The following is a 121,037-nucleotide window of genomic DNA, read 5'->3' as shown; positions in this document are numbered from 1 at the left end:
CAAGTAGCAAAAAAAAAAAAAAAAAAGGCTGCGATCACAATCTGTGGCGGCAATTTGGCGGGAGGTCCTTCGCTCCGAGCGGGAGTGAGGGACCGTCCGCTGAATTGCCGCCGAATAGCTGAACGTGCCGCCCCTCTCTGGAGTGGCCGCCCCAAGCACCTGCTTGGCAAGCTGGTGCCTGGAGCCAGCCCTGCCACCTGCACACACAGCACCGCTCCTCAGCACGGGATTTGCTACCCTCATCAGCACACACAGCACCACCCCAGAGCCCTGCCGCTACCATTCACCCACCAGCCAACACACCACCACAACCATGTATGGGGCTGTCGAGTCCAGGGTGGTGTTATTACCATACTCCCACCAGCACACACTGCCATGAGATATGGGGCCAGAGCATGGGGCTGTGTGCCACCACCATGCTCCCACCAGCACACATGCACACACTGCCATGAGATATGGGGCCAGAGCATGGGGCTGTGCACCACCACCATGCTCCCACCAGCACACATGCACATACTGCCACCAAGCCTGGAGCCTCATCACCACCATGCTCCCATCAGCACATATATTGCCCCAACATATGGAGCCATTGCTGCTAATACCATACTCTCACAGACCCATGTGTTACCACTGGGTATGGAGTTAGCACTTCTAGGGCACCACCACTGCTACACTCACTATGAAAATGTACATTTATGGGACTTGTCTAGAGTCACATAGTGAGTCAGTAGCAGAGTTGGGAATAGAACCTTTATGTTCACCTATGGAATATGTTCTACAAGGAATGCAATTTTAAAAATACTGTAGCTATGAACATCTACCTTTAATACATACAGACATACATATATTTTTGAGAGCTAACATCTAGGTGTACGTTAGCATTATAAAATGTTTAGAATATTGCTTTTAATTTAGATCCTTTTTCTCTGTAGATAATTCAGAATGTGGGCTCTTGTGTCAGTTCATGCTTAAACCTAGGTCCTAGGTACAGCATAGTGCTTGCTATTTTCATTTCAGTTAAACTCCTTCTATGATGTGTTCGTGACATCTAGTGGCCATTTGATTCATTGTAGTTGTGTAGTCTGGAAATGCAGCGGATGATACCGTATATGAGGCAGTATCATGGCACAGAAGTGTAGAAATTACAAGATTAACCAAAAAAACCCAAACCCTACTAGTTTTACTATCCTGCTGCAAGGGCAGTATATAGTCTCTCTAATACAGAATGTCTCAGATATTGAACTGATACACTGCACTTGATCTTAGCTGAAGAGAAGCAAACATCTGCTTCTCTGAAATGCTTCTATATATAAAAGCATTTGTACATTTTGTCAATATTCCGTTGTTTGTCTTCATGTGTTGTATTTAAATGGGACTTTTATGTTTGACTATTCCTCACTAGCTCTTACCTGTACTTATCAACTTCTTTCCTATCCTCTTTACTAGTAGATACAATTCCCTCTTTAATAAATTCTTCCTTATGAGATGTCTCGGCCTAAACTCTGTGCTCCTCTTCACCACTCAGCTTTCCCCCAGCCCTTAGCTTAAAAAAAAAATCTCTATAATTTTTTAATCTTACATGCCGGCAATCTGGTTCTGCTTTCATTTCTGTGAAGCCCATCCTTCCTGTATAGGCTCCTCATTTCCCAAAAAGATTCCCTGGTTCCTAATTGTTGATTAATATATGCTAGCTAGCATACATATATGCTATGTTGATAATGTTACCTGAAATATATATTCAAAGCATTTAAGGACATGGGCTCCTATCCAATGCTTTTATTTCAGTGCAGTACTATGGGGATGCAGTAAATTAAAAAAGCTGGGCCCTTCTTGCTCATCTTTGGTTGCCATCTCTGTGGAGATTACAGATGTCACTTTTAGGAACAAGTAAGGTTTGTGCCTTGGCCAAAATTCCCTCTCACAATGAATCAGGGCTGAATGGCCAAAACTGTGTGTGAGCTGTTGCAGAAAGCATCACTATAGTTGCTATTGGGTTTGTCTGCACAGTGTATTAATAGTATCTGGTGGCTCTGTACAAATACTTTAGGACAGTGGTTCTCAAACTTTTGTACTGGTGACCCCTTTCATATAGGAAGCCTCTGAGTGTGACCCCCCCTTATAAATTGAAAACACTTTTTTATATATTTAACACCATTATAAATGCTGGAGGCAAAGTAGGGTTTGGGGTGGAGGCTGACAACTCGCGAGCCCCGATGTAATAACCTCGCGACCTCCTGAGGGGTCCCGACCCCCAGTTTGAGAATCCCTGCTTTAGGATGTTTGGTTGTGAAAGGTGCTACAGGAAACCAAATTCTATTTTTAGTGAGGTGATGACCTTTGAAATGCAAGCGAACATACATGAATGCACTGATGAATGCAAATGCTGTCATGTTACAGTTTAATCTTTTATAAAGACTTCATACTTGTCAGTATGCAGAGTCCTTGGTTTATTACTTAAATACAGTATTGCAATAATTTGCCTATTTTAGAAATGAGAATAAAGAAAAATTGCTGAGAAAATACTTATATTTTCACTACTGGGACATAAGTTGATGAATCTCTGAAACCAGATGGGAAACTTAAACAGGAACTGAAAGGTATCTGTAAGAAACACTTCTGTATTTGAGCTTTTCAGTTGTTATTTACAGAGGAACACGTGCTAAGTCAATGTCCAATAGGCAATCGCCATCACAAGAGATCACTTTAGAGTACTGGCCAATATTTCCAAGTACAGTTTTGTTTGTAGTTAAAATGCCACTTATACATATTGTCCATAACTTTAGGCTGTGCAATAAGATCATTATAGTATTTCTGACAATGATGCAATATTTATGGAGCCTTGGCAGCATGCTTAGCCATGTACAAAACACAGGAGACAAATATTCTGGCTGGTTTGCTTACACTTTAATAGACAATACAAAGACACATATGGGCAGATCTTACCTCTTCTTCATTAAGTACAGAGGTCCTTCTAGGAGCAGAAGGATTTGATATGGAAAGATTTGAATGAACAGAGAGAGTAGTAACTATACAAGATGACTGAAACTATTTTCAAGTTACTTGCAGTCATTAAAACAGGGGTGGGCAAACATTTTGGCCTGAGGACCACATCTGGGTATGGAAATTGCATGGAGGCCATGAATGCTTATGCAATTGGGCGTTGGGGTGCAGGAGGGTGCTCCGGGCTGGGACCGAGGGGTTTGGAGGGTGGGAGGGGGATCAGGGTTGGGGAAGGGAATTGGGGTACAGGAGGAGGTCAGGGGTGCAGGCTCCAGGCGACACTTACCTCAAGCAGCTCCTGGAAGCAGCAGCATGTCCCCCATCTGTCTCCTACGTGGAGACGTGGCCAGGCAGCTCTGCGCGCTGTCCTGTCCGCAGGCACTGCCCCTGCAGCTCCCATTGGCTGTGGTTCCTGGCCAATGGGAACTGCAGAGCCAGCACTTGGGGCGGGGGCAGCATGCAGAGCCCCCTGGCTGCCCCTACATATAGGAGCCGGAGGCGGGACATGCTACTGCTTCCAGGAGCCGCGTGGAGCAGGACAAGCCTCCAACCCCACTCCATGGCTGGAGCACCAGAGCGGGGCAAGCCCCCGACCCCAGTCCCCGGTGGGAGCTTGAGGGTCAGATTAAAAGGTCTGATGGGCCGGATGTGGCCCGCGGGCTTTAGTTTGCCCACCCCTGCATTAGAATGATCATGGGTAGATTTTATCTGGGCATTATTTGTAACTGTGTATTTTTTAATATTGTAATACTAGCATCTAGGTTCCAGGAGAGGGACATTATACAAATAATAATAAATGTAATCAATACATAAATAGCTGCTTATCTACTTTCTGATTGTAAAGTGAATTTACTACTAGGAAAAGGTACTGGCCTGACAGTCCCAGGTACATACTGCAGACCACAAATAAAGCGCAAGTGACACTGTCCCATCAATCTGCCTTGATCTCAAGACTCATCTACAGGGACCTCATCTACAAGGTTCTTTAGGTCCCATACCTATTCAGTCCTCAGCTTCTTTACTGACACTGCCATTCATGAGCTAATGAGTGCCAGTTGTGGTGATGGGTTTGGGGATGCGTACCCTTGTTCATTGGGAACTGGTCTGAGGCTAAAAGGGACTTTTCAGATGGTGACTTGGTGACTCCCATGTGAGGCCAGATGGCCTATACGAAAGTCTCTATAACCAAGGAGACTAATGAGCAGGTATAAATTGGCATAGCCTTGCAAAGTCAATGGAGCTACACCAGTTTGTATCAGCTGAGGATTTGGCCAAGGGAGTAGAGGAAAAGCATGTTTTAAAAATTGCTTTTCCTCCTTGCTGAGCTGCTCAGTTCCTAATAGACAGCCCTTACTGAGTCATGTCTTCCCTTTCCCTAAACAGGAAAACAATTTATTCCAGTTCCATTTGCTGGACAGCACATAGGTTTTCTGAGTCACCAAACAGTTTTCCTTTTTTGCCTTGAATTTTGAGAAAACCTGACCCTGAAGCTTTCACAGAGCATCCCTGGCTTGATCCTGAGCTCAGATATTCAGACATAAAGTACCAGGAAGCCTGTAAAGTGAATGTATTTTTTTATTTTATTTTATTTCATTTTATTGTATTTACAAACGAAATAGTCCGAAGCATCAATTAATACTAGCAGGGCCGGCTCCAGGCACCAGCCTGGCAAGCAGGTGCTTGGGGCGGCCGCTCCGGAGAGGGGCGGCACGTCCAGGTATTCGGCGGCAATTCGGCGGACGGTCCCTCACTCCAGCTGGGAGCAAAGGACCTCCCGCCGAATTGCTGCCGCAGATCACGATCATGGCTTTTTTTTTTTTTTGGTTGCTTGGGGAGGCCAAAACCCTGGAGACGGCCCTGAATACTAGGAATTGAAGGCAAGATTTTTTTATTTATTTTAAATATAAGAAACTTTTTTTGAGCTCGCAGAGTATAAAACAATTTGACTTTTATTAATATTAATATTTCCCCCCTTTATACTGCATTATGATAGCTGTTACTGTCAGATCAATTAGCCTTTGTCTACTTTTAGCTCCTTTCATGGCACCTCTCTAATGCAAAGATCATAGTTTTCTATATGACAGCAAGTACATGGGCTGTCATTTACAACCATGTTTTCTGCCTTTTTGTAGAACGTTGAGATTTTATACATAAAGAACAAAGAGATTTTCAGTCTGAATGACTTTCAATTTAGGTTAAGATAAAAAAACAAAAGTCAAGTCTCGGAGAGAGCACTGTGTGGGTCTCATTTGTACGATTTGAACATAAAATGGCTGACAGTGTCGTAGACAAACCTTTTGGAGAATTAAAGGTGCAGTTAACATAGAACCTTAACAATGACATAGCTATGTCCATCTCCAGAATTTGATCTTCAAATATTTCACAAAAGTAAACTTCAGTCTTAAATGTCATTTACCCTGCTCCCTTCCAAACTGGTCTACTAGATGCCAAAAAGCCATCATCAAGAAAGCTATGCTGGTTAAAAAGAGGAGAAATGAAAGCAGTTATAAAAAATAAAATATAACCAGTAGAAGAAAGGGGAAGTTGATATTAATGAATATAAATCAGAAGTTGAAAATTGATAAGGGAAGCCAAGTGACTCGGGGAGAAATTTATGGCTATCGGAGTTAAGGACAACACGAAGGAGTTTTTAAAATACATTAGGAACAAAAAGAATCCCGACAATCATATTGGTCTGCTACTAGATGGATATGATAGAATTATCATTAATAGTGTAGGAAAGATAGAAGTGTTCAATAAATATTTCTATTCTGTATTTGGAGAAAAAACAGATGATACAGTCACATAATATTGTGATAACATTCTTTCCATTCCACTAGTATCTCTGGAGGATGTTAAACAATAGCTACTAAAATTAGATATTTTAAATCCTCAGATCAGATAAGTTTTGTCCAAGAGTTTTAAAAGAGCTGGCTGAGGATCTTGCTGGACCATTAATGTTAATTTTCAATAATATGGGCGAAGTTCCAGAAGACTGGAAGAAAGCTTATGTGCCAGTGTTTAAAAAAGTAAACTGGATCACATGGGTAATTATAGGCCTGTCAGTCTGAGATGGATCCCGGGTAAGATAATAGAGCAACTGGCATGAGACTTGATTGATAAAGAACTAAAGAAGAGTAATGTAATTAATTCAAATCAACCTGTGTTTATGGAAAATAGATCCTGTCAAACTAACTTGATATTTTTTATGAGATTACAAATTTGGTTGATAAAGGTCATACTGTTGATGTAATAGACTTTTTAAAGTGTTTGCCTTGGTACCACACCACATTCTGACTAAAAAACTAGAATTCTATAAAATTAACATGACACATCTTAAATGGATTAAAAGCTGACTAACTAATAGGTCTCTAAATGCGAATGTAGACTGGGAATCATCATTGAACTGGTCAGTTTCCAGTGGAGCCCTGCAGGGATTGGCTCTATGATATTTAACATTTTTGTTAATAACCCGGAAGAAAACCTAAAATCATCATTGATAAAATTTGTAGATTACAAAAAATCGGGGGAATGGTAAATAATGAAGAGGAAGGTCACTGATTCAGAGCGATCTGCATTGCTTGGTAAACTGGGCACAAGCAAACAATATACATTTTAATACAGCAAAATGTAAATGTATACATCTGGGAACAAAGAAGGTAGGCCATACTTACAGGACAGGGGAATCTATCCTGGGAAGCAGTGACTCTGAAAAAGATTTGGGGGTTGTAGTAGCTAATCAGCTGAACATAAGCTCCCAATGTGATGCTGTGCCACAAGAGCTAATGTGATCCTGGGATGCATACAAATCTTGAGTAGAAGTAGAGAGGTTATTTTACCTCTGTCTTTGATATTGGTGTGACTGCTGCTGGAATACTGTGTCTAGTTCTGCTGCCCACAATTCAAGAAAGAGGTTGATAAATTGGAGAGGGTTCAGAGAAGAGCCCCAAGAATGATTAAAGGATCAGAAAACATGCCTTATAGTGAGACTCAAGGAACTCAATTTATTTAGTTTAACAAAGAGAAGGTTAAGGGGTGAGTTGATTGCAGTTTAGAAGTACCTATGTGGGGAACAAATATTTGGTAATGGGCTCTCCAGTCTAGCAGAGAAAGTTATAACATGATCCAATGGCTGGAAGTTGAAGCTAGACAAATTCAGACTGGAAATAAGGCATAATTTTTTAATGCTAAGAGTAATTAACCACTGGAACAATTTGCCAAGGATCGTGGTGGATTTTCCAACACTGGCAGTTTTTAATATCCAGATGAGATGTTTTTCTAAAAGATATAGTCTAGGAATTATTTTGAGGAAGTTCTATGGCCTCTATAGGAGCTCAGTCTAGATGATCACAATGGTACCTTCTGGCCTTAAAATCTATGAATCTGTGGAACAATCCTGTTTACATATTTTCAGTTAACTCTTCTTTTGTACAGCTCTACAAATCCATGTAGCACTTTCCTAGCTAAAGTTCCAGTAATGTACAACTGAAAAGCTCACACTAGATGGGTCATTTGTCCAATGAAGAGTGTGGTTCTTGGTTTAACAAATAGTAGGGTGCACACAGTTAACAATCCTAGGTGCAGCTAATCCAAGTTAGACTTTATTTATAACACACCAATAGCTCAAAGATGGGCTATCCAGTTTACTGCACTGAATGCAGCACAAATGATTACCTGCCATGTGGGCAGGTGGCGTATGTGTGCATTCTGTGCAAAGAGGTCATGGTCCTCAGAGACTCAGTATAGGCTCTTGAGACCAGAGTGTCTGAACTGGAAGACAGAGAGGTACATAGATGAGATTTTCCAGGACGCACTAGAGCAGTCCCACCCCCAGTCTGACAGCTTCTGTGCTTTTGGGGACGATGAAAATCTTGGGGAAGGAGAACATCAAACTGGAGTGGAGGGAAACAGTCCTATAGTTGGGACCCTCCTTCCAGATGATATCATGGTATCCTCTCACATTGAGCATACCTCTCCAGGGGAGGAAATCCCAGTTATTAGGAAGAGACAGGTAATAGTAATGGGGAATTTGATCATTAGACATATATATAGCTGGGTTTGTATGACCAGGAGAACAACATGGTGAATTGCCTGCCAAGAGCAAAGGTTGAAGATCTCTTGAGACCTCTAGACAGACTTATGTGCAGTGCTGGGGAGGAGCTGGTGGTTGTGGTACACTTAGGAACCAGTGACATAGGGAAAGGTAGGAGAGAGGTCCTGGAGGTCAAATTTAGGCTGCTAGGTAAGAGATTAAAGTTCAGGACTCCCATGGCAGCATTTTCTGAAATGGTTCCAGTTCCACGCACAGGGCCAGTTAGGCTGAACTGCAGGGCCCAATGCATGGATGAGATGATGGTGCAGGGAGGAGGAATTTAGGTTTATTAGGAACTGGGGAACCTTTTGGGAAAGGAGGAGCCTATACAGGAAGTATGGGCTCCACCTAACCCAAAAGGGAACCAGATTGCTGACATGTAAAATTAAAAAGGTCATAGAGGATTTTTTAAATGAAGGACTGGGGGAAATATGACAGGTGCGGAGGAGCACGTGGTTTGGAAAGAGATATTTGTTAGGGGTGGATCTATTAACGGGGATTCTCTATATCCTAGTAAAGATGAGAGAATAGAAGCTGACAAAATACAAGTACAAACTGAATAGAAACAATCAAATTAAAAAGAGTTCCATCCAATTACATTAAATGAAAGCAGACAACTAAAAAGTGACAAATTGTATAAGTGCTTCTATACAAATGGTAGAAGTCTAAATACAAAGATGGGTGAACTACAATACCTAGTATTAAATGAGGATATTGATATAATAGGCATCACAGAAACTTGTTGGAATGATGATAATCAATGGGACATAGTAATACCAGGTACAAAATATATAGGAATGACAGAGTAGGTTGTGCTGGTTGGGGAGTGGCACCAAATGTGAAAGAAACCATAGAGTCAAATATACTAAAAATCTGAAATGAATCAAACTGTACCTCAGAATCTCTATACATAGAAATTCCATGCTTGAATAATAAGAGTATAGCAGTAGGAATATACTACTGACCACCTGACCAGGATGGTGATGTTGATTGTGAAGTGCTCAGGGAAATTAGAAAGGCTATTAAAACAGAAAACTCAACATTAGTGAGGGACTTCAACTATCCCCACATGGACTGGGTACATGTCACCTTGGGATGGGATGTAGAGATAAAGTTTCTAGACACCATTAATGACTGCTTCTTGGAGCAGCTAGTCCTGGAAACCACAAGGGGAACTGGTTGCCAGCGGATGTTGTGAAGGCCAAAAGTATAATTGAGTTAAAAAAAGAATTAAATGAGTTCCTGGACGATAAGTCTATCAATGGCTATTAGTCAGGTCATGTCCCTAAGCATTTTGCTGCCGGATGCTGGGACTGGACGACAAGGAATAAGTCACTTGCTGATAGCCCTGTTCTCTTCATTCCCTCTGAACAAGGCCGGCTCCAGGCACCAGCCTGGCAAGCAGGTGCTTGGGGCGGCCGCTCTGGAGAGGGGCTGCATGTCCAGGTATTCAGCAGCAATTCGGCGGACAGTCCCTCACTCCCGCTTGGAGCGAAGGACCTCCCACCGAATTGCCGCCGCAGATCGCGATCGCGGCTTTTTTTTTTGGCTGCTTGGGGCGGCCAAAACCCTGGAGCTGGCCCTGCCTCCGAAGCATCAGGCATTGACTACTGTCAGAAGACAGGAAACTGGGCTAGATGGACTATTGGTCTGGCCCAGTGTGGCCATTCCTATGTTCTAAATTACAGGGTTTTTTTCCAAAGTTTCCACCACAGAAAGGATGTAGGGCAGGGGTGGCCAACCTTAGCCTGAGAAGCAGCCAGAATTTACCAATGTACATTGCCAAAGAGCCACAGTAATACGTCAGCAGCCCCCCATGAGCTCCCCCCGGCTCCCAGCACCTCCCACCCACTGGCAGCCCCACCAATCAGCATCTTCCCCTCCCTCCCCGCACCTCCTGATCAGCTGTTTTGTGGTGTGCAGGAGGCTCTGAGGGGAAGGGGAGAGGAGTGAGGGCACGGCAGACTCAGAGGAGGAGGCGGGAAGGGGTGGAGTGGGGGCAGGGCCTGTGGCAGAGCCAGTGGTTGAGCAGTGAGCACCCCCCAGCAGATTGGAAAGTTGGTGCCTGTAGCTCCAGCCCCGGAGTCGATGCCTATACAAGGAGCCGCATATTGACTTCTGAAGAGCTGTAGGTGGCTCCGGAGCCACAGGTTGGCCGCCCCGATATAAGGCATTATTTACTTCAGTGAAGTTGCACCAGGAATACATTTGGCCCAGTACATTTGGGCTGTGGCTTGTATGTTAAGTTTTGGCCTGAGAATGAATTATAAATCTCTGTTGTATTAAGCTTCCTCCCAATTTTCAAGTTTGTGTCCAAAACTGCTGACTCACTAGAGCTATTAAAATAAAAGGTTGGAAACATTTTTTTTAAATAATGGTAAAAGTGTATCTCCCACACACACACACACACACACTCACCTTTTCCTCAAAACAGATGAACTCTTCAAACTTAAAACACAAGCACACTTTAAGGCAGAGAGCAGACCTGAAAAATTTCAGCCTGATAGGTGACTTTTTTTGACTGCCGCTTGCACATTGGGTGGATGATTTCAGACAACTATCTACAATGACTCCAAGATCTCTTTCTTGAGTGGTAACAGCTAATTTAGACCCCAACATTGTATATGTATAGTTAGGATTATGTTTTCCAATGTGCATTACTTTGCATTTATCAACACTAAATTTCATCTGCCATTTTGTTGCTCAGTCACCCAGTTTTGTGAGATCCTTTTGTAGCTCTTTGCATTCTGCCTGGGACTTAACTATCTTGAGTAGTTTTGTATCATCTGCAAATGTTGCCACCTCACTGTTTACCCCTTTTTCAAGATCGTTTATGAATATGTTAAATAGGACTGGGCCCAATACAGATCCCTCGGGTATACCACTATTTACCTTTCTCCATTCTGAAAACTGACCATTTATTCCTACCCTTTGTTTCCTATCTTTTAACCAGTTACCAATCCATGAGAGAACCTTCTCTCTTATCCCATGACTGCTTATTTTGCTTAAGAGCCTTTGGTGAGGGACCTTGTCAAAGGCTTTCTGAAAATCTAAATTCACTATATCCACTGTATCTCCTTTGTCTGCATGCTTGTCGACCCCCTCAAAGAATTCTAGTAGATGGGTGAGGCATGATTTCCCTTTACAAAAACCATGTTGACTATTTCCCAACAATTTATGTTCATCTATGTGTCTGACAATTTTGTTCTTTATGATAGTTTCAACCAGTTTGCCTGGTACTGAAGTGAGGCTTCAGGGGAAGAATTTTTGTATTTCTGTTCTAGTTGTTAATACCCACACGTCATCTTGAATTCCTAACAACAACAACTGGGAATCCATCCTGGCTGCCCGTCTTCCCCCTCCTTAGGGATAGTTTCCTGCCCTTTTTGCCAAAAGGCAGGAAACCAGGCAACCATGTGACATGCAATCTGCCCAGTAACCGCAGGGCATATAAGGGCTAGCAAGTCTGAGAGGGGGCTGCCCATCTGAGTGGCAGAGTGCTGTACTTAGGTGTGTATGCCAGAGCATCACACCTTAGGGTTGTGGGAGGGTTTAACATACTTGCACACAAGGGTGAGCTGCTAGCTGCCACCCTCTCATCTGGATCTTACTTGCACCCATGACGCTGCAGGGAGGAAGGAAATAAAACCATAGAGTTACCACCTACTTGTCATCTGAGGTCCACTTCTCACCCTGCCGAGTCATCTGGTCAGTTCCGGACCCGATTCACGCCATGAGGTCAGGAGGCTCCAGACAAGCTGCAAGAGATGGTAGAGACCTTTTAAGTTCTCCATACCCCATACCTGGGACCCGTGTTGGGGCGGGAGTAAACCCTTTTGGTCACAGTCAGTGTACTTATAATATCACCTTTACCTGTTTGCTTTACTTATCTGTGTTGGGAGTTCTTTATAGTATACCCGGTTTACTTACCTTGTTGAACTGTTGTTAGTTTAATAATCGTACCTGAGTTTTACTCCTGCACTTCGTTGTTAGTTTTTATTTGGGGCAATCTTAAACCCCGATGATAGAGGTGGGTAGGGAGACGAATCTCTCGACTTGTCTCCGGCCATTCTAAATCCAGTCAACAGTAAAGGAGGGCTGGAAAGAAGGTAGGCCTTGGGATTAACGTTAAGAATCAATTCAGTAGTCCTAGCACTCCATGTAAACGGTGCAGGGGTGCTGTGGCTAGTTGCTATTTCAGCCATAGACCTTTATATGAATGACTTGAATATCACCTGATCGGATTTAAATATAGGGTTGCCAACTTTCTAATAGCAGAAAACGGAACACCTTTGCCCTGTCCCATCCCTTCTCTGAGCCCCTGCCCCCCACTCACTCCATCCCCCCTCCCTCCGTCGCTCGCTCCCCCCCCCCTCACTTTCTCATTTTCACCAGGCTGGTGCAGGGGGTTGGGGTGGGGGTGAGGGCTCCGGCTGGGGGTACAGACTCTCAGGAAGGGTCAGAAATCAGTGGTTCAGAGTGCGGGAGGGGGCTTGGGCTCTGGCTGGGGGGTGCAGGCTCAGGGGTGGGGATGGGGATGAGGGATTTGGGTTACAGGAGGGGGCCAAGGGGTTTGGAGTGTGGGAGGGGGTTTTGGGCTGGGGCAGGGGTGTGGACTCTGGGGTGGCGCCGGGGATGAGGAGTTTGGGGTGCAGGAGGGGGCTCTGGGCTGGGGCCGAGGGGTTTGGAGTGCAGGGTGTGGGGGTGGTGAGGGCTCCGGTTAGGGGTGCGGGCTCTGGGATAGGGCCAGGGTTTGGAGTGCAGGAGGAGGTTTAGGGCTGGAGCAGAGGTACGGGAGGGAGTGAGGGGCGTAGGCTCCAGGTGATGCTTACCTGAGACACTACTGGGAAGCGGCAACATGTCCCTCCCACTCCTAGGTATATGGGCAGCCAAGGGGCTCTGCGCACTGCCACTGCCCCCACTGCAGGCGCTACCCCTGCAGCTGCCATTGGCCGTGATTCCTGGCCAATGGGAGCTGCAGAGCCGGCACTTGGGGTGGGGGCAGCGTGCGGAGCCCCTGTGGACGCCCCTATGCCTAGGACCCAGAGGGAGCTGATGACTGCTTCCCAGGAGCTGCACCTACCAGCCCCGTACCAACTTAATGGCCCAGTCAGTTGTACTGACTGGAGCTGTCAGGGTCTCTTTTTGACCCTTTTTGAAGTGGACACTTGGCAACCTATTTAAATAGGAGCTTCGCCTTGTAAAACCACCTTTAGGTTACAGTGTTATATAATTGTAACTTGTGTTTTGGCTTGTGTTCATGTGTTGACCTGGTGGAAAATTTTCAACCGGAATGTTTTTCCTTTGGAAAACAGTGATTAATTGAAACTGAAATGTTCCACAGGAACATGTCAATTTTGATTAAATGTCTTTTAGAAATGTATTTTCTCTTTTATTTTATATTTACATATTTTATAAAATAAAATAAAATAAAAATAATGTAAATTAAAATTTTATATAAAATAAAACACAAATAAAACAAAAAAAAATCAAAATTTAAACATTTTAATGGACCTAAAATGATTTTTGTTTTTTTTTTTCAAAAAAATGTCTCAGGAATTTTTAAAAATTGACTTTTTTTTCCCCTGTTTGGTATACCTTTTTTTTTTTCTTTTCAAAATCATGGAATTTCCCATGAAAGAGAAATTCTGGTTCCCGAACAGCTCTATTATTTCCTTTCTTTTCCAATATTTCAACCTGCTGCATTTCAGGGAAAAGTGAAATTGTTGCAATGGTTTTTCTTATTATTAAAGTAATCATGACTATATAAATTATTAATAATAATCACTTCAATAGCTATGGCTTCCAGACAGTGACGGCCTGAGCCAAGACTCAGAATCTGAACAACAATGACCTTTGGAAATATTGGTACCCAGATCTGAGTTTGGTTGCTTGGGTTTACCCCTATTTGCAGCAAAGAGTTTCTTTTCTGGAATCAGCCTTATTCCTGACCTCCTTTCTAGGGTTATTCATGTCTCTTTAATTCTCCTGCAAAAGCTGATTTGCCTAGCATGAGAAAGCAGTCAAGTGGAGGAATCTGTGTGCCCCAAGGGAGCCTGGGATAGGCGTGCTAGGTACCCAGAGGCACATGTCACATTATTATGGTCAGATTTCGTTATGGACAACATCCAGTTCTAAGTAAAATATCCAGGCTTCATTTCTTCAGAAGTTACTTTAAAAGCCAGATAGAGAAGAGGTGCCCAATCCATAGAGTGTGTATTACATCCAATGTCATGGTGACTGGTGTCGTGATTGCAGGGCTAGCTGTATCTCTGCCCTTTTCTGGTTTCTCTGAGTGCACCCCCATGGGTGTCAGGCATCATGCCTTTACCGATCTTGGGTGGAATTCTGCAATTCTCCCACTCTTAGACCAGACTCTAGGCTACAGTACTCTGTGTATCAACCATGTTTACCCTAACCCAGAAGATCCATGTGAGTTTGAGCATCTGTGGTTCTTCCTTTCTTGAATCAGTGACCAGTGATGAATAGAGTGACCAGATGGCTTTCTTAAACCCAAGCATTGTTAATTTTAATAGTAGGAACAAAAATTTAGAAAAAAAGGATTTTAAAACAACAAACAGTCTGCACACAATGTCTATCTTACTTAAAGTCTTAGCATCTCCTGATGGTAACCTAGGCAGGCCTAACTTCTTCAGATGTCACAGTAGGTCCCTGTGTCTCAGCCTGGATCTGTCCAGTAACTAGTCTCCTCTCTTGAGAGAGTGCATGTCATAAACCTGATAGAGTTCTTGTGATCTCCTGTGCTCGCAGGCCTTTTCCTGTCTTGACATTGTCTCTTAAGTCTCATGTGTTTGCTGAGAAGTGGTTAATCTTGAGCCACTCTTTCCCTTCCTACTTGTTTTTCCTGACAACCCCCTATTGAACTAAACCAATATATTTATATAGTAAACATCTCAGTAGCCAGGTCAACATACAGTATTTATACATTTATTACAGAGCAGTGCCAAATCCGTCACAACTGGATATGACTGATTCTCCATCGCAGTTCACACCATTGAAGTCCAGCTTCCTGACGCCTTGGAGATGTCTGCAACTATACACAAAAAGTTACTGGGTGGACATTGGATAATCAGCATGATGAGGTAATTACACCTAGTTACAGTGAAGATCAGTGATTCATAATTAACGGATTATAAAGCCAGAAGGGGCCACTACTCTGACTGCCTGCATAACACAGGCCATTTAAATAATTTCTGTTTGAACTAGACCATATCTTTTAGAAAAAGATCCAATCTTGATTTAAGATGGAGGATCCACCACAATGGAGTGCAGTGAAAATGTCCTAACAGAAGGAGCAGGATATGGTGAAATATATCCTCTCAATCAAAGCAATGTTGAAGTCAACTGATATGACAAGGGGGGCAATCTTAAATTGGAACAGTCCTGGCTGGGGATATCCAAGTCTTTTGTCACGGAAGGGGGCTTCTTAGACTGGCACACGGTGCTGGCTGCAGAAGAGGGCTTCTTTGATTGAAAGTAGCTACGGCTCTGATTTGTTCACTCTGATCCTGGATAAAATTAATCCTAGGGTAGTTAAGGAACTAGCTGAAGCAATCTCAGAACTGTTAGCAATTATCTTAGAGAACTCATGGAGGATGGGGTGAGGTCCCAGAGGACTAGAATAGGGCAAGCATAGTGCCTATCTTTAAAAAGAACAAAGAGGACCAGGGGAATTATAGACCATTCATACAACTTCAATACCTGGAAATATTCTGAAACAAATTATTAAACAATCAGTTTGCAAGCACTTAGAGGATAATAGGGTTATTATGAGGAAGAGCCAACATGGATTTGTCAAGAACAAATCACGCAAAACTAACCTAATTTCCTTCTTTGGCAAGGTTACTGGCCTAGAGGATAGGAGGGAGGCAGTAGATGTGCTATATCTTGATTTCAATAAGCCTTTTCACACAGTCCCACATGACATTCTCATAAGCAAACTAGAGAAATGTGGGCTAGATAAAATTACTATAAGGTGGGTGCACAACTGGTGCATAGACCATACTCAAAGAGTAGTTATCAACAGGGCCGGCTCCAGGCACCAGCTGAGCAAGCTGGTGCTTGGGGCGGCAGACTGTTCGAGGCGGCATTCTGCCCAATCCTAGGGCGGCATGGCCGCTTTTTTTTTTGTTTTGTTCTTGTTCCACTCCGGCCGCCCTGTAGTGGGGGGGGGGCGGCATGGAGAACCAGAGCGCCCTGCAGAGCAGTCCTCTTCCTTCCCTCCCCGGCGACCGGAGCGGAGCCCTCGCGGCAGGCGGCAGGAGGCGGCGCAGCGGGAGGGGCCTCGTGGCAGCGCCCCTGCTGTAGCCCTGGCCGCCCCCCTCTCTCTCTCCTGCCCGCTCCCTTCCCCTCCCCCCTCCCAGCCGGTCCCCCTGCACCCGCGCTCCGGCCGCGCCGCAGGTTTTTTTTCCCCCCTTTGCTGTTCTGGCTGCCCCGTTTTTTTTTTTTTTTTTTGCTTGGGGAGGCCAAAAAGCCAGAGCTGGCCCTGGTTATCAATGGTTCGCTGTCCAACTGGGAGGGTGGGTGTATCTAGTGGGGTCTCGCAGGAGTCAGTCTTGGGTCTGATACCCTTCAATATTTTCATTAATGATTTGGAGAATGTGCTTATAAAATTTGTGGATGACATCAAGCAGGAAGGGCTTGAAAGCAATTTGGAGGACAGGCTTAGAATTCAAAATGACTTTGAAAAATTGGAGAAAAATCAAGACAATGAAATTCAATAATTGTAAAATGAAATGAATAACTGGCTAGGTGGTAGTACTGCTGAAAAGGATATGGGGGTTACAATGGATCACAAATTGAAAACGAATTCACAATGTGATGCAGTTGTGAAAAAGGCTAATCATAGAATCATCGAACTGGAAGGGACCTGGGGAGGTCATCCAGTCCAGTCCCCTGCACTCATGGCAGGACGAAGTATTATCTAGACCATCCCTGACAGGTGTTTGTCTAACCTGCTCTTAAAAAATCTCCAGTGATGGAGACTCCACAACCTCCCTAGGCAATTTATTCCAGTGCTTAACCATCCTGACAGTTATGAAGTTTTTCCTAATGTCCAACCTAAACCTCCCTTGTTGCAGTTTAAGCCCATTGCTTCTTGACCGATCCTCAGAGGTTAAGAAAAACAATTTTTCTTCCTCCTCCTTGTAACAATCTTTTACATACTTGAAAACTGTTATCATGTCCCCTCTCAGTCTTCTCTTTTCCAGACTAAACAAACCCATTTTTTTCGATTTTCCTTCATGGGTCATATTTTCTAGGCCTTTAATAATTTTTGTCGCTCTTTTCTGGACTCTCTCCAATTTGTCCACATATTTCCTGAAATGCAGTGCCCAGAACTGGACAGAATACTCCAGATGAGGCGTAATCAACATGGAGTAGAGCAGAAGAATTACTTCTCATGTTTTGCTTACAACACTCCTGCTAATACATTCCAGATTGATATTCCCTTTTTTTGCAGCAGCATCACACTGTTGACTCATATTTAGCTTGTGGTCCACTATGACCCCCAGATCCCTTTCTACAGTACTCCTTCCTAAGCAGTCATTGTCATTCTGGGGTGTATTAACAGGAGTATATCAGACATGGGAGGTGATTGTCCTGCTCTACTTGGCATTGGTGAAGCCTCAGCTGGAGTACGGTGTCCAGTTCTGGGCATCACACTTTAGGAAAGATGTGATTAAATTGGAGAGAGTCCAGGGGACAGCAACAAAAATGATAAAAGGTTTAGAAAATCTGACCTTTTGAAGAAAGGTTAAAAAAACCTGAGCATATTTAGTCTTAAGAAAAGAAGACTGGGGGCAGAGGGGAAATCTTATAACAACCTCCAAATATGTTTAAGGGCCCTTAAAAAGAGGATTGTGCTCAAGTGTCCTCCATGCCCACAGAAGGTAGAACAAGAAGTAATGGGCTTAATCTGCAGCAAGGGAGATTTAGGTTAGGTGTTAGGAAAAACTTTCTAACTATAAAGATAGTTAAATTCTGGAATAGGCTTCTAGAGGTTTTTAAGAACCGGGTGGACAAACACCTATCAGATATGATCTAGGTTTACGTGGTCCTGCCTCAGCTCAGAAGGCTGAACTTGATGGTCTCTTGAAGTCTCTTCCAGCCCTATGTTTCTGTGATTCTATATGGAAAGAGGTTTTTGACCGTCTCAAGACTTTGATTGAGGGATCGGAGTGGAATGGATGGAAAAGAAAGAAGTGCTATAAAATAAGGAGAGAGAGAAGGTGAGGGAAAAAGATGGAAAGAGAAAATGAAGGAGATGGATAAATTAGGCAAGAACTGAGAGAGAGAGAGAGAGAGAGAGAGAGAGAAACCCCTAACAAAGGTGTGAGAAATAAACACATAGGATAAAGGAGGGACGCAGAGAGGGAAAAGGCTAAAAGAGGTAATATTGCTCCCAAATATATCTGGATCCCAAAGAACTGTGGCTGCTATAAACAAACATGCAAGCCCTACTTCATAGATACTGCTACTCTGACTGGTTTCTGGCAACTTGTAAAACATCTAATGCAGTGCGCATCACTACAGGAATCACAAACTATTTAAAGGGTTATTACCTGTGACAGGGTGACTGGCCCCTTTAGGAGGTAAGAGGTACAGTTCCACCTGAGCCTCACTCAGGAAGATCACAGACTCAAGAGTGGGTGAAGGACAAGAATCCATATGGCTGGCTGTATGTAAGCGGAGACTTGGCTCAGAGGGCGAAGCTTTCTGGGTGGCCTTAAAAGTTCTGTTACATTTGAGCCTTGTTTAGTCTTGATCAGGTGTCGGCAACATTTGGCACGCGGCTCGCCAGGGTAAGCACCCTAGCGGGCCGGGCCAGTTTATTTACCTGCTGACGCGGCAGGTTTGGCCAATCGCGGCCCCCACTCGCCACAGTTCGCCATCCCGGGCCAATGGGGGCGGCGAGAAGCGGCGTGGGCGAGGGATGTGCTTCCCGCCGCCACCATTGGCCCGGGATGGCGAACCGCGGCCAGTGGGGGCCACGATCAGCCGGACCTGCCGCATCAGCAGGTAAATAAACTGGCCCTTACCGGGTGCTTACCCTGGCGAGCCGTGTGCCAAACGTTGCCGACCCCGGGTCTTGATCCACCTCTGCAAGTGTGGTAATGCTGGCAAGGGTTACGTTGTGGTGGCACTGCTTTTAGTGTTTATATGGTAAGCTACTTAGTTGTAGTTGCAGAGCTAGTTTAGCGAGTTTACGGTAATCTCTTTTAGACAGACAGACTACATACAGTAATAAAGAGAACACTACAGTAAGATGTTGTTTTGCTCTGTACACTAAGGAGCATGTGACCGGTCCAGCGAGTTGCAAATCATGTGATAGCTGAGCAGGCCTGGCTCAGACAAGAAGCTGAGAGGCGTGGGAGGGAAGCACACAGAAATCTGACACACACAGACTCAGCTGAATAGGCAGCAGAAGCCACAAGATCTTTCTACACAAAGCTCGACTGCCAGGCCAGCAGGAAACATGGACTGTGGCGTGATCACCTCCAAGACAGTGCTGCTGCTGCTCAGCCTCATCTTTTGGGTAATTTGATAGAAGAACCTTTAGTTTGATAACTTTCCCTGGCCGTCCTTTGGCTGCGGCCACTACTAGCTTCCTGTAACAGTCCTCTCACCCCTTTCTCTTTTCACGGGACTGATTTAACTGCAGATGTTTTCAGATATTCTGGGGCTGATCCTGCAGTTCTTACTCAGGCAAAACTCCCTACTGAAGCTGATGGGGAGATTTGTCTGAGTCCGAACTGTAGGATTGGGGTCAGTATCTGTACTTCTTTTACAGTAAAGAACTTAGTATGCTAGTTGCTCTAGAAACAACGTTAATTGTTATGAATTATTACTTCTTATTACTGCCTTGAGAGTGTTAACACTAATATGATCAACTGTCCGTTTTTACTGGGCAAATTAAGGAAAGAGGGGAGAGCAATGAGTGAGCGGCAGTACAAAGCAGATGTGCCTTAAAGAGGAACTGAAGGGGGATTTGGTATGGAAATACACATTTAACTCCATTGATCTATTTTTTTCTCACAGCAAGGAAGCAAACCTACTAATGTAATTTTGTACACATAACTGGTTTTTTTTTCAACTAAACTTTTAAAAGTAGTTGTATTAGTGAAACCAAGCGTAAGAGGCTATGTAAAGACAATGAAAAATGCTAACTAAAGGCAGGTGATTTCTGCCTCTGCCCAGAACTGGTCACCCCAGAGTAGTAAGCTAGAGATTTCATATCAGAGTTGTAGGTAATGAAGTGAAATTTTATGAAAGACAGAAAGTGAGGACACCAGAGAGTTAGGGGGGCACACATCCATCTGGTGTAAAGCAGCGTAGCTCCAGCTGAATATTCTGTGATATTAGAGGCTGGAGGTGAACTGCCAGGTGGGAAGCAGACTTTCCTCCCTGGGATGTTGACTATAGATAGGGCTTTCTCCAATTAAAGCTTGTTGCACTATGGTGAACTCCATTAGTGTTAGCTACACTCTATTTATTTCAGTGTAAGGGAGATCAGAACTGGGCACAACGTTTCTTATTCTCTTAAAATCTTCAGGTAAGTAATGAGTTTCAGTCTTTGAAAAATTATGTTTGTTGTTCATGACTTTATCTGAACTGTAGTTAACACATTTATTAATCTCTTGCTTTAAATGTTATCACAAAGTTTTTCTTTAAAATGAACTTTTGATTCATGAGAATTTGTAAAATTGTTTTTAATAGAAAACAAAACCCTGTGCTCATTTATGAAATTCAGATCAATATAACTGAGTTTTAATTCATTCTAAACTCAAAGAAAGATTTTGACTGATTAGTTTTAAAGAAGAAACATTTAAACGGTGGGGCTATTATAACATTGCATACATCATTTTATCCATGATTACTGCAGTGATATTGGTATCCATACACGCTGGCCATTTCATTTCGCTCTTCTCTGCTGGCTGGAATGAGAACTGATTTGCTGTGCCATAGACCATATAACACTAAAAGTTAATGGAGATTACTAGGAGAATTAGACCCAAAGTATACACAGTTCTCAAACTCTGGTCGATGAACTCCTTTCTGGGGGTCTGAGAGTCAAGCAATAAACAGAATGGGATGATGGAAGGGAAAGCAGGTCCACGAGAGGATTTCATTCTTATGAAATGGTGAATGGAATGAAATGGCTGGCGTGCCCCTGCAGCATACTCTACAACCTAGGAAAAGCAGACAAAAATCTTCATATGCTGCTTTGTGGTTTTGGCTGCTGCACTTCATTTCTTCTCCAGCAGTGAAACAATTCAGATGTGTTAGTGCTGGAAGCACTTTCATGTAAAAATGCAAGTTTCACTGTTCTTTCAGCATTTATTTTTGGACTCTGCTGAGCACCATAGCTGACACATAGCTGTATACATTGATTTGGGGCTTTCTTAAATTAGTTTCAATATGAAACTTAGAAGTTTGAGTGTAGCACACTTGATCATTTCATACGAATAAAATTAATTGAATGGTTATTTTCTGGAGACAGGCAGACCTGAACCAAAAGCCCACATCTGGACACACAGTTCAGATCTAGATCCAAATGTTACATCCCAGGCATATTACCAGGTGTTTTTTTTTTTTTTACTTTGTATGGAGAACATTTAGTTCCTGAACCCCAGACAAATGCATGATATTAAGAGAATCCAATTAAGTGTTTACGTTTCTGAAGTGTGTGAACATGCTCAAGTAGAAACAGTGCATTGGCAGCTTCCTTAGTCTTGCAGCTCCTAAATGGTTAATGGACACATGTAAATGAACTGCTCAGGTTGCAACATCAAAACCATTTGACTAAATGGGGTGTTGTCTGAATGAGGGAGCAATGAATCGTGCACACTGTGTTAGGGGACATGACCACGTTTTGGTTAACCAGGACTTTCAGCCAACCAGTTAAAGAAACTTATGGTTAACCAGAGTGTGGTTAAATATGCTGTACTTGTGTACAAATTCCTTGCTGAAGTGGTTTCATAGAGTAGTATGATTTAGTTATATATCTGCTAAGTGTGTGAGTAAAAAATTATGTTTACTTTTAGAACCATATAGTAGTTTGTCTTTAGTGTTTCTGAAGGTAAAAGTGCTGTTAAAAACTAAGAAGTAAAAGTATAGCTGGATTTGTTATACAGTTGGTCTAATGACTCCTCTATGGGTATATCAGTTCCAGGGGCACTTCAGCCCTCATGTTCTATAAGAATTTTCAGGCTTATAATTTTCTCATCATGTACAAAGATATTTGAATAGCCAGAGTACAGCTGCCAATGTTTGCCTTACAAACAGTACATGACATCTTTTTGAAAGTATTAGTAGGAAAATAACAGGTTGGTGGAGAGAAATGGTTCAAGTTGTATGCATGTGAGTCAAGAAGACCTTGGTGTAAAATTTGTGACAGGTAACTGCCCCTCCACCCCCTTTTCAGATCCCACATTGAAGCTACAGCTTTCAGCCATGATTCTCTGCTATTTTTAGGGATAAAACTCATGTGAGTTTGACTGTAGTAATATAATTTTAATGGCAATAAAGATTCCAGTTAGTATTTTGGGACTTCCCTGCCAAGTGGGAAAGTTTGAGTAATTCAGCAATAGACTGAAAGAAATGAACCGGATAGATCACTTCATTTGCAGAAGTGAGCTTTCCAGAAATAAACCCCTTTGTGGTGAGCTGTGCTCAGGGCTTGAAATGTGGCAAAACCAGAAGGAACTCAACTCCCCTTGTTAAAATGAAATAATCTGTTGATGAATGTACATTAGGGGAGGACAGACGAGATGGAGAATTCCCCTTGTTGAGTTCTTAACATTCATACCTTCATTGTGAGATCATCACTGGAAACCAAAGCTTGGATTTCACAGGCCAAAGTGTGTCCCCCAGAGGCATGCATGAAACTCCCATTGGCTGACTTCAAGTCATCAGCATTTCTAATGTGAAGCACTTTTCTTCCTCTTGGATTCTTCTACAGATATTTCTGCATTGTCAGCAGTGGGCAAGGCTGGCCTTACCATGAGGCAAACTGAGGCAGCCGCCTCAGGTGCCAGACTGTGGGGGGGTGCCACTCGGACCCAGAGTGCAGAAAATTGTGTCTGCTGCTGGTGCATATGTAGTCTCTCTGCTCTAGATGCACAGAGATGGTGGAGTGCTGTGCTGGAGGAAGGAGGGCACAAGAGACATAACAGGCAGGCAGGAGAAAAGGTGAGAGGGAATAACAGAAAGCAGCAGGAGCTGCAGGGAAGAGAGGAGGAGGAGCATCTTATGTACCTCTCTAGCATCCCCAGAAGCCTGGACTGATTAACACCAGCTTCTCAGGGAGCTTCCTGTTTCCTGCTGCTTCCCTGAACCCACTTGAGGAGAACAGGCAGTCAACTGAAGTAGTAGGAGCCAGTTAGGCCCTTAAGACGCTGATATCTTCCCTCACTCAGGCCCTGCTATCAGCCTGCTTATTTGTCCCCTTCAATTGAGTGTTGAGAGCAACTAAAGCTGGCACAGAACAGCAGTCGTGAGTGAAAGAAGAAAACGCCGTGCTGGGGCAACATTCAGAAAAGCAAGCAAGCAAAGGAATCTTTTCTGTCTAAGCAGGAAGGAGCTCTCCTGAGATACATAGACACAAATGTTCACGGTGAGCCTTCCAGCCCCAGTGAGGATGTGAGTGGTGAGGAGATGCCTGATCTTCCAGTTAGTCAGAGTGCAGGTGACCTGCCAGCTACTGCAGCATCCATATCTCCATCTCAAATGGATGTAACCATGCACATTCCTGAAGAAAAGTGTAGATCAGAGAAGAGTGTGGTGGAGGCGCAAGAAAAAGCTTCTGCTGAGTTTAGTTCCTTAAGTCTAGATGATCCAGGACTGTGGACCCACTTGAGCAGAAGCCTGAGGGACTTCCTTGTACTGCATGGGCGACAGCAAGTGAAAAACTTCATGTTCCCCAAAGACAATGAAAATAGAAGTTTCCATCCAACACATTACTGCCTGAAATCCCCAATGGTGACAAAGTGGAGAGGCCATGGCTTATGTACTCAAAAACCCAGAATGCTGCATACTGTTTTTGTTGCAAACTCTTTCAGTCTAATGTTCCAGCCACATTGGGTTCTACAGGAACAAAGGACTGGAAAAATCTGGCATGCCATGAGAAGGCAGCAAATCACCAGAGAGCATTCCATAGGTGGAAAGAGCTTGAGATGAGACTAAGGTTAAAGGCCACCATAGATGATCAGCATCAAGAGAAGATTGCAAAATGTTCTGAAAAGGCTCATTGCCATTGTGAGAATGCTTGCTACCCAAAACATAGCACTGCGTGGCACTTCAGATCAGCTGTATGTGCCAAACAATGAAAACTTCCTTAAAATTGTGGAGCTGATGGCTGAGTTTGATGCTGTATTCCAAGAGCATCTAAAAAGAGTCACCACCCAAGAAATGTACACACACCACTACCTTGGAAAAACAATTCAAAATTAGATCATACAGTTACTGGCAACAAAAGTCAAACAGAAGATTGTGGCAGATCTGAAGTCAGCAAGATATTACTCTGTTATTCTGGACTGCACACCTGACATCAGCCATACGGAACAAATGAGTTTAATGGTGCGTTTTGTAACAACAACAGAGTTTCACTAGTGAAAATGTCCCTGCCATGGTGACTGTCAGAGAGCATTTTCTAGAATTTATTGACATTGATGATACTACAGGAGCTGCTATGACAAATGTGCTTCTTAAAAAGCTGGAAGATACGGGAATTGCGGCAGCTGACATGAGAGGTCAGGGCTACGATAATGGTGCCAACATGAAAGGAAAGAACAGAGGAGTGCAGACACGGATCTGAGAGTTAAACCCTCGAGCTTTTTTTGTCCCATGCAGTTCTCATTCATTGAACTTGGTGGTCAGTGATGCAGCATCAGCTTCTAGTGAGGCTACTGAATTTTTTAAAGCAATTCAAAGTATCTATGTATTTTTCTCTGCATCAACTTATCGATGGCAAAATTTGAAGCAACATCTGGGAACATCCTCTCTGACACTGAAACCACTGAGTGCCACATGATGGGAAAGTCGAGTGGAGGCGATAAAGCCTCTCAAACACCAAACTGGGAAGATAGATGATGTCACAGTTGCCATTATGTAGGATAATGCTATGACAGGAACTGTTTGTGGGAGAACAGTGGCAGAGGGAAATGGAATCACCAGAAACATACATAACTTCAAATTTCTGTGTGGCTTAGTGTTGTGGCATGACATACTGTTTGAAATAAATGTTGTAAGCAAGAGACTCCAAGGTGTTGACCTTGATATATCTGGAGCAATGGAACAACTGGACAAAGCAAAGTCATACGTACAGTCTTACTGTTCAGATGAAGGATTTCAAAACGTTCTGAAGAGTGGACAGAAGTTGGCAGAGGAACTTCACACTGAAGCTATCTTCCCACCCATTCAAGAATACAAGAGTCACCGAAGAAGACATTTTGATTACGAGGCATGAGATAATCCCATAAGAGACCCCAAACAACAATTCAAAGTTGAATTCTTTAACCAGGTGCTAGATTGTGCAATATCGTCAGTTGAGGAACGTTTCATGCAGCTCAGGGAACACAGCAGTATATTTGGGATGTTGTATGATATTCCAAAACTCCTCACTATACTTGAAGAAGACCTACACCAGCAATGCAGGGCACTAGAGACAGTATTGACACATGATGACATGCGCGATATTGATGCGAGTGATTTAGGTGATGAACTGGAAGCCCTTTCAAGATACATTTCAGCAGGCTCAACTCCAAAGGTTGTTCTGGAATATATGTGCACAAGTAAGATAACCACCCTCTTTCCAAATGCTTTTGTTGCTCTGCGCATACTTCTAACATTTCCTGTAACAGTTGCCAATGGAGAACGCAGCTTCTCCAAGCTGAAGTTAATAAAAACACATCTACGCTCCACAATGACACAGGAGAGGCTGGTTGGCCTTGCAACCATCTCAATAGAGCATGAGCTGGCCCAGACTGTGGGACCTTCAGGAAGCAGTTCAGATCTTTGCAACCAAGAAGGTACGGAAACCACCACTTTGATTATTCAAACAGATAAAAATGCCGGTGTTTACTATGCAGACAAGAAAAGTTACATTTGCTGTTCAGGTGTTTGAAAGTTAAGTGTTACTTAACATTTTTGAACACGGCATTTTAAGTTGTTAGTTCTTGTCACGGAGTCCCCGGGTGATGCTCTGGAACTGCTCCCCACAAAGACAGTCAGGACTTTGGGAAGCCTCCTCTCCCTCGGAGCAGACTGTCTTCAGGGCAAGAAGCTCACGGCTTCACCTTCCTCGGTCTGACCTTGGAGCATTCAGCATCCTCTGCCCCTCCATGTGCTTCCCACAGCGAGTCCGCCTAGGCGGGGTCCTGGGGAAGCCAGAGGGTCCTGCACGCACCCCCACTTCACAGTCATACGTGACTCTTAGCCAACCAGTAAAACAGAGGTTTATTAGATGACAGGAACACGGTCTAAAACAGAGCTTGTAGGTACAGAGAATGGGACCCCTCAGCCGGGTCCATTCTGGGGCCCAGCGAGCCAGACAACCCCGTCTGCACTCACTTCCCGTCCCCAGCCAGCTCCCAACTGAAACCTCCTCCAGCCCCTCCTTTCTGGCCTTTGTCTCTTTCCCGGGCCAGGAGGTCACCTGATCTCTTTGTTTACATTTAGATATTCCCTTGCAGGGGGAAAGGGCCCTGGCCATTTGTTGCCAGGATACAGAGTGTCGGCCATTTATGCACACTGGAGACTTAAGAAATGCATAGGGGAAACTGAGGCACCCACATAGTATTCAGAGGAAACATTAAGAACAGTCCCACTTCGTCACAGTTCTCCTTTATTGGGGTAGGTTGCAGAGCAGTACCATGAGAGGAGTAGAACAGGAAGAAGGCAGAATTGAGACCTTTCAAAGTTTAGGCCCAAGCGAGGGGACATGGGGGCATCATTTGAGTTCCCCGCCTCAGGTGCCAAAATGTTGTGGGCCGGCCCTGGCAGTGGGATTGGTGTGCAGATATCAGAGAAAGGGCAGAGTTAAGCATGATGTGTGCAAATGAGACTGACACTCTTGAAATATCAATTGTTTACTGATCCAACAAGCAGTTCAGCACTTGAAAGATAGGAGATCAAGAGCCACGAAACCCGGTGTCTAGTTTTACAGTCCTGTTTTTATACAGTGCATAAAGTAGGCACCTTTGAAGTGTTAACATTTACTGATTTGCTATGCCAGGGGTAGGCAACCTATGGCACGCGTGCCAAAGGCGGCACGCGCGCTGATTTTCAGTGGCACTCACACTGCGTGGGTCCTGGCCACCAGTCCAGGGGGCTCTGCATTTTAATTTAATTTTAAATGAAGCTTCTTAAACATTTTAAAAACCTATTTACTTTACATACAACAATAGTTTAGTTATATATTATAGACTTATAGAAAGAGACCTTCTAAAAACATTAAAATGTACTACTGGCACGCGAAACCTTAAATTAGAGTGAAAAAATGAAGACTCGGCACACCACTTCTGAAAGGTTGCCGATCCCTGTGCTATGCAGTTACTGATGACTGCTGTGTGCTGTTTCCTGTTTGAAGCATAGGGAAATGCTGCAGTACTTCATTGTAAGCAGATGGAAATTATCCCTGCTTTGAAAGGAACTACACACTATACATAGCTCAAATTTACTCCTTCACTGGTGTTTGTCTTTATTGGAACTCAGATAACCACCAGAAGCATAAACTTCAGTCTAGTTTTGGCTATTCTTAGGGTTTCCTTCCAGGTTTCTAGCATGTGAGCTTACAGTGCCGCAGAGAAGCCCTCCATTCCTAGGCACAGCCTTAGAACATGACAACTTGTTTTATTTGGATAAGAGGGTGGGATAACTTGGTTAACATGATAGCTTGTTAACGATTACCATTATATGTTACTCTGAAACTTGTCATTATATGTTAGTCACTTCAGCTCCTGCAGGGGAAATGCAGAACCTTGAATTCAGGTTTTGGCAGATAGGTGAAGGAGGAACTGATTTTTCATCTTTTAGAATATGTTAATTTGTGGTAGTTTGGTCTTTACATGTATCTCTGATAATCATCTAAGAACTCCTACAGGATTTACTGAGATTTATAAACAGCATTTCAATTCACCTGTAAGCAATACCTCTCTTGCCCAAGCACTGAAAAACTGCACATCTTTCCCAGCTTGAAAATGATTGTGGGAAATAATTCACCTTACGCCTACATAACAGAGGCTGCAGGTACAATGCCTTGGTAGGAATTATTGCTTAGACGTGAACTGAAATGCTGTTTTAAAAAATGCAGTAAGCCCTGTATGAGATCGCAGATCATTATCGTAATGCCTGTCTGCATGTGACTATTACAAATAAAGAGATTACAGAACAGTTTCTCTTTTACTTACCTGCCAAAAATACAGCATTAAGTGACTCCCCTGCAGGAGATGCTGGTGTCAAAACACATACAGGTATTGCTACTGTGAAGGGGGAGTTTATTGGGAGTTGTGTGTGCTCAGCACCTCTGAAAAGCAGGTCACTTATTTAAGGGCCTAACCATAGACTGAAATGTCTTACGTTAGTAGCCAACATAATCAGGGGTGCTGGGACAATTTGTATAGTGCGGGTGCTGAGAGCTGTTGAACCAAATTGTAAACCCTGTATAGGATGGAAACGACTGCAATCCAGGGGGTGCAGCAGCACCCCCAGCACCTCTAGTTCCAACACCTGTGAACATAGTTCCAAATTTTAAAATGTTAATCTTAATTCTCTCTGCTTCAGATGCACATTTGTGAACAGAAATGATAATGTTGATCTACCTCACATGGGGTCTGGTGAGCTTCACTGTCTTTAAAACACTTTGAGATCTTCTCATGAAAACTGCTGTAGGAGGGCAAGGCAAATTATTGTTATGACTACATCTGACCTTCCAGTAATAGATTATTAGGAGTACAGCTGTGCGAAGAACTGATTTTTCAGTTTACTGGTGGTCTGTAAAATCAAAAACCAAATTCATTTTGGGTTGACCTGAAATGAATTTTTTTTCAAAATTTTCAGTAAACCAAAAAGTAAAAAAAAAGAATTTTGATTTCAGTTGAGCAAAACATTTTGTTTGACCAAAAATTAAATGTTTTGTTTAGATTTTGAGCATTTTTAAAAGTTTGTAAGTTTTCTTTTTTAATGTATAAAACTGAAGGAAATTTTAAAACAAAATGTTGTTTTTGACTTGAAACATTGAAACGTTTTGTTTCAAAAATGTCAAAACAAAATATTAGCTTTCTCAGGATTTGGGGTGGGGGGGAGGGTGGGTTCCACACAAACAATTTGGTGAAACTGACATGAATTTGCAAAATGTTTTGTTGTCACTCAATTTGTATTTTCCCCCCAGAAAAGTTTTCAATGAAAAATTTTGCTCATCTCTTAATTAGTCACTTTATTTAACACATCACCAGCACATGGGGGTCAAATTATTCTCAGTTTTATTCCTAGAGGGTCACACTTGATCCTCAAGCTCCTTCTTGGACCGCCTCCCTTCCCCACCTATCCCCACAGCCAGGCCTCACTCCAGCCTGTCCCCACAAAACAGCTGGGCCCCTTGACTTCCCACTCTGACAAGTTCTCTTCCCTCCGCCCTGCCTTTCTTTGCAGTAGAAATGTTGGATAACACACAGAACTTCATGAGCAGTGAAGTAGCCCACAGCACCAAATGAACACTCTATGGGCCTGGTTTTCGTGGAAATCAGGCTTTTCTGGTTTTCTGACTTTTTTTCACCAAAATCAATATTGTTTCATAGAATATTCCCTGAAAATTTGGAATTAACTTTTGAAAATCGCAGTTGGTCATCCTATTACATACAGGGAAACGGACAGAGAAATGCGATTGAGTTGAGTGGAGGGCTTTGCTTTGTTTCTTTAAGAAGAGATATTACATTACAGACAACCTGGTCCCTGAACATAATTTCAATCTGATCTTGTAGCCTATACTCACTCTCACGTAAACTCATTTTCAGCCCTGGGGGAAGTGAGTGCAACTCACACTTCAGTGACATTACTCAGGGCTGAATTTGATCCATTGACTGTAATGGGACTTTTCATAGCAGGGAAGAAACTTTGGTTGAGGGTATGAACACTGGGGTGTTTTCTGGAAGTGGTGCACTCTACTTGTGAGTTATAAGCTACACTTTGCTTTGGACAGCTAATATCACTGTCCCCGTGTTTGCATTATTCATTAGGCTGCTAGCATAGCCTATTATTAAGATTGCACAACACTTTCCCTTATAAGATGCTGTTTTCACTTGTTTATAACTTTGACTGTTCAGGCTAAAATGGAGTTGATTACAATAACCTGTGTTGGTATTAAAGTATGTCTTTTCCAAGAAGGAAATAATCCATTTCTAGTGTCCTAACCAACTTGGTCATAATGACAATAGCTCTTTAGATTTATTTCCTTGTTTCTACACCAGCATATGCAATTATATCAATATAACTTTGTGGACAGTGTTTAAGTGCTGCTGTTGCCAGCACAGGGGTGCCCGAGGCAAAGCAACAGCGGGTCCGTTGCCCGGTGTGCTTCGCGCCAATAAACACACCAGGGGGAGAAGCAAACAAAGTTTATTTGGGATCCCAAAGCGGTGCAAGGAGACAGGCACGTCTCAAATCAAGCACATTAACAGGAACAGTTTTTCTTCTTTTATACATTTTGCACTTAAGCCTCACCCCCCTCCCCTTTCCCCTCTAGCCCTCCCTTTCTCCCCCCCTTTCCTCCCTCTACCCCTCCCGTCCCTGGTAATAGTTAAGTCATTCTTGGCAGCTATAAGCCTAGCTTGTTAGTAACTTCTTTAAACCGTTATCTTGTCCTTTTTCCCTTCAGCCAGAAACATGCAGGCCTCATTATTACCGCTTGAGCAGGGGGTTGCACACAGATAACTGGTTGCTTACATATTCCAATTGCACCTGGCTTTTGAGGTTGATTAGAGTTTAAACATGGAAGGACAGAGTTTGGTTCACATAGGCCTAGTGCAGGAAGGCTTCATTGACACTCAGTGGCCTTCCACCCTCCCGAGTTACCTAGGGTGATGCCTAGTGACGTCAACACTGCTGCAAGGGATTTTGAATTATTTTGTTGGCCCTGAAAAATATTGGTCATTTTTGTTCCATGGCAGAGAGGTGGATTTTAAGTAGGGCTTTCGATTAATCGCAGTTAACTCCAGCGATTAACTAAAAAAAATTAATCGCAATTAATTGCAGTTTTAATCACACTGTTAAACAATAGAATACCAATTGAAATTTATTAAATATTTTGGATGTTTTTCTACATTTTCAAATATATCGAGTTCAATTACAACACAGAATACGAAGTGTACAGTACTCACTTTATATTTTTATTACAAATATTTGCACTGTAAAAATGATAAAAGAAATAGTATTTTTCAGTTCACCTCATACAAGTACTATAATGCAATCTATTTATCGTGAAAGCGCAACTTACAAATGTAGATTTTTTTTGTTACATAACTGCATTCAAAAAACAAAACAATGTAAAACTTCAGCGCCTACAAGTCTACTCAGTCCTACTTCTTGTTCAGCCAATTGCTAAGAGAAGCAAGTTTGTTTACATTTACAGGTGATAGTGCTGCCTGCTTCTTGTTTACAATGTCACCTGAAAGGGAGAACCAGTGTTTGCAAGACACTTTTGTAGCTGGCACTGCAAGATATTTACGTGCCAGATATGCTAAACATTCGTATGCCCCTTCATGCTTTGGCCACCATTCCAGAGGACATGCTTCCATGCTGATGACACTCGTTAAAAAAATAATTTGTTAATTAAATTTGTGACTGAACTCCTTGGGAGAGAATTGTATGTCTCCTGCTCTGTGTTTTACCCGCATTCTGCCATATATTTCATGTTATAGCCATCTCGGATGATGACCCAGCATCAGTGTTCCCTCTAATTTTTTACATCCATGTGCAGAATGAATGTTGTTATGTGCACCAATATGGAGATGATGTGTGATACATCACCTTCATATTGGTGCACATAACAAAATTCATGTGGTGGGGGTGGAGCTGAGAGGTTCAGAGTCTGGGAGGGGACTCAGGGCTGGGGCAGAAGATTGGGGTTTGGGGGGATGAGGGCTCTGGCTGGGGGTGCGGGCTCTGGGGTGGAGCTGAGGATGAGGGGTTCGGGGTGCGGAAGGGAGCTCAGGAAGAGGATTGGGGTGTGGGGTGCTGCGGGCTCTGGGGTTGGGCCAGGGATGAGAGGTTTGGGGTGCGGGAGGGGGCTCAGGGCTGGGGCAAAGGGTTGGGGAGCAAGGGGGGTGTGGGCTCTAGAGTGGGGCTGGGGATGAGGGGTTTGGGTGCAGGCTGCCCCAGGGCTGTGGTTGGGAGAGAGGATACCCCCCAGCCCTCTCTCGCCACAGCAGCTCCGGGCCGGGGAAGAGGCGCCTCTCCCTGGCTGCGGCAGCTCCAGTGGGGCTGGGGGGGGGGAGGCGAGGGAGGGGCTCCTCTTGCCAGCAGCTCCGGCGGGCTTGGACAGCTTAGAGGGAACCTAGCCCAGCATGTGGTTTGTTTTAAGAATGCTTTCACTGAAGATTTGACAGAACACAAAGAAGCTACCAATGTGAGATTTCTAAAGATAGCTACAGCACTCAACCCAAGATTTAAGAATCTGAATTGCCTTCCAAAATTTGATCAGGACGGGGTGTGGAGCAACATTCCAATGCAGAAACTACAGAACACAAATCACCAAAAAAGAAAATCAACCTTCTGCTGACAGCATCTGACTCAGATGATGAAAATGAACATGCTTCCATCTGCACTAATTTGGATAGTTATCGAGCAGAACCCATCATCAGCATGGATGCATGTCCTCTGGAATGGTGGTTGAGGCATGAAGGGACATATGAATCTTTAGCACATCTGGCACGTAAATATCTTGCGGTACCGGCTACAACATTGCCATGCGAACACCTGTTCTCATTTTCACATGACATTGTAAACGAGAAGCAGGCAGCATTATTTCCTGCAAATGTAAACAAACTTGTTTGTCTGAGCGATTGGCTGAGCAAGAAGTAGGACGGAGTGGACTTGTAGGCTCTAAAGTTTTACATTGTTTCATTTTTGAATGCAGTTTTTCACTCTGGCTTTGGGATTAATTACTCCTGACAGTCTCCCCACCACCATGCTATGGGAAGCACCTCTAGGTTTAGGGGACAAGGGAGACTGGGTAATTCTACATTTGTAAGTTCAACTTTCATGGTAAAGAGATTGCACTACGGTACTTATATTAAATGAATCGAAAAATACTATTTCTTTTCTTTTTACAGTGCAAATATTTATCATAAAAATAAATATAAAGTGAGCATTATATTCTGTGTTGTAATTAAAATCAATATATTTGAAAATGTGGAAAACATCCAAAAATATTTAAATAAATGATATTCTATTATTGTTTAACAGCATGGTTAATTGCTTTAATTGCTTGACAGCCCTAATTTTAAGAAATCAATATTTTGTATCCAGAGGACATTTTACACTACTTTAAAGCAGTTGCAAAGAAGATCACAGTTTTCTTTATATTCCTGTATCCCCTGAAGGCCCCGAACAAGATTGAGGCACTATTGCTCTGAATACACATGCGCTTAGCGTTATGTCTACGGTGTGGTTGGGGTGTGTGATTGAAGCACTTATAGACGTACCTGCGCTAGTTGGGGTGCCAACAGCAGTGAAGCTATGGCAGCACGGGTTTTAGTGTAGGCTAGCCTCCCCGAGTGCATACCCAGGGTCCCTATGGGCGTGTACAGACTGTGCTGCTGTGGCTTCACTACTGTTGGTAGTCCTGCTACCTAGAATAAAGCTAGCTTGGATATGACTTCACATGCTGCAGTCACACCTGTACCCTTAGAGACCTTACTTGCCCCAAAGAGTTCACAAGCCAAGAGAAAGTAGTGGGAAGAGTTGGTAGGTTCCTTCCTCCTCTGGCCCTTCCTGGGAGTATGGGTAGAGGTTGGCATAGCTTCTCCTGCCCCTAAGTCCATGTAGCTCCAGCCCTTCTCCCAAACATGGAGAGCGGGTGTGATGAAAGAGTCCTAATCCTCTGGGGCTCCCTAGGGGTGAGGGCAGAGGCAAAGCCCAATTTGCTTGACGAGTCCCTTCTAATTATTTGGGATAATAAGAAAAACTTCCAAAAAGTTGGTTCTTCTTAAGGCTGATTAAAGTACTAGTAGAGTCAGACGTCTGACTGCAAAAGTTCCACCTTTGTGTGCTGCGTTTTGTGTGGACACTTTAGCCTGTTTGACTTTGAAGGTGGGTAGATCTATCCTGCGGGGTAGATTTTGAATGGGTCAGCTCTTTGTGTGGAGCTGCCCTGGGAGTTTGAGTCAGAGCTGCCCTCTTTAATGGCAAAAACATGTTTTCGCTCTTCTCAGCACCGAGGAGCCAATGGGAGAGCAAAGTGGGCTCTGTTCTGCCTCATTCATCACCAAAGCTGTTCACTAAAACCCAACTGCAGAATTCCTGGGCCAGAATTTGGCTCCTTATTATTAGTGGTGCTGCAAAATGTGGGGGAGGGATAGCTCAGTGGTTTGAGCATTGGCCTGCTAAACCCAGGGTTATGAGTTCAATCCTTGAGGGGGCCACTTGGGGATCTGGGGCAAAATCAGTACTTGGTCCTGCTAGTGAAGGCAGGGGGCTGAACTCAATGACCTTTCAAGGTTCCTTCCAGTTCTAGGAGATTCATAGATTCATAGATTCTAGGACTGGAAGGGACCTCGAGAGGTCATCGAGTCCAGTCCCCTGCCCGCATGGCAGGACCAAATACTGCCTAGACCATCCCTAGTAGACATTTATCTAACCTACCCTTAAATATCTCCAGAGACGGAGATTCCACAACCTCCCTAGGCAATTTGTTCCAGTGTTTAACCACCCTGACAGTTAGGAACTTTTTCCTAATGTCCAATCTAGACCTCCCTTGCTGCAGTTTAAACCCATTGTTTCTGGTTCTATCCTTAGAGGCTAAGGTGAACAAGTTCTCTCCCTCCTCCTTATGACACCCTTTTATATACCTGAAAACTGCTATCATGTCCCCTCTCAGTCTTCTCTTTTCCAAACTAAACAAACCCAATTCTTTCAGCCTTCCTTCATAGGTCATGTTCTCAAGACCTTTAATCATTCTTGTTGCTCTTCTTTGGACCCTTTCCAGTTTCTCCACATCTTTTTTAAAATGCGGCGCCCAGAACTGGACACAATACTCCAGCTGAGGCCTAACCAGAGCAGAGTAGAGCGGAAGAATGACTTCTCGTGTCTTGCTCACAACACACCTGTTAATGCATCCCAGAATCATGTTTGCTTTTTTTGCAACAGCATCACACTGTTGACTCATATTTAGCTTGTGGTCCACTATAACCCCTAGATCCCTTTCTGCCGTACTCCTTCCTAGACAGTCTTTTCCCATTCTGTATGTGTGAAATTGATTTTTCCTTCCTAAGTGGAGCACTTTGCATTTGTCTTTGTTAAACTTCATCCTGTTTAACTCAGACCATTTCTCCAATTTGTCCAGATCATTTTGAATTATGACCCTGTCCTCCAAAGTAGTTGCAATCCCTCCCAGTTTGGTATCATCCGCAAACTTAATAAGCGTACTTTCTATGCCAATATCTAAGTCGTTGATGAAGATATTGAACAGAGCCGGTCCCAAAACAGACCCCTGCGGTACCCCACTCGTTACGCCTTTCCAGCAGGATTGGGAACCATTAATAACAACTCTCTGAGTACGATTATCCAGCCAGTTATGCACCCACCTTATAGTAGCCCCATCTAATTTGTATTTGCCTAGTTTATCGATAAGAATATCATGCGAGACCGTATCAAATGCCTTACTAAAGTCTAGGTATACCACATCCACCGCTTCACCCTTATCCACAAGGCTCGTTATCCTATCAAAGAAAGCTATCAGATTGGTTTGACATGATTTGTTCTTCACAAATCCATGCTGGCTATTCCCTATCACCTTACCACCTTCCAAGTGTTGGCAGATGATTTCCTTAATTACTTGCTCCATTATCTTCCCTGGCACAGAAGTTAAACTAACTGGTCTGTAGTTACCTGGGTTGTTTTTAGTTCCCTTTTTATAGATGGGCACTATATTTGCCCTTTTCCAGTCTTCTGGAATCTCTCCCGTCTCCCATGACTTTCCAAAGATAATAGCTAGAGGCTCAGATACCTCCTCTATTAGCTCCTTGAGTATTCTAGGATGCATTTCATCAGGCCCGGGTGACTTGCAGGCATCTAACTTTTCTAAGTGATTTTTAACTTGTTCTTTTTTTATTTTATCCGCTAAACCTACCCCCTTCCCATTAGCATTCACTATGTTAGGCATTCCTTCAGACTTCTCGGTGAAGACCGAAACAAAGAAGTCATTAAGCATCTCTGCCATTTCCAAGTTTCCTGTTACTGTTTCTCCCTCTTCACTAAGCAGTGGGCCTACCCTGTCTTTGGTCTTCCTCTTGCTTCTAATGTATTGATAAAAAGTCTTCTTGTTTCCTTTTATTCCCGTAGCTAGTTTGAGCTCATTTTGTGCCTTTGCCTTTCTAATCTTGCCCCTGCATTCCTGTGTTGTTTGCCTATATTCATCCTTTGTAATCTGTCCTAGTTTCCATTTTTTATATGACTCCTTTTTATTTTTTAGATCGTGCAAGATCTCGTGGTTAAGCCAAGGTGGTCTTTTGCCACATTTTCTATCTTTCCTAACCAGCGGAATAGCTTGCTTTTGGGCCCTTAATAGTGTCCCTTTGAAAAACTGCCAACTCTCCTCAGTTGTTTTTCCCCTCAGTCTTGATTCCCATGGGACCTTACCTATCAGCTCTCTGAGCTTCCCAAAATCTGCCTTCCTGAAATCCATTGTCTCTATTTTGCTGTTCTCCCTTCTACCCTTCCTTAGAATTGCAAAGTCTATGATTTCATGATCACTTTCACCCAGGCTGCCTTCTACTTTCACATTCTCAACGAGTTCCTCCCTATTTGTTAAAATCAAGTCTAGAACAGCTTCCCCCCTAGTAGCTTTTTCAACCTTCTGAAATAAAAAGTTGTCTCCAATGCAGTCCAAGAATTTGTTGGATAGTCTGTTCCCCGCTGTGTTATTTTCCCAACATATATCCGGATAGTTGAAGTCCCCCATCACCACCAAGTCTTGGGCTTTGGATGATTTTGTTAGTTGCTTGAAAAAAGCCTCATCCACCTCTTCCACCTGGTTAGGTGGCCTGTAGTAGACGCCTAGCATGACATCTCCCTTGTTTTTTGCCCCTTTAAGCCTAACCCAGAGACTCTCAACACTTCCGTCTCCTATGTCCATCTCTACCTCTGTCCAAGTGTGTACATTTTTAATATATAAGGCAACACCTCCTCCCTTTTTCCCCTGTCTATCCTTCCTGAGCAAGCTGTACCCATCCACACCAACATTCCAATCATGTGTATTATCCCACCAAGTTTCAGTGATGCCAACAATGTCATAGTTGTATTTATTTATTAGCACTTCCAGTTCTTCCTGCTTATTCCCCATACTTCTCGCATTTGTATATAGGCATCTAAAATACTGGTTTGATCTTTCCTCCCAGTTTTTTCCTGACTCTCCTTTCTCTCTGCCAATATAGCCCACACTCCCTCTTGTTTCCGACTCATTTCCCCGGTCTCCATGTTCCCCACTTACCTGTGGGCTTTGCTCACCTGTCCCCGTCGAACCTAGTTTAAAGCCCTCCTCACTAGGTTAGCCAGTCTGTGTCCGAATAGGGTCTTCCCTCTCCTCGAAAGGTGAACGCCATCTCTGCCTAGCAGTCCTTCCTCGAATAGCATCCCGTGGTCTAGGAAGCCAAAGATGGGATATCTCCATTAATTCCATTTCATTTCATTTCATTTCAAGAGGCAGAAAGAACACAGCTCAATTTCCAGAGCAAATCTTGCAGGTCAGTAAGAGTGTCATTTTTTCAGGCATTTGGAGTGCACAGGAGGTCCCAGAATAGTTTTATCTGCTCAATTCTGGCTTACTCCATTGCTCTTTGCTCTTTGTAGTTCCAAGACTTTAGGAAGTGGCAGGCTGTTTGTTTTTCACTCGTAGTCTACTCTAAGATGTTTGCTGGCAGGCTGGTCAGTGCCCTATGAAAGGCTATGAGAGCATATACTGAGTCACAGATAGTTTTTAGTAATGGTAGGATGGGGGCGCTTCATTTGTGAACAGCTTCCCTTCCCACATGACTAGTTCTGGGAAATGTTAAAATGCCTCAAAACCCTTCTGGCATCTTGACATTACTGAATTTCAAACCAGAGCTGAGAAAGTGCTTTGCGTTTTACACTTGATAAATTCAATATATTTCCGCATGGAGGAGCTGAGCTATTTTTGCTAAGAGGATTTGTGTCCTGCGTCTCTTTAGGGTCTGACCTTGCATTCTTTGTATACCCCAAAACATCCACCAAAATCCAGAAGAGGTTTGGATGTGTGAGCAATGCAGGCTCGACTAAAGCTTACTCTAACGCCTCCCTCCGAGACACCAGAGAGATTGTGAAAAAAATCCTCCAGAAAAGCTTCAGATTAAAAATTGAGTGAACAGTAAGGACCATGCAGGAGACTTTTGACAATGGCAATTGAATTTGCTTTTGTTAAGTGAGACTGTGTGGTCTGGGGGATGGGTCAAGATATCAGGAGACATGGGTTCTGTTCCCAGCTTAGCCCTGGCTGATTTAGTGTCTGTCTTTAAGCAAATCCTTATTTCTTCCTGCCTCTCTTTCTTCATCTCTAAGAATGGGGATGAGTGATTTTCTTGCCTTTTTGAGATCCTTGGCTGAAAAGCACAATAGATGTGTAAAATAGTACTAAATGTTACAATACAAAAAGTACACTTGGTCTCATAGAAATAATGCTAACCAATTACAAGTCCTGCCTTACTCCTGTTGAAGTCAACAGCAGAGGAAATACTACTTGCTTAACAAGGGATGCAGTTCTTAAACGTAGAACTATAGAAACTGAAGAGACCTCAAGAAGTCATCCAGTCCAGTGCCCTGCGCTCAAGCAGGACCAAGTAAACCTAGACTATCCCTAACAGTTGTTTCTCTAACACATTTTTAAAAACCTTCAAAGATGGGGATTCCACAACTTCCCTTGGAAGCCTATTCCAGTGCTTAACTACTCTTATAGCTAGAAAGTTTTTCCTAATATCTTACCTAAATCTCCCTTGCTGTAGATTAAGCCCATTACTTCTTGTCCTATCTTCAGGGGAAATGGAAAACAATTGATTACTGTCCTCTTTATAACAGCCCTTAATATATTGGAAGACTGTTATCAAGCCCCCCCTCAGTCTTCTTTTCTCAAGACTAAACATGTACAGGTTTTCGGGGGTTTTTTGGTACCATTCCCTATAAGTCAGGTTTTCCAAATGTTTTCTCATTTTTGTTGCTCTTCTCTGGTCTCTCTCCAATTTATCCACATTTCTCTTAAAGTGTGGTGCCCAGAATTGTACACAGTACTCCAGCTAAGACCTCACCAGTGCTGAGTAGAGCAGGACAATTACCTCCTGTGTCTTACATACAACAGTTCTGTTAATATACCCCTGATTGAAATTAGCCTTTTTCGCAACTGCATCACATTGTTGATTCATTCAATTTGTGATCTACTATAACCCCCCAGAACTTTTTCAGCAGTATTACCACCTAGCCATTTTATAGGTGTGCATTTGATTTTTCCTTCCTTTGCACTTGTCTTTATTCAGTTTCATCATATTTATTTCAAACCAGTTCTCCAAGTTGTCAAAGTCATTTAAAATTATTGAAGCCCCTCCCAGTCTAATGTCATGTGGAAATTGTATAAGCATACTCTCCACTCCATTATCCAAGTCATTAATGAAAATATTGAATGGTATCGGACCCAGGACTGACTCCTGCAGGACCCCAGTAAATATGCACTCCTGGTTGGACAGTGAACCACTGATAACTACTCCTTGAGTACGGTCTTGTGCACCCACCTTATAGTAATTTCATCTAGACCACATTTCCCTATTTGGTTTATGAGAATGGCATGTAAGCCTATGTCAAAAGCCTTTCTAAAATTAAGATATATCACATCTGTTGCTTCCCTTCTATCCACTAGGCCAGTAACACTCTCAAAGAAGGAAATTAGGTTGACTTGGCATGATTTGTTCTTGACAAATCCATCATGACTATTCCTTATAATCCTGGTTTCAGAGTAGCAGCCGTGTTAGTCTGTATCCGCAAAAAGAAGAACAGGAGTACTTGTGGCACCTTAGAGACTAACAAATTTATTAGAGCATAAGCTTTTGTGGACTACAGCCCACTTCTTCGGATGCATTCATTGTCTCCTAAGAGGTGTAACAAGACCTCTGAAGCTCTCGCCGCTTCACTTTTAACCTTTGAAAATAGTTAATGGCTTTTAGTGAATTTAGAGCCTAGTGTTTCTAGTCTCAAAACAGGTTTCCAGTGATGTAAATATCTCTGACACAGAAGTTACAAAATAATGAAAACACCTGGGTTTGTTCCTGAAAATCAACCTGGATTTCCCACAACCCTTTGGCCATGACTTGTTGCTTTTGAGGCAGGCAAGGGAAAAGAAAAACAGCCACCTACTGCACCTGGTCAGTTGCGGAAGGGCATATTTTCCAGGCCAATTGAAACCTGTGCCTTGTTTGCACAGAATGACTGATAAATTAAGAAATGTGCTTTGAAGGTCTGAAGAGTCCTTCATGCTTTTGTACAAATAGGCTCAATAAGATTTTTTTTTTCCAGTTACCTTCCTACTGTACATTTGAAATGAGGGGACTGAGGTTTAATGAAGGTTTCGGCAGTGTTTGATCTTGGTTGGTTATTTGCATGACGTCAAAGGTAAATCTCCACTGAAACTGCCAGTGCAAAGTCAGGAGTGCTGATTAGGACCCTATAACCCCAAACCAACCATTGCTAAATGTCTGAGCTTAATATCACTCATTCTACACACCCTAATTTCTTCCCCCCTTCCCGTGCCCCCCCCCCCCCCATACTGATAGTTGTGGGGAAACTAAATTCAATTCTTAGGCCCTGATGATCCCATCTTGTGGAAAAACCGTAGGAAAGTTGATTGAAAAAAAGCTGGAGCATGTGCTTCTGATAGGATTCACAAGGTTTGCAGGCTAAGGATCTGCAGAGAAAGCAGAACAAAGCCATGTGCCTCCTGGGCAAACCCCTGGGATGGCCTTCCCCATGCTGCTCTCTGAAGCTCCCCTTGCCTTGAAGGTTGCGCTGTCATTAGCTGCTGCGTCCACCCTGCAGCTATGCATCACCTGTCTGTCCAAGGGGGTCCAAAGCCATGGCGGGGAGTTAAAACTGCTCTGCTCTAAATGGCAGTAATTGGCACACTGAAGGCACACAAGCTTGTACTTCCAGCAGGTCAGAACTCAGATCACTTGCACGGAGTACAGTGGGTCACACCCCACCCTGGAGAATGCTGAGTTCAGCATTTGGGAAGGAATGCCCTAGATGTGTCAAGGACAAGCACTTTATGGCACCATGCCCATCCCAGATGGCAGAATTCAAATTCAAGACAGGAAAAGGGAAAGCAATCTGCTATGTACAAGGGGGATGTACAGCCAAGATATGAGAACGCCAAATGGTCCTGCAATAGCTATTGGGGAGGGTACCACTGACTCACACAAAGCTACCTGATGTGGGGGGAGCTTATCAGGAATGGCATACTGTGGAAGAGGAAAACAGAGAGGTTTATGAAGATATGCCTGCAGACTCTAGGGGAATATGCATGGGTGAAAACAATGCCCAAAAAGTGATGCTGCTAAGAAGGAATTGGCAGCCGAAAATTAAGAAACCGGAAGGCATTGTGACACAACAGAATCAGTACTTCAGGCAGCCATAGACTGCAAAGGAAGTGCTTGAGGAAGAAGCTCAAGAAGGCACAGGAAAAAATGGATGGATTTTTAAACACGAGTAAAAAGATGTTAAGGCAGGCAGAGAATCAGAGTGAGATTTTTCAAAAGTACAGAATGTTGGACTAGCTCAGTTCTATTGACTCCCGCGGTACAGCTCCCTTTGACTGCAATGGGAGCAGAGCTAGGCCATCACTGAAGTTCTGTGAATCAAGTCCTGGGAGTGCAATCAAAAATCTGGTGGGAAACAGACTAAGGAACAACAAAACTGCAGCTGGAGCATGTGTGTATTGACAGTACAACAGCGCACAAACAGAACCAGGAAGACCAATGCATCCTGCCTTCCGCTGTGGGTCACGGAGAGGTAACAAAAAGGAAAACAAATTCTTTATGGAGGAAAATGTTGCATGAAACTGCCAATAGCCAAGAAGTCTGTGTGACGTTACACTCCATATTCTTTATGGAAATATGGTTATGATATGAATATGGTATAACTAAGATATACTTTATGCAATATGGTCTTGTAAGATATCATTGGAAAGGTTATAATTTACTGAATGTGATTATCCAATTTATATGCACATATCATTTTTGTATCTGAAGCTGGTAATATTGACCGTGTCTCTGTATTTCAAATATGCTACGTTGGATGAGGCCAAACAATGTTATTGGCTGATTGAAGAAATGCACACAAGCATAAGGATTACGCCAGGAACAGTGTGCAATAGAAACCTCTCAGAGATAGCTCTATACAATGGGAACCGTTTGACCCAGGTCACAGCAAAAAAAGCTTTCCAGCAAGTGGGGGAGAAAGAGATAAAAGAGGGACAATGACAACATGAGGGGTCCTCACTCTCCATACAACAACACACCTAAAAACACCTGAGGAACAAACTGTGAGAAATGATGGTCCCAGGCTAAGATCATTAGCCTGTGTAAGAAAACCTGGGAAAGCCAAGGCAACTTATGCCTTAAGAATCTGCCAGTCTGTTTATCACTCAGGGTGAGAATTTGTTAATTTGTATTTTTACCTATCTAGTGTGTTAAACTCAGTCTGTGGCTTTTGTTTATTTACTAAGGTAATCTACTTTGTTCTGTTTGCTATCTCTTTAACTACTTAAAATTCACCTTTTGTAGTTATTTCTTGTTTATAATAAAACCCAGTTTATGTAATTTCTAACGGGGGAGGAGGGGGCAAGAAGTGGTGCACATCTCTCTTCACATTGAGTAAAAGGGTGGGTTTTTATGAGCTTCCGCTGAGCAGATTTTTCTATATAGTGCAAGACAGTATTATTTTGGGTTTATCTCCCAAAAGGGGCATGCATGTGAGTGCCCGGGGGAGTCCTCTCACACAGAGCTGATTTCCTTCTGTGATTGCAGTGGGGTGTGGCCTTACCTGTGTGTGTATGTGTGTGCGTGTGTGCTGCAAGAGGCCGGAGAGCCTAATTCAACAAAGCAGAGAGCGGGAAACCTGGCTGGTTGAGCAAGAGAGGCTCAGTGAAATCCCAGTATATCAGGTGGCACCCCAGAAGGGGGGGGTCCAACCCGTCAAAGTCTGGTAATAGTAAAATACCTCTTTGGAGCTATTGGGCTGTCTCCAATCCACTGCTTGTCAACAGATTTTTTTGATGCCAGTCATAGAACAGGCGGGGGAGAAAAGGTGGAGGAGTTGCACTGTATATAAGAGTCATTGAAAATGTGATTGCTCGGAGCCCCAGTATGAAACTGGAGAAAAGCCTGTTGAGAGTCTTTGGGTTAAGTTTAGAGGCGAGAGCAACAAGGGTGATGTTGTGGTGGGTGTCTGCTATAGACCACCAGACCAGGAGGATGAGGTAGATGAGGCTTTCTTCAGACAACTAACAGAAGTTTCCAGATCACAGGCCCTAGTTCTCATGTGGGACTTCCATCACCCTGACATCTGCTGGGAGAGCAATACAGCAGTGCACAGACAATCCAGGAAGTTTTTGGAGAGTGTTGGGGACAACTTCCTGGTACAAATGCTGGAGGAACTAACTAGGGGCCGTGCTCCTCTTGACCTGCTGCTCACAAACAGGGAAGAACTGGTAGGGGAAGTAGAAGTGGGTGGCAGCCTGGGCAGCAGTGACCATGAGATGGTTGAGTTCAGGATCCTGACACAAGGAAGAAAGGAGAGCAGCAGAATACGGACCCTGGACTTCAGAAAAGCAGACTTTGACTCCTTCAGGGAACTGATGGGCAGGATCCCCTGGGAGGCTAATTTGAGGTGGAAAGGAGTCCAGGAGAGCTGTCTGTACTTTAATGAAGTCTTATTGAGGGCACAGGAACAAACCATCCTGATGTGCAGAAAGAATAGCAAATATGGCAGGCAACCAGCTTGGCTTAACAGAGAACTCTTCGGGGAGCTTAAACACAAAAAGGAAACTTACAAGAAGTGGAAACTTGGACAGACGACTAGGGAGAAGTATAAAAATGTTGCTAGAGCATGCAGGGGTGTAATCAGGAAGGCGAAAGCACAATTGGAGTTGCAGCTAGCAAGGGATGTGAAGGGTAACAAGAAGGGTTTCTACAGGTATGTTAGTGACAAGAAGAAAGTCAGGGGAAGTGTAGGACCCTTACTAAATGGGGGAGGCAACCTAGTGACAGAAGATTTGGAAAAAGCTGAAGTAATCAGTGCTTTTTTTTGTCTCGGTCTTCACAGACAAGGTCAGCTCCCAGATTGGGGAGGAGGTGAACAGCCCTCAGCGGTGAAAGAACAGGTTCAGTACTATTTAGAAAAGCTGGACATGCACAAGTTCATGGGTCTGGATCTAATGCATCCAATGGTGCTGAGGGAGTTGGCTGATGTGATTGCAGAGCCATTGGCCATTATCTTTGAAAACTCACGGCGATCGGGGGAGGTCCCGGACAACTGTAAAAAGGCAAATATAGTGCCCATCTTTAAAAAGGGGAAGAAGGAGAATCCAGGAAACTACAGACCGGTCAGCCTCACCTCAGTCCCTGGAAAAATCATGGAGCAGGTCCTCAAGGATTCAGAGGAAGGTGATGAGGAACAGTCAACATGGATTCACCAAGGGCAAGTCATGCCTGACCATATCTTCTATGATGAGATAACTGGCTCTGTGGATATGGGGAAAGCAGTGGATGTGATATATCTTGACTTTAGCAAAGCTTTTGATACAGTCTCCCACTGTATTCTTGCCAGCAAGTTTAAAAAGTATGTTGCATGAATGGACTATAAGGTGGATAGAAAGATGGCTAGATTGTCGGGCTCAACAGGTAGTGATCAACGGCTCGATGTCTAGTTGGCAGCCGGTATCAAGCAGACTGCCCCAGGGGTCAGTCCTGGGGCTGGTTTTGTTCAAAATCTTCATTAATGATCTGGCTGATGGGATGGATTGCACCCTCAGCAAGTTCGCGGCTGATACTAAGCTTGGGGGAGAAGTAGATACACTGGAGGGTAGGGATAGGGTCCAGAGTGACTTAGACAAATTGGAGGATTGGGCCATAAGAAATCTGATGAGATTCAACAAGGACAAGTGCAGAGTCCTGCACTTAGGATGGAAGAATCCCATGCACCGCTACTGGCTGGGGACCAACTGGCTAAGCGGCAGTTCTGCGGAAAAGGACCTAGGGATTACAGTGGATGAGAAGCTGGATATGAGCCAACAGTGTGCCCTTGTTGCCAAGAAGGCAGGGGGTTGACTAGATGACCTCCTGAGGTCTCTTCCAACCCTGGTATTCTATGATTCTATGATTCTACTGTGTGTATTATGGGGTTAGAGAGGGACTCTGGTCATACTGTTTTGGAGGGAGCAGGTAATGGTTCCAATTCATCATTGTCCTGCACCTTTTGTGGTCATTTATGCCATATCAGAATGGCAGTGTTTTACCCCCACTTTACATTAGTGCAAATGACTGTCTGACTACACCAGGTGTAGGGCACTGGAGTATCAGCCCCAATTAATCAGATTGTACTCTGCCTCACTGATGATCCATTTAGGAAGATTAGGTTACCATTGCTTCACCCTCTTTTAGCTCCATGTTCTTCACTCCAAGTAGGGTTTTTTGGTTCTCAAATAATTTACAATCTCTCCTTTCAATCAGACTAATGCAGGCATGGGATAAGAAAAACAAATCCTTCTGGCTTTAGCTGTGTGAACAATCCAAGCCATTATGACTGGGGAAGCAGCAATAATCACAGCTTTGTTGTCTCTCAGATCAGCTGTGAAAGAAGTCTTCTGACATAGAGATTTCATTCTTCCATCTCTTTAGCTTCTTTTGTGGGAATGGTCATTCAGGGATGTGCTCTTCAGGTTTGAAAGAAGTATGAAGGAATTAGCTGAAGAAATTTTGGAGCCACTGGCAACAATATTTCCAAGCTCATGAATGACAAGAGAGGTCCTGGAATACTAGAGAAGGGCTAATATAGTGCCCATCTTTAAAAAGGGGGGAACGGAGGAGCCGGGGAACTATAGACCAGTCAGCCTGACTTTGATACCTGGGAAGCTACTAGAGCAATGTATAAAACATTCAGTTTGTAAATACCTGAAGGATGAAGGAGTGATCACTAGCAGCCAGCATGGATTTACCAAGAACAAATCATGCCAAACCAGCTTGATTTCCTCCTTTGACAGGGTAACTGATTTGGTGGATAGGGTGAATGTGATGGACATAATATACTTGGACATCAGCATGGCTTCTGACACAGTCCGACATGACATTCTGATAAGTAAGCTGGAGAACTCGGTGGAACTACCATTCAGTGGATATATAATTGGTTAAACAACCACAAACAAAGACTTAACTATGGAATGATGTGGGTTGGAGGGAGGTCTCCGGTGGGGTTCCACAGAGATCTGTTCTGGGTCCAGTTTTATTTAACATCTTTACTAGTGACCTGGATGTAGGAGTAGAGAGCATACTGATCAAATTTTCAGATGACATGAAGCTGGGGAGGGTTTGCAAACATTTTGGAGGATAGAGCTAAAATTCAAAGGGATCTTGATAAATTGGAGAACTGGGCTACAGACAACAAAATGAAATTCAACAAGACAAAAGTAAGGCATTACACTTAGGGAAGAAAAAACAAATGTACAAATACAAATTGGGGGATAACTGGTGTGGCAGCAGTATAGCTGAGAAGGACCTGGGAGTTGTGGTGGATCACAACCTCAACATGAGACAGCAATGCAACATTATTGCAAAACAAGCAAATGCAATTTTGGGTTGCATTAACAGAGGCATAGCATGCAAGTCACAGGAGATGATAGTACCGTTCTATCTCGGCACTGGTTAGACCTCAGCTGGAGTACTGTGTCCAGTTTTGGTCACCAATGTATAGAAAGGATGTAGAGAAACTTGAAAGGATCCGGAGGTGAGTGACAGAAATGATCAAAGGGATGGAATGCAAGCCATATGGGTATGTTTAGTTTGGAAAAGAGGCGAATAAGGGGGGACATGATGGCGGTCTTCAGATACTTGAAAGGCTGCCATAAGAAAGATGGAGAAAAGTAGTTCTCTCTTGCCAGAGAGGGCAGGACAAAAGGCAATGGGTTCTAACTGCAGCATAAAAGATTGAGATTAAATCTCAGGAAAAACAGTAAGAACAGTAGGCCAATGAAAGAGACTGCCTAGGGAGGTTGTGGAAGTTCCTTCATTGGAAGTTTTCAAAGGAGGCTGGAAAGCCATCTGGCTTGCATGGTTTAGACACAACAAATCCTGCATCTTGGCAGGAGGCTAGACTAGATGACCCTTGCGATTCCTTATGATTCTATGGTTCTATGATTCTTTGTTTAATTGGGGAGCCCTAGCAGGCAATCAAGGGAATAAAAATCAGACTAGGGAGTTTTTTGGGGGGAATTGGGGGAGTGTGAGGTTGTCATGTCTTCCAAAATCCAGTCAGCCAGTAATGCCTCTTCATATAGCTACAATGGCTTTACGTACATCAGAACAACAACAAAATGAAGTAACAAAATAATCATGTTTGCTCAGTGAGAAGTTCTCTTTTACCAGCTACATCCAGTCTCACTTCATTCCTAAGTCTTGTCTAGACTGGGGAGTTCAGCCATCAGTGGCCAGTTGCTGGTGTAACTGCACCACAGTGTGGACAGATGAAGCTGCTATACTTGGAATTTGGACCATTGTGGTTTAACTTTGCTTTCAACCTTGTCACCCTTTGCTCTGGGGCTCCAGAATATTCACTTAATGACTTCAAAACCATGTATTTATCCATTCTTTCATTTTCAAGTGTCATTACACTTCCTATTTTTGCCTGGAAGCAGAATTGCAGAAATTCCATGAGAACAACCCAGCTCCCTGTATTTCCAGCATGACCAGAAGCAAGACGTAGAAGTTCCAGTGTGTGATTTGAATAGTGGTTTACTCAGTGCTACTCACAATAGGATTCATTTTTAGGTGCTGAGCTCCTTGGGTGGAACAAGAATCTCAAGTACCACTCCCACTGGCCAGACTGTACCTGTTGTTCCTAGAAGATTTCCCTCTTCAGGGCTATCAACTAAGCACCTTTTTTCAATTGACACATACTGATAAATCACAACATACCTCCTTGGACTTTCCCAGAAATACTTAAACACACAATCTCAAGGAGTTCTAGAGAGCAAACAAACCTCTTTTACCAGTTCCCAGACAACTCAGAAGCCAGCATCCTGTTGCTTTGCAGGCACACCCAGATTTAATTACAGTAAGCTGCAGAGCACAATTTCTCATAGCGTTGCACCTTCAGCCTGTTATGAGTCACTTCTGACCAATAGAAATATACAGCAAGTAAATGTGCTACATTCAAAAGGAGAGGTACCAAGTTACCAGTATGGGAGAAACTATGCCAATACCTGTGTTATGCCTTTGACTATGCCCTGCATGAACTGGGGGTCGGGTGTGTGAGAAGATTTTCGAGAGTGCTCTGCCCTGGCCTAGTTTTGCTCCTGTGGAAGTGGATGGGTATTTCACCATGACTCCCGTGGGAGCAGAGAGAGGCCAATTCTGAGCGCATTTGAAAATCCCAACCTCCATGTTTAGAGTCAGACTGAGATAAGTGATTGTGTAGTTAACAAAAAGTGCTGCACCTTCTCGCCTGACTCCTGCCTATTGATTGAGGCAGTTCAGAATGAAATAGGTATAATAATTAAATTCTGGATTATAATATTGTACAAGAACTATAAAACAGCAAGCACCAAATTCACACACAGTTGTGGTTTTGTATTTTTTTAAAGAGAAATTAGGCAGAGGATGAATTAAAATCTTCCATGGGCCACTTCCCTCCTCCCCCTCTCCCCCCAAAAATACCCCAGGCCTTTTTGCCCTAACTCACCCTAGCGAGGGTGGTCTCCATCACTTAAGCAGTGTCTCAGTATGTTGCTGTTACCAATGTGGTTGTAGTTTGTCATATCTATTGCTGCAAAACTTATAATGAAGACAGTGGAAAAGTACAGTTTCCCTGAAGGTTTTTCAGTTTCTGAATCTTCAATTTTCTTTGCATCCTTCACTTACCTAAAAGTGAATTAGAAAAGCAGAAACTTTGCTAAAGCTGACATGTTCAAGAACACACAATGCTGGATATTCTTAAAGGAATTATTTCACTTGGATGACCTACTGCCTGGGCGGCTTTTAACTTTCCTGCACAGTGAGCTTTTGACACGCTTCTTCAATGTTATACTAGTTCTAGTATAACAATCAGAGAATGAAGTTTTTCTCTCTCTCTGACTAGGAACATTGAAATGTAAAATCGGATATTTTTTAAATAAAACTGAAATTGGATTTTTTTTAAAACAACTGTCTAATATACAACAAGTTTTGTATTCAATCTTGACCAGATCTACTGCCAGTGTTTAGGGTCTGATCCAAAGCCCCTTGAAGTTAATAAGAGTATTTACATTGATGTCAGTGGATTTTGGACCAAGCCTTCACTGCTTACCCCTCAAAGCCATAAATGTGTAGCACTGGCTTTTTGGACCTTGCGTGTTACCTGATAGTCCGAGAAAATATTAGTCCTAAAAAATGTATGCTAAAGATTAAAAGGAAACACCATCCATCAAATTCTGACGCTCTTCACTTCCTCTCTACAAAATGAGTGCTCTGCTCAGCCTATATTTTGTATTAGCCCAAGTGAATCTGCACAGTTCCCTTCATGGCTTCCTGTGCAAGTTTCTCATGCCAGGACCACAATTATTCCAAGAACGGAGAATAGGTAATTGCCACAAATAGAGCTGGAGGCATGTGCTAGAATTGCAGACATCCTCCGTTGACCCTGGATCCTCAAATACTGCCTTGTGGCTTAGTGCATGGAGGGGCTGCAGATCTCAACTCATAGGATTCTGGAGGAACCAGGATGGAGGTGAAACAGCAGTGAATCTGTGGTTCCTCTCCCAGTTCCTTCACCATCATACTATTAGAAGGGACTGCCAGAATTCAGCCCCAATGGAGCAGGGGTCTTGGAAGGACATGGGAGCAATGTCTTTAATACTCATAAGGTTTAGTTCAACCCCAGTTTAATGACTCAATTTATCTGAGCCCAGTAATGTATAGGTATGAGCAATGAGCTATAACACCAGAGTTGTGTGGGACGAAAGTTGCTTTAGGTCTAAAATGAGTGATGCTCCTTGCACTTGAAAATAAAGGAGGGACATGCAGCAGACTTGGAGAAAGGAAGTTAACACATGGTGGAAACTATCAACATGGTTTAGTATCAAGGACATTACTTTAAATTACTTTAAACTGGCAAACCTAATGGACCATGGGATAGTCTTGCACCTCTAGGTTGCACAGTCAAATCCAGGTGTGGCCTATGTGATATGAACATGGTGGCTTTGATCCAGTGTCCAGTGCACAGGTGCCAGCAACACAGAAATCATTGGCACCGTATTAGTAGTCTCAGCAGGGAGGCCAATGATTGAACGGAGGTATGGAGAATGAACTCTCACCTTAACTGGAGAGATGGTCTCTCCACATCAATTCTGAGACATTGACAGGACACTGCGGGGAAGCTTTTGTGTTATGCCCATGCTGTTGCAACCCTTTGGTTAAAGGAGTTCAATCTCCAAGGCTGATAATCTGATATCTTTCATCAGTAATAAAATCACATACATTTATTTCATTTACTCTTTATAAACACAATTGTATGTGGACAGATGCACTAATCTGCTTCCTCCTGAATGGCAAATACCATATTTCTCTGGGCTGAGAGTCCGTTGTTCATGTTTGTGAGTGAGGGTGATGATGGCTTTTAAAGACAGCTGAGCTCTTCTGATGAATGGTTCTTATATTGACTTTAACTGGTGCAAATTTCCTAGCGGGGGATTACTCTCCTGCAGGATTTCTTCAGATGTTTGAAAACTTGGGTGAGCATTGGCTTGTCCCTTTTCAGAAAAAGAATGAAATGATCTGTGAAGCTCCTACAGGATAAATAATAGAGCAATTCCCGAAGAAAATCATCTTTAAAAATAATGCACAACTCCATAGTGGTGGTAAACACCCCACAGGCTTTCAGAACTCTCCCACAGCAAAGTGCAATATTGGTGGGGGTGTGGAAGGAACCAGGTTGTTGTTTCTTAGACAACAGCATCCCAGCGATCGTGATTGTCTCCTTTAAAAGTGAATTCCTCTGAGTGCAATTAAAATGAATGTCTGTCATCAAGAGTAGGAAGGGCCTGGTAACAGCTGAGCTGAGCTGCTGGTGCTCTGTTAAACTTATATATCACCCCAGCCGAGGCTGCCTTTGACTGGGAGGTGAGTGATCCCTGGGTTTAGGTTGACTATAAGCTCTCTACAGGCCCAGGGTTGCTCCTAGTGAAATTAGTAGCAAAGCTCTTGCTGGGACTTCAGTGAGAGCAGCATTAGGCCAAAGGGCCCAGTTCTGTGAGGTGATGAGTACTTTGTACAGGGCGCTGAGCACGATCCACTCCCATTGAACTCTGTGGGCCCAGTCCTGTTCCCATTGAGATCAATGGTAAAACTCTCATTGACTTTTACGTGGGCAGCATCGTGTCCAGTCGAAGTTGTGGGCGCTCAGCACGGTCATGAACAGGCCCAGCTTCTGGGAAGGGCTTTGGAATAATCTGTGATGAGGGAAGCACTACATAGATTTAAGATCACTAACACCATTGATAAACTTTAGCACAGTAGAAGAGCTGTTTCAGATGGGACCAGAGACACAACACGAGGGCTTTTTAAGCTTATAAAGAAGAACAGGAGTACTTGTGGCACCTTAGAGACTAACAAATTTATTAGAGCATAAGCTTTCGTGGACTACAGCCCACTTCTTCGGATGCATATAAGCTTATAAAGGATTCACTGAACTAGGCAAGAATCTTGATGCAACAAGCCATGGAGAAATATCCCCATGATCATTGGAATCAGCTGTGGTTAAGAATGAGGAAACATCATATTTTTTATTTATTCTAGCCCTTTAGCTCCTCCAGGCATCAACTATTTACCTGAAAGTCACCATGTCGATGTAGGACCCCATCATGTGAGGTGCTGAACAATTCTTGGTGGTGCTGAGCACCCGCAACCCCCATTGACATTAATGGATCATACGCCTATAGCATTATACATATACATACAGAGGATTGATCTATTAAAATCAATGGAAGCGGAGAAAGTGCAACACCCTGCATGACTGGGTCCTAGGTCGGCATAGCAATTATCAAGTAAATAATAAGTGCCTCGGGGAGCTTAAGGTCTAGATTAAATCAAACACATGACAAAGATGACACATGCAATTCTCAAGGTGCTTTTTCATAGATAAAAATACAAGAAACCAGCTTGAGAATGAGAGGTGTCCTCTTTGTCATGTTTTTCATTGAATCTAGACCTGAGGCTCCTTGAGGTGCTTGTTAATTATCTTAAAATTGTTCTGTGTGTCTATGTAGTGTTGTTGGTTTTTTCTTTACTTAGTATGATAGCTAAACCTCTGGAATGCCTTGAACTCTGATACAACCGAACAATAATGCTAAACCATGAAAATGCTATGACACAGGTGTCATGGACTCACAGGCCCCGTGCTCCCTCGCCTCGCCTCACCTTGGGAGGAACCCCCTTCAGTGTGACAGCCCTTCTCGGGGGTCACACTCTCTTTGGGGTTAAGCCCTGTGCTCCAGCATCTCCTGGAACTGCACCTCTCTGAGCCTTCAGCATGCGTGTCTCTCGCTATGAGCCCCCTCAGGGAGTCCATGTGCTCTGGACTCCTGGGGCCTCCACACCCAGAGGGAACAAGGCAACCCCAATCTCTAAACTGCAGTGACTCTCAACCAGCATAAAACAGAAGGGTTTGTTGAAGGTCCGAACTCAGCACAGAAAGTTCTCAGGTCCCTCGGGCCTGGCAAGTCTCAGTACAGCCCAACTGGTCCTGACCCCAGTCCTGATGGGCTCTGGCTGCTCTTTGTCCCCAGTCCAGAAGCCCCCTCCTTCCAGCCAACCACCCTTTATCACTTCTCTCCCTAAACCCCTCTTCTAACCTTTGTCCTCTTTCCTGGACTTAACAGATCACTTGGGCCCTCTCTCTTCCATCCTTTCTGCCCCACTGGTCAGAACTGGTTGTGGCCAGGGGTGCTGGAACAATTTGTATAGTGGGGGTGCTGAGAGCCATTGGACCAAACTGTAAACCCTGTATATGATGGAAACCACTGCAAGCCAGGGGGTGCTGCAACACTCCCAGCCCTCCTAGTTCCAGCACCTATGGCTGCGGCTGCCTTTCAGATCACCAGGGCCCTCTCTCCTCAGCTCCTTTGTCCTCCCACTGGGTTGGTTGCCAAAACGTGGCAGCCTCTGGGTCACTGTGTCCAGGCCGTTGTCCAGGGTCCAGCCTGCTAGGCGATGTCACACCTGGCCCTCTGCAACAACAAACACCCTCTTCCACCACCTCGTTAAACCAGCAATACACAGGAAAATAGTGTCACCCACACTCTTCATGCAAACCATTAAGAAAATAAGAAAATCCCCTACTCCATCACAGCAAGACCACAAACATAGTTAATAAACAAAAACTTTTAGAAATTCTTACATATTTCCAAGATTTAGCACATCTACACATCCCAACTGATTTTGTGGGTTTCAGAGAGCTCAGCTGAGGTAAGAAGTTATTATTTATTATTATAAATTAGGGTTTTTTTCATAATACACACAATTGAAATAGGTGAGTCCCTATGAAAGATACGTAGGACTTTTTGTAATTGTTTATTGTGCTACTCTTCAACGATCCTCCTGAAAATTAAATCTAATATCTCTAGGGCAAATTCAGCACTGATATAAGCAGGTACGGCTCCATATATAATGATACTAGTTGTTGCATCCGCTGACGCCAGAACTGAATTTAATCTATGTTTGAGACTTTGGTTTAGTTGCTACTTTCAGACCCCTATGTTTTTCCAGGTCTTTTCATCGCATAGTGACTGCAATGAAAAGGCCAATATTTTCTCCATTTATGATCCCAGGAAGACATTTAACAAATAACCCCTGGGTATTTTATTTTTGCATTTCAGGCCGCAGCAGCTGGTCTTGGCTACGTTGGGGGATATGTTATTAACACCTACAAGAATTATGACAGCTTCGTGCAGGACAAGTACACCATGCTGCCAGCAGTGATCATCGTTTGTGTTGCTGTCGTGATGTTTATCATTGGGCTGATTGGCTGCTGTGCCACTATCCGGGAGTCACGTGTTGGGCTGGGACTTGTAAGTATTGCACATTCCGCCATAATCCGTTTCATACTATATCCCTAAAGCTGGCTAGATGAGGTGCTGGGCAGAGTCAAGCTCCACTAAAATGCATTGGTTCTACTGCAGATGACGCAGCACTTCATCAAGCAGCCTTAGATTGGTACTACAATGACGGGACTGTGTCAAACCTAAATAGATTGACAGCCACTTTTCAGGCACAGAAAGAAAACTTGGAACATGATAAGTCGGGGGTGCCCGGAGCAGTGCTGCGTAGAATATAGCTCTTTTATTTCACAAATATTTGGTGTCAGTCCATTAGCTCTGCTTCAGCAAAGCGGCTTTAAAGAACCTAATTTTTGGCCAGGTCTACACTTAAAACTTATGCTGGTTTATGATATTGGTCAGGGGTGTCATTTTTAGTGACATTTTTACATCAGCAAAAATCTTAGCATAGATATTGTTATACCAGCAGGAGTCTGTTTGCCAGTATCACTTATTTTGACTGAAGAACTGATATGAGCTATACTGGCAAATGCTGTCTTTGGGTAGGGTAGGGTAGTAATAGTTTGTTGGGATAACTATATCAGCAAACCTTTCTAGTGTAGACTTTGTTTTGAGCTTGTAATAAAACCTGGAACCAAGCATGTTTTAGGTGGTTTGGAGTTTCTGTGTAAACAGTTTCCACAAATCTAGTGCAAATTTCTGAAGCTAAGGACCAATCTGAAGTCATAAATACCTGCTGCATCACTAAAGACCCTTCTGGGATAGAGGAATATCAGGGATGCACAATATCAGGGATGAGGAATTGGTTAATTTTGGCCAAAGGCAAACAGAGCAAACCCCTGTTCTTGTAAAAAGTGCAATGGCATCCTCGTCCACAGAGCACAGAGGAAGACCTTGTGTTTTTTTTTAAAGGAATCATCAGAGAGATCCTCAGAGTAAATTTTGTGGAATTTGGTTCTACTTCAGAAGAAATGAAGGGTTGAAAGAACCCTACTAGGATCTGAACCTCTGGTTTGCATGAGCTTTGAGTATTCAAGTTCTAAGGTATAGGCCTCTAAGCCAGCTGGGTAGCCCAATCTCTGTGACATCACAGTGCAGTAAAACATCTGTATCATCTTGCAACATTAATGCATCACAAAGGATTGATATTCTGTCTAATATAACAAATCTCAGGCTCATTAAGCACTCAATAAACTTGATATGGAAGATATGGGACAGACCCACAGAATTTGGGACTGTCTTGAAGACTTGGGGATGATAGGCAACTCTGTTATTAGCTTTCAAAACTGGGTCAGCACACAAACTTTCATGGTGGCCGTGGTTCTTGGCTATAGGTAGGGCCTAGAGGTAACCTGTTTCGTGAAGGTGGTCTCTCCATGCCTCATTCCAGGAGTAGGAACAAATTGAGCCTCATCTTATGACTAACCGTTGTGGTAAAATGGATTGCTTTAGTTCACAATCTTTCCACTGGCCTGCCACTCTGCTCATGATGTTGTGTAGGGTGCACTAGTAATGATACTTACCACTTTTCTTCAGTAGATCCCAAAGCACTTTGCAAAGGTGTGTACGTATTGTTGTCCCCATTTTGCAAAGGGGAGCTGGAAACCCAGAGCAGTGAAGTGACTTTCCCAAAGTGACACAGCAAATCATTAGCAGAGCCAAACATATGATGTATGTCTTCCGACCCCTCAGCGCCCTGATCACTGGACCATTCCAGCAGTCATGTCACAAGGCAGAGGATCTGATCATCAAGAAGTGCCAAGTTTCTTTTTTGCCCCGTGGTTTCTTTATTGAAAAGCTTTTCCTGTATTAGTGAAAAGAAAACTGTGTCAGTTTAAGAACATGGGCAGTTCTCTCAGTGAGGTTAGGGAAAATGAGCTGTGATGTAGGATTAGCTTGAAAGGGACACAGAACTGCCTGTACATTTACAGAGGAAATAGTAATGGTTACTTAGTTTGTTACTTCCTCAGTAACAAGTACAGTGTTCTTGCAAAACTGACAAGTCTTCTATACTAGCACCAGAGGATTTGGCACATTGGATGTAATGAAGCACTGGTCCGATCCTGTGTCTTACCTCTGGCAGTGACCAATTCTTGTTGATTGAGAGGAAGGTGAATCTGTCAGTAGCTACGGGTAGACCAGCCATCCTAGCCTGGTCTGTTGTCTTGCTCCTCCTCAGGCCATTGCAAATGGCTCTTTGCATCAAGCTACAGCTGCCTGTAAATAACAAAAAGGTAGTTTCCTGACCCACACTTTATCAGTCAGATCTGCTGTTCAATGGTACAAAATAAACAGCAGCAATACAGCTGCTGTGTTTTCTCAGACAGCTCTGTCTTGTACCTGATAACTGGAAAGGTAACTGCCAATCAGCCATTTTCAATTAACTTTACTGCTCTTCTGTCCAAAAGGAGCTTTGCACAGTCAGGACCAGCTCCCCAGCTGGTGCAAATAATCACAGCTCCATTGATTTCAATGGAACTATACCAGTTTTCGCCAGCTGAGGATCTGGTCCTTGGTTTTGAAAATCAAGAACAATTTGGCAACATCTGCAGGAGGAGAGTGACCTGTGTTGTCAACAGATGTTAACCACAGGCCCCTCCTGGTCTTGCATAGTATAACCAGGAATGAATCCTTTGCAGAAAGTATGCCAGACTCCTCTTTCCAAAGTCTTGGGTGGTCGGAGACCAGAATCTTCCCACCATGGGTGGCGCATGCTTTTTCAAATGGGTGCTGAAGACAGTTTAGTTCTGTCTGCCCTGTTGACCAAACTGTTTTCAACTCCAGGAAGAGCCAAGGGCACTGTCACTGTCCTCAAGGACCCTCTTGTGTTGTGCATGACACAACATTTCAGCAACTCTGCCTCTCTCTGCTCTTGTAGCTTTTCTCACAGTTCTCCCTCTGCATGGTTCTTATCAGGCACTTTCCACGGGGCGGAAGGGAGGGGAGCTCCCTCTCCCAGCTGCATTGGGCTTCTTCCTTTTATTCCTCCCTGGGCTTGACACACCGTCCAGCAGGGTGGGGCTACTAGAGATGTGAGGCACTAGTTAACTTCTTACTGGCCACTGTGAAATTGATGCATCCTTTCACAGTAACTGATGGCTGATACATGTTCCTAGTGTAATAGACTTTTTGTGATGCACTTATTCTTTGAAATAAGCCTTTGAGATCCCATGGAGCCCTGATTATTAAACTGTTCAGGTGTTATATTCTGCTGCTGTTTCACAGAAATTTCTGGAGCTCTTTCTGTTCGGAGAGACAACACTGGATAATAACAACACACTTTGCCTGACTTGTTTAGCACTAAATTTGCATGTTGATCCAAACACTCTGGCCATTCTTCTTACCGTACCTCTTTTCTGATTTCAGTTCCTGGTCATTATCCTGATTATCTTTATTGCAGAAGTGACAGCTTTTGTTATGGGATTCATTTACAGAGAAAAGGTAAGCAAAAAATTAGTACATCTATTCTAATACTGAAGAAAAAGAAGGGCTCTCTGGGACAATCAGGGTCCAGACACTTCAGAGTGAGAAATGGGGTTCTGGACCCCAAAGAAAAAGCAGTTGAATCAACTGATTGTATCCAATTTTTTGTACTATAAAAGTGTATTGTGTAAGGTATCATATAAAATCTGGTGACACACTGGCCATGAATATCATTATGTGATATATGTATGCATGATGTATAAAGAATTATGTATGTGTGCTTGAATTATATTCTTAAAATGTGTTTGGGAGGCATACATTGAGCCTGTCCTAGACAAAGGAATGTGGATTCCCCTGCCTGACTAGCTTGATTACAGGCAGAGGACAATGAAAGTACTTTTATATATAAGGTAAACAAAGCAAAAAAACTAACAAGCAATGGCGGAAGGAGCTTAGTGAACTCATCGGTTGTCAGGGTCTGCATCTCAGGAAGCCCTCCCAGCTCTTAGGCAGAGACAATGGACTTTGGGTAATATAATGGGAGCAAAAAGAGATTTTATTTATCCGTCACTTAAGCACCCTCTGATCCTGTGGAAGTTGGATCTCCTAGCCTGGAGGGCTAGAGATGCTGGTAACTTGATGTAAGTAAGAAAGCTGCTAGCCAAAGATTGTAACTTGCTAAAATTAAGTTTTAGACACTAGAAAGTGTGTTGTGTTTTGTTTTGTTTGTAACCATACCTGTCTCTTTTTATCTTTCTAATAAACTGATTCTTAGTTTTACTGTAAACCATCTCAGTGCTATTGTAGTGAAGTAAGTGTGAGTCCTCAACTAAACTAACAGGCTGGTGTGTACCCTGTCTCTTTGGAGGCAGCAAACTTAATTTCTGTGAGTGTCACAGTGACAGGGACTAGACACTGCAGAAGAGATGTCTGTGGGGGAACTCAGGAACTGGGGTTCACTCATTGTTACCTGCAAAGCAAGGTTTAGACTGGAAGAGTCTTGAGGAATTTGCTGCTCAGGTAAACAGACTGGTGTGGCAGGGAGCTGACACAGTTTAAATTCCAATAAAGCTCACTCTTCTTGAGGCAGAGAGGTAACACAGTGGCTTACAGCTCTAAGTGTCTTGAGCAGAACGTCACAATCTCCTTCTGTGAATTCCTTTTCTCCCACCCATCTTCTCACATCTGATCCTTTATTCTCAATTCTTCGGGATACAAGGGTGGAGTGTGAGTGCAGAATAGGGTTGTACCCACACATGTGCTGTATAGAACAAAACCCTAAATAATGTGTGGATTTTTCTGGAAGAAGATGGAGACAGGTAGTACTTAGCTTAGTAGGTATCAGAGCAACCTTCTAATCAGCTTGCTGTCATGAATGTTCACAGAAGAGGGTTCTTAAAGTCAATAGGAGAATTATTTATGTCCAACAATGCCAGCAGGGTTAAGTGGCAACAGTATTTTACCAAAAGCATTATTTCACTTTTCATTGCACTCAGTTTTGCTGGGTCTAGGTATCTTCTAAAGTTTCCATTTTAGAAGCTTCTGAGCTGCTATCCTTATACAGAATATGCACTGTGTATTCTCATTTCAGGTAAAAACAGATGTGCAAGGCACAATGCATACAGTCTTCCAGAAATATGACGGGAAAAGTCCGGAGTCTGGTGTTGTGGATTACTTGCAAGAACAGGTAGGAAACCTTTTGATCTGCTGCTGAGAATTATTTAAAAATATCCAGTTGATATTAAACCATGCATGCAGCCTTTAGGGGGAAAATCAGTTTGCTACTTTCTAAAACCGGTTCTGCAAAATGCTCAGCACTGTCAGTTCTTATTCACTTCAGTGGCAATTGAGAGTACTCAGCTCCTTGCAGGTTTGGACCACAGGGCCCTGATCCAAAGTCCATTTAAGTTAATGGACTTAAGAAAGGCTCCTACTGACTTAAATGGGCTATAGATCAGGCCCTAAATGAGTGTGCTTAAATGGTCATCCACAGGAATTTATTTTGCCTTAGGTCCTATGCTGCTACGTATCACCATAGTATCTGAACTTTCATAATGAATAAATATTAAGAATTTTTATTGTACTGTGGAAATTTAGTCTGTTTTATCTACTGGTAGGAGAGGAGAGGAGAGGAGTATGTGGATCGGAAAGAGATTTCTCTTAGAGGAGAGTCTATTGATAGAGATTCTCTAGGTTTTAGTGAGGAGGAGAGATGGAAGAGGATAAAGTATGGGCCAGATCAGACGAGAAACATTCACATAAAAAAGAATCTGACACATGAGAAAAGGGCAGACAAATAAACAGTGACAGGTTTTTAAAGTGCTTGTACACAAATGCTAGAAGTCTAAATAATAAGATGGGTGAACTAGAGTGCCTCATGTTAAAGGAGAATATTGATATAATAGGCATCACAGAAACCTGGTGGAGTGAGGACAATGAATGGGACACAATCACTGGGGTACAAAATATATCGAAGGACAGAACAGGTCATGCCGGGGGAGGAGGGGAGGAAGAGGTGGCACTATATGTGAAAGAAAAAGTAGAATCAAATGAAGTAAAAATCTTCAATGAATGCACATGTTCCATAGAATCTCTATGGATAGTAATTCCATGCTCTAATAAGAATATAACAGTAGGGATCTATTATTGACCACCTGACCAGGACGGTGATAGTGACGATGAAATGCTAAGGAAGATTAGAGAGGCTATCAAAATAAAGAACTCAGTAATAGTGGGGGATTTCAATTATCCCCATATTGACTGCGTACATGTCACCTCAGGACGAAATGCAGAGACAAAATTTCTCGATACTTTGAATGACTGCTTCTTGGCACAGCTGGTATAGGAACCCACAAGGGGAGAGGCAATTCTCGATTTAGTCCTGAGTGGAGCGCAGGATCTGGTTCAAGAGGTTACTGTAACAAGACCGCTTGGAAATAGTGACCATAATATAATAACATTTAACATTTCTGTGGTGGGAAGAACACCTCAGCAGCCCAACACTGTGGCATTTAATTTCAGAAAGGGGAACTATGCAAAAATGAGAAGATTAGTTAAGCAGAAATTAAAAGGTACAGTGACTAGAGTGAAATCCCTGCACGCTGCAGGGACACTTTTCAAAGACAACATAATAGAGGCCCAACTTAAATGTATAGCCCAAATTAAAAAACACAGTAAAAGAACTAAAAATGAGCCACCATAACTACCATGTAAAAGAAGCAGTGAGGGAAAAAAAAGGTATCTTTTAAAAAGTGGAAATCAAATCCTAGTGAAGTAAATAGAAAGGAGCATAAACACTGCCAAATTAAGTGTAAAATGTAATAAGAAAAGCCAAAAAGGAGTTTGAAGAACAGCTAGCCAAAAACTCAAAAGGTAATAAAATGTTTTTAAGTACATCAGAAGCAGGAAGCCTGCTAAACAACCACTGGGGCCCCTGGACAATCAAGATACAAAAGGAGCACTTACAGACGATAAAGTCATTGTGGAGAAACTAAATGAATTCTTTGCTTCAGTCTTCACGGCCGAGGCTGTTAGGGAGATTCCCAAATCTGAACCGTCCTTTGTAGGTGACAAATCTGAGGAACTGTCACAGATTAAAGTGTCACTAGAGGAGGTTTTGGAATTAATTGATAAACTTAACAGTAACAAGTCACAGGGACCAGATGGCATTCACTCAAGAGTTCTGAAAGAACTCAAAGGTGAAATTGCGGAACTATTAACTATGGTTTGTAACCTGTCCTTTAAATCAGCTTCTGTACCCAGTGACTGGAAGATAGCTAATGTAACGCCAATATTTAAAAAGGGCTCTAGAGGTGATCCTGGCAATTACAGACTGGTAAGTCTAGCGTCAGTACCGGGCAAATTAGTTGAAACAATAGTAAAGAATAAAATTGTCACACACATAGAAGAATGTAAATTGTTGGGCAAAAGTCAACATGGTTTCTGTAAAGGGAAATCATGTCTTACTAATCTATTAGAGTTCTTTGAAGGGGTCAACAAACATGTGGACAAGGGGGATCCAGTGGACATAGTGTACTTAGATTTCCAGAAAGCCTTTGACAAGGTCCCTCACCAAAGGCTCTTACATAAATTAAGTTGTCATGGGATAAGAGGGAAGATCCTTTCATGGCTTGAGAACTGGTTAAAAGATGGGGAACAAAGGGTAGGAATAAATGGTAAATTTTCAGAATGGAGAGGGGTAACTAATGGTGTTCCCCAAGGGTCAGTCCTAGGACCGATCCTCTTCAACTTATTCATAAATGATCTGGAGAAAGGGGTAAACAGTGAGGTGGCAAAGTTTGCAGACGATACTAAACTGCTCAAGATAGTTAAGACCAAAGCAGACTGTGAAGAACTTCAAAAAGATCTCACAAAACTAAGTGATTGGGCAACAAAATGGCAAATGAAATTTAATGTGGATAAATGTAAAGTAATACACATTGGAAAAAAATAACCCCAACTACACATACAATATGATGGGGGCTAATTTAGCTACAACTAATCAAGAAAGAGATCTTGGAGTCATCGTGGATAGTTCTCTGAAGATGTCCACGCAGTGTGTAGCGGCAGTCAAAAAAGCAAACAGGATGTTAGGAATCATTCAAAAAGGAATAGAGAATAAGATGGAGAATATCTTATTGCCCTTATATAAATCCATAGTACGCCCACATCTTGAATACTGTGTGCAGATGTGGTCTCCTCATCTCAAAAAAGATATAGTGGCATTAGAAAAGGTTCAGAGAAGGGCAACTAAAATTATTAGGGGTTTGGAACGGGTCCCATATGAGGAGAGATTAAAGAGACTAGGACTTTTCAGCTTGGAAAAGAGGAGACTAAGGGAGGATATAATAGAGATATATAAAATCATGAGTGGTGTGGAGAAAGTGAATAAGGAAAAGTTATTTACTGGTTCCCATAATATAAGAACTAGGGACCGCCAAATGAAATTAATGGGCAGCAGGTTTAAAACAAATAAAAGGAAGTTCTTCTTCACACAGTGCACATTCAACCTGTGGAACTCCTTGCCTGAGGAGGTTGTGAAGACTAGGACTATAACAGGGTTTAAAAGAGAACTAGATAAATTCATGGAGGTTAATTCCATTAATGGCTATTAGCCATGATGAGTAAGGAATGGTGTCCCTAGCCTGTTTGTCAGAGGGTAGAGATGGATGGCAGGAGAGAGATCACTTGATCATTACCTGTTAGGTTCACTCCCTCTGGGGCACCTGGCATTAGCCACTGTCGGTAGACAGGATACTGGGCTGGATGGACCTTTGGTCTGACCCATATGGCCATTCTTATGTTCTTATGTAGTTTCTTGACGTACTGAATTTTTTTTGTATAAATCCGTCCTCCATTGTGATTGTAGCCACACAAATAATATTACTAACAAAAGAAAAGGATGTATTTCTGATCTTGTTTTTGCTCTATCTGTAGTTCACGTGCTGATGAAGCAACTTCCCTTTTCCTCCTTCCATTATTTTTAGACTGCGTACAGTATCTGAAGAAGAAAAGTGCTGTATTTGCCAAATCCTGTGCAGGGCTGAGAGCTCTGAATTCGGATTTCAATGGGACTGGAGGGCATTTGCCTTTAAAAAACAAAAACAAACAAACCCCACTACTGTAGTGGTCTAATTCACTACACCTTACAACAGTGTGACTGCGGTGTTTTGATAGATTACTTTAGAATACTGTAACTTCTTTGTTAGTCAGCATCTTGCAGAGACTTACCTGCATGACATTCCTAAGAATGGTACAACTTAACTCTGTTTGCATTAATTTAGTTACTTGTTGTTTCACAGCTTCGATGTTGTGGAGTAACTAACTATACCGACTGGACAGCCACCCAGTGGTTTAATACCACTGGCAATAACAGTGTTCCTCTGAGCTGCTGCAAACAAGACATTAAGAACTGCACAGGACATCTGAATGAGCCACAGGATCTCAATACAAAGGTGAGGATTAATGACCCTGAAACTGGAAAGTGCCACCATGGGCTGTGATATCATTAGATTCCTCTGAGCCAGCCAGAGGCTGAAGCTGACAGAGCAGCTGCAAAAAGCAGTCCAAGCAGAGACTCACAGACACTGAGGATCTCATCAGACTATTTTCTATAGTTTTTACTCTAAACATTCTTTTTCCTGTGCTGATTGGCTCTTTGCTCCAACCTGTTCTGCCCTCTCCCTTCCTTTGTCTTTCCATCTAGCTAATCCCCTCCTTAGGCCTGCTCTGCACTACAAAGTTAGGTTGCATTGCCTTGCATTGACCTAGCTGGGTATGTCTCTACACTTAAATTTGTCTCCCTCTGATGTAAGTGCCTTGTAACAGCAAATCACTAACACGCCTCCCTGAGCAGTGTTGAGCCATGGACGATGTACTGCGGTTGAAGCAGCACCTATGTTGACCCTAACAGTCTCCAATGGCTGTCCACAATGTCTAGCACTGACCACTCTGGGCAAAGTTGTGAACTCCACTGCCTAGGGGTCACAGAGACCAGAAGGCCCTTCCTCCTTTAAAGCCCCGCAAATTTTGAAATGCCTTTTTCCTGATTGTCCAGCTTGGTAAGCACACCTAGCAGCTCTCCATTGTTGTGTGTAACTGTGCTGCTGACCACGGTAGCTACATGCTCCTGATTTGGAATAGACCGGAGATATTGGATCTCCTGGGCCTGCAGGGAGAAGAGGCTGTGTAACACAGCTATGGACCAGCCATAGAAACGTGGACATCCATGAGCAGATTGCACAGGGGATGCAGGAAAAGGAGTACGACAGGGGCTAGCAGCAGTGCTGTGTGAAAGCGAAGGAACTGCATCAGGCATATCAGAAGGCCATGGAGGCATACAGTCGATTTGGGGCTGAACCACAGACCTGTTGCTTTTACAAAGAGCTGCATGCCATACTTGGTGGAGACACCCCCTTCCCCGCAGACCACTGTGGATACCTCCGAGGAGCCCAACCACTGACCCCAGCCATGAACAGCGAGGATGAGGAGGATGGGGGATTTGTAAGTGAGGGTGTCCAGCTATGCCGTGAGCCAGGACCTGTTTGAGGCTCCACTGCAGTCCACTCAGTCCGGCAGTTGAGCATGGGCGAGCCCAGTGCGGGGAATGGAACCTCGGGTAAGTGTGTAATTGTAGTTTCCATTATAATGATGTAATGATGGTGCCCCCAACTTAACAGGACACAGCTATTGACTTTAATTAATTTACTCGTACTAGAAGAGGTAGCAGCACAATGTGACATACCCAGGGTACAATCTAGACTAGTGAGTAGCTGTGTCACCCCGGCCCTCTAACATGGGGTGCCTTTGCTGTTATTGCCTCCACTGCTGGACTGCTCACAAACAGCCTCTAGTATGTAAATCACTCCCAGCTATGTCTGTGTGCACTTGCAACCTGCCGGCCACACTCGGGCTTTTATCTGCTTGAGTTATACTGCAGGGTGACCCCAGCACACTCACAGTCCAGACTTTCCCCAGAAATGAACGTCTTGTACTGCCCAGTCCTCTCCTGGACAATACAAGCTCATATAAAGTCCGGGCATTTTATATGCACAAATCCTGTTATCCCAAATGGAGTTTCCCAAACACTTCAGTTCAAACACACTGCATTACATAAAACAATAAAACAAGTTTATTAACCACAAAGAGAGAGATTTTACGTGAATACAAGTAATGAGATAAAAAAGCTAGAAATGGTTACAAGAGAAATAATGATAAAATGCAACTCATGCCTAACTTAACAAACTATGTTAAATTCAAAGCAAAGTTTCTCTCACCACATGCTCTCTACAGTCTTACCTTGTACAAAGATTATTTCAATAGTGTGTTGGGGGTACACACTGGCACAACACAGAGGTAGCATTGTTATCTGCTTTTCATTCCCCTCTAGAGTTAGGCAGGCAGGGCTTGTGGCACAGTTTGTTTATGTACACAGGGATGTCCCTTGAATCTTCCAGAGAGATCTCAATGAAACTTACATGGAGATATTATGCAGTCTTCTCCTGAAGGATTCAAGGGCTGACAGCCTTATTTCTTCCTCTGCAGTAGGACACTTTCCCATGTCTGTCAGCAGTACACAGGCTAGCAGCATACGGATCCGGGTGGCTTTGGGACAACAGCAGCAGCTGTGCTCTTGTCACCCTCAGGAGTGAGATATCAGTTAAAATCACCACTTCCTGTGGAAAATGGTGCCAGTATTCAGAGCCATTGCCCTATATTCATTTTCATGCAACCAAGCAATTCCTTCCTCATTTCCCTTACCCTGCTGGGCCGTTCTCACCATGGCTCGAGCTCTGAGTGGTGTCATGCACAAGCACGCCAAAGCAGAAGTGTCAATAAGCCTGTATTGTTTAAAACTTGAAGGAAGCAAGTTTTTATTATTATTATTATTTATAAGGGAGTTTTGAATCTTAACTTTTGCTTTCCATTGTGACTATACTGACAATGGTTCCTCTGTGTGTTTTGTCTGTAGCTGCTGCCATTGCAGCCTTGAAGGGTTCCCCTTCCACACCTGTGCAACGCCTGAGCAAGATAAGGAGGACAAAGAAGAGGACTCAGGATGACATATTCAGTGAGATCCTGCAAGCCAGTGCTGCCTCGAACCGTGAGCAGGGGGCCTAGAGGATGAATGTTGCACACTGTATGGAGAAGGAAAGAGCCGACAGTAGAAAGGCCTAGGAGCACCATCAGGAAAAGGAGTGAGAAATGCATGAGGACATAACGGGGCTTCTCCAGCAGCAAACACAGATACTTCAGATTCTTGTGAATCTACAGGGTCAACAGTCATGGGCTCACCTCCCTTTGTAGTCTGTCGAAAACTCCATTACACACCTCCGTACACCTCCTCAGCATTCCACGTGGCATCAGGGGCTGCATCCCTCTCCTGTCACTCTGCCCCAGGGGACAGTCAGGACAACCACAGCTTCACATATGCTGACCTGTGAAAGCCACGGTTCCTGTATATGTAGCTAAAATGGACGTGAATGTTCTTTCCCCTTGTTAAAGTTCTGTTCCATTAATTTATTAAGTTTTTAATGTGTTTGTGTTTAAATCGCACAGATTTTTCTTTGGCCTGGTTTTGTTTCTCAAAAAATGCTATTCTTTGGAAAGTAATTCATCTTTATTAAGTCACAGCATACCACAAAATCATAGAAACGTAGGGCTGGAAGGGACCTCAAGAAGTCATCAAGTCCAGCCTATTGCTCTGTGGCAGAACCAAGTATAACTAGACTGTCTCTGACAGGTGCTTGTGCAACTTGTTTTTAAATGCTGCAGAGTGCCCAGTGGTACTGAAAGCACCCACTTATGTGTTATTGTACAGGTTGACACAACTCATCGAACCAGTGACAAACACAGTGTAATATCATAAATGGACAGCAAGCACCGCAAAATTAATAGCTGCATTGACAGTGTTATATTCATAGATATACACCAAGCGTCACACAATTCCTGACTGGCCCCAAAACAGCAGGGCCAGATAGAGCACAGCACATCACAACGACCTACTGTGGCTTGCTTTTAAAGTGCTCTTTCAAAACCTCCCTGGGCCGTATAGCTCCATGTTAAGCTCTTCTAACAGCCCTTGTGTCTGGCTGTTCAAACCCAACAGACAGCTGCTCCACCTCCATCCCGGCAGCAACTTTCCCCCCTTTGTTTCACAGATATTATGCAGGACACAGCAGTCAGCTGTTACCATTGGGATGTTTTTTCACTGAGATCCAACCTTGCGAACAAACCAGCATCCCAGTGTCCCTTCAATCTACCAAAAGCACATTCAGCAGTCATTCTGCACCTGCTGAGCCAGTAGTTGAATCTTTCCTTGGTGCTGTCAAGGAGGCTGAAGTACGTCTTCTTGAGCCAGGGAAGCAAGGGGTAGGCTGGGTCCCTTAGGATTACTATTGGCATTTTAACATTGCCAATGGTAATCTACTGGTCAGGAAGGAAAGTTCCTGAACAGTCCTGAGCTCTTAAAGATGCAAGCGTCATACACCTTCCCTGACCAGCCAGCAGTGATGTTGGTGAAACATCCCTGGTGAGCCAACAACGCTTGCATAACCATAGAAAAGTAGCCCTTTCTGTTGATGTACTCCATGGCAAGGTGGGCTGGCGCCAAAATAGGGATATGCATGCCGTCTATTGCTCCACCACAGTTTTGGGAACCCCATTGCTGCAAATCCATCTACTGTGTTCTGAACATTGCCTAGAGTCACAGTCCTGAGTAGCTGGAAATGATGAATGGTCCTGCACACTTGCACTACAATGGCCCCCCACAGTGGATTTTCCAACTACAAAATTATTTCCCACTGACTGGTAGCAATCTGGTGTTGCAAGTTTCCACAGTGCGATCTCCACTCCATTTCTCTGCTTCTCCACTGTCAGTGTCTAGTGTCTTTGTGCTGGAGGGCTGAAGTGAGCTTGGCACACAGATGCAGGAATGTGGTCTTGTGCATCCGAAAGTTCTGCAGACCCTGTTCATCACCCCAAGCCTGCATTATGATCTGATCCCACCAGTCAGTGCTCATTTCTCAGGCCCAGCAGCTGTGCTTCCCTGTCTGCAGCTGCTCAGTGAATGCCACCAACGACCTTGAATTGGTTTTTGCTATGTCTCACAGCAAACTGACCTTGACAAAACCGCTGATTCGGTTCTTCTTGTAGCTCTGCAAATACCGGAGGATCATGCGTCCTGTGCTTGCAACACTTATGACAGTAGTCCAGAGCTATGCGGAGAGTGAGGAAGGCCATGAGGGTTCATGGGATTTTTAAAAAAGGCCTGAAAATTATGGGATATAGATGACTTTTGTGGGACAGAGACAGTTCCATGCTGGGAAGCTGACCCCTTGCTCCCACTCTTTCCTGCACAACTCATTTCTGCCCCACTGTGCAATGCCAACACTTCCTAAAAGACTGGATAGTGGTGGGTTGCACACTGGGATACCTGTCCATGGTGCATTGCACTATGCATCTGTACAAGCACTCCTGGTGACTTTGCACAGCGCCAGCACAAGGAACCAAGTATGCATGCGCACAAGCAGTATACTAACTGGGGCGGCTGTATGCTGACGTAACTTGTGTCAACAAAAGCTTGTAGTGTAGACTTGGCCTTACATAACCCCACTGAAAGGATTTAAATATTAAAAGCACTAAAAATCACAGAAGGCGACATTTGTAGCCATCACACTGTTCTCACATTTTCATCTCCAAGGTAACTTGCCAGAAGCTAGGACTGGATGACGGGCTGGATCACTCAGAATTGCCCTGTTCTGTTCATTCCCTCTGAAGCATCCTGGCAGTGGCCACTGTTGGAAGACAGGATACTGAGCTAGATGGACTATTGGTCTGACCCAGTATGGCTGTCCTTATGTTCACTCTGTATGTTATATCCCTTTCCCCTAATCTTTATCTGTCTTGACTGTTTAGATTGTAAGCTTTATGGGGCAGGGACTGTCTCTCATTATGTTTTTACTGTGTCTAGCACAATGGGGCCTCATTCTTGGTTGGCCCTTAGGCACCATCAGAATATGAGTAATAATATTTTCATAATCTATGCCTGGTCAGTACTGGATAGGAGACAACCGAGGAAAACCCAGCTGCTGTGGGAAGAGTGCTGGGGATTTGGTAGATGACCCTGCTACCTCACTAACGAATCGATCCTTCAGCTCGGGAGAAGGATTATGCTACCAACCCTAGATTTTACATCAAATTCTGGAATAAATTATGACATTCATTCAGTATTCATAGGGTTTAATTTAGAAAAAAATTGCACCCATCTTCCCCACTTGGGACCCCACAAACCCTTATTTTACCTTGTGGACACCACCACAAGCCGCCTGGCTCTGTATGTGGCAACTTCCTTTATACAGTAACTGAATGGAGCCATGTAAGACTCATAGAAACTATAGATGGCAGAGTTATTAGATTGTCGAGTGCGTCTCCTGAGCAGTGCAAGAGCAGTAGCTTGTTTCAAGGCCCAGGCTGCTGCCGTTGACCACATAGCAGAGCAGCACAAGGTCCTGCCCAGGGCCGGCTCCAGGCACCAGTGCAGCAAGCAGGTGCCTGGGGTGGCCAACGGAAAGGGCGGCACATCTGGGTCTTCGGCGGCAATTCAGCGGCGGGTCCCTCAGTCCCCTCGGAGGGAAGGACCCGCTGCTGAATTGCCGCCGAAGAATGAAGCAGCGGAAGCGGCCCTGGTCCTGCCCCTGTGAGATTGTGTGCAACACCTGCCCCATTGTATTGGATTTGTTGGTTTGTTCTCAGTTTAATAGGCTAATCAAATGGCAGCTAAATCTTCCTTTTCTACATCTCTACAGGGCTGTGCAGAGAAAGTGGAAAATGGGCTACAGGCTGTATTGAGCTATGCTATGCTTGTGATCCTAGGATTTGCCATCATAAAGGTATTTAATTGTAACGACTTACATTTCTTCCCCCTCAGAAAACAGTGCCATTTTCCTACTCGCCCAATCCCTTATGTAACTTTGCTGCAATTTGCTGCTCTTTCCATAGCTTTGCATGACATCCATTTCCAGGGGAGCAAAAGCTGGGTGGAGAAGTGGGGAGGGATAAGACTGTTTCTAACAGCAATTTTCCCAGGGATTTCTGCTTGGAAATTGTTTGGGTCAGAGAGGAGGCTGCAAGAACACACTAACCAAATCCACTGCATTCCCACTGCATGGTCTTTGAATGGAGGGGCTTTGACAGGCTGAGGGAGAGGAAGAGGGAGCATGCCAAGGAGCTGCTGTATCCCTACTTCTAACTTCGTGTCTCAGTTTTGCACCAGTTTTCTCTTTTCTGCCTGCATTCGGGGATGGGACGATCCTGCCCAAAACTAGAAAAAGATTTGATGGGACTGAGTGAAAGGCTGAACTGTATTAGTCATTTGCTAAGAGATGCATTTTTTTTTTTTTACATTTTTAAAATGGATGCTATGGCCCAGATGTAGCTTTCTAAAATACAAGATTTTCCATAACTTAAGACCCAATGTCTCCATGGAATTTTTTTTTAAAAAGCTAAGGTTTTATTTTAAAAAAACAAATAAATAGTCCTTTGTGTGGGAACCCGAGAATTAAATTGACTACAAATTAAATACGAGCAAGCATGAAACTGACTAGCTTGTTTTTATTATTCAAACTGAGGGAAATGGAAAAAAAGAATCAAATTGCATAGAGTAAAAATTAGATTTTTTAAAACCCGGGCATTAAACTTTCCATACTTAAGAAGATTTGGTCCCTGAGTTTTAATCTAATAATTTCTCCTTTATCATTGTCCCTTTTATCATTTTTCCAGAGATTCCTATCCTCTTCCCCATTGACTGGGAGGACATGTCAAAGCCAATGGCAAAATGTTCCCTTAAATTATATACATGCTATAAAAGAGTTGTATCAAAGTAACTGTTGTTACTATTTAATGCCCGAGTCCTACACTTGCATTAATGTGGGAGCTAGGGTCCACTGATGCAGATCTGAATGTAGGAGGAGGGCCTGATTTGGTGATAAAGTCAAAAGTTTCCTTTTCCTAGTTCACTGTCAGGGCAAGATTGGCATCTAGAATATATTTTTTAGCATTTTTTTCTAGTGTAGTGTTAAATTACTTCAGTGAAGGGGCTTCCACCACTTCCTTCTGATTACTCCACAGTCCAATAAATTTTATCTTCTCGTCACTATTATTTCTTTGTAATTGACTGTAGTCAGTTCTTCCATCAATCACCACTTCTGCTCTCTTCTAATTGTTGTAGCATAATATGTTTTTGTCTTTTATTGCATACCTGTATATGCTTAAACATATTACAGATCTATATTCTAAACCCAGCACAGCCTTATTCATAGCAGATGCTGCCTAGGAATTAATGTTTCTGAAATAAATTTATGGGAAAAACAGTGGGAGAAAACCCAGAGTCCATATCATTATTTAAAAGTAACCTTTAAAGACACCTTTAGAAAATCGATACATTTATTTTCTCAGTATTATGTTGTTTAGAGCGCTGTTACAATGCACTTTACAAATATGTAGAAGGCAACGTCCCTGCCACAGAGAGGTTAAATTTAATTCAAGCATAGATAAAACATACGATAAATTCAACCTCCAAAAGAAATAGTAAAGCTAAAGATCCCTTTTTTCCTTTTCAGTTCTTTGGAATGCTGAGTGTCTGTGTGCTCACATGCAAGAGGGAAGACAATGGCTACCAACCCCTGTACTCAGGGGTATTTGCTTGATAAGACAATGGAAAGATAATTTTTCATCTGCTTCTTCGTGATAAAATGGATTTGTATAGATGCCCCAAATGGACAATGTATTACCCCTTTGTTAAATACTGTATTTTATTTACGTGAGCAGAAAGAACACTGTTAAGATTTGGAAAGGTTTTAAGTATATCCTGTGAAATGACAGCTTCAGTGTGCAGTGTCCCTTGGTAACAACCTGATTTCATGAACCTTAACTTTCTTTAGGGCTGTTTCACACTCACATGTGTGACATTCCCTAAAACGACAGCAGATGGTGTGATAGACTCCAAAAAGAAACCCTACTTCTTGCAAGTTTTACATTTGTCAGACCTATTTGTAACCTGAAACTCATAGAAGAAATTGTTTTTAATCATTAAACTGATAATGCAACCATGGTGCATTCTAGACTCTCTTCAATATTTCCAACAAGAAATCAGTCCCATGACAAATGTTCAAGCAGCAAAAGAAATCTGTAAACAGAAGGTTTGAATATTCCTGTTTATAAGCATTATTATTCAAGGGTACATTTCACTGTTGCTGACATGTTTTTTTCTCTCCAATTTGTAACTGCTGTAATTCAGTTTGCTTTAAAGACGAGCATGAATCATATCCTCAGACCAAGACACCCCTGAACTTTGGGCAAATTTAAAATCCAGATCTGAGGTTTGCAGCTGTCTCTTTTGTCTACCAATGGGATGCATCGACCCCTCAGATCTGAGTATCTCCAAACTCTGGGGAAGTCTGAATTAGAAGTTTATCACTTTGGCCAATCTCTGGTTCTTTTAATTTAAAATCAAGAATTTCTGAGGCAAGGCACTTAATTTTTCCCATTTTGATACCAAGTTCTAAAATGTTATCTGTACTGATGTTTTTATATTTGTCTCTCTTACAATTAATTTTGAAGTCAGTGGGACTATTTACATGAAGGCTGCAGGATTGTTCCCACTGGAAATATGAGGCTTGGGGATTTGTTAGAGTTCTCATTTAAAGTGGTGGCCTAATGGAAGTGGCTGCACAGAGGATTTCTTACTGTTAGATTACACGTTTTCTTCAAGCTTCTCTGGGTGACCGAACAATTTCAAGAACCTATTACATTATGGCAAACAATTCTGTATAGTACTCTTTTTGAGTCATTAGGATTTTTTGTTGTTTTGTTTTTTTGAAGGTCTGCTGAATGTGATCACCTTTTGGATCACATAGAGCAACAAAAATCCCTCTTAACAGCTTTAAATGTCAACCTTGAAATGATTCCGTTCCTTGTGTTTCTTTTCTTTTTAAACCAGGGTGAGGGATTAGTCTGGCTGATACAGACTGTTAGAAAAGAAACAGCAGAAATCCTCTTGAGACAGGCAAACATTTGCTATAGGAACAGAATAGAGTGTGTTTCTCTAAAGCTATCTTAAAAAGGAGTATGGGCTGAATGTGAGCTTTTAGTCTGTTATCTTTTTCTCAAGAGATGGAAAGAGGAACTGCTGACTTAAGTTTATTCCTCTGTAGATGTGTGTGTTAGGAATGGTTATTGTTTTTTTTATTTAAGCATTTGGGTACTGTGTGCTTTGTCTTCTCTTAATGCCAAAACAAAAAACCCTTCTGGAATATATTTTAATGAATTAAGAAATGCCACTCATTACTATATTTCATTCCATCTTAAAAATTATTTATGAGAAAGATGTAAGCCAGGCCGTTCTCAATGAGAGAAAACATTTCCTTTCCAAATGTACCTGGGCTAGGGCAATGAAAGAGTCCTGTCTTATGCTCTGCTCAGTGAAAGAAGCCTACTAGTGCCTTGCAAAGCAGTGTTTGTGACTGGCTGGGGTGCGTGTGGATGGTGACAGGCTGTGTGTGTGTATATGACAGGCTAGGGGGAGAGGATAATAGGCTGTGATGGGGGGGTAGTGTGAAGGTAAGAGTGGCGGGATACACGTATTGTGTGCAGGGGCTGCAGGTGTGCTTGGCTGGAGTGTGTGTGTGGGGGTGCAGCTGTGTCTGGCCGCGATACACGTAATGTGTGGGTATGAATGGTGGTGTATCTGGCTGGCGGTACAGACGTGCCTGGCTGGGGGAGGAGGGAGTAGTGTGCACAGGTGTGTCTGGCTGAGAGGATTGGGGTTCCTGATAGCAGTGGGAAGGGAATGCTAGGTTCAACCCAGGGCTGGGGGCCTTGCTAGGAGGAGGGGAGTGCTAGCCATGGGGCATTGCCTAGGCTCGGCGCTCGGGTCCCTGGCCTTATTGGAAATCCTGGGAGGTGGGTGGGTGCAAGCCCACCCACATCTAAAGGCCTCTCCCTCAGCCTTGAGGGAGGGACCACTGGACCCGGGAACCAACTGAAAATGGGGGACAACTAATGAATAACAGGGTCAGGAGGAGTGAAGGTCACTAGGGTCCCTGGCAGCGGGCGGGAGGATGCTAGGCTGGCTCAGGCCGAGAGGGTGGTCCTAGACTGGAGTCTGGACAGAACATGGGTGCAACCAGACGGGTCAAGAGGGAAATCAAGGCTGGTCTGGCGCACACTGACAAAGGGCGGAGGAGCTCCGCAATGCTCTCTCTAGGGGAGGGGTGATGAGTGGTGAGTGCAGCCTGAATGGCTGTGCCAGAAGCCAATGGGAGCTCCCCAGGCTGCGCTGTGACCAAGTTGCAAAGGGACTACAGCGGAGGGAACAGGATAGGGCCAGGCCTCAGGAGCCAATCCGAGGAATAAACTAGCTGAATGGGGCAGTGTCAGAGAGACATGGGCCAGTCCGGAAAGGCTCCTTAAGGGGGAAGTGAGACCACCTGGGAGTGCAAGAGATAGATAAGAGGGCAGGGCCTTAGTGGCAGAAGGAGTTTGCGGGAACCCCTCACAGACAGCGAGAGGGATTTTATCCCCACCAGGCCTGGGACCCTGAGCACAAGTAGTGCCTCCCCTCCCCCGCCCCAGCTGTGATGGGGGCAACCCCAAGGGGATTGCCCCATTCTGCCTAAACAGAAATCCCCCCCATTGAGGGGGGCTGAGAGGGACTCCCCATCCCCCCACAGAGGGGGTGGTTGGGAGGGCACTCCCCACAGATCATGGCTATGAGGAAGAGGGACTAGCCTACATACACTGAGGGTGTTTGTTGGCATGTGTCCCCCAACATAAGGGGAATTTTAGGTGGCACCAAGCTGCATTGCTGAGGCATTTGAAAATCATGGATCAGGCTGCCTCCAGAGTCAGGGACTGGCTTTAAAAACAAAATTGTTTAAAATAAATAAAAATGGGGTCCTTAATTGGCTGCTGTTTTTTGAACCTGCAAGCTTAATTCACCCTCTTTGGGTACCAGCAGTATGATGCCATCTTTTATTGCATGGCCCCATGCTATTTTTCCCCCCACAGGTCACCCACCTCATTCCAAGCATAGAATGGCTTGTGCTTCCTGAATGAACCGTTAGTCACTATTTTATTATCATGCAATGTGTCCCCCAGGCCTTATTTATACTGCACAGTATTCAAACCCTACTCTGAAGACAGAATAATTCATTTCTTCGTGGGCTGATTTATGATGTTCATGGCTGTACTATCTAAAGCCATGAGATCAGTGGGAGTTAGGTGCCTATAAACCTTTGAGGATCTGGGCCTGAATGCTTCACAAACATCAGAAAATAAATTTATTAAAGTGAGGGAGTGCTATTATCCACCTTTTACAGATAGGGAGCTCAGGCACAATGGAATTAAGTTTTTAAAGTATCCATTTATTTTGGGTACCCTCTTCGAAACATGTAGAACCGGATTTTCTCAGAATACACAGATTTTGTAGCATTTTATATGCTCAAAGAATAGCCTTCAGTGATTTTAGTTGCTACTGTGAATGCTCAGCACTCCTGTAAATCAGGCTTCTGTCTCACATTGGATGCCCAGAAAATAACAGACACAATTAGTGACTACTTCTGAAAAGTCTGGTTTAAACTAATTGACTGGCATCACATAGGACCACTGCAGGTCACAGCGAACTGAACATGATGCCTACTGCTCTGAGGTGTCTAAGAATTCAGCGGACGCCAGATACCACCCAGAGGTACTTTGCCTAGATGTGTGCTCAGACAAGGAACTGGAAAAAGGCCCCACCTTTGCAAAGAACCCTTCCCTCCAGCTTCCCCGTCCTGAACTGATGTATGGCCAACAGGGCCAGTGCTGGGACTTTGGGAGGAGGTTGATTAGGAAGTCTGAGAGAAACCACTCATTTGCATATGGATCCAGCCCTTGAAGCCCCTCTGCTCTCTTCACAGCCCTTCCTCCTCTAAGCCCAGCCTCAGGGCCCTTGCTCTTCCACTCTAGGGTTACCATATTTTGTGCCTCCAAATGGAGGACACTCCCCGAGGCCCCGGCCCCGCCCCCAGTCCCGCCCACGCCCCCGCCCCAACTCCGCCCCCTCCCAAAGTCTCCGCCCCCTCCCCTGCTTCTCACCCCCTGACAGCCCCCCGGGACTCCTGCCCCATCCAACCTCCCCCCCGCTCCCTGTCTCATGACTGCCCCCAGACTTGCTGCCCCATCCAACCTCCCCTTTCCTTCCTGACTGCCCCCCCATTCCCTGCCCTCTGACCGCCCCAACCCCTATCTTCACCCCCTCCCCCTGACCACCACCCTGAACTTCCCTGCCCACTATCTCACCACCCCTGCCCCCTTACCGCGCTGCCTGGAGCACTAGGGGCTGGTGGTGCTACAGCTGCACCACCCAGAGCACCAGGACAGGTGCTTTCTCTCACTGCTAAAAAGCTGCACCTGATTTCCTGTCTGAATTTGTCTAACTTCAACTCCCAGACATTGGATCTGGTTATACCTGGCTCTGCTAGACTGAAGAGCTAATTAACAAATTTCCGTTCCCCATGTAGGTGCTAAGAGACCGTGACCTTCCCCTTCTCTTTGATAACCTAAATCGATGGAGTTCCTTGAGTCTTTCACTACAAGGCATCTTTTCTAACCCTTTAACGTATGTGCATCAAAGGTAGACTTCACCTCTCGGTTGCTGGGGAAGTGAGCAAAGCAAAGACCACAGATTAGTTCAAGGGATGCATACATTTGCTTCTGAAAAAGGGCAGGGAAAGACCAGGAAAGTGGCCCTAAAGTATCATCTGAAGAGCAACACTTGGGCTAGAGGAATTTTCCTGTTCCTAAAAACACTTCTGTACTTTTATGACACAGAGACAGCACAGTTACATTGTGGATCTGATCTCAGGCTTCATGACTAGAGGGGAAGAGACCCCAGCCACCCACATATGGGAGCAGAGCCCCATTCTGGGGGAAAGGATGCCACACTTGGAAAGTGAGAAAGCTTACATCATACATCTGCTGACTGGGTCTTTAGTATTTTTATTGAACAGTCTGAATTCCTGGTACTCACATGCCACAAGGCTGGTGAGTGAAATTCACAACCCCGTGCGCAAAGCAAGAGTAACAGGTTGTGGGAGGTGGTGCTACACTGGTTTTGCGGGGAATGGAAAGAGTATCTGGTCCAACATCTCTCAAGGGATTTCTGACCCTGCTTGCCAGACCCTTCCCCTCCTTCAGCTCATAGGCCAGAGGTGGGCAAACTATGGCCCGCAGGACCCTCCTGTCTGGCCCCTGAGCTCCTGGCCTGGGAGGCTAGCCCCCGGCCTCTCCCCTGCTGTTCCCCCCTTCCCCAGCTCACTGCGCCACCAGCGCAATGCTCTGGGTGGCGGGGCTGCGAGCTCTTACCAGGCAGCGCAGCTGCAGAGCCAAGGCCGGACCTGGTGCTCTGAAGCAGGTAAGGGGGGCGGGGGGAGGAGGCGCGGCCCAGGCTGGTCCCCCCGCGGCTCCAGCCTGGGTCGGCTCGGGCCCTGGGCTCCCAGCCCCGCGGGCCCGGCGCATCCCCCGGCTCACTCCCCGACCCCGGCTCCCCGGCTCCCCGACCCCGGCTCCCCGGCTCCCCGACCCCGGCGCACCCCCCGGGCTCCCCGGCGCACTCCCCGGCGCACCCCCGGCTCACTCCCCGGCGCACCCCCCGGCTTCCCGACCCCGGCTCCCCGACCCGGGCGCACCCCCCGGCTCCCCGACCCGGGCTCCCAGCCCGGCGCACCCCCCGGCTCCCAGCCCCGCGGGCCCGGCGCACCCCCCGACCCCGGCTCCCCGACCCCGGCCCCGCGCGCCCAGCCCGGCCCGGCCCCATGCCCCCGACCCCGTACAAAGAGGCCCCCCGAGCCTCCCGATTTTCCCGGACATGCCCAGCTTTTGGGGATTTCCCCCCAGACGGGGATTTGAGCCCCCAAAAGCCGGACATGTCCGGGAAAATCCGGACGTATGGTAACCCTATTCCACTCCCTACCACCAATCCAACTCTGGGGACCCTTCCTGTTGCTCCCCAAAACCCAGCTCCATGAACACCTCTTGCACCTCCCCCACCGCCAAACCCAGCACCAGGGTCCCTTCATGTTCCTCCCCCCCGCAACCCAACCCAGCTCCAGGGATCCCTCCTACCCCCAATCTGGAGATCCTTCCTCTTCCTTCTCCTGGCCCACCAAACCCAGCTCTAGGGACCCTTCCACTTCCTACCCCTCGACCCCACAACCCAGATCCGGGGCCCCTTCCTGTTCTTCCCCCGCCGCCTACAATCCAGCTCAGGGGATTTCTGTCCCCTAAAGGGCTCCGCCTGCCCTTATCCTCCACTGGGTACCGACCCGCTTCCCCCTAACTCAAGTCCCCACCCATTGCGCCAGCTCCGCAGAGCCCCTCCCGCTCCCGCTCCCGCTCCCGGAGCAGCAGGCTCAGACAGGGCCGGGACTCCTACTGGTGCAGGGTGGCAACTAGCTTCACTGCGGCTAGTAGTGCGCATGCTCAGATTCCCCGCGCATGCCCGTGAAGCCGCTCCCGACAGGACCGTGGGGGGGGGGGGAGGGGGGTCTCTTGACTTCTCGCGTTAGTTGCCGCTGCCGAGCGCGGGTGGTTTGAATGGCTACAGCGCGCGCACTCCCCCCGGTTCGTACGGGCCCCAGCCTCCCGCGGTGAGTCTGAGGGGAGGCTTGGGGCGCTGAGAGGGGCCTGGTGAGCAGGCAGGGGAAGTGCCTGGTCCCCAGCACGGCTTTGGGGGGTGCCTTGGGAGGGGTGAGAGGGGCCTGGTGAGCAGGCAGGGAACAAGGGTGGTCCCCGGTATGGCTGGGGGGGGGTCTTGGTGCGGGGGGGCGAGAGGGGCCTGGTGGGGAAGAGGGGTCCCTAGGGGCATGGCTCTGGGTGGAGGCGCCTATCTCTCCTCCCCACCTACCTAGGGAAGGGACCCAACGGCTCCCTCCCCTCTGCCAGGCACCCCCTCGCCCCCCCTCCTCCTTGCCCTGCTGCACATTGTGGACCTTCCTGCAGACCCAGGGAAGGTCCTTCCCATGGGCTCTGTGCCAGCCTGTCTTGTAAGCCAGCTCTGGACAGGGTGAGGAGGAGGGGGTGGGCCTGGCTAGCAGCAGCTGCGATATAGGACCCGGTTCGGAAGGGTTATGTCACGCACAGGTGTCGACATTGGTGTACATCACATGCCAAGGGGTTGGAGAAGGTGTAATGTAAAGAGGGAGAAGGGGGTGCTCACAGTTTTACACTGTCCTCCCTCTGTCTCCCTTGTTGCTTTCCCTGCCATTCAAGCTGCACTTGTGGCCCCTCTGGTTTAATCCCTTCTGCTCACTCACTGAGCTGTACTTTGCACATCAGACAGATCTAAGATGGTAATATGCTTGTCAGGAGCCATGTCTTATGTATGTGGAATACCATATACCCATATGATGTATATTATAGTAGGAGCTTGGCAGTATGTGTTGTTACTGAAGTTACACATAAGAGCGGCCATACTGGGTCAGACCAATGGTCCATCTAGCTCAGTATCCTGTCTTCCAACAGTGGTCAATGCCAGGTGCTTCAAAGGGAATGAACAGAACAGGTAAAAGTGATCCTTTCCCCGTCGCCCATTCTCAGCTTCTGGCAAACAGGCTTGGGACACCATCTCTGCCCATCTTGGCAAATAGCCATTGATGGACCTATTCTCCATGAATTTATCTAGTTCTTTTTGAACCCTGTCAAGTATCAGGGGGTAGCCATGTTAGTCTGTATCCACACAAAAAATAGGGAGTCCAGTGGCACCTTAAGTCTCCATGCATCTGAAGAAGTGAGTTTTTTTTACCCACGAAAGCTTATGCCCAAATAAATCTGTTAGTCTTTAAGGACCACCGGACTCCTTGTTTTTTTTGAACCCTGTTAGTGTCTTGGCCTTCACAACATCCTCTGGTAAGGAGTTCCACAGGTTGATGGTGTGTTGTGTGAAGAAATACTTAACCAGGACTATTGTTTTATTCCTCTATTTCCGTATGTCCATAGCTTTCTGGAAAACAGTCTCTTTTGAGGATGAAGTTATCCATAATGGGTATCAACCTGAGGGATTTTTTTTTTTTTTTTCGTTTGGAGCTGTGAAAGTTTGAGCAAAAGCCTTCCAGCAGTTTTTGAGTTAATCAGAGATGAACTGCTAGTGTGAAGCCCTGTTAGTAAAGTTTTGGGTTTTTGGGGGGGCACTGACCGTTATAGTATCACTAATCCCCTAGCCTACTGGCCCGCTAGCTGCTGAGTTTTGTCCAGCTCCAAAATATCCTCCTCCTTCCTCCCGCCCCCAAACACCCCTTATATCTCTTCCACAAGGCTCCACCACTGAGCCTGTGTATGCCCCCAACCTCTGGTCCTCTGTAGCTCCCCTCACCCCAAGTCCAGTCAGCTGGGTGAGGAGTGGGAAGTGCTGAGCCCTGCTGCACTAAGCATCCTCAAACTGTTTCCTCCTCCTTCATGCTGCTTCCTTTCTTCCACGTGAGGGCTGAAAACTGGTGTGGGAACAGTGTTGACCCCCTTCTCCCTCAGGCTGGAAGCTGTGGCAGTGATGACTTTCCCTTTCCCTTTAAAATTTTGCTCGTGACATCGATGGTCCTGCAGTGCCATTTATTTCTGTGCTCGCTGATGGCATTTCAGGTTTGGGTTCTTAGACCTCATTCAGCAGTCAGATCCACAGGTGTGGGGAAATCTCTTGCCATTAGATCCACAGAGAATTCCACTAATTACAGGATTGGGCATAAATTAATATCTGAGGCCATGATCTCACAAACATGCACATATTTAACTTTACATATGTGAAGAAGCACCATTGAGGAGTCTGCCTGCATGTCTGTTTGTAGGATCAGAGTCTGAGCTGATATTTATAATGGAGGTTTTCAATGTAGGAAATATTAGTAGAGGGATTTTAATGTAGAAACAGATTCTGTATTGAAATTTTTGTGTTCCTGCAGAGCTGCTAATTGATGTAAGAGGAAATTGTTAGGCCTCCAAGTTCTACCAGCAAAACCCAGGGGAACTTGTAAACTATACAACCCCAATAGGTGAGGTTCAAAGAGCATCTAAAGTCCTCTAGTAAAGCTGGTAAAGCTTGCAAGCTCCTTTATGCTTAAAGCACCCATCAATTTATATTTCAGACGCAAATGTGACTCCCCCCACTGCTGTTAAAAGTAACATCTAAAGCCCTGGTCCTCCAAACACTATGCATCTGAATAGTCCCACTGAACCTGGTGAGGATTCCTCACATGTATAAGTTCTTGCCGGATCAAAGCCTAAGGCCTGGTATATGCTGCAAAGTTAAGTCAATATAAATTGTCTTGTGTCAACCTATTTGTACATGTCTATATACTTAAATTTGTCTCTACCTAACATAAGTGACCTGTTACGGCGATGCAGTAAAACCACCTCCCCAAGCGGCATAGAGCTGAAGTCAACCTACTGAGGTTGACGTAGTACAAGTGTGTAGACACTGTATGACCTGTGTCGACCTGAACGGTCCTCCAGTGCCTGTCCTACAATGCCCCATTCCCTGCGACAGTGACCTCTACTGCCCAGTGGTCCCAGAGACCGAAAGGCACCCCACCACACATTTTTGAAATGCCTTTTCCTGATTGCCCAGCTTGGCAAGCACACCTAGCGGTGCTCTCTTGTTGTGTGCAACGATGCCATGTACTAGAGACACTCCTGTCTGGAGCAGGCAAGAAGTATTGGATCTCATGGCCCTGTGGGGAAAAGAAGCTGTGCAATCACAGCTATGGATCAGCAGTAGAAATGTGGATATCTACTAACAGATTGCACAGGAAATGCAGGAAAAGGGTATGACAGGTATCAGCAGCATGAAAGTAAAGGAACTATGCCAGGCATACCACAAAGGCAGTGAGTGCAAAATCGAGCTGGGGCTGAGCCACAGACTTGCCACTTTTACAGTGACTTGCATGTCATACTTGGTGGAGACTCAACCAGCACACTGCAGACCACCATGGATAAGACAACAGACTCGCTGCTGTGAACAGCAAGGAGGAAGAGGATGAGGGGGCAAGACATGGCAGGGAGTTCAAGCCATGCCACAAGTTAGGATCTGTTTGAGACTTTGCCACAGTCTACCCAGTTTCCCTAGCCAAGCATGGATAACCCCGTTGGAGGGGAAGGGACCATGGGTAAGTGTATGCATGCATTTTTCCTTACAGTGTTTAAATTTAAAGATGGTGCCCATCCTATCCCAAATTTAACCAGACACAGGTATGGACTTGTCACAGTGTTACTCCTACAAGAGGAGGTAGTGGTACAACAAACAGAGGTAGAGTTGGCATCTGCTTTTCATTCCCGTGTTGGATTAAGCGGGGGACAGGGGTTCAGAGCAGTTTGTTTATGAACATAGAGATGTCTCTTGAATCCTCCTGGGCTATCTCGATGCAACTTTCATGGTGTTGCTCTGCAGTTCATACTCTAAGGTTTCTAGCGAAGGCTGTCTTATTTCTTCCTTTGTGGTAGGATACTTTCCCATGCCACTCTGCAATGAGTTCACCTGGCACCATTGCAGTAAACAGGCTAGCAGCATATGGCTCTGGGTGGGTTTGGGATCCCAGTAGCAGCTATGTTATGTGTACCTTTGTTATCCTCGGGAGTGACATAACTAAAAATACCACAGCCTATGGAAAATGGTACCAGTATTCAGTGTCATTGCCCTATACTAGTGCCCATGGAAAAGGGACCGAACTTTTATTGTTTCATGCAACTGAAATTCCTTGCCTCTGGCCAGCCATACTCACTATAGCTGGGGCTGGAGAGCACTGCTGTGCAGAGGTGCTCCAAAGCTGAATGGAGTCAGTATGTCTTATTAAGAGTTTTTGTGGGAATTAGATAAGGGAGTTTTGAAACTTCCCTTTCCATTGTGACTAAATCCAGTGATACATCTGTCTGGTTTTTATCAGCAGCTGCTACTATTGCAGCCTTGAGGGGTGCTCCCTCCACACCTGCAGAATGCCTGACCCCGATGAGAAGGAGAAAGAAGAGGAGTAGGGAGGACATGTTCAGTGAGAGCCTGCAAGCAAGTGCTGCATCAGACCATGAACAAAGGGCCTAGAGTGCCAAAATGGCAGACATGGAGAAGAAAAGAACAGAGAGGAGGAAGGCACAGAAAAAGGAGAAGATGCACCAGGACATAATGGATTTTCTCAGGCAGCAAACACAAATATTGCAGACCCTAGCTGATCTATAGGTCCAAACATCCCAGACTCCCCACTTTTTGGAGAACTCCATGGTTACTGCTCCCTACCCATGCACCACCTCCCTCCCCCCCCTCCCATGTGGCATTGTAGTAGTTCCGGGGTGGGGCTCGTCCCTTCCTGGGGCGCCTGGAAGCCAGGCCGCCCCGCTACAAAGGGAATAACAGTTCTGAGCTCAGGCCCTTTGGGCAGGGGCTGAGCACCCAATTAACAGTTCTGAGCTCAGGCCCTTTGTGCAGGGGCTGAGCACACAATTAACAGTCCTGAGCTCAGGCCCTTTGTGCAGGGGCTGAGCACACAATTAACAGTCCTGAGCTCAGGCCCTTATGCAGGGGCTGAGCACACAATTAACAGTCCTGAGCTCAGGCCCTTATGCAGGGGCTGAGCACACAATTAACAGTCCTGAGCTCAGGCCCTTATGCAGGGGCTGAGCACACAATTAACAGTTTAGAGCTCAGGCCCTTATGCAGGGGCTGAGCACACAATTAACAGTTTAGAGCTCAGGCCCTTATGCAGGGGCTGAGCACACAATTAACAGTTTAGAGCTCAGGCCCTTATGCAGGGGCTGAGCACACAATTAACAGCTCCGGCCCTGGGTCAGGGCGGGGCAGCAAACCAATAGTCAGTCAGAGGCCCAGGCCTCTTGGACAAGGAGGAGGAGAGACTGCCACCCGGCGCGGGGTGGCAGGGGGGAACACAGGCCCGCCCACTCCACTGTGTTCCAGCCCGGGGCCCTATCCGCAGCAGTCCGCCTGCCGCGCAGTCAGTGGGGATCCTGACCGCAACACACTGACATGGGTTCGGGGTCTGCTATCCCCGGGCCACTTCCCATCTCCTCCTCCATGGGTACCTGCTCCTCCTGAGTTCCGTCTGCTGGGTCACAGATCATGGGCTCCTCCGGGCCCCGAGCACCAGGTAGGTCTGTCACTCCCTCTGGGCCCTCGGCGGGGGGAAGCTCAGACTGCTCCTCAGGATACCGGGCTCTCGGCAGGCTCGGCCAGTCCTCCTCAGGGTACCGGGCTCTCGGCAGGCTCGGCCAGTCCTCCTCAGGATACCGGGCTCTCGGCCGGCTCGGCCAGTCCTCCTCTGGATACCGGGCTCTCGGCCGGCTCGGCCAGTCCTCCTCTGGGTACCGGGCTCTCGGCCGGCTCGGCCAGTCCTCCTCTGGGTACCGGGCTCTCGGCAGGCTCAGGTCCGCGGGAGCTCAGGCACCAGCGTCTGTCCTCTCCCGCTGCCGGCCAGCTACTGAGCGCTGGGGCCTGGCCTTTATACTTCCTGTCCCGCCCCTTGACTTCCGGGGGGCGGGGACAGGCCGCGGTGGCTCCGCCCACTCTGGCGGCTTTTCTGGCTCATCCCTTCCTGGGGCGCCTGGAAGCCAGGCCGCCCCGCTACAGGCATCATGGGGTGCATCACTACCCCATCAGTTCACACTGTGGGACAGCAAGGAAAATCACAGCTTCTCATACGCTCACCTATGAGAACTATGGAGGGTGTATGCATAGCCACAATGGATTACATTTTTTGCACTGAAATGGACAGAAATGTTTGCTGCCTCTCCTATTTCATAGTCTCATTCTGTTAATTTGTTACACGTTTGTATTGCATTGTCTCTTGTTTTCTGCACATTTCTTTTGCACTATTTTTGCCATTCAATACACATCTATTTTCGGAGAATAAAACTGTTTAGTTCACAATGGATATTACAGAAGGCATAGCAGTGCTGACACAATACTTGTAAATGCACAGAAAGCACCACATAACTCATAGGTTCAGGAACACACACAGTTGCATTTTATAAATTCCGCAAATGCTAAACAATTCCTAGCAGCACCCAAAGCTCTAGGCCCAGAGAACAGTCCAGCACAGAACACTACTGTGCCTGACCATTCCATTGCTCTTTCAAAGCTTCTGTCAATCACGTAATTCCATACTGAGCTCTTTTAATGACCCTTGTGTCTGGCTGTTCACAGTCAGCAGACAGCTGCTCCACCTCTACTCTGGGGGAAGCTTTTTTCCCCCCTTTGCCTCACACACGTTATGCATTCACAACAGGCAGCTACAGCAATTGGGATATTTTTCTCACTGAGATCCAAATCTTTTCAGTTTACCCAAAGCACATTCAACAGTCATTCTGCACCTGCTGAGCAGGTAGCTGAATCTTTCCTTGGTGTGTTAAGGTGGCTGGCATATGGTTCTATGAGCCAGGAAAGCAAGGGTTAGGTTGGGTCTCCCAGAATTACTGGGTGAATTTCCATACCACTAGTGATAATCTGCCAGTGGGGAAAAAACATTGTGCTTGCAGCTTTCTGAACAGTTTTTGTCAAGTATCAGAGGGGTAGCCGTGCTAGTCTGAATCTGTAAAAAGCAACAGAGGGTCCTGTGGCACCTTTAAGACTAACAGAAGTATTGGAGCATAAGCTTTCGTGGGTGAATGCCCACTTCATCAGATGCTTATGCTTATGCTCCAATACTTCTGTTAGTTTTAAAGGTGCCACAGGACCCTCTGTTGCTTTGAACAATTTTTGTTATCTTAAAGATAACTGTGACTAGCCCACACTGATGTCAACGACGTGTCCCAGGTGATCCACCAACGTTTGTACGACCATAGAAAAGTAGTCCTTTGTTGATGTACCCTGGGGCAAGGTGGCCTGGTGCCAAAATAGGGATGTGCCCCACTGCAGTTCAGGAGCCCCATTGCTGCAAATCCATCCACTATGTCCCGCATGCTGCCAAGGATCACAGTCCTGCCAGAGCAGGAAATGATTAATGGCCCCCCACTGGATTTTCAGCTCTAAAATGATTTTACACTGACGGTGAGCAAACTGGTGTTGCAAGCTTCCAGAGTGTCAGTTGCTTCTCCACTGTCAGTGCAGCTCTCATTCTGCAGCTGAAAGTTCTACAGCCACTGCTCGTTGTCCCAAACCTGCGTTACTATGCAATCCCACCAGTCAGTGTTTGTTTCTCAGGATCAGAAACAGTGCTTTGCTGTCTGCTGTAGCTCTATGGACACCAACAACAACCTTGAATTATTTTCAGTAAACTGTCCTCAAAGACAACATTGTGTCCCCCATTGTTACGGTGTTTCCTGCATGTACAGGAGAATTGTGCGTTCTGTATTTTCAATGGTCATGAGAATAATGCAAAGCTCTGCAGGCTCCTGCTTCTGTCAGAGATGGCAGATGCTGAAAAATGCCACATGGGTTTGTGGAATTTTTGAAAAAGGCATAAAAAATATGGTATATGGATAGGATTATGGGATGGAGAAAGGTGCATGCTTGGAACTTGACTCCTAGCTTCTCTATAGATCTTTAAGTGAATCATTTCTATCCCACAACACATTGCAAACATTTTCCAAAAGGCATCACACTGGATGGCAGCATGTGGCACACTGGGATACTTACCCGTTGTGCACCATACTTTGCATTGACTCAAGTACTCTTCAAGAGTATGCACAGTGCTGATACAAGTAGCCATGTACGCATGAGCATAAACAAACTTCGGTAGCTGTATGCCAACATAACTTGTGTGAACCAAAGTTTGTAGTTTAGACCTGGCCTATGATTGCTATAAACTGAAAGACAAACATCTGTCAGAGATGGGCTAGGTCTGCTTAATTCTGCCTCCTCTGCACAGAGGACTGGACTAGATGACCACTTGAAGTCTCTTCCAGCCCTTTATTTCTATGATCCTGTGAAAGAAGCTAGAGGGAAAAAATACTATTTTCACTTTTTTACTTCATAGGTTCAAAAGCACTTTGTGCAAAATCAGCTTTACTTTGTAGATATCTGCCGATTTCCCCCTGTTGTTTGTGTGGGCCACAAAAGAAAAAAAACATGGTAGTATTAGGAAAATGTGGTTTTAAAACTACAAAAACTGGTAGAGACTCAAGGTTTGGTGTGGCACCTCAAACCACTTTAAATTCATGTTTTGAAGTTTACACTTCCGTATGGACGGTGTCCTTTTAATAGTTTTGTATTTTTTTTGTAGGGCATGGAAAATTTAAATTCAAATACAAAAATTTAAGCAAATGTAATGTTAAGGTTGAGAACGATGCTCACAAGTCAGAAAATGGAGTTTCCTGTAGGAAACTGAATCACCATGTTGCACAAGTTCTGTTTTGTATTGCTGCGTTTGTTTTTAGATGTGTACGTTCCTGCTAAGAAATAGCCATAGAGTTGGGAGTTGGCAATTCCTGAGTTGTAATGCAAGCGTTGTTACGGAGCTGGGCCATGATTCTGCACCTGGTTACATGTGAGAGAGCCCCAGTGAAGTCAGTGCAGCTCAGCATGGGCGCAAGATTCCACTGGTGCAGATCCAACATCTGGACCTTGGTTATTTTGGGCATCCTTGCTTCTCTGAAAAATGCGGATATTGCCTAGTTCACAGGAGGTTTGTGATGATGAATTAATGTTGGTAAAGTGTTTTGAACGTGTCAAGTATTACATAAATTCTAAGTGGTGTTGAGTTAATAACTGTTTATATTCAGGTCTGTGCTTTCACTCTTATTTTCCTTTGGCTCTCTTCCTCCAGTGGCTGTGAAAGACATTGTTGTTCCCATTACAAAGTGGTAATGGAAATAGCATCTGGGTGCTGTGTAGAATGTTAAGATTATTATCAACAAGCTTTAGGGAGTGGTGTTCTGGTTTTATACATCTCCTGCTGCACCAGGCAGCTGTTAACAGAGAATATTTAACCAGATTTTCTTTGTGTACAACTATATTTTAGATTGTATTACAACACTCATTGTTTTTCTCTTGTTCTGAATGATCTGTGTTAAAATTATTATTGTAATTCAAGTTCTTTAAAATGTCATATAAGAAAAAGTTTAATGTACCCTGGATGTTAAGAAAAAACTTTCTTTGTATCCTAACTAGAGTTTGAGTCAAACGGGCAGATTACAATGAGCTTTGGTTCAGTTTTACATCAGATAGATCAAAAACTTAAATCTGTACCCCAAAATAGTCATGCTACTTTCCTACAAATGGTATATTGGCAAAGGAAATGTACTAATTTAGGAAAGTATTTAGCTATTTAAGTATGAAGGTCCACTTAAGAGTTACTCAACTAATCTAAAACTGGGAGCTCTGGGGTAGGATGGGACCATAGGATATAGCCCTAACTGTCTTGACTACAGTAGACATTAAAATTACAACTTTTTTTTTTTTAATAAATATGACTGTTGGCACAGTGTGATGTCCAAGGGCTCAGCACTGCTAGAACTGGGAGAAAGTGTGGGACATTGACAGAGCAGCCAGGTGCATTCTGAATCATATTAGGATCATTGTCCTAGTAAGTCTAGGTGTGGAAAATCAACCTTGGATCAATCCCAAATGTAATTTTTATTTAGGACCCCAGTGTGCCTTCAGCGGAAGTTTAGCCTGAATAAATACGGTGTGATTTGACCCTAATCTTAATTCACAAACACCACTATTTACTTTAGTGTGTGAAAAGTTGGCCCTTTTGACCTGTGGCATTTGAAAGGCTAAGAGGAGCATATGGGATTTGAGGCAGAATAAATCAGCATTCATTAAGAATACATATTCTAGGAATGATTGAATATTCAGTTTCGGCAGGAATGAATATACAATAAAAGATTTCGTAAGAAAACAGGAAGCAAGTCCAATAGGAATAATTAGGTGTAATTAGCAGTTCACTCCAGATACTCATGGGGAGAGATTTAGTTGCATAGGAGTAACTACACCTCTACCTCGATATAACGCTGTCCTGGGGAGCCAAAAAATCTTACCGTGTTATAGGTGAAACCACGTTATATCGAACTTGCTTTGATCCACCGGAGTGCGCAGCTCCGTCCCTCTGGGGCACTGCTTTACTGTTATATCCGAATTCATGTTATATCGGGTCGCGTTATAACGGGGTAGAGGTGTATTGTATATTTGCATAGTGTCTGTATATCTGTAATAAATCAGTTGGTCTCTCTCCTAATTCTGTTCTGAATATATTTGCAGAGTTTTAATCCTTTCAGCAGTCTATGTACTTTTATTTATTTAGATCTATAGAATATATTTACTAAAAAATTGCCTAGCCATGACTCTAGGTGCTTTGCCATAAATTAAAAGTGCAAATACTAAGACAAATGAAAATATATTCCAGGATGTTCTCCACCTCCAGGAGAGGGGGAAAAAAAAGCACCCAACTCCAATACCAGTTTTCCCAGTCTTAAGCACACCACTCCCTACCTAAAAGCCTGAAGGAGACGGTGAGCATAGTGGTGTGCCCTGAAGATTGACAGAATTGGGGTGCTTTGGATCAAGGGGAGATGTGAATTCCAAAGTTCAGGGCCCCTCATTGTAAATGCTCTGACAGCTGCTTCCTCCCTTTTAAATAGGGTGTTGTGGTGTCAGAATAGATCACTGTTTGAATAGACTGACCATAAGACTGAGAGTCAGTAAATCCAAAGGCCATGTCTACACTACAGATTTCCTGCCACTTTCACCAATTCCCTTTGTTTCTTTGGCTTAGTCATAGCCAATCTACCTGTAATTTCACGTTTGATGTTATGGCAGGATAGATTTTCCCCCATCCCGCCTGGGAAAGTCTGACATAAATTGGGCAATATGTTTGAGAGATGTGGGTTTAAAAACCTCAACATGTTAGGAGAAATTATTTTTTGACTTGTAATATACAAAATAGTTTAGCCTAGAAACTCCAAATTTGTGTATGTGTGTTGTCATCCTTGATGAGGAGTAGTTCCTTTGGCTACTTGTAGGGTAAGTAGGGGAATTATGTAATTATTAAAGGTGGTTGATATGTACATTTTAAAAACTGCAGAGTTCCAACGTGTGCATATTATCCATTATGCTTTAGGAACCCACCTCACACAATTAATCCTGGTTCTCAAGCATTTGTGTTTCTTAAACCCCAAAGGATTTTATTAAAGTTTTTTTTCCCTTATACATATTTACAAGTTTAACTCCGCTTTAATTTTTTTGACTGGGAATCTAGGGTCTAAGATTTTCCCGTCTGAATTTTCCTAAATAAGCTGTCACACAAATACGAGTGTGACATTTTACCAATTCTGTGGCTGTGTGTGCATAACATGAGTAGCTATACAGCTCTGCCAAGTATCATGCGTATTTCGCCAACCTATGCACTAGTGTGTGGGTTATAAAAACAACCACAACAAAACCCCGTAGTTTTCAGTTCTAGTTAACCGCCAGAGGGAGCCAATACAGTCCCATAAATCTAAGGACCAATACTAATATTTTATCTGTAGAGTTCAAGCACATAGATTTCTCTAGTTTACCACCTACCTCAGTATGCTCCCTGCCCTGCTTTCAGTTTGCTCAACTAAATAGCATTTACTATGTCTGCTTCTTCAGGAAAAGCTAGGTGAAATTCCCCTTCATTTTTGTCTAAGCAGTGTACATTTTAAATTCTATTTGCATAACTAGTACTTATGATGATGGAGTTCATGTTGATGTTAACATGAGGATTCAGCAAATGCCAGTGGTGAACATGTATATGTGAGGTCAGACCAATGTGAGAACTGGAAACATGGTTATATGTGGGACAGACAAGACTGTCCATGACAGTTGCTGTCTGTAGCACACTTGTTTTGTGCTGTACACATTTTTTCACATAGTGTTAATGTGCCTTGCTTCAAAGCAATTAGTGGCAACATGACACATCTTCTGCCACCTTGCCCTGTCATGGTCTGTTGCTTCCCAGTTGCTGGGGTCAACCTGACATGCTTTCAAGTTTGACTTCAGTGTGTCTCTATATTGTTTGCACTGGCCACCATGGAAATGGGTGCCTTGCTTTAGCTGACCATAAATTTGGCCTTGGATAGGCTCGAATTGACCATGTGAACAAGATGCCTGGACCAACACAGCTGAACTTTTATGAGCTTGCTTTGAATGCTAGATATCCAACAACAACTAAGGATTTTGGTATTGGAAATCTTGTCCCACCATTTGACCCTGCAAACAGACCAAAGACAGCATATATGAACCTGTGATATGTTGTCCACATCTCTCAACCATATAGAAGTGTTGGAAGAATAATATAAATTTAGCTTTGTGCTTATTTTGATACCCCTGTCATTCATTTGGTGGTGTTGCAGCATTCCGGATGTGGAGCTGGCCTTGGATATGTGTCTGATTGATTAAATATGACCATGTAGATCATTGTTGCTACCACTGTTATATAATTGCAACAAATCTTGTACAAATTATGTCAAGTAAGATGTCTATGGAAAGGTTATGATTTGCTGAATATGATTATGCTATTTGTATCATTTTTGTATTTGAAGTTATGAGCACTGGCTCTATACCTGTATTTCAAATATGTTTGTTCCTGGAGTAACACCCACAAGGTATTTAGCCTGCACATCTTGAAGGAACTATTCAAATTAAGTGGCTCATCAAGGAACACTTAACTCACAGTGGACCATGGGAGACGCCTATCTACACTTAATGGACTTTCCTGCTGTGACTAAGCAAAATCATGCATGGACATGTGACTTACCCATGTGACTCCAAACACCATCTTGCTACCTGTAATTTTCCACTAGCTGTGCTGAGGGCTTTGTTTGAAACAATGGATTTCCCTCCACATGGCAGAAGCTATAAAAGGCCCTGGAAACATCTCAATGTTTCCTCTTTCCTGCTCAAACCTATGGACTATGAACTTACCCTAATGGGAACATTCTAACCAAGGGACTGAGAACATTCCAATGATTTGGATGCAACCAGAGACTTGACTTAAGCTAGCAGTTTATTCCATCACTGCTACAAGCCCGAACCAAGAACTTTGTAATTATTGTATGTATTTGATTCCTTTAACCAATTTTAACTCACCTTTCTTTCTTTCTTTCTATAAGTAAACCTTTAGATTTTAGATACTAAAGGATTGGCAACAGCATGATTATTGCATAAGATCTGAGTTATATATTGACCTGGGTGTGTGGTTGGTCCTTTGGGATCAGAAGAACCTTTTATTTGATGAAATTGGTTTTAAAGAACCACTCATCTTTAAGTCTTGTGTTTTTGGTGGTGATACAAGGACTGGAATTTCTAAGGAAACTGCTTTTCTGACTTCTTGTTAGTCAGTGTGGTGAAACAGAAGTTTACTTTTGTTGCTGGTTTGGTATATCTTATGGGAGAATAACCACCAGTTTTGGGGTGTATCTGCTCTATTTCTCAGCAGTTTGTCCGGAATTTGGTATTCTCTGTTGTGACCCACAAAGGCATGGTTACAATGTGATAGGTAATCTCATAATCAATGGTGACATTCTGTGACAGCATATTCCCTTGGTAGCAAAACTTCTCCATGAACTTGAGAGGAACTTTGTTGATCTTAATAATAAGGTAGGACTGAGCATCCCCCTGGCACAGGTTGGTACAGTAATTCAGTTTTCTTTCGGCTGATTGTGAAACTAAAATGATTGATTGCACAAGCAAAGTGATCAGTTATAACTTGAGTGTCATCAATCTAGTGAGCAACCAACGCACAGGCATCAGCAAATAAAAGCTCCTTAATTAGTAAATATGCTGTTGTCATGTGAGCACGGAAGCATTGCAGATTGGACAGCTTCCCATCAGTGTTGAACTGGATAAATAATCTGTCAATGTCATAAAATACATCCATAGGTATAATGAGAAAAAAAGGGCTGGAAAGGATGTGGAACCAGCATGCAACCTTGTTTGGTATCATTAGGGAGTGAGAAGGGGTTTAATATCTCACCATTTGACAGAAATAAACTTTGCAAGATATCCAAAGATGAACAGAAGTTTACAGTCTCTCTCAAAACTTAGAGTCAAAAGCTTGAGCTTAGTCAATGAACACCATATAAAGACCACAATTCTGCTCCCAGCATTTTTCCTGAAGCCGAGGGGCTGTGAAGATCATGTCTATAGTGCTCTTTCCAGACTGAAATCCATATTGAGACTCTGGGAGGATGGTTTCCACAAGATAGGTGTTAAGTCTATTCAAAATGACCTGTGCAAGAATTTTCCCAGCAACAGAGAGTTGGGAAATGTTGCGGTGATTATCACAGGTTGTCCTAGCATCTTATCTTTATAGAGCAGTGGTTCTCAGCCCACGGGCCACTTGTAGCCCAATCAGCGCATAGCTGTGGCCCATGTGACATCCTCAGGGCCATACAGGTAGTATATATATTGTGTGGATGAGGTCCATACAACACAGAGAGAGTTGCATATGCGGCCTACAATGGTAAAGAGGTTGAGAACTACTGCTATAGAGGTAGACAATGCTGGCATCCTTCTTGTACTGACTTTTTTGCTCCCAGATAATGCAGAAGAGCAATGTGAGGTGCCTTGTAGTATGGTAGCTACCCTGCTTATAGATCTCTGCTGGAATGCCATCCATTCCAGGTGTTTTTCCTTGTGACATCTGCTTGATTGCTGTTATGGTCTCATATAAGGTAGGGGCTAGTGCAAGTTCTTTTAGTCGATGTTCTGGAAGAGCATTAATTGCTTCCTCAGAAATATTGGAAGGGTGATTAGAAAGCAAACTGAAATGTTCCGTCCACTGGTCAAGTATATCCTTTTTGTCATTTGAGAGTCGATTGCTGTCCATTGTTGTCATGCATACAGGGGTTCTCTGGTTGCACTTGGGGCCATACACAGCACAAAGTCCAGCAAAAAAGCTTGTACTTGTAAGGTGGATATCTTAAATGTACCAATGTTTTTTTTCTGTTTGTAGAGCAGTAGTGGGAATATGGCCTCTTCAGATTTGGAAGATTTATGCTCTCACATCAACACAAAGATTTCAACTATCAAAAAGACTCTTCAGTTAAGAAACATGGGTAAGAGAGCTCAGTAGGTGTTTTTATTTTCAGGGGAGTGTATCTGGGTATGTGGATTATATTTAGTAAAGGATTTTCCATCAAGTATTAAAGATCTAAATGCTCATCTCAAGATGCTATTTTACTATTACTTATGTACAACTGTGGGATAATTTTTGTTGATGCTGATCTTCTTGCTATAGCTGTGTCCTCTTTTGGAAATGTACTGTGTAAATCTGAGGAAACCAACTAAGAATTCAGTGTTTGTGTAACATGCCAGTCTACTTTGCCTACTTGAAGGAGCTGGGGCTCTCTGAGTAGAGGAGAGGAGCTTAATAGACATGGAGGACAACCAGAAAAAGGCAGGGACAAAAGTGTGGGATCAAAGGAGCAATAACAGGGAACTAGAGGGGATACCAAACAGAACCTGGGGAAGTGAATGGTTCTAGTCTGACAGCCTTTTAGACTGATGATTTCTCCACAGAACAGATACAGCATGGCCAGTGGCACAGTAAGCTTTCCCATACTACCCCACCTAAAATGGATCTACCCTAACCCCCAGGAGATCACCTGTAGGCATAAAACAGTAGGTTATTGTCTGTGCATGATAAGTCCTTGGCTTCTCTGTCAAACAAAAGGGGCAGTTCTAGTGCTGTGGGGTTTTTTAAAATTAAAAATTTTAATACTGCATATGGTTACAGAAAGCAAAATCCCCCAGCATCCTTAAATAGTACAGATATCTGGATAGAAATCTGACATCTCTCTGTCAAACTAGTTTTTCCACCATCCTAGATGTTAGAGATGAGGTGAAATGTGGCCATGAAGTGATCATTAGAAACGGTAGTGAAAGCAGTTTCAGTGGAGTGGAGACATCAGAGGCAAGAGGGTTGTGCATGGAGTTGGAGGAGAGGAATTCAAGGCAGTAGTTGTAGACAGTACATTCACTGAGTTCAGAGATGAAGAGTAGACGATAGGGATGGGGAACTGGGAGCCAGCTGGCTGGGGGAGAAACATTGTGATGGTATGAAGAGCTGGGGGAGACTGGGACTGGATGGACAAGGAGACTGGGACTAAGAAGCAGTATTGGAGTGGATGGGAGATAGATCTGTCAAGGAGCTGAGATGTGGCAGGAGAACTGCAACTGTCCGGGCAAAGAGATTGGACCAATGAGCCATGGAGGAAGGAGACTGGGGGATAAAGAGCTAGGGAGAGGGTGTGGAAAAGAGACTGAGAATGGATGAGGATCTTGATTAGGGAGACTTGGACTTGGAGTCAGTAGTGGAAAGCGGAGAGGCAGATTGGATGAGGAGTCAGGAGAACTGACTGGGCAAGGAGACTAGGGACAAGATTCTTGTACTACACAATCTGGATTGGTCCCCAGAGTGGGTTCTTCCTGCGTGCTGAATGAGGCAGGGGTCCTGTGGAAAAAATAGTACTGTAGAACCTCAGAGTTACGAACACCAGAATTACGAATGGACTGGTCAACCACAAACCTCATTTGGAACCGGAAGTACACAATCAGGCAGCAGTAGGGACAAAAACAAATCAGTATTGTACTGTGTTAAATGTAAACTACTAAAAAACTAATAAAAAAAGATTTGACAAGGTAAGGAAACTGTTTCTGTGCTTGTTTCATTTAAATTAAGATGGTTAAAAGCAGCATTTTTTTTTCTGCGTAGTAAAGTTTCAAAGTTGTATTTAGTCACTGTTCAGTTGTAAACTTTTGAAAGAACAACTACAATGTTTTGGGGTTTTTTAGATTTACGAACATTTCAGAATTACAAACAATCTCTGTGGTTGACTTGCAGTGCTTTTTACTGTTTTGCTGAGATCGAACTCATTCTATTTCCAGCTCTCATCCCCCTTGCTGGGATGGCACCGAGCACTTTAGGCCACAGAATAATAACCCCTGTTCAAAGAGAACAGTGCCATTCTTTGTCAGAAGGTTGGGAACTATGATGTGGAGTTTCAGGGAGTAGGGAAGGAATTTAGAAAAACGTTGGTAGAGACGGGAGATGTATGAACCAGGCACTTGTGGGTTGTTGTTTTTTTAATTTTGCACTCGTGCGCGCTCTCTCTCTCTCTCTGTCTGACAGGTCAGGAGCCATCCTTGAAATCTGTGCTCTGTAAAATAGGACATGAGATGTTTCTCCTCAATGGTCTCCTGAATAAAATGGAAATAGAAGTTGAGCATCAAGAAAAACTAAAGAATTCGCTCAAGGTAATCTTATTTTGTTCTGCTTGTAGCATTCTAATATAAAAATGAGAAGCTTTAAAGGAATCTCTTAGACCTGTCCGGAATGGTTCCTTTCTAGGTCGTTAGGTGGTATGTCTTTGAGTTATGAGAATGTTATAGTAAGTGAGTTGAGCAGAGAAGTATAATGCATTCATTGGAACAACAAAATATTGATCATTGTTTTTGCATTTTGGGACTGAGCCAGTGGGCTTTGGATCAGGCCTTTTTCCCCTCATCAGATTGGAAATATTGCCTATGAAATGGACTCTTCTTTCTTCCTGGCATAGCTAGCCCCATGTAGTCTTATTCTCCTGCAGAAGAAATCTGCACCTGAGCTGAAATGTGTCTCCATGATTGTCCATCTTATCTGCTCAAACTGTTTCTGAAGCCAGGATTTCTGAAGCCAACGGGGCAAGTTGTGTGCTCATTTGTATGTCATTGCCCAGAATATTCTTTCATTTTACAACTATTTTCTAGCACTGTTATCTGGGCTCTGACAATGAAATGATTTGTATACACTTTGTGTTCTACAATTCATACATGAGTATTCACTTGTATGTGATTACTCCTGTGACCTTTTTAATGTATTGCTCTTATTACATATCTCCTCTAATGAGTATAGTTCTATTACGAAAATACTGTCACATTCTGTTTTTCTTAAATTTCGGTGACAGTCAAACTTAATTACAGGAGAATTACAAGGAAATGGTGAAATCATGTGAGGAAAACTCTTTAGGATGTGAAGAGACAATGGCAACCTGACACCAAATCAGCACCAGATAGTAATGTAAAATAGATCCATTGTGTAAAACTTCTTTACCTTCCTATCATTCTTCCCTATGCCTCATTAGTACGTCTGGCAACCCTTAGGTATCCTGTCATGTCAATCAAGTTATTTAAACTGAAATCTTATTTACAAAAGAGTTGCTGGCAGTGTTGGTAGGAATATGATTCTCTAAAAGCAATTAGTTGCTGTGGAAATAATCATGTCACACAAAATTATAACTTCAGGTTGAGGAATAAAAAGCAGGAAGAGACAAAGCTCCAGAGACAAAGCTCCTGTTTGCATAAAACTGTCCTTAGTAATAAAAAGTCAGGAACAACAATGAAATTATGACAAACAAGCAGAATTGATTCTAAATGTTCAGAGCTGTCAGTCTTGGGGTGTGACCTCATTGGTGCCCTCACCTCAGAAGTTTCGCTTCCTTTGCATGCTAATGAGAAGTCCTTGGAGCTCCTTCCTTGACTCTTAATTGCAGCCAGATTTATTCTTCCTGTCTTCTCCCTCTTGTTAGTGGCAAGCAGAGTTTTATTCACTACAGTGGCCACCTTCTTTTTAGTTTTTTTCCCCTCTGTAGTTGGATCACTCTTAGCTTCTCTGGCTCAAGTTATTTAGACTGAAAAGCAGTTGAATTTTTAGGCTTCACTGATTGCTTCTGGGGAGTTAGGAGTGAGGGTCTATAGTGGAGAAATAGCAAAGTTCATTAATCACATTAAGACATATTCATTAAGGGTCATCTAGGTAGTAAATGGAAACATTTCCATTGCACCATTTTCGGTAACTTCAAACTACTGAAAGAGTCCAATATTCTTCATTTCAGGAGATGCAGGAGTCTATTAAGAGGGACTATAATGAAGCACAGCACCTCCGTGAAAATATTCCTCCCCATCTGCCCAAAGCAATCCCAAAGTGGTACGTATTACTCGCATAGGCAGATTTCCTGGTGACACTGGCAGTGTAAAAATCTGTATATCTCTGCTCCTAGTACTAGATATTAACTGCAAATCTTTGGGACTCAGTCAAGTTGTATATATTAGTAGCATTCCTGTTAGATCTAGAGTGCTAATGCTTCTTACCACATACTGTATTTGTGCAGTGCTCAGAGCAGCAGAGTTGTGGGGGTGGTCAAAGCAAAGGGCATGATGGAGGGAATGTTGCAAGAGGTGGAACAGTGTCCAAACAGTGGTGGGGAAGTCTGAGCAGTTGGGAGTGGGGAATGTATGGGATTGTTGTCGCAGTGCAAGGAAAAGTGGAGCTGTAAGGAAGGGGTCAGAGACCCTCCCTTCTAAAAATGTCTGCACTGACTTGATTTAGGTTTTATCACTGTTCCTGCATCCTCTCTCCAATTCCTCAGCCTTGGGTCCTATGCTGACATCTGTCTCTCCATGGAGAGGAAGTCTGAAAAGGGAGAACAGGGCTGTGAGGGGCAGTCATAGACACGGGAGACAGGATGATACAGGAACAGTGGAGGTGTTCACATTCTGTTGCAAGATTAATCATTACTAAGGAGCCAAAGGCAGTGGTGGGGAAGAGCTACCTACATACAATCCCTGAACCTGCTCCACACAAACTACCCCAGACTTTTTAAATGTTTCTATCCCTTCAGCCTTGCCCAGTGGATTCCATCTGAGACATTGCCTTCACTTACCTCTCACTAAGCTTCAAAGACCACTATCATGTATGCCACCATACTGCTGACAATCCCCATGACAAGAACATAGTCTTGTGCACTTCTACTGACACAACCTACAAAATCCAGCACTGAAATGGGGCATACTTGATTCCACAAGTTGCACATGCATATCTCATCATATCATGGTCACAGCTCTGCAAAGCTGCTCCAGCCAATCATTCCACCACTCAATAAAGTTACACCCAATGAAGCTGGAGTCCATGCAGATAAATGTTGCAGTTCAAATCTGATGAATACAGTGCAAACAATGGCATATTCTTTTAGTCCATCATGTCTACTTATTAAGTTGTTATAGATTTTAAGGCCAGAAGGCACCATTAGATCATCTGTCTGACCTTTGGTATAACATGGTCCATAGAATTTCATCCAATTACTCCTGTATTGAGCCTGTGTTTGGTTAAAGCGTATCGTCCAGAAAAGCATCCAGTCTTGATTTGAAGACCTCAAGAGGTGGCGAATCCATCAGTTCACTTGGTAACCTAATCTTTGCACCATCCTTATTGAACCATTTCCAGTGGCTATTGCCAGCTCCATTCTGAGGCAGAATTAAGATTGTGTTGCCTTAACTTTGTGTTTCCTGGTTTCCAGAGGTTTAAGTTTAGCCATTGTCTACATTCTGGAAGGGCACAAGGCAGAACTAGGCAAACTTAACTCTGTCTAAACAAAGTTTTTGAGCATTTAATTGCTAATTCAGCAGGTGACACTAATCCTCCTCAGACAATCTGAACTAATACTCCAGCAGGTTATCTTCGTGGTGGGGCACTGTACTGGTGGAGATGCCTTCTTTTAAATGAGACATCAAACCCAGATCATCAGCTGCACTGATATTACACTCCTATGCTACCATCAGGACATAATTATAGAGTGCTGTGGCTTGCTCACTGTCTCATACTGTTAGCCCCTGGGACAAAAATTGCAAGTCAGTCTTTCATTATGTAACACTTCAACTTTATTTTAATGATTTTTTTTTTTACATTTACATGGCAATTTTCATCCCACAGAATACCATAGCACTTAGCAAACAATACATAAATCAGTGAAATACATCCTTCTCTTCATATTGCTGCCCAGAATATGTAGAACAGAGGCATCCAAGTGACTGGCATACAGTACAACACTGGGGAGAAGGGAAACAGATTTTACCTAAGGATACTGATCTGAGGAGCTTGGTGGGGCAGATTTTTTAAAAAGTACCATGGGTTTGGTAAAGTTCACTCAGAGTAGAAAAGACTGTGGCTTTTCCGATCCCATCTAGGAGAACTACGCAGCAGGCTGCATGAGGTTCAGTTTATTTGCATCACAGGATAAACGGGTGAGTCAGTCTTACCAAGTTTTGAACCTGTGTTTCATAGGGGTCTGATGACGAGACCAATAAGTGCATAACCTGGCTCAAGCAAACCTGGCTCAAGCCACAAGCAAATGATGAAAAATAAAGCCTCTCACGTTCTGTGGAATACAGTGGTATGTTGAACTTGTAACTGAGCCTGGTACCAGCCTCTCTCTAACTGAAAAATGAAGAGGTATAATGAACAGTCAATTAAAGTACATATTATTGCAAATGCGGTAGTTTTGTCAATCAGTGGGAGAAAAGGAATTGTAGATTTGTGTGAGTAGAGATCTTGTAACTTGTTGGTATGTTCATAACTACTGATTATCAGCTATTTTTATATTCAATTTTCATTCATTTTACAGCACTGTGGGACTAATTGGGAAGTCTGAAGAACAAAGTAAAGTTGCAGAACCTGAATGTGTAAAGAAACCCGCAAAAGAGCCAAAATTTATTAAAGAAGCCCCTTTAATAACGGCACAGGAATTTGAAGGTGTTCCTGCGTAAGTAAGCAAGAGTTTTCCTAGATGATGTCAGGTACAAATGGGAGCCAAATTTAGGTTTTGGAAAAATTAACTTTTACAAAACCAATGGCTGACAGGAATGTTTTATGAAATGTTTAAGATTTCAGCGGAAATGGTGTTTACCCCAATCAGCACAATGCTGCAGTATTTGAGAATCATAAATGGTATTGATTAGTAAGTAGAATTGGTCAAAACTTTTCACATAGTTTTTTTTTTTTTTTTTTTGCTTAAAAAAGGCTTTTTTCCAAAAATTAGACTTACAGTAATGTCAACACTATTTCATAAAAAATTCTGTTTTTGTGAAATATTCCATCACACTTTTAATCTAAAATTGTATCAAAATTGTGTTTAAATTCATTATAGAAACTCTTTGGGCTTGTTTAGTCAAGCAGTTAGTGCACTGCAAGCTGGGATGTAAATCTACAGTGTATTAGCATGCTATCTATTAGCTGTCTATGTGAACCCGCTACCGTGCACTAAAAGTTTCTTAGTGTGCTTTGACCCGCTCTGCTTTGAAACAGGAGTAGGTCAGTGAGCACAAGGGAACTGTTAGTGCACAGTAGCAGAGTCCACTTGGACAGCAAGTATGTGGCATGATAATGCACTGTAGATTTACAACCCAGCTTGCTGTACACTAATTGTTTGACTAGACAAGCCCTTTGTTTCTTAAAAACCACGGTTTCAGTAAGAAAACTCAGTTCACATTTGAGTATCTTCTGCATACTCCTACTTGTGGTTTCAAGGAGCTTGCACTATGAGCTTTCAAAATCTTCTGGTGAGCAGCATCAATTGGGGCCACTCACTCCTCCTTATTCATCCTTTACAGATCGTGCCAAAGGTATAAAATGGGGAGTAGCCCCAAATGCCTTTCAGTTCCTTCTAGGCATCAATGGTGCAGTGAGTGTAGATCACACTAGGTATCCTCAACTCTTACATGGTCGTTTTTCCTTCAGTCCATTGGAGGCTATTTTTGTTTTATCGCTAGATTGTCTTCAGAGAAGCTGATTGACAGAGACAAGAGAGATGCCCATACAGCATGGGAATAATTTGATGCTGTGAAAGCAGAAAGGTCATTTCACACCCCTGCTCTCCAGGGAAGCTCTTTAGACCTAGTCAAGTGAGTCTAGCACTGTAAATTCAGATTCTGCTTGGCATAGGTGGCAATGAAGTCCCTGCATCTGTCCTGGTTGATAAGTTTGCGCCAGAAAGGCATTTCTTGACTCCAGAGAACCACTGGCCAAAGTGGTCCTAGCGACCAGATCCATTTGGGTTAATGGGAGTCCAATATTGAGGCCCTAGCACCAAGGACTCTGGAGAACCGCTTGCCCAAAGTGATTCTGTGTCCACCTTGTGCTGTACAGAGGTCCCTGGATCCATCTGAATTTGGTAGCAAGGATCCAGCACTGTCATCTCTGGAGAACCAACTTGGTTTTGTGAGCAACATGGACAGATGAAAGTTCCTGGATCTGCCAATTCAACCAAGACAAGTGCTGAGGGTTAGATCAGTCAAAGTGGCATTGAGGTCTCCAGATCCATCTGAGCTGACCAAGTCCAATGCTGAGGACTTGGCACCATTGTGCTTAATATAAGCATCACTGCAGTTCCTGGATTCCTCTGTGTCAGGTAGGGTTCTGTACAGTTATTTTTTAAGAACCATCTGCTAAAGTGGTTCTATGGCGCTGATATAAATAGCACCAAAGGTTTTTGGTAAATAATTTTTAAATAATGATTAAGAAAATGAAAAATTTCAATTTAAAAGCTCCATGACAGTTTGGCAGAAAAGGGTCCATTTCAAACCACGCAAAACAGACACAACTCTGAAATTTTTTGTGAAACAGTTTTTCTGATTTTCCATCCTTTTTCTAATGGTAATTTATTATAAAATAAAAGGGAAACTGACTATTTGGGTTTTGTTGTCCCAGAGGAAAGAAAAAAAAAAAACCCTCCAGATAGAGAAATTAATTTGATGAACATTCAGTTATGATAACGTGTTTTAATACGCATATAGAAGCTTTTCTGTAGTAGTACGATTTTTTTTTTTTTTTTAACCTGACTGTCACTATTAATCCTTTCTTTGGCAAATTAAAATTGGTTTTGGTCATGAGGCTCAGTTCCAGTGACTGCAAAGCTTCCCTGAAGTCACATGATTTTGCTAAAGCATTTTTCAAAATAACACAACTTTGCATGGTGCTTTACTGTCATGGAGGGATACTGCTGGGGAGCTGCAGGGTTATTTTCACATCTGAACTCTGGAATGTAGCCCATCCACATACTGAACAGTCTGTGGAAGGCTTTTTCCACTCATCTGCATCCAAAAGACCTAGTGTCCTGAACTTGGAACCATTGTTCTTCTGTTAAGTACAAGAAAGGCTATTCATGCAGTGTTATTGCTGAGATTTCCCCCCATTAACTGTCTGTGCAATAAGACCAGGAGTACTTGTGGCACCTTAGAGACTAACAAATTTATTAGAGCATAAGCTTTCGTGGGCTAAGGTGCCACAAGTACTCCTGTTCTTTTTGCGGATACAGACTAACACGGCTGCTACTTTGAAACCTGTCTGTGCAGTAGCACCCTCTGGTGTTCTGAGAACTGGCTGCTGTTTTTCCTAATCTTCAAATATTACTCTTGATTACCCATGTAGCTTCTGCTTAAGATGCATTGTTCTCTTGTTTCTGGTTTTTGGTCTTGGTAATGAAATACCTAGTTACTAGACATGTGGGCTGAGCATAGGACTGGGAATCAGAACCTCCTGAATTACAAGCCCATCTCTCTCACACACACACTTTTGCTGGCCTAGGGCAAAAGATCTAAAGGTAATGAGTCTGCAGAGAGGGGAAAATACTATGTTTGTGCCTTTTTCCCTCCCACTACACTGATGCATAAAGAAAGCCAGAAAGCTTATTAATTTGTTCTTATGTTTAAATTTCGGGTATGTTAAGTCTGGTGTTCCTGTCCTTTGCTGCAAGATTTTTGGGGAGCCTCAGATTTATGGGTTGTGAGTTGTTTCAACCCTAAATTGAAGAAGTGGGGGTGCTACATTATTAAGAAAGGACTTTTTCTAGACATTATTTAAAAAAAAAAAAAAGCCCAGACCCAATATTTTTCCTTGGCAGCTCACCACTAACCTTTGAGGTTATAAAATGGGGTTAATAAATCTGCACCTAATTGGGGCAGGGTGAAGATTAATTAGGTGAAAATGATTATAAAGTGTTTTGAAGATGGAGCTGAATAAATGCAGTTCTGTTCGCCATTGGTCAGGGCAGAGAGTGTTTATGTATGTTTCTAAAATACTGTATGCATTTATAGTCCAATACAAATGTTTGATAATATTAATAGAAATATTTTATTGATAGGCTTGGTAGTATTCAATTTTTATCATCAGTTTGATGGAAAATATCAATGTTTGTTTTTAAACTTTTTTTCTATTTTTATCAATTAAAATTTTCACTTGTGCAAAATTATGGGTTTTAAGAATTTTTAAATTTTTGTGTGTGTTGATTTGAATTTTCAAAGTTGTGAGAAATTATGGAGGGGCAGATAATTATTTAATGACTAGACACAGATTCAAAAACTTAAAGTTTATAACAATTAAAACAGATTTTCAACATCATGTCAAAATATATAAAGTAAATATCTTTAAATCAAACTGTAGTAAGTTCTGAAGCAGCATTTTTCTTTCTTTGGAAATATTTTTAGGTCAGTTTGTGTGTGTATGGTGAAATCGATGTTTACTGATATTTACCAATACAAATCTAAACCTTCCTAGCCTATTTATATAGCACAACGGATGTGTGACAGTTCATGGGGAGGTGATTTGGGTCACTGTGAACAGTTCCTATTAATACAAAAACATTCTTCTCTGTTTGATGGTTTTGTAATGTGAAGCTGGGGAAACCACCAAACTCACTATTTTACTTGGTACCTAATGATTTGGACTGAAATCTCAGATGAGACCTATATACAATGAGCACTCCATTTCCCATGTGACTTTAAGAACACATAGTCACCTTTGAATTGGAGGTTCCTAGTTTGTCTTAACACTTTGCAATATCAGCGTGCATATCAGGCTTTCCTCTGTCCAGCCCTATTGCGCTCAAATGGTACTTCAAAGGGTAATAGTCCAAATTAAATGTCTCAGATGAATTTAAGCAGATAAGTCTGCCCATGTGGTGGTGGTAAGAAATTTATAGAAGCTAATCTGATACTGCAGCTTTATAGAATTTTAATGAATAACTTCTCTGTTAAATAGTAGTAGATATCAAAGTGATTCAGGGTTCAAAGTTCTACCACATCTTTCACTTGGGATAAAGTTTCCATCATCTCTATAGAAAATTAGTGATCTGGAAAGAATATGATGGTGTTATGGTAATGATGCAGTAGTTATGGCTGAGATAGTATTTTCATTTCAAATGTGTATTTGATCATTGTAACTTTCTCAGACTATTAAGCTCTTGGTCTGAAATATGTTATGCTTGGCCTCAGCTCAGAGGGGTGCATATGTGGATATGTGTTTATTGGTGGCAGATGTGTTAGGATGAGACACTTAAATGTAGGTATGTGTTTCATTTCCAGATAAAAATATACAGTGACCTCTCTATAAAGCAGGGGTTGGCAACGTTTGGCACGCGGCTCGCCAGGGTAAGCACCCTAGCGGGCCGGGCCAGTTTATTTACCTGCTGATGCGGCAGGTTCGGCCGATCGCGGCCCCCACTGGCCGCAGTTCGCCGTCCCGGGCCAATGGGGGCGGCGGGAAGCGGCGCGGGCGAGGGATGTGCTGGCCGCGGCTTCCCGCCACCCCCATTGGCCCGGGACGGCGAACTGCGGCCAGTGGGGGCCGCGATCGGCCGAACCTGCCGCATCAGCAGGTAAATAAACTGGCCCGGCCCGCTAGGGTGCTTACCCTGGCGAGCCGTGTGCCAAACGTTGCCGACCACTGCTATGAAGAATACTTTCGGGGCAGGAACTGGACAGAGAAGAAGCATGACTTTAATGCAGTATAACCCATTGTCAATATCTATTATAGCTAAACCAAACCATTCATTTATCAGTGAGAGGACATGTTTCTGACTGTTGTGTAGTAGCCAGGAATGACCACATGACATATATAAAACACCAACCCCTTGAATAAGGAATCTTTAACTGTGCCAGAGGTTTACGAGCACCAGGACTCCCAAGAGGCCAGCTCTGTAGAGTTGTCCAGCTGTCATAAAGTTTAGTATGACTGCTGCCATACTTATAAAATACATTTTGTGGGAAAACAAAATATTTATTGAATCTTGCTGACATCAGCATACTTGCTATCACTCTACACTGCCCTGAAGCCCTATAGTCTTCTCTTTGTCTTAGAGGAACGTAGGATGTTTCAAGGGTTACATGCTGAGGTCAGGGCACTGTGAGTGCTCAGTACATTTGAAATTAGGCCACTTATTCGGGTGCTCAATGTGGATGTAGGCTCAGAACTTAGCATAAGTATATATATAGGTATATGTGCGCGCGCGCACACACACACACACACACCCACCCACCAGGATATTCAAATGTAAGGGAGGCTTAACCAGCCTTTGCTCTTCTTCTCTGTGTGTGCATTACAGCATGCATTCATTACAAGATCACACAACATGGGAAGTAAATAATAAAATACTGTGAAACCTGTTTGAAGCAACCACTCAGAGGATTGCCTGTTGTAGACGGGCCTTGGTACAAGTTTCACTGTAATGGAAAGAAGCTGACCTTTTACTGTACCACTTCTCCAGCAAGACAACATAACTAAATAGAATGTTTGTACTGTTGTGTTGAAATTGCATATTTCCTGTACAGCCTTAAATAAACCTGCAAAATTCTGCATGTTGGGGGATCATGGAATGAAAGATCCAGTTGTACATACAGGGGGCAGACTTCAGGTTTATGATTCTTCTGCAGTTAAAATTTCAACCTTTATATTGCAGTTAATGTAAAACGAATATATGTCTGTATATTGCTTTCCTCTAAAGCTGTCTGACTGTTTTCAATTTAGGCCTCTCAGAAGAAAACCATCATTATTAAAAAAAACATGTGACAGACACCTTAGCTAGAATGCCATTTAAACTGAACTCTCAAATTGTTACAGTGAAATTCTGTGAATTGGTTTTGGGACACTGTATATCCTAACATAGGTTTAGAAATATATTCTAATAAATAAATTAAAGCCCGAATGCTTTCTTGCACTGAGATACCCTCAGCACAGAAGTGAGGGGATGTGGCATATTTACACAAACACTTAGTTTGGAGCAAGCTGGGGTGAAAATCTACCTTGCATTAGCGTGCCGTGTTTTATGTGTCTGTGTTTGCCTTGCTGCTGCATGCTAAAAGTTCCCTAGTGTGCATTGATCTACTTCCATTTCAAAGCAAGGTAGATCAAACCACACTGGACAACTTTCGATGCACATTAGCAGGGCCCATACAGACACTTCAGGCTTGTCTATGCTGCCTTGCAGTTCAGACTATGGGGTTGTGAAAAAATAGTGAGCATTAAAGTGCTGCGCTGTAGCTCTGCTGTGTGGACACTGCAGGTGCAAACTAAAAGTTCCTAGTTCATGTTAACATAGTTCTTGTCAAACTGGTCTACATTAATGCGAACTAGAAACCCTTTAGTTTGCTGGCACAGCATCCACATAGGGGAGTTATAGTGCAGCACTGTTCGCATTGCTATTCGTATCCTCATCGCCCAAACTGAGGGCCAGTGTGGACATAGCCCTAGTGTTTGGGTAGTGCAAGGTAGGTTTACATCTACAGTTGCCGCAAACTGAGGCTACGTCTACACTAAGGCGGGGGGGGGGAGTCGATTTAAGATACGCAAATTCAGCTACATGAATAGCGTAGCTGAATTCGACGTATCTGATCTGACTTACCCCGCTGTGAGGACAGCGGCAAATGGACTGCCGCGGCTCTCCCGTCAACGACGCTTACTCCTACCTGGGCTGGTGGAGTACGCGCGTCGATTTGGGGATCGATTTTCACGTCCCGACGAGACGCAATAAATCGATCCCCGAGAGATCGATTTTCTACCGCCGATCCGGGCGGGTAGTGAAGACCAGCCCTAAGTGTTCCTAGAGGCTAGCAATCAGAGGGCTAGTTAGAGGCCCCTGATTCTCTGAGCCCATCTGCCCCAGTTCCGTTGTATGATAGAGAAGCCTAGTATCTGCTCTAATATACACCAACTGGAATGGTCCCCAGAGATTATGCCAGTAGAGGATTGCTGGTTCTGTGGCAGCTGAGCGCTCCCACAGGCTGTGGGAATTATCAGCTGACAAGATCCGGCTGCTTTTCCAGCTCTGTTATGCATTGTTATGCAGGAGATATTTTTAGGGCACTAATTGTCATAGTATAATCTGCACCACCTTGATATTTTTAGAACAGCAGATATCGAAGATATGGGATGTATTTGGGCACAGATTTAAAAGTATCTGGATCATTTAGAATATCTTCTTTCAATGAGAAATGTACGTGTAACGTTAAAACTTCTGGAACAGACTTCAACACTAGGTCAGGACACTTTTTCAGTGAAAGTAAAATGTCTCAATATACTTTAAATTCAAGACAGGTTTAAGTGGTTCTTTGACTTTTTTCTTAAGCTTCTTAGGGTTTGTGACATTTTTAGGTTCTTGGTATACATTATAAGTCCCCATTTTCAGAGCTTGGTAACCAAAGAAAAAATATTGTCCGCTCTCAAACTTTGTTTTTGGTGACTGGCTGTTGGAAGAATTTGTTCCTCTGATATAAGTGGTAGATTCATTGCTTTTCTTTGAGGAAAGTAGTGTTGTGGGGTTTTTTTGCTGTTCTTGATAAATTGTGGATTAAAGGAAAAATGCAGTTGTAATAAATAAATGGCTTTTTTTTGTTTTTAAATGAGACGTTTAAGCCTGATGCTTGCCTGATGTTAAAAGGGAACTAATTAGGTATAATGTAATACTGTTTACATAACCACTTTTGTTGGATTCTAATAGATCTGAGGTTTAACTTTATTAAAGTCAATGGAAGAATTTCAATTAATCTGATTTTAAAAATATAATGGTTACCTTGATTCATTTAGGTTCCTGCTGTGTCTGGATTTTAGCAAGGGTCAGATGGGAACATGAGAGGATTAGGGGATAGCTTGTTCCTACCTACAGTTGGGAGGATCAGGCAGAGAAAAACACCAGAGTTATTCTTGTAACTTGAGAAATTCTCCCTCACAGGTAAAGAAAAAAGCAAATAGGATGTATAGTAATAAAGATACAGTCAATGAATATAAGCAAGGTATTGTTTACAATCACAGAACAGAAAAAGTCCATCTAAATATAGAGTACATAATCCTCCCACAACTGCTCTGTGCTATCTGTTATTTGCACACCTCCACACCAAATGTGGTTGCATTTCAGTGGTGTGTATGTATATATAGTTCAAAGTGTTGTGGTATGTTTTTTCAATGAAAAATAATTGTATGAATGTAAAATAGGTAGTTTTAGTTATACAACCTGTGTGTAGGTTTTTATAGAGCACAATTTATCTTTACTTACGTATTTCCTTATTTATTCGCATATTATCTCATCACCATAGGCTTGTGATTTGCTTCTGGTTTTTGTTTTTCTATAAACACAATGCCATTGATTGATACATAACTGGCTACAAATAATTTAGGGACAAGGTAATTTGGAATTAGAATATCTGTCCTGATTCTGGAAACCTGGCACCTAATATAGATCAATCCCATTAACAGAATAATTCTAACTTGTTTTCTGTTGACTTTAATGTTGGCTGTCACTTACTTTTAAGGTGTGATATATGGTAATACTGTTTCACACTTTTGTGTCATTAATTTCAAAATGCTGATTGATTTGCCCTTGCTCTATTTAAGAATGTTCTGCTTTTTTAATCTTCTAAAGATTTAATTTCTGTAGCCAGATTAAATTGATGGAGTACAGCTTCTTTTCCAGCATTTGTTTCATATTTAATCTGCTACAGTTTTCACTGTGCTAATGCACTAATAGTAATAAAACTCTTCAAAACTAGATTGTAACTCAGACACTTCTCACAAATACATATTTTTCTACATCCTCCTAAAACTGGTACTAAACAGAATTAAAAGTTAAATCCAGTCAAGTTTCAGGGTTCTCTGGGTGGGAAACATTGTGGTAGGAAATATGACTCATAAGGACATCATAATTAATGAAATGGAGTTGATGCTGGCTATGCTAAAACAGCATGTCTGTTGCTTCCCATCTCATTTTTTATTTAGCTGTGCATGCCTTACTACCTTCTGATTAGTCTAGAGTGCTCTGCAGCCAAAACTCTTGGCTATTAAAGTGTTTAAAATTGTAAGCTAGTCAATGTTTCAACTGCCTAAAACAGAAGGGTGGGGACTCATTCTATATTTCCCTAATTTTTTTTTCCTCCAGGCTTTTTGCTTTCAGGGCCTTGGATATTACCTACTGGTAGTTCTGCTTGACAGCTCACATAATGCAGATGAAAAGAACATGCTCATTCAGTACTCTTCATCTGCCTGGAAAACTGGATGAGAATCTCACTCCCACTTCAGCCCCTTTTACACAGGGTAAAGGGGCCGGAGCAGCATAAAGAAACTCTAAAAGCTGCAGACCTGGCCTGGGGAGAATTCCTTGGTTCAGAAATTGAAGCAGACAGCCACACGCTGTTCTCTGGAGACTCTTTTTGCAAGGACAGGCTCTGAGGGTTGGAAGGCTGTGTTGGGGTTAGGATCACAGCAGATAGTACTGTAGAGATCATGGGGAGGCTGCCATAACTTAGACACTCTAAATCAGGGGTTCTCAAACTGGGGGTCATGACCCCTCAAGGGGTCATGAGGTTATTACGTGGGAGGTTGTGAGCCATCAGCCTCCATCCCCAAGCCCTGCTTTTCTTCCAACATTTATAATAGAGTTAAATATAAAAAATGTGTTTTTAATTTATATGAGGGGTATCACACTCAGAAGCTTGCTGTGTGAAAGGGGTCACCAATGCAAAATTTTGAGAACCACTGCGCTAAATGATGTTGGGGGATTCTCCATAGCTGCTCTGGATAGCCCCAAACCAGTAGGGTGTAAGATTGGTTTAAAGCCACCTGAACCTCTACCTCTGGGTTGTAAGTTCTGTGTTGTGCCTCTAAGATGCATAGTTCAGAATCTCACTTCTTTTCTTTAATGTCTGTCTGGACCATAAGGCAATCAAGATGCTAAGAACAAGTTTCACTTGGTCCTGTGCACGGATATGCAAAACTTTGCTATTTCAGTAACAATTTTAGAACCTTTCTTTTGGTACTAGCTTTGAATCATCCGTTAGCATCTTAATAGTATGTTGACGTCAAGCATTTTAAATTATAAACATAGATTTACATCCGCCATTAGTGAAAATTATAACTTCGGGTTGGGATACTTTTGTATTCGGTGTCCATGAATCTATTGGCAGGGAACATATATACAGTAGTCGAAATAGTGTTTGGGAGGGTTGGGAGCGAGAATACAGGTATTGCATAGTTGTGTTATGACATTTCAACTTGTGAGATTGATTACTCAGCATTTTACAACTTGTGAATGGTTTATGGTGGATCATACTTATTTGGTGAAATATAGCATATATCATGCTGTCCACTACAAAGGATAGTGAATGTGGAATAATGTGTTACCAGCTTTTAAAATGTAAAACAAGCGGTACACAATACTTAGTGTTTGGGCTCTGTTGACTGACTGGAAATGGAATTGCACTTTTTTGTTTTTATGGTTAATGGGTTAAAATAGTGTTTGTAGGTTGCTTGAGAAGGAGTTATCTTTGAGATATGAGTTTTGAAATGATTTCCACTTCAGCTGATGGATGGCATAGTGGAACCACATACCTAATAGCAGAAAAGTTAAGGGCTCAATCCTCCTTTCGTTGAAGTTAATAGTAACAGGACTGGGCCTTTATTGCACAGTTTAGGTCTAGTTGAACGGGGCTGAATCAATTTGCAAAGTTTTGGAGAATTAATTTTTAATTACAAAGAAGGCAGAGATGAATGTTGCTGTTAAATAGTAGCTTTATTTTTCTGAACTTGCAAAACAGCAGGTAAATATGACAGTTTTTAATGTTTGAGTGGTAAGTTACATTGATGGCCAGCATTTTTCTGGGCTTGTGCTTTATTTTCACAATTGATTTATTTATAACTGTAATTCAGACCTGAAGGAGAGTGAACGACAGTTTTCCAAAATAGCCTTATGAAAAAGTTATGGCAGGGCAGTTTCAGAACACACATCATTTCAAAATATGCAATAACAGCTGAAAAATCACCCACATAAATTCTATATATATATTTTTCCTGAGTTTAGCATTGGCTTTTATTGCAATGGTTTTCAAGTTTACCTTTTATTAAGTTGGCTGTCAGTCAGCCCCAATCTGTCTTGAATTCGCTGTTTTTTATATAAATGTCTCCCAATTTGTATCAGAGCTGTTTATTTCCTCTCCCTGGATGTATGACTTTATGAATACTGAATAGCCCCTGGTTGCAAGCAATTAATTGTTCTAATATCTCAATATTATTTTGTTTCTGTCTTCCTGTGTTACCTATATCTCTAGCCTGTTGTCAACAAATCTGATCATGGTTGATAGCAGTTTAACAAAATATTTTAAAATCTGGGAAGGGAGAACTCTATATCCAACTTTAAAGCTAGGTAGCCAGCATGATTAAAAACAACCATGACTTACAAGTACAAGTAAAGTAACTAACCCTAGAAGATTAGAGGAAGAGACTCTTTGTTCTCCAAATTGCAAACCATTATCTTTTAAAGTAAATGAAATATTCTAGTTTAATTATTGCTTGCCTTGTTCTTAAGAAGCTGTGGTTGATTTTGCTTCTGTAGTTTCATGAGCTGGATGTGCAATAATCACAATCTTTTCATTTTATTTTTAAAATGTTTCTGGCAGTCTTTAAGCGCTGGATATTTTTCACTCCTTAATGTAACAATTTTTTCATCTTGTTTAGACTTTCTCTTTCAGGTTATGCTAAGTGTTTTTTCAACATAGCTATTAAAGGGATCAAAGAAATTTATCAAAATGAACTATTGTCTGCTTTTGTATTTATAAATGCATGAGGAAATTATTAATTGGGTGTGACTTTTAGGAATTAGGGCTCATTGGAGAGAAAGAAAGGGAAATAGACTTTTGGCGCTCCGAGTCTGTGATTTCCTTGTTACCAGTTTTTAATTATTTTTTTCAGGTACATGCGGGGTCGTTTAACATACGATCAAATTAATGGAGTAGTTCAAGATTTGAATAAAGCAGTGGTTAGCAAATATAAGATCTTACATCAGCCAATGAAATCTATGAGCTCTGCTGTCAGAAATCTCTACCACAGATTCTTGGAAGAAGAAACCAAGGATACTAAAGGTATTATTTTTTTAATTTATGCGTGTATTTATAAAACTTTCATTCTTCTTTGAGTGCTTGCTCATATCCATTGTATGCTAGGTATGTGCATGCCACGTGCACAGTTGCCAGAGATTTTTCCCTTAGTGGTATCTGTAGTACTGGCTCAGCGGTATGAGGGGTGCCGCCAGCTCCACACCCTCTCAGTTCCTTCTTACTGCCTGTAACAGTTGCTTGGCGATCACCTCAGCCAGAAGGGTCTCTGAGATCAAAGTCCTGACATCAGAACCCCCTTATATGGTGTTCTTGAAGGACTAGGTCCAGCTGCGCCCTCATCCGACCTTCCTATCAAAGGTGGTGGTGTAATTCCCCCAAAACCAGGACATTTTTCTGCCTGTATTCTTTCCAAAACCTCACAAGACCGCTGAGGAACATCAGCTCCATACATTGGGTGTTAGGTGGGCCCTGGCCTTCTATATCGAAAGGACTACACTCTTCAACCAGTCTACTCAACTCTTTGTGGCAGTGGCGGAAAGGATGAAAGGGCTGCCGGTGTCATCCTAAAGAATCTTGTTCTGGATAACTGCATGTATCTGGGCTTGCTACAAGCGGGCAAAGGTTCTGCTTCCAGCCATTGTGACTGCTCATTCCACGAGAGCTCAGGCTTCATCAGCGGCGTTCCTCGCGCAAATACCAATCCAGGACATCTGCAGAGCCACAACATGGTCATTGGTTCATACCTTTGCATCCCACTACGCCATCACCCAGCCCATGATAATGCCAGTTTCAGAAGAGCGGTGTTGCAGTCAGCACGTCCATAAATTCTAAGCCTGCCTTCGATGGTACTGCTTGTGAGTCACCTAGCATGGAATGGACATGAGCAAGCACTCGAAGTAAAAACGGTTACTAATTTTTTGTAACTGTTGTTCTTTGAGATGTGTTGCTCCTGCTCATTCCATGACCCTCCCTCCTATTCCTCTATCGGAGTTATCGGCAAGAAGGAACCGAGAGGGTGCAGAGCTGGCAGGACCCCTTATACCAGTGCATACGTGTATGGCTCCAGGGGGTGTTAGAGCCGGTCCTACGGATACCACTGAGAGAAAAATATCCAGCAGCGGTGCACACGGTGTGCACACACCTAACATGGAATGGACATGAGCAGCACCTCTCAAAGAACAACAGTTATGAAAGATTAGTAACCCGTTTTTTATCAGAGCATCTGGATGTTGTAGCAGAAATGTACAAGAAAAGGGGAAAGGTTTTCTTAAGTGACTAGTGATTTTTGGGTGCCTTCATTTTTTGGTGGTCCAACTTGAAACACCTTAAAGGGGCCTTATTTTCAGAAGGTAGATGCTCATTGGTTCTGATAATTAGGCCTGTCTAAGAATTTTCAGTTTGGGTGCTCCAAAATTGAAGCATTCAAAATCTCTAGTCACTTTTGAGACTCTTGGACATGCTATAAAGCAGTCTCAGATGGTGAGTGTCTAAACTAATAAATTGCAGATATGCCAAGATGGTTAATATTCTGTGCACAGTCACCATACTTGGACTTAGGGGAACTCATCTGACAATGCCCTGCTGGCACCCTCAGGCACTATCCACAGCAGAAGACCAGCAAGTCTTACCTGCCTCAATGGGACATGGGTAGAAAGGGGATTTCTCAAATAACTGGGTCCCAGACCATTAAGGACTCTCAATTTGTAATCAGCATATATTACACCCTCCTTATGAGAGGAGATTCCAAGAGCTTGGCTTGTTTTGCCTAATCAAAAGAAGGCTATGGCGAGGTACAATTGCCCTCTATAAATACATCAGAGGGATAAATACCAGGGAGGGAGAGGAGTTATTTAAGTTAAGTGCCAATGTGGACACAATAACAAATGGATATAAACTGGTCATTAACAAGTTTAGGCTCAAAATTAGACCAAGGTTTCTAATTATCAGAGGAGTGAAGTTCTGGAACAGCCTTCTAGGCTGGGGAAACAATGGGGACAGAAACCTAACTGGCTTCAAGACTGACCTTGATAAGTTTATGGAGGGGATGGTATGATGGGACTGCCTACAATGGGATGAGGCCCATCAGTGACTGCCAGTAACAAAAATCCCCAATGGCCAGAGATAGGATAGTAGATGGAGAGTGCTCTGAATTACCACAGAGAATTCTTTCCCAGGTATCTGCCTGCTGGGTCTTGCCCATATGATCGGGGTCTAACAGATCGCCATATTTGGGGTCGGGAAGGAATTTCCTCCCAGGTCAGATTGGCAGAGACCCGGGGCCTGGGTCACTTGCAAGTTTCAAATAGTGTAAATGGTGAATTCTTTGTAACTTGAAGTCTTTAAACCATGATTTGAGGACTTAAGTAACTCAGTCAGAGGTTAGGGCTCTATTACAGGAGTGGGAGGGTCAGATTCTGTGTGCTGCAATGTGCAGGAAGTCAGACCTAAACCCAAGGTTGTGAGTTCAATCCTTGAGGGGACCATTTAGGGATCTGGGGCAAAAATCTGTCTGGGGATTAGTCCTGCTTTGAGCAGGGGATTGGACTAGAATAATTCACTAGATGACCTCCTGAGGTCCCTTCCAACCCTGACATTCTATGACCACGATGGTTCCTTCTGATCTTAAAGTCCATGAGTCTATGAGAATAGGCAGCCAGCATAGAACCAAGTTATCATGATGTGACCAAGGGATCCCTGGGTGTCAATGGGCTGAGGGCACGGTGGATGCATAGAGTTTTACAGGGATCCCCTGCGTCGGATATATGCATAATAATTTACTGAAGGGTGCCATGTAACGTCCCTACTGAGAGCCCGTAGTCAGAAGTTGTCATAATTGTTGTAAAGTGTATGTACAGATAATATTAAGGAGTTATGTATCTATACTAAAAATTATGTTCTTAAGCTCTTGGAGTTAAGGCAGATCACGAGGAGGTGACATACCTTGGAAATGTTCCTTTCAGGCAGGAGGTAACAGACACCTATCTCTTTGTCTGGTCATTTGAGTATTGTGTATTATATGACTCTCACTGTATGCCTATCTGCATACGGAGGCACAGGCAAAATAAGAGATTGTGAAAGCTACAAGAAAGGAAATCTACAAGATGAAACAAACACAGTTGTGTCCAGTTTATGAGTAAAGACAAAGGGTGGGACTAGTATATCTTGGGGGGAAAGAAACATACTGAATTGTTCACCTAGGAGACAAGCTGACAACATGTCTGTTAATTATTAACCAATCAGGATGCTTTTACTATGTTGTTAACCATTTAAGTTACCAACTTGCACTAAGTTATTACTTTATTTGCTTTGAGAATGATAAATAAATAAATAAATGTGTGTGTATCTATAAATGGCTCTTTTGGGTAATATTGATTGCTGATTTGGCTCCTGTACCAGTGAGGTCTGAGTATCACTGATTTAGTTAATAAAGTCTGGGCTTTAGAATGCATGTTATGATTTTATTTTATATGTAAACAAATGGTTGTTTCCAATACTTCTGCTTGCTATTAGAATCATAAAAATGTAGGACTGGAAGGGATCTTGATAGGTCATCTAGTCCAGTCCCCTGCACTGAGACAGGGCTAAGTATTATCTAGATCATCCCTGACAGGTGTTTGTCAAAATCTGCAATGATGGAGATTCTACAGCCTCCCTAGACAATTTGTTCCAGTGCTCATATATCCTTACAGTTAGGAAGTTTTTTTCCTAATGTCTAACCTAAAACTCCCTTGCTGCAGTTTAGGCCCATTGCTTCTTGTTCTGTTCTCTGCTTATACCTGATTTCACTATAAACCTATCTAAGTTCTGTGGGTTAAGTGAAGTGGTGATATGAGGTGTAACTGGTAAACTAGGGTCTTTGGAAGCAGCAAATCTGTGTCAAGAAACCAGGGGCTGGATGCTCCAGGGAGATGCTCAGAGGGCTTGGTGGTTGGAATGTGCCAATCACTAACCTGTAGAGTGACAGCAGGGCCTGCAAGGCCTAGAGGGGAGTGCTTGTGTTGTCTGTAGCCAGTGAAGTTGAGGAGCTGACCCCCTGGCAGTCACAGAAAAGGGTACTTCTGGGAAGTGTCACACGTCATCCTAGCAGCCCCTCAAGTCTTTACCAGCAGAATCTCCAGAGTCCTCAATAATCTATCCGGAGGTGACAAAGGTATAGATGGCAGTAGTGAAGTCTGCTTCTGAGGAGACAGAGCATCATTCACTGGATAACCTTAAATGAAAACAGGCCCTACTAGTCACTGCAGATACAGTTTCTGGGCGTCCAGAAATGGACAAGGATCGAATGTTTGCTGCAGTGCCTATCAGCAGTGACTCAGACACATGTATTGTTTGGTTATTTTGTTTTTTAAAAATACCTAATCAAACAATAGACCTTCAGTCCCAACATGCTGTGCAGTAGACTTTGCTGAGTAACCATGTAATCTCTTTGCTTTAACCCTTGACCTGTCTTACTCCTTTGTTGCATCATGACATAAATTTAGCCCAATCTGGCAAATACATTCAGCACCCATGTAGTTGTAGTTGCAGAATTGGGGCCTTAGACTGTAAACTCTTCTGATTAGGCCACATAATCCTATTTGTATTTGCACTGCCTGGTGGACTTCTTTATCCAGCAATATCTAGAAGTATTATTTAGAATAAAGGATTTGTGGTCTGGCTGGATAGTTTCACATTTCAATTTCCCCATAAAAAGCTTCCAGTGCAAACAGGTATAGCAACAGATATTCTTCATCTTCATGTTGTGCTAAAGAAATAAACTGTCTTGCTGGATACTGCAGTTTAATTTAGAATTTGATGTATAAACTGAATTTGAATATGTGACTATAAATAGCTTTTATGACTAAAGTAACATTCTATAAATTCTGGCCTCAATCTGTAACAAAAACTGATTTAAGACAGAAGTGAGCTTGAACCACAAAACAGATCTGGAAAGTCAATGGCTAGAATACAATGGCTTTATGGAAGAGGTTGGACTGTCATGTGAACCTTATAAAATACACCCTTCTGTTCTACTGAGTTCAGTGTAGGACTAAAATGAAGCAAAATGTCTGCATGGTTTACAATATGGTCTTAATTGTAGCCACAGATTTTTTAAGATATATAGCACTGTGCATCTCTAGTTCAGTGTTTGACAAATCATTTCAAACAGCAGCAGCTGTACAGTTTCAGTGACAGAAAATCATGTTTACCTCCAGCATTTAATTTTAGAAAATGGTCAGGAACAGAACTCTTATGACAAAGTGTGATGCCAGTGCACCACTTGGGAGCTGCCTGAATGTATATTTCATCACCAAGGTGAAGTGATGGTGGAAAAAGATTGGGGTGTTACATTTTGAAATGTTAAATTAATCCTATAAAATATCTGTTTCCATCTCAATGTGGTATGTTTGTTTTCCAGGTGAATTTTTTATCGTGGAGGCTGATATAAAAGAGTTCACACAACTGAAGGTGGATAAGCGCTTTCACAGCATTCTGAACATCCTCCGGCATTGCCAAAGAGTGCGGGAAGTCCGTGGTGCACGACTCGTCCGTTACGTTATCTGCTAATATGGTTTTGGACTTGATTTTGCCCAGGATGAAGGGCATAAATATTTTGTTAGGCATAAGGATTTGTTTGCCTTCAGAAAGTCGGAAGACACTATACATAGAAATTCCCTGCTTTGAATTATTATAAGTCTGCTTTCATGTGCATTCATTCTCCAGGATTAGAAACATCTAACGGTCTTGAAATGTTTAAAGTTGTTTTGATTTGAATTGTTGAGTTAGGCTACTGTCGTTTGATTCCGGTGTCTTGTACTGGCCTTTACTCCCATTATAAATAACCAATCCAAGGTAGAAATGAATGTAACTGACACCCCAATGGTTGCAGTGGTTTCATGCGGTTGTCAGGTAGATGTCTTAGCCACTGTACAAGTGGTGGCCTGAAAAACTGCATTCTCAGCAGTGTAATACCGCTTTTTTGTTTATAAAATGGAGATTGTCCTGAACAATGGATAATTGTTTGGGGGTATGCATTTCATTTTGTTAATGCATCAAACTGATTTCCATTATTCCACTTTTTGTACAATCTTTTTCTTCTAACCCTAAAGTTGTTTTGAGGGTTTCCAAAATGAGCCAGGCATGCAGCTCTGAAGTGGATAAATGCTTCCAAACTTGATGGTGATGGTTCCATAATCTATTGGTTTTTCACATTTCATCAGTCAGATTTCTTCTTCAGTCCAACCCATTTAATCAAAACAAATACTAGAACCATGATAATTTTGGCTTCTATTTTGAAAATATTTAACACTGAGAGTTCTTATTCTAGAACATTGCTTACCCACTAGCTTCTATATAACCAATCTTAGAATAGATTTTGTTTTTGCAATAAATTCCAATGTTGCAGGCAGTTAAAGATGTTTTTGTTTGACGGAAGTTTTGACAAAGGTTATTTTCCTTCCTTGGGTTATACTAACTGTTATACTAACCAACTAGTCTAAAACAGCTTTTTTTGTATGTTGCCAGTAATAATGAGATAGTTTAATGAGCGGAAGACCCTGACTGAACCTTGAACTATTGAAAGGTCAATAAAGAAGGCTGGGTAAGTGCTCAATAGGGCTGGATTTGTTTTAGTCTTTTACCGTCTGAGACTCTGATACTGACATGATGAGATCCAAGCTGTAGTCTCCATTCTGCATAATACTTGAATGAATGTTATGTGTGGGTCAACACAAATGCCATAAGTGGAAAGAGTGCACAATCTGAATTTCAGTTTGAGTAGCTGTCAAATGGGTCCATCTGTTGTCTTCTTAAAAGTTTAGTGTACATGAAGTGAACCAGGGAGATCTGGCTTCATAGATCATTGGTTTAATTCTTACTGGTTTTCAAAAGCTTTAATGATTTTCTCTCTGAATTTCTAGTGTCTTCTGAATTTTTGATAAACTTTAGTCTCTGCACTTGAGAATTTGTAGTGATTGTGACATTATTTGGCTAGCACAGGTGCAGCTCCTTGGGTGCTAGCAATGGTGGAAACATTAGTGTAGGCTCGACCTGTTTAGAGTAAAACAGGGACTGTTTCTTTCTTCTGTATAGTACTATGTCCACTGGGCCCCAGCACAGGCTATGCTCTCATCTGCTTTACACTGTTCTATGAGCACAAAGCAGCCCTAAACCCAACAGCCTTCTCCCTAGACAATCTCCCCGGTATAGGGATAGTTCTCTAGGTTATCAAAGGGTCACCATAGTGGCTTCTACATCACCCTGACTTGTGACTGCTGGTGTAGGTGGTGCGCCTAAAAAAGGGCGCATGGGTAGGCTATTTTGTGCCCTAGATCTGTTGGCAGCTGGTACAGCTTAGAATAGCCTAAAGAAGTCCTTTTAGTCCATGCCAGCGGACCCGATAGTGTAATCCTACAAACAGATGGGGTAGTGCCTTAGAAGTAAGCCTATAATCAAAAGGATTTTTTAAAATTTAAATTAATGTTTAACATGTAGTTCCCAGCCCTTAGAAGTCC

At 43.3% G+C, this 121,037-nt stretch overlaps 2 protein-coding genes and 1 long non-coding RNA gene across 4 annotated transcripts; all 3 read left to right on the top strand.

Annotated features, from left to right (window-relative positions):
- The first annotated feature begins 19,440 nt into the window (after positions 1-19,440).
- On the top strand, positions 19,441-73,558 carry LOC128839287 (tetraspanin-36-like). Its single transcript, XM_054032155.1, has 7 exons — positions 19,441-19,649; positions 54,495-54,686; positions 58,041-58,115; positions 59,689-59,784; positions 63,899-64,051; positions 70,403-70,486; positions 72,215-73,558. Exons 1-7 carry the CDS (start codon positions 19,590-19,592, stop codon positions 72,299-72,301), a joined length of 747 nt encoding a protein of 248 aa, XP_053888130.1. The 5' UTR covers positions 19,441-19,589; the 3' UTR covers positions 72,302-73,558.
- LOC128839288 (uncharacterized) lies at positions 64,059-67,160 on the top strand. Its single transcript, XR_008445396.1, has 2 exons — positions 64,059-65,214; positions 66,568-67,160. It is a non-coding gene; the product is annotated as an uncharacterized LOC128839288 (long non-coding RNA).
- A 5,644-nt stretch (positions 73,559-79,202) lies between the features above and the next one.
- Positions 79,203-119,932, top strand: SKA1 (spindle and kinetochore associated complex subunit 1). Of its 2 annotated transcripts, none has more exons than XM_054031356.1 (7): positions 79,203-79,282; positions 94,538-94,640; positions 96,716-96,840; positions 98,457-98,548; positions 101,022-101,159; positions 113,399-113,568; positions 118,943-119,932. In XM_054031356.1, exons 2-7 carry the CDS (start codon positions 94,553-94,555, stop codon positions 119,089-119,091), a joined length of 762 nt encoding a protein of 253 aa, XP_053887331.1. In that variant the 5' UTR covers positions 79,203-79,282; positions 94,538-94,552; the 3' UTR covers positions 119,092-119,932. The 2 variants fall into 2 exon arrangements, with proteins under 2 accessions (XP_053887331.1, XP_053887330.1); XM_054031355.1 differs by having other exon boundaries at positions 79,205-79,282; positions 94,543-94,640.
- The last annotated feature ends 1,105 nt before the right edge of the window (positions 119,933-121,037 follow it).

The sequence above is a fragment of the Malaclemys terrapin genome, chromosome 6, assembly GCF_027887155.1.
Source record: "Malaclemys terrapin pileata isolate rMalTer1 chromosome 6, rMalTer1.hap1, whole genome shotgun sequence".
Classification (NCBI taxonomy): domain Eukaryota; kingdom Metazoa; phylum Chordata; order Testudines; family Emydidae; genus Malaclemys; species Malaclemys terrapin.
This window is presented reverse-complemented; position numbering and strand designations above follow the sequence as displayed.

Coding starts and splice junctions, on each gene's coding strand:
- SKA1 (XM_054031355.1), top strand. CDS start 79,230: ATGGCTACAGCGCGCGCACTCCCCCCGGTTCGTACGGGCCCCAGCCTC. Junction 101,160..113,398: donor GAATTTGAAGGTGTTCCTGC/GTAAGTAAGCAA, acceptor TATTTTTTTCAG/GTACATGCGGGGTCGTTTAA. Junction 113,569..118,942: donor AGAAACCAAGGATACTAAAG/GTATTATTTTTT, acceptor TTTGTTTTCCAG/GTGAATTTTTTATCGTGGAG.
- LOC128839287 (XM_054032155.1), top strand. CDS start 19,590: ATGGACTGTGGCGTGATCACCTCCAAGACAGTGCTGCTGCTGCTCAGC. Junction 19,650..54,494: donor TGCTCAGCCTCATCTTTTGG/GTAATTTGATAG, acceptor TTTGCATTTCAG/GCCGCAGCAGCTGGTCTTGG. Junction 59,785..63,898: donor TGGATTACTTGCAAGAACAG/GTAGGAAACCTT, acceptor GTTGTTTCACAG/CTTCGATGTTGTGGAGTAAC.